The sequence below is a fragment of the Haemaphysalis longicornis genome, unplaced genomic scaffold (assembly GCF_048455015.1).
Source record: "Haemaphysalis longicornis isolate Haplotype H1 unplaced genomic scaffold, Haemaphysalis longicornis Haplotype H1 scaffold_5, whole genome shotgun sequence".
Taxonomy (NCBI): Eukaryota; Metazoa; Arthropoda; class Arachnida; order Ixodida; family Ixodidae; genus Haemaphysalis; species Haemaphysalis longicornis.
The window spans coordinates 90,109,288-90,231,903 of record NW_027526385.1 but is presented as its reverse complement, the minus strand read 5'-3'; the positions used below and the strand labels follow the sequence as shown (position 1 = coordinate 90,231,903).

Here is a 122,616-nt window from a genome sequence, read left to right as displayed (position 1 = left end):
GCCATGGCGATAACAAGCATCTATCACCTTCAGTGCTTCACTACCGAGCACCTTTGTCCACACAACGTATGTGCCCTCAGATGTATGAAGTCACCCACACGCACCAAACTGCAAAACTCAAGGCTTTGGCCTTAAAGAGGACCGTTGTATAAAGAATGCACCCCTGCATCCGAAGGTTTCCACGTGAACTCTTATAGGATCTGAATATGGCCACCTCACAACCCACCCATTTTTTCTCCCCCAAGCATGAATACCACATAGGTCTACCCTTTCTCCGGCACTTTCAACTTCGGCATGCTTCATTTACATTGTACCGTCAAACAATCCTGCCTATCTGTAGCAGCTTGTTAACATTGCACGTGAATGATATCAAGATCTCGACAGCTACTGGATTCACGGAGCAGTTGAGAAAGCCCTTCAAGACGTCTACGAGGTAACAGGCCACCGCAACAGCAAGCCACATACGGCTCTGCTGTTCTGCTGCATGCTGGCGGCACGTCAGTCTACCGGAGGAATCAGACTCCTGCCAGGAAGTCTCTAAGATAAGGCCTCCATATCAAACGCAATGGTTGAGATCCCCGTCACAAAACCGCCTCTCCTCACACACCTCTGACACCCCAGTCCCACTATGTCCTCAATGCCTTACTGATGCTTACGCTTTTGCCGGGTGAGGTATCCAATGTGATGGACCGCTTGCCAAAACAAGAGGCGGAGGACTACGGGAAAGTGAAGTCGAGCCTCCTCCGTAAGTATTTACAGGCTGTGTGCAGAGACATTTCGCTAGAAGTTCCCTGAAGACGAGAGAGGTAAGTACGAGTCGTACTCGAAGTTCGCCTATACGCTGAGGGCTAACATGGAAGAGTGGCTCAGAGAGCCAAAGGCTTTCGGAGAGCACCACAAGGTGGTCGAGTGCTTCTGTCTAGAACAGTTTTACGGCCAACCACCCCATAACATGAGGCACTAGGTGAATGACCTGCTTGGGGTAAATACTGTGGATCATGCGGCTCAGCTCGAGGACGAGGCGAGGTGCGCAGGAGCGAAAAGACGGCCAAAACGAGTTCAGGCAGAGGCCTGACAGGTCAGGGCCGAAAAGCGTAGCTTCGCAGAAAGACAGTGGAGCTAAGACTGTCGTTCATTCGGACAGCAAAATTGGACGGGAAAACGAAAAGGGCGCGGACGCCGATGAGCAGCGCTGAAAGAAAGCTTTTGAAGCACGCAAGGAGTTTGCGTGTTACAACTGCGGCGAGGCAGGGCATTTCGCTGCGGGTTGCAAGAAAGGCAAGCTCGCCTTTCAAGTGGCAAGCCAGCGTGAGGACAGCAGGTAGTTTCTGGGTCCTTAAGTACGCGAGTCTGTTGTCAACTGTGAACAGTGCTGAGTTCTTTGCGACTCCACGGCGACGGTAGACATGACCCACCCTTCGTACGTAGAACCGGATCAGCTGACGGGACAGAGCGTTTGGGCGAAACAGTCCGCACGAGCACGGAACGTGAGCCTGCTGATAGCTTAAAGTCAGCATCGGTGGCCCGTTTGGTGAACTAGTCACCCAGGCAGCGGTATCTCCAAAACTTCTTCCTGAATACCTATACCTATTGTCGAACAGGTCCGATCAGCTGTAGCGCGAGAATTACTGCATCTTCAAAACGCTGGCGAGGGAGCAAACAACTGAGCTCGCTGCGAAAGGCGCGAGTTAGTATATTGTCGCCATCTCTGAGAGGAATGGGGTGACTGAAAAACATAGCGATGATAGAGCATTAACGCGGGCCCACGATAGACGGCAGCGTAAGTCCACTGAGAGAGAAACCCATGAAGGAAAGAATACTCGTTTTTCCTCCATAAAAGAAAGAAGAAAGAAGGAAAGAAGAACCTTTTCTTTCCTCCATGGTGAGACCCCTACTAAGAGCGGAAATTTGTCGGCGTCGTGTTCGGAGTGCTCATATTAACGGAAGGTTTTGGAAACGGCTACGACTGGAACGCGTGCAGTTCACGAAGTAACGACGGTTAGAGGATAGCGAAAACGGTTAGGCTAGCGAAAGGAGGCAGCAGGTGTCCACTGAAACAGCAGGTGTTTCTCCAGAGAGGTGTTCAGACTCGAGCGGCGTTGTGACAGTCAGACCCCAAGCTGTTTTCACGGTGCAGCTAAAACTAAAGACGATGCCTCGATTGAGCGATACGGTTGCGTCCTACCTCCGCGATCGGTATTGATTGATTGATTGATTGATTGATTGATTGATTGATTGATTGATTGATTGATTGATTGATTGATTGATTGATTGATTGATTGGAATGAATGAATGAATGAATGAATGAATGAATGAATGAATGAATTAAGCGTCAATCAATCAATCAGCAGGTGCTCGATGCCGAGAAACGGCCAACGGAGCTCGTAGTGATTCCGGTGTCGCGTGAGGCTGAGCCGCCTTCTGAGACCGGGCAGCACGTATCTAGTGCAGCCATGACCGCCGTAAAAGAGAATGGAAACACCCTTCGGAGGTCGCTTGCTGAAGGTGTTGTCAAAAGGGCAAGGGGCGACCAGGGAGGCAAAACTTATGGTCATACGTAAGGCAAGATTTCTAGTGCGCGTATTCCGAGTGGCAGCGCCGTACGCTCGCTTTGCGCCGATTCTCAGAGGACCTTCGAGCGCCCGTTAACGAAAGTGAACGCCTTTCTCGAGCGGTAGAAATTCGGGTAGTTTCGCCCGCGTGCTCGAGATGCGTCTCTTAAAATGACTGATGTCTTCTCACGCGGTCGCAGCAGCTTTCACAGAAAGGGCGCACCTAAAATGCGATTCAAAAATTGGAAAGCTCACGGCAATAACGAGTGCTCAAATTGCAGTGCTCAACGCGCGAAGTGGCCTGTAGACGCCTGACTTTATCGACTGTTTTTCCTGAAGCAGGTTTCGCCCTTTACGATCACGTTTCTTTTTGTGTTAGACATTTTCATTCCCACGAAATGTCACCTTTTCAAGTTTGGGTGCTTGGCTAAAGTACTGCTGGGGTAAAAAATGTAACTAGTAGAGATAGTTAATTGCGTAATTTTGTCGCAACTCAAATCCTGGTAGAGCTTCAGTGTGGATTGTCTTCGGACTTGCCCGCGATGCGGTCGTGCTTCTTTTTGTGAGTTGTTCTGCTGCTTTTCTAACCAAGCCAGAGATATTCCTGGGGGGAAAATCTTCGTCCAGAGGCCGGCCCGGTGAAGCTACGGCATGTACGTCCCAAGCTTGCAGTCGAGCGTCCACCGATCGCTTCTCTTGGATAGCATCTCTCCTGAAAACAGTTTAACACCCTTATCCACCGCTATCTCAGACCCCCGGCGGAGAAGCTGTTACAATTCAGCGTGCCGCTATTTGGCTTGCGCGTGCTGCAAGCTTCGTGCAGTGCTCCTGTGCTTTGTGGCAGAGCGTATTACTACGCGTGCTCAGCGCGTGGGTGCCTCACTGTCGGTGACTCAAGCCGTTCCAGCTACAAAACATGACGCCAACAGATTTTAATGTTCAGACATGTCCCGGCGATGCGTATGCCGCAGCCCAGATCTCCTTTCCCCCCTTTGTTTGACACAACGAGCGCCGATACTGCCGACCCATCACGAACTCTGGAAAGTGTTGTTCGTTTAATATTTTCGGGCCGTGTGAAAAGAAGCATTGTGATAGCCGCGCAGCCATTACTGTCTATAAAATCCACCCTCTCGGTGGAAAGTTCGCATTCTTTTTTCTGCAGCAAACCCATGCTGTCGACCTGTCCAATTCTGCTTAACCTTGCCTGTAATTATTCCTATTTTGCTTCGGCTCATCTCTCGTCACGCAGTACACCAGCTAAGTTTGCCTACGATTTCTCAACGTCATCACCAAGGCAGCAACGTTTGCTGGCCGCTCACACCCACGCTACCTCACATGACGGAGACGACAGAGCCCGGTTCGGGGATACCTACTGAAAACACTTCCCATGAATAAATATTCGCTTGAGCGCACCACCTTGGTCGAATTTGTTGCGGGATGGTTCTAATAAAACACGAGTTCAAGCCTTTTTTTTTATTACCACATGCCTCCAGCGTGAGCCCATATATTGGCAGCAGGCGGGAGTTCCCAATTGTGTTGAACATCACGGTGAACTACCTAATTATGTCGAGGAAGAACTAAACAGGTGTTATGCCCATTCGTGTCATTAGTATAGTCGCCTTCCGGGGCGTCGCCGGGTACTGCTCCTAGATATAAATGAAGGCAAGGCCAATACCAATAACCGTTCTTATTGAACGCTGAAGAACTTATGTTGGCGTAACAGTCGTTTCCAGTAAGCACACCATTTAAATCAGGTGAGCAGGGTGTAAGAGAGTTAGGCATTGAGGCACTTCGAATACTAAGCCAGCGTACAATTTGGGTACCATTCAAAGGATATCCGTAATTAATACAAGATAAAGGTTTTATTATTGCGGTGTCAGTGATCTGAGCGACGCGGGTACGCGCAGTTCATTGACACAAAAAAGCAGAGATTTCTTGAAAAAAAGGCAGATTGCAGGAAATTGCAGGGAAATTAAAGGGATTGTAGGGATAGAATCGGCTCAACCCGGATGAGGAGCCTCGCTGGGACTAAAGAATCTCAGTGGAGTGACGGGCGTTCGGGGCGGCGCCATGTGGGGCGGCTTCGTCCGGTCTATGCCGCAGCTGAAAGCCCTCATTTCCGGCCGCTTCTCCTCCGGTGCTACAGGCTCCCTGCAGGGGTAAGGCAGTGCGGGTTAGGAATGACGTCAGAAGAGGGAAAACCACCATAACCTCCGCATAACTCTTGGGGTGCTCTACCAGTTCAGCTACCACGGCTGCAGGAGAACTGCGCCGCTACGAATCATGTTCCGTAACTTACAACAACTGCCTTTCCCTATTAATTTGCCCATTACATCAATAAACATTGTGTTTAGCGTGAGGCTGACTGTGGAGCATTGACACTGAAACGGGTTAATTAAGTTAGGATGTACTGAGTATATGCGCTGCTAATCCACCAAGTTTGCCTTACAGCACCCCAGGAGCGCAAGAAGATCCGCTAAGATGACGAGGAATTTGCCGAAAAGCTGGCTTCAGGCGTCGCGGAAGTCATTCTTTGGAAACATCGTTTAGAGTTCAAACTTCGGCTTGAGTCGACAGACAGACAATTTTCGCGTTTCAGTAGTCCAAGAAAGACTACCATCCCTAAAATTTAGAAGCATATTTACATTCTCCGTAGCAAATGTCCCCGAAAGGCACTGGTCTTCTACCACCCCTATCTCGGACCTCGTACCCCCAACCTCCTGCTGCCCCAGCGCACTCGCATGCCTTAACCTCAGCGATATGCTAGGCATTTTAATTCCTTTTCTACTTTATTCCTCCTGGGACCACCCTTTTTTTCATGTGGTTGGGCCAGCAGCAACTTAATGGCTCAGTCTACAAGATGATCTATCCGTACAAACGCAGCCCAATTTCGGACGAGCCAAGATGTTATCATTGTTTAGAGGATTGAAATGTCTATACAGGCCATAGTGGTCCACCTCTTTTCTTTTTTCCAACCTCTTCTCCAGTAGCATTACACCCTTGCTTTTCGGAACCTTCTTGGACCTTACTCGGCCCTCTTCCTACCATTCAACTCCCTACCTGACCTTCACTTCCTTATGGTCAAGTGCTTGACCTTTTCATTTTCGGAGCTCAACAACTAATAGCCTGGGAACTTATCGCGGCAACGACGATGAGGCTTACTCAATTTTCAGGCTGCTAGAGGAAAACGAGATGGCCTTCATCTCAGGCTGCTTTTTGTCGGTGGGACCTGCGTCGACCCTCGCAGGCCTGAAAATAAATAATCGATAGCAAATTGTAAGGCAATTTTATATATCAGGTTGAAAGCTTCGTGTTTTGCAAAACCTGATATAGCTTTGATCACATTTTTAATCGCTTAAAACACACACGAATCATTTTATTCAACTAGGAAAGCTCTTCTTCCTCAAGAACAAGATATTCGTCAAGTAGTCATGACTCCAAGTTCGCAACATGGTCTGGTAACGATGCCCCGGGAGGACAAAGATGGCCGCGGCAGGCATCTTCACGTCGAAACTCTCCATTGTAGCGTCTATCAGTGTGGTTTCATCAAGCAGTGTACATTACCTCTGCTATGCGGATCACTTCGAGTGGCTTCAGGGCTCTGAGCCACGTCAGCGCTGAAGCTGTTCGGTGTGAGCACATGTCCGGGCAGGGACCATATGGCATTTCTTCATCCTTCCCATTCCGCGAGGCGGTGAAGTATTTCTCAACAAGCTCCTCGCAAATGCCGCTTACACCCCGCATATTCTCCGCAAAAAGCCCTCCACCACCTTTCTTTTAAGTGTACGTCCTGCCATACGCGCACATACGCCGGCCTCACGCATCTTCTTTGGCATTGCTCCTTCTTTTCACAACATCGCTACGACATCATTACATCTTTCCACGCATCCACAAGCGCTCCGTTACACCGTCATCTATGGAGAACTCTCTCTTGCACATGATAGGCCTATTTTCCACCAAAAGCGTCCTAGCTCAGGCTGTGTAGCTGGGGTCGACCACGTCCTCGTAAAAGACGCTGCAGTCCCCTACCTTACTTTCCTTCCTTTTCCCCAAATCGGCATTTCGCCCGCCGTCCTTACCAATAAAGGTGCTACTACTACTACTACTACTACTACTATCAAGACAAAAATCTTTGAGTGACCGTAAGATCCTGTAAAGTGCACTATTTACACAAACGTCCTCTTTAAGGGTATCATCGCCCTTGTACAGCACTCAAATTGCTTCAGGTGAGCTTAAATTTGCACTACATATAAGTTTACCACTAAAGTACACTACAAATATCAAGTGTGGCTGAAAATACGCTTCGTTGCGCCAAATGAATGAGGACTAGTGACAAAACAAACACAAACTTCATTTTAAAGTAGGCAATCCGGGCGAAAAAGTTTAAAAGAGGCGGACATCCCTCTTGTGTTGCTCATTCCGACTTTTTCGCACTACGTGTATGAGCATGTTCCTTTCTTCGTAACAAAACAACTATGGTGCATCTCACCGGGTGCACCTCCCATGGATAAACGTTGAAATGATCGTTTATGACAGAACAATGGCAGGGCGAATGCTGCAATATGTTGCAAACGCGTGGACAAACCCACTCATGCACGGAAAACTGGCCCTGAAGTCAATTAAAGGCACGTCATGTCGATATGGTAATGAATGCCCCAATAAATGCAATTATCAAATTTGAATAATCAATAATGCGAGAACAATGCGTTGGAACAGGCGTTTTAAAGGCACAGTGGGGCAGTTGCGCGGTGATACCTTTAACAATAAATCAGAACAAAAAAAGGCTGCGTCTAATATCACGGCAGCCATGAGAGTTACCTAACGGGAAATTCTCACGGCAGTTTTCAAAAAAGCTGGCTGGCGTAAAATTTGCTGAATAATGTTACTTCCCAACGTAGCCTAATGTAACATAACCTCACAGAACCTAACGTAACCTAAACGAACGCGTTATAACCTACCCAAACCCAGCCAAACTGCAACAAACCTAATCTAACCCAGCCCAAAGACACAGAACACAGCCTATATTACACGTAATTAAGCGAATTCTAGAAGCCCGCACCGCCGATCTCTTGATATCGTAAAGACTAGAATAAAAAAAGCATTAACAAAATCACGATGACCGAAAAATCCCGACAGCTAAAAAAATCGCTATGTCGGACTCAAACCTCAGCCTGCTCGTCGAAAACAAGGTACTATACCGCAGCGCTACGAGGGCAGCTGTAGTGACGGCTTTTTCGAGAATATATATCCCATAGAATCTCCGAATAGCGTTTTTAGCCAATGCGAGGGGACTGCCGTGGGAAATTTCTGGCAGTAATTCTCAGGGCTGCCGTGATAATAGACGCTACTAAAAAATCACTCAGGTTTAACACTTGTCACCGTAGTTATCACGAGCCCGCCGACGCCCGCACACAGGCGTCATCCGGCCAGCACGCCATCCATGGCGAGACTCAGCTAACAAGTGACGGCAAAGCAGCCGTTAAACCCTCGCCTAGTCACGTGGTTCGCTTACGCTGAAGTGCACGCCCAGACGGCCCAGCCGGCGCTAAGCGCTCAAGCGCAAGCGAAGCAGTCATTTCACCCTCGCCTAGTCACGTGGCACCGCAGCGGTGACGCTCCACGTGCCACCGCAGCGGTGACGCTCCGTGTGAGCGCAGCGGCAACGCCCCTCCACAGCGGATCAGGTGGCGTTCCGGCCGCCCACGGTCATCGCGACGCGATGAACGACCTTGCGAGACATGACGTCGTAGAGCATTCGCTTTGAAATCAGTCATGCAACCGCGTGAAATGAGACATCAGCGATATCTCTTAAGTATCCCCTAGCCAACTGCGCTATGCCTCTTCTCAAATTTCCCTCACACTTCTTGTCCTAGCATGTTCCTCCTCTCGGCATTGCTGCGCCGAGTTTTGAACGACGCCAGGCACGGATCGAACTGAAGCTAAAGATCTCCGCTGTTGAAATAGCCATTTTGGTTCTACCGTCGAGGCTATAGCAGATTTATTTATTTATTTCAAAATACCGCAGGCCAGAATGGCCCTAGCAGGAGGGGCAAGTGAAAAATACCGAGATAATTGGTCGGTATTGCCAACAACGAAAAACGTAACACTACCTGGAAAACAACATAAGGCAAAACAGCACATGGAGAGTATGAGTCACGAAGCCGAACAGAATGCAACATCAACCATACCAACACACTGATATGAAACAAGTTATAACTGTATTGCGTCAATACCATCGTTTCAACAAGCCAAGTGCTGCTACAATGCCCTAGCTAAATTGTCCGCAGCTAGAATTGATTCAGGAAGTAAATTCCAGTCTTCTATGGTACGCGAAAAAAAAAACATTTTTAAATCAACTAGTCCTTGCGAAAATAGGCTATAAAGCATGCTCTCATGTGTGACGCGTTCTTCTCGTGGTTAGTGGCTTAAGGAATGTAGATATAGGCAATAGAACTTTTTTAGTCAATATATTGTGAAGAAGCAATAGACGCTGTAGCTTCCTTCTTGTTTCTAGGGTGGGGTTATTTGGTCATGAGTTGCGTTAGGGAGTCTTGTCGTCTATATTTGCCAAAAATGAAACGAATGCATTTTTTGGAGCATCTCAAGTTGGTTGACACATTTTTTAATTTGCGCGTCCCACACAACAAACGCATATTCAAGTTTTAGCCTGATGAAAGTCTGATAGGCTAAGAGCTTAACGTTAGTCGGAGCATGCTTAAGCTTTAGCCTTAACAAACATAGCTTTTTAAAGGCTGATACACATATGTCGAAAATATATTGGAACCATGTCAAATTTTGAGTAAAAGTGACGCCTAAATACTAGTAAGGCAGAACTTCTGAAATGCCGAAGTCATGAAGGTGGTACTGAAAAACGCTGGGGTACTTCATCGGACAGATTTAGGGGAAATCCCCAAGGTGGAGTAAGTTTCTGCGAGGGAAAGTTTGACATCCAACTGAATGCAGCCATACGGCTACAAAAGAAAGCTAGACAGCCTTCTCAGAAACTTCGCAGTTGAAGAAAAATTCTTCCTGGTCCAGGATTCGGAGGCTAGTCGTTTGTAGCGCGAGAGCGAATGGATCAACAACTCCAACGCCTTGGCTCCTGAGCCTCCCGCAAAGCGCTCAACAGAATGAAAGTTTTTTTGTCTCTCTCTTTCTTTCTCTGTCTCTCTCTCCCTCTCTCTCTCTCTTTCTATCTGTCACGGACAGGTGTTATTCGAACAGATTTAGGGGAAATACCCAAGGTTTCTCCGAAGGAAAGTTTGAAATCCACCTAAATGCTCCTGGTTAGCTCAGTTGGTAGAATGACTTCTCCGGTTCAGCGGTGGTCTCGGGTTCGAATCCTAGACGAGGACGAATTTTTATTCAACTCCGAAGTTTTAGAGAAATCTGTATAGCTTTCCTTTGTAGCCGTATGGCTGCATTTAGGTGGATGTCAAACTTTCCTTCGCTGGGGCACTTCTTACGCGCAATTCTTAAAAGAACTGTTTTTTTGCGAGACACGTCGCGCGGCGTCGTCAGTTGACGACACCAGGTCCGATAGGCTTAGCAGCTGTCGCTGCAAAACGAAACACTGGGTGAGACTCACGGTAAATCCGTCTGCGTGGCCGCTGTCTCCACTGGCGGTGACAACAAGGGGGACGAGGGGCTAGTAGTAACGAATGCAGATGGCCGCCGCGTTTCGGATGGCGTCACAGGTGACATGAGACCTCCCTGGGCACTGCGCCATCGCATGACAGCAGTTTTCAATTGTGTCTTTCCCCCATATTTTTTTATTCTGTGCAAACATTTATATCTGTACGTTTTCTTAAATCTTGGCACTCTATACGCTTACACGCAAAATTTAGCCGTTAGTGCAAGTATTAATTTACACACATGACAATCTATTCGGTCATTAGGCAATTACTTTCCCTTTCGAGGAGAAGCAACATTTCTTCCTGTTTTTCATAGCAATGACACCCTGAGTTAAGAAACCAAAAATAAAGCTGACATTACAACTATTTAGCGATTTACAGACATTTTGACAAAACCGTATTACTTTCCCCACCCGTCCCGTAATCACGCCTTGCCTCCAGTGTAGCTTCTTTTTTTTTCCATCGCGTCCAGTTACCCGGAAACACAAGAATACTGATTTATATGGCACGAGATATCACTCAACAACTTGTCGAGAGAAAAACATTTCCCGCGTATCTGCTCCTTTCGTTGGAAATGGCGACAAAAGACGATATTCTGTCGACATTTGCCAAGTAAATGCCTCCCTTCACTTTCCCCCTCAACTCTCATGCTGCTCTTCTTCCGTCGCGCTACTCCCAAGGTAAACCCGCTAAAGGTTTGCTTAAGTCAATTTAAATTTACCGCGTTCCACTGCTCCAGGTCGGGTGTCTCGATTCCAGCGCTTCTGTACGGCATTGACGCGAGTGAATCAAGGCACCCTACTACAACGTTTATAGAACCACGTTGCCATACTCCACGAGCGTTCCAAGCGTTACGTGTAACCTATCTACTGGAATGTTTCATTACTGTTGCCGTCTGATTTTTTAAAATGCCGCCAGAAGCTATTGCGGCGCGGGTGACAGCAGGCGATAGAGAGAGTTTTTTTTTTTTTTTTTTTTGCAGTGGATGTAGTATTTCATTTCGCAAAAAGCAAGCACCCATGAATTTTTTACAAAAGAACACTGATGTGTTATTTTGTGTATAATATTTGCGTAATGTCTTGTTCTTGTTTAACAATGTTTCCACGTATGAACATGTACACCGGATTAGACGCTTAGGTTTCGCTGTGAGTATATACGACTATTGCGAAGATTTTGTTTTACTTTGGCCGGGTGGGTGAATCGAGTCGCAGACAGACAGACAGACAGACAGACAGACAGACAGACAGACAGACAGACAGACAGACAGACAGACAGAACAAAATTTCTGGGTTTAAATATCCCAAGAAAGACTATCGTCTCTAAAAAATCTGCCACCTTCGCAACTGAGAGTTGAGATGCGAAGACTAATTAAACAGCGGAGCTGGTGGTCTTCACTAGCTTTAACTTGGCTTTAATGAGGTCTGCCTATCTCCTTCGTTGATAAGACACTGATGCCGGCGAGCGCGCGCCATCTCTCTCAAGTAGAAAAAACTGCAAGTCAGTGCTTGCGTCATCAAAATGATGCACCCCTCCGTCTAACGGCGATGATGGTTGAACACCAAGCTTTTTCGTGAGGGATTTCTGTGTTGAAAGCTTCGCGAAAAAACGATGACCTACAGCCGGCTTCCCCTGCGAAAGAGTATAGTTGAGGCAGAGTACGCTTTACAGGTGGAAGTTGGCGTTCCTGCAGTTGATTATGAGATGGACTACAAATACCCTTAGTCAGACATAAAAAGCTTCGCTTTAAGCTCCCACAGTGCAGGAATGGCGCATCGGATAAACGTCGGGTCCATAAAGCGAGAAATTCAGGCTCGATTCTGGCCACAGCAATGGTTTTTTAAAGCTAAGCTTTCTACCTCTACCAGCCAATGGTTTCATGGCGTGCGCCCCAAGAAACTCCCAACTAGGATAAAAAAAACTGGCACCGCCAAAGATTGAACCTAGGCCCGAAGAGGAGCAGAGCGAGAGCCCGTCGTCACAGTGACTAAGCTACGCCCACACGTGGAGACGGGGGACACAGATGGTGGTTTTGATTCAGCGAATAAGTAGGGTGAGGGCGCTGTGGAGGCGACACATGAACCGAGAGTGACGGGGAGGCAGTGTGAGAGAGGATGCAGTAGCCGCGTGTGCCGCCCTCCTCCTCACCCTTCGAAAGACGCTCCTCTCCCTTTTCTTTCTGCCGACGCATGGCCTGGCTACAGCAGCGGCGTCCACCGCTCTAGCCCGGCCGCGGCCGACGCTGCTGCGTTCGGGACGCCACCCCCGCGAATGCCAGGTAACGGCTAAAGGGGAACCGACCCCTCTAGCGACGCCTTCAATTCATCGCCGGCTGTCATGGGGAGACCACACAAAGTGAAAACTGCAGTAAAAGAGCGATAATACAAAGCTCGACGAAAAGAAAGTTCCGTCTCTCTCGGGAGCGCCGTAAGCAGAATCCGACACATGCTGTTAGAGCCACGTGAGTGAATTCAAGTGACGTCGCATGGCCAACTATTGTGGGTGTTGTTCACCACTTTGTTTTCCAACCACCTTCACAGCGTGGATTGGAGCCAGTTTTTTTCTTTCACTTCACCCACGATCATCATCATAGTCCGCGAAAGTTGGCTTTGCTGCACTGCGTTTTGAGGTGGTGTACAGACGCCATCAGTGAGAAATAAAAAGCTTCGCTTTAATAGGCGGAGCCAATTCTGGCGCCCACCTGTGATGATAGCGGGGCGATGATAGCGCAGACGGATAGACGCCTGTTTCCAAACGCGAGGGACCCAGGATCAATTCTGGCCACAAGAAAAGGTTTTTTTCTTGAGGCACCCTCCCCACACCCGCTCGTCGGCTCCTTCCCTCCTCGCCACTTTCCGTCACACTTCTTGGCCTATCATTTTCCCCCTCTCCGCTTTGCTGCGCCGAATTTTCAGCGACGCCAGGCACGCATGGAACTGAAGCTAAAGATATCCGCTGTAAAAATACAGTAAAATCTTGATAAGCGGAAATCGCTTAAACAGAATTTCTGCTTAAACGGAACAGTAGCCTGGAAGTTGGTTGGTTTTGTATTCAGATAACGTAAAAAAACTCTCGGTAATCGTAACTAAAATTCCCACGTCACCGTGTAAACTGAACCAGCAATAGAACTTCTTGTGAAACGCATTGGCACTAGAATCAGCTTTTTAAGGTTCCAGCTGTTTCGTTGTTTTTGTTTTTTTTTTCTTGCTCCGAGTCTTTTTTAGCCTGTTGGCCTCTTAAGCCTCGTCTCGTTAGTGGTCAGCCATGTTAGCGCAACGAATGCAACATCGCAGTACTTGTTCCAGTCGTTCGATCTCGATTCAAGACGCCGAGGTTACAGGGCTCAGCTCCTGCCGCCTCGTTTGTGCCATCGTGGTGCTGTTCGTGCTTCATTACCGCGTTGCCGTCTTCTAAATTCGGCGCTTATAAGCACTCACGAATTTGAGGCCTCTAGACTCAGTGAAGACACAGTTGTAAGGACTCAAAAGCAAATAATTGATGCAGTTTGTAGCGCACAGCGACTAATTGATGCCAAAGCAACTTTGCGACTGCTGTGATTAAACCTCTTGTAGTTTTCCTGCTTTCTAAAAAACTATCAGCTACATTCACCTTCTAGTGCTTAGAGTTCCGTGAAATGGTATTAAGAGTGCGTACGCACATAAATTTGCACTTTCACACATCTATCTCAGTAAACGGAACTCCTGTTAAACGGAACTAATTTTTCGGTCCCTTGGAGTTCCTTTTATCAAGAGTCTGCTGTAGCAGCTTCGGTTCTACCGTCGAAGCTCTAGCAGATACTTCGCGCGGCGTCATCAATTGACGACACCAGGGCCGAAAAGCTTAGCATCTATCGCTGCGAAACGAAACACTGGGTGAGACTCACGGTAAATCCGTCTGCGTGGCCGCCGCCTCCGCTGGCCGAGACACCAAGGGTGACGAGGGTGAGGCAACCTCGAAGAGCCCCCTCTTGCGCTTTGCGCCGCCCGCCTGTTTGAAGAGCGTGGACAGGCGGTACGCGAGCACGCAGGCGACGATACCCAACAGCAGGTAGGTGAAGACGCAAACCCAGTGGCTGTTCTGCGCCAACCCAGGGATGGAGTAGAATGAACGGCAGGTCAGCCCTTTAAAGGTGCCCTGCAAGACTTTTTTTTAACTTTTTTTTGATATCTTTAATGGTTGCAGAACGTAGTCACCCAACACAGCCAGTACTTAGGTTAGGGGGTCGCAAAGTACTACGGGGCACCTACGGGGCCGAAACTTGGAGGCTAACTAAGAGGGTTCAACTTTAATTCAGAACGACTCAGCGGGCAATAGAGCGGAAAATGATAGGTGTAACATTAAGGGACAAGAAGAGAGCGGAGTGGGTCAGGGAGCAAACTGGTGTTAAGGAGATATTAGTAGAGATTAAGAAGAAATGGACGTGGGCAGGGCGTTTAATGCGAAGGCAAGATAACCGCTGGTCATTGAGGGTAACAGAGCGGATCCCTAGAGAAGGCAAGCGTTGCAGGGGGCGGCAGAAAGTTAGATGGGCAGATGAGATAAAGAAGTTTGCGGGGATAAATTGGTCACAGTTGGCACAGGACCGAGGCAATTGGAGAATAATGGGAGAGGCCTTTGCCCTGCAGTGGGCGTAGATAGGCTGGTGATGATGATGATGACGAAAGTACCTGAGCCAAAAGTTACTGCTCTATAACGATCGGATGACCTGGAAACTCGCTCAAAAGATTTTTCTTTCTTTCCCGGTCTTGACGTTGTTCTACAGCCCGAATTACGTCACTAAGGCCATGTACCGGCTGTTGGCCGGTTTTCCTTAAGTTGCAGAAATGAACGCTTTTCGATAGCAATTTTAAAAATAAAGCCACAAAGATAAAGCAGAAACGGAAGGCGTATCTGGTGCGACGAGCAAATCACGCAGTGCCGCTCCGTGCCGGCGATAACTGTAGCTTTCGCAGTGCTTCCAGATGCCAAGTAAAAAGTGAAAACGTTAATCAAAAGTGTTGCAGGGTCCCTTTAACGCATTTCTAAGAGAAGGAGAAACATTACGGCGGGGCCTGAGCTGTCGCCGATGAGATTAGAATGGGGTGATATACTATTAATTAATGCTTTTTCCCTCTTTCAGTTTTGTGTGCAAGCGGAAGAAGTGTCTCATAACAGCAAAGCTGTTTAGGCCGACAAAACTCCGTCCGTCGTACAGAAAACCCCTGAAACCTCAGAAAAATGTGGTTATGGAGGTCCCGGGAATCGAACCCGGGACCTTAACGCCGTGAAACCTGGAACCTCCACTGGAATACCGCAAAGGCCCGAGGGGTACAAGGTTAGCAAAGGTGGGGAACAATAACATGCGTATCCAATTGGAAAGAAAAAAAAGCTGCCCCGTAGTCGAAATCGAACATGAGTCGCTCGCTTTATGAATTGCCGGGCGCACAGCATTTCCCTTGGATTCGTAGTGCGGGCGTTGGCTTTGGACTTCACCGCGGTTTCTAGCGCGTACTAACACAGTGCACTTTGGAAGAGATGTGAAAGCCTGCGGACGGAATGATCCGCACCTGTGAGTCATTGAGAACTTTCAGAGGCAGGTTCACAAACACAAACAAAGGTGGGGTGATGACATGTGGAGCGGAAACTTGGCGCCTTACTAAACGGCTTGAAAGCAAAATTAGTTCGGCTGAACGGGCCATGGAACGAATAATGATCGGAGTAACACTTGGCGACAGGAAACGAGCTTCCTGGATAAAAGAACAAACTAAATTAGAAGATATAACAATTCAAATAAAAAAAGAAATGTACTTGGGCTGATCACGTAATTTGGCAAAATGACAATCGGTGGACCTTCAGGGTGACATAGTGGGCACCGAGAGACGGTTCTACAAAAAGAGGAAAGCCAATTACTCGATGGAGGGGCAAAATAAGGAAACTGGGAGGCGAAAAAAAATTACATCATCTTCCCGTGGAGAACCCTGACGAATGCGAAGCACGTTCCGTGTGGTTGCATTGTGTTGCCGTTATGTTGAGTGATCTGGTGTTTAGTAGCGCCAGAGGGAATTCCGCGTCCGGGTCCACACCGATAGCAAAGGCACGCAAGTACTGTTGTGTTACGATGAGTAGGCGGTGGTGCTCGAGGCGACGAAACTCGTCCATCATGTTCTTGGCGATGTTGTTGTCTCTGTGGTAGAATCGGTAGTCTCCGTCAGCGTTGGTGAGGTAAAGGTTGTTGTCGTTGGTGTACCGGCTGAGAGCAACGTACACGCCCTCCTCTTCGCAGCTTTGTCTTCTTCTCCTTCTTCTTCTTCAGTGGTTCCCCTACGGGAAGATGACGACGGTGGTTGAACGCGAAGCTATCTCGTGATGGATTCTTTGGTTGGCCAATCCTTAGGGGACTCCATCCGCGAGGGACAGGAGTGGTTGGAGGTCGATTGGAGAGGCCTTCGTCTCACAGTGGGCTCCTGATAATGGTGATGGTGCAACAGCTAGGACTTCGACGAAGGAACAGGGGAGGCCAGCTATGCTGTTTCGCCAGCCTTGCACCACTTCTGCGAGCTGCACCATTTTAAGTGCATAGTACTTTAGAGGCTCCCCTTGTCGTCTTAGCTCGCTAGCGGTCGATGCGACTGCCGGAATCAGGCGGCGCAGCGAGATAACGGACTCAAGTAGAGCCTTGTGTATCACGCTGAGGCTTCGAAAACCACGTGGTTTAAATAGTTATAACCATTCAAACGACGTGAACCACTGGCGCTTGTCATACATCTATGCGTTATTTAGCGCAAAGAAAACATCAAGTACAGGGGGGATTAACAGAAATGCAAACAACGGAGCGCACAGCCTCCTACGCATGCTGCACCGTCTGGCTGGAAATTCAGTAAACTGCGCGCATGCGCACTTCTTCGAGAGCGTTTGAGAGTGTCGCCTACATTGATGGGAAAGGCTTGAGCGAAAAGCGACGCCAGCGATTTTTTTTTTAAGGCGCCTTTTCACGCTGCGTCGCCACTGAGCAGGATGTTCGTTCAAGGGCGTAGTGCTAGCCGCAATCAGCCTGCTGCGCGTCGGCTCCCGAATGTAGTGGATAACAGTATGCTCAGTGGCCACAAGCATAAAAAGACGCCTCAAAATTAATGACTGAAGCACGACCGGCCGGTCGTGGACCGGAGTCGCTTCTTTATCAAGCATTTCCCCTAAAAGTAAGGCCACACTCTCCAACTCTCTGAAAGAACTACGCATGTGCGCAGTTTATTGACAATGCAGCCAGACAGTGCAGCATGCGTCGGAGGCTGTGTGCTCCTTTGTTCGTATTTCTTTTAATACCCCTGTACTTTTCAGGCGACATCGGTGTATATAACCGGCAGCCCCCGCATCCGTTTAGTTAGGAATGCTCGTTGGGTTGGTTTTTGCGATAGTAAGCGAAAAAAGCGGCCCCGCAAGAAAGAAATGGCGCGTTCGAAATGACGCAGAAAGGCTCCAGCCACGCAAGAAAAAAATTGCGTGTTCGAAATGCCGCAGAGAGGCTCCAGTCGCGCAAGAAAAAAATTACGTGCTCGAAATGACGCAAAACAACTCCAGCATACGAAATCAAAGCAAGCCCAAAAAGAACAGAACTCCCGCTGGCGCAGTTTTAAGCAGGGGACGCGCGACACAGAGAAGGCGGGAAATTTGAAATACATTGGCTGGCAGCAGTGAGCGGATAACGGCGCTGCAGCCCATTTTGGCGAATCACTGCTCTGCAATTCCGACAGCTTTCACATTGAGTGGAGCGGCTTTAGTTTTTTAACTAATGCGGTAAGTTGGGCGAGTTGGTTACTGACTAAGGAAATCATCGTACTAGCGAACACTAAACAGAGACAGAGGTAAAAGCGGCGACGAAACACACGCTAGACGTCTAGCGTGTGTTTCGTCGCCGCTTTTACCTGTCTCTGTTTAGTGTTCGCTAGTACGTGGCTCCCTCGTGGGCCCTTGCATAAATTAAATAAATAAATAAATAAATGCGAGACCATCACGCCTTGCCGAGTTATCCATCATCGAGTTACACCGCTGGGTTTTCCATCACTGATACACTAGTATCGGTGAGAAGAGACACTGAAAGGTCATTGAGATGTAATAAACCTTGCCAAAATATATCATCAGCCTGATGTCTACAATATCATCCCGCACAGGTGAAATCTTCATCAATGAGCCCTTCGCCAACGCAGCATATACTTTGCAAAGAGTCAACGAGTGGATCTTCTTCACCTGCCCTGTATATGTTCCTTGTGCGAGTCGATTATCCGAGCAGACCTCGAACGTCTTTGATGGAACTGTCCTCATTTCTCGAAGTACCGCTCAGAACTGGCAAGTCTCCACCATGTGACGCCGAACAAAATTGATTATAAACAATAGACTAATCATTACTCCGTAAAACTACTTTTTTTCTAATGAGAGTGGCCTCGCACGGGTGGCTTTCAGTGCCCGGCTCCGTTCTTTACGGGACTGACTGCCTCTCTCTCCCCCTCCCCCACCTAATTCCTCTCCTTGAACCAGTATTTCCTCTCAAATAAAGGTCTAATATCGACACACGTCTGTAATGTGTAGACTCAAAATTCATTCTGCCTCTTTACATACCCGTTATTACGAGAAAGACGCTTCAAAGGGGTATTTTAACACGAAAGTGTTTTATTATCGGATACACGAACATTTTGCTGACATCATATCCGTCACGGAAGTGATGCCAGTACAACAAAACAAGCGGCCAGTAAAGGGTGCACCCCTGCACACAGGGTCTTCTTGCGGAGAAGCAACCTTTAGTACTAAAGAGTACATTACACCTAGGATTGTTCGTTTTCGGGTTTTATATTTTAACACCAAAGTGTTTTATGCCGCGATACCCCAAGATTTCACTGACGTCATATCCGTCACCGGAAATGACGCCAGTACACCTTTGCGAAGCAGCCCGCCAGCAGGACGTTGCTCGCCAATCACACCCACAAAACATCCGCCGACCGCAAATCATGCTCAGCTGCAGATTTCGCTGCTCATTTTACTTTCGTGTTTTACTAATACCTATAACAGAGGAACCAACCACAGCTTCTCTCGATTCTACCTCTTCACCCCTTTAGTAACGTTACTGTGACCACACATTCGTAAGTCCGCATGAAGAGAGCAGAGAATGTGCCTGGTGGCACTTTAACCTAGCTGCATCATCCGGGCGTGTACAAACAAACAGTTTCTACCAAACTCCGCATTGGCAAAACTGAAGCGTTTGAGGGCTCGGGTAGCATTAAACCGCATTGTAAGCAAATTTGGCATCATGGCGGCAGTGCGCGAAGCGACAGAAAGGCGCCTCCCGTTCTCTATGACTGCTCACCATAGGGCTTTGGCAAAACTGAAGCGTTTGAGGGCTCGGGTAGCATTAAACCGCATTGTAAGCAAATTTGGCATCATGGCGGCAGTGCGCAAAGCGACAGAAAGGCGCCTCCCGTTCTCTATGACTGCTCACCATAGGGCTGTGTTATCCAACTTAATATTTTAACAAGTGATTGCATTAGATCAACCACTTAGGGCATCCAGAAATAAGAGTGTTACAAATATACTCCGGTTCCCTTCAATGTGTGATCTTCGTGTTTCAGCAACTGCCCCGAAACTGCTCTGTCACTTGCAGCCTCGGAACTAACCTTACTACTCGCGGTCAACAGTCGACTCTTCCATTCAGCGATGAATAAAGTTAATCGGCGTCGTTGTTTCACACAACGCTGGATTCAGTTAGGCTCAGAACTTGAATGTGTCGCGTACGATACTTGTGTTTATACACAGCGGGGCTGCTCAGTGCCTAAGCACTGTGCTGCTAAACAAGAAAACATGGATTTGATCCCCTCCCCGGCAGGCGTTTCTCTGACGAGGGGAAGAACAAAAATCCTAGTTATTTCATATTTCAGTGCACGTTAAACTCGTGGTTAACTTCTCTGCTCTACTGACGATATACGTATCCGCTATGACACAAACGATCATTGGCATAAACAGGCAGTTAGACTTAGGGGAAATATATACCCGCAACCTCACTAAAACCAAGGGACCACGCAACCCCGCCTATGGCGTCGTCGTCGCCCTGACCACCATCGTCATTTCAAATTCGAATGCTTTCTCACTGAGGCAGTTGTATGACGCCTTAAAGCAGAAATACTCAGCGTGCGTGCTCTACTCACAAAAGGTGCCACAAAGCCGAGGCAGGTCGTTTTCAAGAATGACGAGTACATCGCGTGCACTGGTTTGCAGGAGCCAACGTCTCGCCGCACCTGAAACAGGGGTACAGCAACTAAGTCAATAACTTGACTTCAAGGAGATTCTAAGAGCAGTGCATTTATACTTAGAAATCCTTTCACACACTCGGCAGCTACGTTTGGAGCTTGAAACTACAGTGACGGGTACCTTTCAAGTACATGCCCACACCTGAAAACCACAGCCACGCTATCTTACCGTTGTTAATTCATCTTAGGGGGACCCTGCAAGACTTTCGATTAGCGCTTTCACTATTTCCTTCGCGTCTGGAACCACTACGAAGGCTTTAGTTATCGCCAGCACGTAGCGGCACTGCGTGATTTGCTCGTCGCACTATATACGTCTTCCACTTATGCTTTTTTTTTTGCTTTATTTTTAAAGTTGCTATCGGAAAGCGTTTAGTACTGCAACTGAAGGAAAACCCGCCAACAGCCGCTACATAGCCTCAGTGATGTAATTCGAGTCGTCGAAGAACGTCAAGACCGCGAAAAAGAGAAAAATCTTTTGAGCGAGTTTCCAAGTTATCTGATGGGCATAGAGCAGTAAGTTCTAGCTGAGGCACTTTGCGACCCCCTAATCTGATTATCAGGTGTGTTGGGTGACTTCGCTCTGCAATCATTTAAGATTTCAAAAGAGTTCAAAACAATATTGCAGGGCCCCCCTATTACCCACGCAATTAACTTCTTTTATTGATAATTCATCTTAATTCACTTTATTCCATTTTAATTGATCTTAACTCCCCCAATTCAACCTAATCCACAATAATGTGTATCTTAATTTATCGGAACTCACCCTAATCTGTCTTAATTCCAATTAATCTATTATACCCCATCCCAATAACATTTATCCTACCTTAGAAATAATAGCTATCAACCATTAAATATTCTTTATCTAATTATGACTCAATCAAATCCACATTAATCCCATCTAAATGATCCTAAACCACCTTAATTCTAACGTAATAATTGATCCTATTACTCATTCTGAACTTTAGTAATCAATCATTTCATGGTTCGCAAGTTGGTCTTCCTCGGTTCATTTGGGTTTTTGCATGATTTTTGTCGACGCTGGTGTCTTTAGAGATCAACCTTCCAATGAGGCATCCTAATAATTGTCTTTATGAGGTGGATGGCCTTGTATATCTCATTAAAAGCCTTAAATGTCGCATAAAATTTACGATGGATTATTGAGTTTAAATGTTATAGGATGAAATACTGATTTAATAGTGATTTACAGCAAGCATTAAGAAGGCGGGTATAAATTGGATTAAAATTGACTAATGCAGTGGAGGAGGTATTAACAATTATTTCAACAACGGTCGCAGCATTTCTGGTCGGCTTCCTTAGTCCAAGAAGCCGTGGTCTTCAGCTGCCCCCGCCGCCCTGGTTGCTAGCCTGAGCTGGACATCCAGGCTTGGGTTAGACAGCAGAGACTAATGTGGAGTAAAATATTTAAATGAATGTGGAACGCAGTAGGTTAAATTAATTAGGTTAAGCATCAGGATGGATTAACGTGGCTTAGCATAGATTAAGGTAAATTTAGACAAATAAAGTGGGATTAAGGTAGAGAATAATGTGAAGTAATACGGGTTACAGGGAGTTAAGCGGAGTTAAAATGGATTACGATTATGGATGATTAATGTAGTATTAAGGTAGCTTACAGTTGGACTGAGGTGGGTTAACACGGATTTTAAATGGATTGCAGAAGATTAAGGTGGAATTAGATGGATTTAGGTTGACCATTTATGGTAAAATAGTGTGGCAGCTGTGTCAACGTGTGAACGTGTATGTAAAAGATACCATTATCAATCGTACGCCAGACTTTCATCTTCAAAGAACGTAAGAAAGGTTCAATCTCCCGAGAATTTTTTTCATATCTGCTACAAGTCTGGAGCTCGGGTATTATGTGCAAAATATCCGATGTTCAGGAGCGCCGAAGAAGAAAGCGCAAGTAAATTATATGTCTTCCATTATTGTCCCAAGACTGTAGGATGCTGTGCCTAGCGTTATAGTCACAAAAATGTTTTAGGCAGGTGCACGCGACATTCATTTTGTTTACTTATAAGCGTGGAACTGGTACCTTATATTTGAATGGGTACAGCCAGGGCTGCTCTGAGCACGGCGTGAGCACCATTTTGTTTATTCAGCGGCCAGTACTCGAGCATGTGCGTCACGTCATTGGCTGTTCACTGTCCGTAAAATAGTTTTACATTTTACACTACTACTGCACCAGGACTACCAGAACCACAAGTGTTTGTGGCACCAAAAATTCGAGGCCGATTCCAGCATTTTCTTCCGTCCTAAGAACAGTTTCAAGGTTTGTGTCTCTATGTGGAGGGAGTAGCCCGGGCAGAGTCCTCCTTGTCACGAGTACCCCACTTCCTCAAGTGAGGAGTGGGTAGACAATCATTCTCTCTGGTCAAGATCGGAATCGCTGTCTTACCTGTAATTTTCCTTCTTACTAATCCGAGGGTTCAAATGACCGCCACTTTTCATCGTGACAATACAGATGAGTATAGTGTTTTTTTTTTTTAGTTCTCTTCACTTAGGTGTGGAGCAGGGGTAAGCACTACTGGCTTCCATGAGGAGAGTTTGCATTGCGGCTCCTACTGGCATTGTCGCCTTCCACAAAGCGTTCCTCACGCTAGCTTCAGAGCGAAATTAAATTGTATAATCGCTAATCCGAAGTAGCACAACTATACCCCCATTCCCACTATAGTGAGGGAAAGTAGTTGCATGCACGTATACCCGGTTCCAGAAGGTATAGACTCTCGCCAGTGTGATAGCTGCAGTATACTCTACGAAGGGCTGTAGACCCTCGCTATATTTTGCGCGAGAGCCCGTGCGGGCACTGGAAAAGTCATTTCTCAGAGAACGCTCACCCTTTCAGTGATGTACGAAGTGTAGGCGTTGGCCGATTGAATCAGCTGTTCCTTGTAAAGCGCAGAATGGTCCAGCGTCCTCGCAAGGGCCGGTTGCAGCTGGTTTGTGCTGTTCCAATTCTCTATTTTTTCCTTGTTGTACGACTGCGCGTGATATGAAACCATATAAGGAGGTGCACGATGGTCAACTGTTCTTACGTTCTTACGGCTGTTGTACAAAATACGACTTGCACCCGGCGCATTCAAAAAGGGTGTTTTCGCACGGCCACTCTCACGTCCCAGTCTCAGTCGTGAAGCTGCGTGCCTTATTGGGCAGGCTAGCTCAAACCTCTTCAGTCCCCTCCCATCCCATTGTTCCCTGAATGTATCAGCGCATTGGCCGTCCATTCTGTCCCACCTGTTCTTCCTACACATCCCTCTCTCATTCTTATTGGGAATGCACACCACCCTCTCTGCCTGCATCAATTCAGAAAAGCTCTGGCTGTCTCCCCCGCCAACACTGAGCACGCAGGCTGTCCAGGAAACACTCTGTGAACTTGTACACAGGATCCGCACGAACATTCTTCAACACTACGTGAACCCGCTGAATTGAGGACTTTCTCCCACACACAGCCGACGTAAGAGCAATTCTGCGGCCTTGAAAAAAAAGTGCTGCGAGACGTATGAGTGCAATTGATTTTTTTTGCGCGACGAGAGCGTTATTCCCGTAGAGTGTGACACAGCGTGAATAGTTTACTTCGAAAGGTGAATTCATTATTCGTAGAATTCATAAATGGCGAATTCATAATTGGTGAAAGGTGAATTCGTAATTGATATTGTAGCATTCGCAATTGTGAACTTATATAAAGATACTACATTTTGTGCCACCACTCCTACCATGCACGAAAGACGACGATGACGAGAAGGCCCATAGCGGTGTGCGGTGTTCACCGAGCCAGCCATGGCATGTTACTAGCCGCATGGGAAACCGTCACACCACCTTTCTCGTCAAGGTAGGTGCCAAAACTACCATTACACGTCCAGGCGTCTTCTTGTGTATGCCAACAACACACAATTAATGAGGAAGCTGCAGATGAATCATTAGTTTATTTAGTTTGATTTTATTTTATTAATAAACTGAAGTTCTTCGCCTTTTAAATATAGACACGCTTTGCTAATGCGCTCGCAAATACATATAATTACATGTCCAACATTCTGAGAATCTGAGTACTTTCCATGCATGCTTTTCATATGTCCCAATAAAATGCCTCATTGTTATCCTGTACACGGTGGTTTATTGCTTTAGTTAAATATTTTATTATTTAATAATAATTGATTGATTGATTGATTGATTGATTGATTGATTGATTGATTGATTGATTGATTGATTGATTGATTGATTGATTGATTGATTGATTGATTGATTGATTGATTGATTGATTGATTGATTGATTGATTGATTGATTGATTGATTGATTGATTCCGCTGACACTGCATTGCATGTAGTGCCTCGATCACAGTCTGGCTGAGACAAGAGTCTCACCGCACACGTGGGGATCAACCCACGTGAACACTATAGTGAACACACCTGCCTAAATACAATAGGCGTTTAAAACTCACCTTTATAATTCACTTCCATTCCTGATCTAGACAGCGACAAAGAATCAATGACAGCACTCAACGCTGCATTCTCACTTACCTGATGTATGTAAGTGACCAGTCCTATAGCATGCGATCACGCCAGTAGCTCCATGCCACAGGCAGTGAGCCAACGCGGCAAGAACAGTTAACGAAGTAACAAGGCCACAAAAGCACACAAATGTTTCTTTCCGTGTTAGGTTTTCTGCAATTCCTAAGCAGATATCTAATGTTGTCCTCTTTCGGAGTAGTAGCTACGCCGTTCGCTGCGTTTTAGTGTCTCCGCATGACAGTTCATCAAAGGCTCTCATCTTTCTGAGGTTCTTAGTACGCCTGAATGTTGAGAACAATTTTCTAAGTCTTTTCGACCATTTTATTAAAAATCGCTGAACTTACGTCGATGCTCTTGCCTTCGACCACCTTCATGCTATTCAGCTCTTGCAAAACACTCGCCAGTTCATTCTGGAAAGTTAAAAGACAGAACTCCAGTAAAGCATGCGCCAATACTTCTCTTTGCACATATTTTAAAGGAGCAGTTGGGTGTAACGTAAGCAAATTCAATTTTTACAACTGATATGTCCCCAGCCAGGACGCCAAGAATTAGACAGTATCTCCGGAAGCAGCTTGAGAAACTGAAAGAGGAAAGGAGCGGTACGTAATTTGATACAAGGCGTACGGCTGATACCTTGGTGTACGGATGAACACTCAAGAGTATGTGCATGCGACCTTCCATTACATCAGGCTCATTACCTCATACCACTTGTGACGCTGCTGTTTTTAATTTTGGCTAATAAAACCCACGCCATCTGCTGCCCCAACACAGTTGAACCCCACCGCAAACGACATGACAAAGGATGATAGCAAGAGGACACACGAAGCGCTGACTTGCAACTGGATTTCAACTTGCATCACCAACTCGCCCAAGTTTTCCCTTCACCCAACACAGATTTGATAAAAAGGCCGTTGTGCACAAGGACGCAACGCTTCCGGCGATCAGGCGTACAGACCACTTCTATTGGTCGCCGTTTACGTTAACAGCCGCTGCAAGAAACGGCGACCATCAGGAAGCTTGGGATAGGCCTACTACACTGACGTTTGTCATTTGCAGAAAAGAAAACATTCCATCATCTTTATTTCCAAATTTTGTTGGCTAGGTTCACTCTCCAAGGTCCTAAACAGGAATCAGAAAACAAATGGCCAGGTTTGATAGCCTCCGTGTTCCAGCGCGGAAGCTTAGCGCTCTGACCACAATGCAAGCGGAAGGCATACGTACCTTTTTCGGTTCCGTGTTCTTGTAGTCAGCCACGGTCTTCGAGACTTGCGCTAAGGCAGCGTCAATGGTGGTCTTCACAGAAGCCTGTTGTAAACGGAGGGCACCCTATTTACTCGCTACATTATTTTCTTTCGCGTATGAGCGCATAGCAAATTAGCCTCCGCCCCCATCCCTTTTACCAGATGTCTACTTTAGATCTACCAGCTCGTTTCACAGAACTCACCAGTTACAACATCTACACTTTAGCCATCCCAATTCTAGGGCCGCGTAAAAGCGGCAACTGGTCAGACAGGCCTAGTTTTCGGCCATGACACTGCACCGGTTTACGGCAGCGAAGCGGTGTCGTCTTGCGTAGTGAAAAAAAATCCCGGGCCATCTCCACTACGTTAACCTGGTGACGGTCGAAGCATGCAGTGCATAAACGTATTCCTGGAGCCTCGGCGTTTTTGCCAACGAAGATGGAACCGTTGGGGGATAGGGGTATACATCTTTGCTGTAAAAGTCTCGTGTCTTTGAAGCACGAAGCCCTCTGGCGCGAGGAGTAAACGAGTGTCCCTGGGTTCTTTTAGCACGCGTTACGTTCTAGCGCGAGGCATAAACTAGTTTCTTGGTGTTTTAGTACCGTGACTACACGAGACGGACCACGATTTCGACGATGACGACGACGATGACAGGAGGCGCCAACAGCCCCAGCACCAAAGAGGCTTCGGCCCTAAAAGTACAGCGCACGTCATTGCACACGGTAACGGTAGCATATTGAACAGTATAATGTACGCTACAGCTCTGCAATGACATAATCGTTTTGCGTTGCACGGATCTATCACGTTGTGGTACAACAGAAGAGCGCAAAATGACCACGCCGATACGGAAAGCGATGGCTCGAAACGGCGGCTATGGTGTAGATGTGACAACACTGTTATGGAAAAAGCTCTCCCGAAACTTCAACGACTGCTGCGATTCATCATTGTGATTCGCTTGTTTGCGTCAACTGGAGGACGAAGGCATTCCCCACATATTTACAGTTACTTCTATCGTTTATTTCCCGCTTACTCTTGTACCTCAAATTTTCTTAGTTAATCTCTTCAATGCATCCTTGATATTCCCCAAATATGCTTGTCATCGCTTGGTAGCCACTTCACTAAACAAATGGTCCACCAGTTGTTATTCACTCGCATTACATTACCTGCCCAACCCCAGCTCTTTCGCTTTATCTCAACTTGAGTGTCTTCTACCTGACTCTGTACCCTGACCCATGCTGTTATTTTGCTTTCCTCTAAATGCTACCCCTAGATCTCTTTTAAAGACGATAGGCTTTCTTGGGCTACTTGAACGGGAAAATTCGGTCTGTGTGTCTGTATGTATTTTTTTTCTTTCTTGCCCGCTGCAAAATGCACTACGCGGTACACTGAAAAACACAAAACTGCAAAACACAAAACGCACTGCACGGTACACAAATTAGTAGCTCCAGCCACCAGTACGGCTGAGTGGGGTGGCTTAAGACATCTTACATTGCGCTAGAACATCCAGAATGGGTAACCACTAAGGTTGTTTTGACATGACTCTATACACTTCATTTATATAAGCAATGCTTTCAATGAAGTACTCTCGGACTGTGCGAGCATCCACTTCGGCATTTTGAACTGCCATGCGAGTTTTCGACATAGAATGCAGACTAAGTGCAATGAACATATCAAGGGCACGCCTCCATCATGCTTTACGGGCAAAAAGCGAATGCCATAGGGCGTATTAGTAGGCCTTTTTTCAAGATTCGTTGGAGGATGTCCCAGTGGAACACCGCATCCAAACAGAGCAGAAAGATATGCTCAATTGTCTCAAGCTTTCTGCATAGTCGACAGTTAACTGTCCATGGGTGTACATATAGTCCTTTTTCCTGCAGCCAGGGTTTTAACGGTAGTGTACCGCAATGAAGTTTCAAGAAGATTTAACAGATGGACGTATTGGCATTCGTTTCACTCCTTTTAGAACATCTTTTCCTGAACCTACTACATACAACTGACGATAAACCGGAACAGGTAGAAACACGTCAATCTTTCTGTCTGTCTGTCTGTCTGTCTGTCTGTCTGTCTGTCTGTCTGTCTTTCCCTCGATTCAGGAATCCGGCCAAAGTGGCACATAATCTGCTCAATAGTCTTAAATACCCACAGCCACGTCTAAACGTCAAAGTCCGGGGGCAATGTTCATACTTGTCAACATTGTCGAACAAGAACAAAACATTTCGCAAATATGAGGGCAAAAATCAATACACAAGGGATATTTGCAGCGTTCCTTTATGATTGCTTGGTTTTTGCTATTAAAAAATAAAATACTATGTCCGCTGCAGAAAAAACAATCATTCCACTGCCTGCTTTCGCCAGTGCCCCCATCTGGCGGCATTTTAAGAATTCAAACGGCAGCCGTTACGAATAGTTTTACTAGATAGGTTCACGATCCGCTGGGAACGCACGTGAAGTAGGGAAATGTGGATCTATAAACGTTGAAGTAGGGCAACTCAATTCACGCGCGTCTCCGCCGTACGGCAGCGCTGGCATAGAGGCACCCGGCATGGAGCAGTAGAACGCGGTAAATTTGAATTTACTTGAGCAAACCTGTAGCGTGTTTATCTTGGCAGGAGTGCGACGGGAGAGGAACAGCATGAGAGGTGAGCGGGAAAGCGAAGGGATGCATTTACTTGGCAAATGTGAACGAAAGACTGTCGTCTTTCGTCGACATTTGCAACAAAACGAGCAGATACACGCCCAATTTCTTTCACTTCCTTGTTTAGCCGATATAAGTCGTCTCTTGTCGTGCTCAGAGGCCTCAAGTTTTTGCTCTGTATGTTAGACACAGACAAGGGCTTCAATGCTACTCATTACACAGGAATTTCAAAATACGAATTTTTGGTCTCGTGTTTTACAAGGTTTAAATGGCATCGAAAGGCAAGTACAGCTCCTACTCGCTGGAGGCAGCCTTAGATGTCTGTGGCCAGGAAAGCTGTTGTACCTAGAGACGCCTGCGAAACAATGCGCAGAGGAGTTATTGATTGAAAGGCATGATAGTAATTGGTAAGCTCAGGAAAATCTTCCGTGATGCCTTTGTACAGTGGCACCGGTAAATCCGTGGCCCTTCCGGGAGTTCTTAATGCTTCTTTTTAAGGTGCTTCATTTTAATGCCACATTTTGCGAAGGAATTTTCGTATGATGCGGGAATTTTGGTGCCTTCCACCGATCGTGTAGAGACACACACGAATAAAACATCGAAGTCAAGTTATGAAGCAGAATTTTATTGATTGATTGATTGATTGATTGATTGATTGATTGATTGATTGATTGATTGATTGATTGATTGATTGATTGATTGATTGATTGATTGATTGATTGATTGATTGATTGATTGATTGATTGATTGATTGATTGATTGATTGATTGATTGATTGATTGATTGATTGATTGATTTAGTCAGTCAGTCAGTAAGTGAGTGAGTGAGTGAGTGAGTGAGTGAGTGAGTGAGTGAGTGAGTGAGTGAGTGAGTGAGTGAGTGAGTGAGTGAGTGAGTGAGTGAGTGAGTGAGTGAGTGAGTGAGTGAGTGAGTGAGTGAGTGAGTGAGTGAGTCGTACACTCGTGCTTGAGGCCAGTAAACACAACAGTATTCTCACACAACAGTATCCTCGTGAACACGGCTCCTCTCGGAACTGAAATCGAAACCGGAATTAAAATACTTCGACATGTTTTTTTAATCGTACATAAGCAACACTACAATCCTGGTTTCAAGCGACCATGTTGAACTAGAGGGTGCGATGAGCGGGAAACATCAACTCACCTGGTTTTTCGCGATCTCTCCTATTCGAGTCAGTTCCTGAGAGAGAGCATCGAAAGGTTCTGTGTTGAACCGAATGTTGTCTACCTAGAAAGAAAAAGAAAGGAAAAAAAGAATTAACAAACCAAGCCTGCTCTAGATTTATGCAATGTTCACCGTGCTCCCAACCGTTTGATTTTCCTTGGCTTTTCGTTTGTTAGTTTCTTTATTTCCCCATTTACTACTCCACAATGTAGTGAACAGAGCGAGAAAGAGAGAACGAGAGAGAGAGAGAAACTTAAAACCGCCAACTGCGCAAGTGTCCCTGCGCTAGTCTTCACATGTGCAGCGAATCCCAACGGGAAAATGCGGTGTCCTCCGCTTGGTGGAACAATTCTTGTAGGGAGTGGCCTGGGTCAGTCAGGTTGCTATACGTGCTGTAAATTTGCCTGCCGTCTTACAGCAGTGTTTTTTCCTTAGATCAGTCGCTCGAATTGTTTTAATACGGTGCGTGTAGCTTCGCTGCACCGTATCTTCATAAAAAGTTCACTTTCCCACAGGGGCAAAAACCAAACAAGTTTCCGATTCATTGATTCATTGATTAAATGATCAAGTGTATTATCGTTTGATTGATTGATTGATTGATTGATTGATTGATTGATTGATTGATTGATTGATTGATTGATTGATTGATTGATTGATTGATTGATTGATTCATTCATTCATTCATTCATTCATTCATTCATTCATTGAGTTCCCTTTATTGCTGTGTTTAGCTGGGGACGCAGGACACCAATGTTGCACCCCGTTAGGGAACATAAATGCGTTTGCGGCATTCCACGGAGAAACGAAAGCGTATAGAGACCGGGCGGCCGTTGTATGGCACCACCATCGCTTCAGCGAACAGCGCCGCCCGTGGCGAACCGCTCAACCGTGGAATGCCGGTTACGGTCAGCGCAGTGTAGTTGTGCATGCCTTTCTGCCGTTCTGCTGCAGTGCGGCTTGCAAAGCGTAGATAACCCCAAGAACTTTTTCTGATAGGTAAATTTTGAAGGTAGAGCCGACCTTAACCACGCATGTCAGCTGGAAGTCAAGCTGGAGATGCAAGTCCGTTCCTTCGTGGAAATTTATCATGCCTGCGGGAAGTTTCGTGTATCGAGGAATCATCATCATCATCATCACCAGCCTATCTACGCCCACTGCAGGGCAAAGGCCTCTCCCATTATTCTCCAATTACCTCGGTCCTGTGCCAACTGTGACCAATTTATCCCCGCAAACTTCTTGATCTCATCTGCCCATCTAACTTTCTGCCGCCCCCTGCAACGCTTGCCTTCTCTAGGGATCCACTCTGTTACCCTTAATGACCAGCGGTTATCTTGCCTTCGCATTACATGCCCTGCCCACGTCCATTTCTTCTTCTTAATTTCTACTAATATGTCTTTAACACCAGTTTGCTCTCTGACCCACTCCGCTCTCTTCTTGTCCCTTAATGTTACACCTATCATTTTCCGCTCCATTGCCCGCTGAGTCGTTCTCAATTTAAGTTGAACCCTCTTTGTGAGCCTCCAAGTTTCTGCCCCGTAGGTGAGTACCGGTAAGATGCAGCTGTCATACACTTTCTTCTTCAGCGACAATGGTAGGCTGCTATTCATTATCTGAGAATGTCTGCCATATGCACCCCACCCCATTCTGATCCTTCTAATTATCTCTGCCTCATGGTTGGGATCCGGAGTCACAACTTGGCCTAAGTAGATATATTGGCTTACCACTTCCACTGCCTCGCCACCTATCTCAAACTGCTGTGCTGTCCCCAGGTTATTGATCATTACTTTAGTTTTCTGCATATTAATTTTCAGGCCCACGGTTCTACTCTGTTCGCCCAGTGCGGAAAGCATGCTTTGCAATTCGTCCCCTGAGTTACTTAGCAAGGCAACGTCATCAGCAAATCTGAGGTTACTGAGGTATTCTCCATTAACCCTTACTCCCACCTGTTCCCAATCCAACGTTCTGAATACTTCTTGTAAGCATGCTGTGAATAACATTGGAGAGATTGTGTCTCCTTGTCTGACACCCTTCCTTATAGGTATTTTACTGCTCTCCCTATGGAGGGTGATGGTAGCTGTAGACCCACTGTAGATATCCTCTAGTATTCTTACATAATGCTCATCTACCCCCTGGTTCCGTAATGCCTGAATGACTGCTAGGGTTTCGACCGAGTCAAATGCTTTCTCATATCGAGGAATATATTGCAGCTAACTACGACTGCAAAGCCGTTGTGTGCAGCCGATCCAAAAATGCTGCGGCGCTGGCCTTTAGATTTGTTGACGAAACGGCATCGTGCACGAGCGAAAGACGACTACCGGAGTGCCTTCTAAGATTTATCTGAAAACAAAAATTCTGATGAACTACGCTACGTAACTTCATTAATTACTATAAAAATATGTTTAATATAACAGAAATGCATTTACTACAGCCATCTGGAATCCTTTACACAATAAATACCCCTTAACAGTAGAACGTTGCTGCTTGCCGTGGAAAAGCATTGCTTTATGCTTGTAACAAGGCTTACAATGGTTGCTGGCTAGTTGGTTGATGTTTTCTTTTTTTCAAAAAACATTTACTGCGTGGCTGCAGGACAAAAAACAGGGCGGTGCCAAAAACCTCCCCTCAGTTTCCCAAGTGAATGCTGTGGTCGCGTTTTACCACAAGGTGCCACCTACGATTGCAAAATCATGCACTCCTTCGTATAACGACTACGATGGTTCATCGCAAAGGTTTCTCGTGAGGGAATCCTGGCTTGCCTTCTGGGTTTAAACTTTCCCTAGATGAGCTTTGAATAAGACCAGCACGGAGTCTGGACTTTTGGTCACGTCTTTGACTTTGACCCTTGCCCATTTTATTTCGCCCGAAGAAAGCTTCACGTTCCACCATCACCATTGTTAGACGGTGGGGTCGATGTTGTGTTTTTTATTGTTTATTTGCACGTCCATGAACCACTCTCCAAATCCTAACTGCTCCCAGCGTGTCGGAAATAAGTCTGTGCCGGGGGACTCATGCTGATGCTCCTCTATTTGAGGCGACTACTCGCACATTTTTGGTTTCTTCACAAGGCGATACATGATTTTTAGGTGGTCTGCAAAGAAGGCTTAACCATGAAAACTCAGGCTAACGTTAACACTCTGCCACATTTTTCAACTATCGGTGCCAGCCTTTATTCCACGCAGGTGGAAAAATGAGGAGAGAGGGGAATATTCTTAGCTTGGGCTGTTGGGCGGTTCAATTACTTTGGCTCTTGACAATTTGACCACTACAAACGCGGGATTTCCGCTTTGGATCTTAGGCTTCCGTGCGGTCACTCATAAAAACCGCAGGATCAAAGCTCACGGTTACAGAAAGTGTAAACTGCCACGACATTTCCACGGCAACATGGCAATCAAACTCGTACGTAAGTGCTTTTCTCTTCAAAGCCCACGTATCGAGGTACCCCACCGTTAAGGCTCGTGTGGAAACCGTAGTCATTGAAACCAGTGAATGTAATTTAAAGTGACAGAAATGAATAGTAATAGCATTATTCCTACTCAGATGGGGCGGAGAACGCTTCAAAAAGCGCTCATGTCAATGCAGACCGTATACCGAACCTTTGAAGCGTCCAACAAGTTTACGTAGCCGTTAGTGGATTTAAGAAGAAATGAATACTCATACCAATAGTTATTTTCGCACTCAAATTGGCTGGTGTCAAGCGTTGATCGCTGCAAAAAGCGCTCGTGTTATTGTAGCCCATACCCAACCTTAGAAGCGTCCGACCAGTTTACGCAGCCGTCCATCTTAGTGCATCCAAAAACCCAACACATCTCCCTAAAGTTCGTTTCACCACACATATCCGCTCACAACACCCCCTACACATTCGAAGAAACGAAGCAAACATGGCAAAAACAGCGCAAGGCTGCGTAGACCAATGGACCAGCTAATTCCACTAGCAAGGGGAGCCCCGAGTGGTGGCGCCACCTGTCCAGCTGCCCGGTCCTGGAGGAATTCACATGGTTTTGCTTGCCCTCGGAGGTCACTAGCAAACGCGTCGTACCAACGGCGTCGAAGGCAAGCCCACAGAGGCCCTACGTCGCGGCACGGCCCAGTAGATCTCCAATGGTCGGCAAGCCACAAGGCGGAGCAGTTGGTGCGTGCGCGCAAAACCGAGGACAAAAAATGATTGATTGATTGATTGATTGATTGATTGATTGATTGATTGATTGATTGATTGATTGATTGATTGATTGATTGATTGATTGATTGATTGATTGATTGATTGATTGATTGATTGATTGATTGATTGATTGATTGATTGATTGATTGAGGGGTTTAACGCGCCGACGCAACGCAGGCGATGAGGCGCGCCGTAGTGGAGGGCTCCGGGTTAATTTAGACCACCTGGGGATCTTTAACATGCGCCGAAATCTCGTACACACGGGCGTTTTTGCTTTTCGCCTCCATCAGAAAAGCGGCCGCCGCGGCCGGGAATCGAACCCGCGACCTCGTGCTCAGCAGCGCAACGCCTTAGCCACTGAGCCACCGCGGCGGGTAGGACAAAACATGAAAGAAGCTCACAGTAACGTGTAAGACTTGAAGGTAGCGAAGCTGTACGCAACCTTCTCGACCATCACGACGGTTTAGGTCCACGGTTGCAGCCGATTTGCTTTTTCTTCGCTGCCGCAACGATTTTTACTCCATCATTGTTGCTATAAGTGTGAGCTTTCTTCATTTTTTGTAAGGAATAATCATTAGACATCACCTTGGAGGGGCATGCGCTATGACGTGTCCTTCTCGTTCCGAGAAATTGTTGCCACGATTACGGCGAAAACTGAAGTTTTTTTTTTTTTTTTTTTGCCAATTTTGGCTAATTTCCGTACGTGAGTATGCTTGCCTTGAACACCGTGCGCCGGGTACGCTGGGCGTCCCTGAAGCACGCGCACACGACCACTCGGCATTTTCTTGGTTTGCTTAACTGCCGGGTGGTCGCCACGATGCACGCACGCATGTGCGTTCGGCATTTTCTTGGTATTTTTAACGCCGGACACCAAACTCTAACGATTTGCTAAACAACTTCGCTGTTAAAAGAAGGCCGCCTGAAATGTCGCTTCAGGCTTCAGTAGAGGTGACGTCAGAGCCTCCCCTAAGCTTTTGTTCCTCCATGTAACATTCAGACCCTACTCAGGGCCGGCTCTCACGTCATAGAGGTAGTTGTCCGTTCGCAGGGTGTCCAGGTTCAAGGCGTGGATGCTGCTGAGCTTGGGCTCCAAGACTGCGAGAAGATCCACGTCTTTGGGGAGGAGGGGCGTCTTCTTGGGGTCGGCGAAGCTGGCGAGCTTGTACGTCAGTTCGTTGTCTCGAGTGGACGCCCAGAGCCACGAGAAGCGCCAGTCCATGCCAACCTCCCTGCGTTGCCGCGCCCACAAAAATAAGCTGTGCGGTTTCGACAGGGGCAGACATTGCGTGCGCCGTCGGCGCATTACTTAAAGGGACTCTGCAAAACTTCCAAAAAAACGCGCTCACGCTTTCCTTCGCATCTGGAAGCACCGAGAAAGCTATAGTTATGCCAGCAAAGAGCGGCACTATGTTATTGGTTCGTCGCAGCAAATACACCTTCCGTTTCTGCTTTGCTGTTGTGGTTTCCTTTCTAGAGTGGCTATCGAATGCGTTCACTGCTGCAACTGATAAAAGACGGCAAATAGCCGCGAAACCGCTGTAATGACGTAATTTCAGCGGTCTAATACCGCTAAGACCGGGAAAGAAAGAAATCTTGTGAGCAAGTTTTTAAGTTATCTGATGGACATAGAGCTGTAAGTTTTGGCTAAAGTACTTTGCGATCATATAATCTAAATACCGGATGTGTTGGTTGAATACGTTGCGCAATCATTAAAAATTTCGAAAAAACAAAAAGTGTTGCAGGATCTCTTTTAGGGCACAATGGCAGTGCTCGGTTTCATCAAACAATGGAAAAAAAGTGGGATAGCGTTAGAAGCGCAGCCACGAGAGTTGTTGAACTCATTCTAAACACAGGTCGCCATTTTCGGGGGTTGAACCCAGGCCCTTCTGCTTAGGCCCAGACAAAAGCAACTTGTACACGATTTTTTGCTAATAACGACGCAGGCGTGTTGTCATTTCGGCATAATGATTTCTTTTAAAAAGCAGCTCATCGCTTGATACATTCGTTTACTCATCTGCACTGCCGAGAAAGGAAGCTGCGCCATGCCGATACTATCGTTTTCAAATCATGCATGGCGGGAACCTGAATGGTCTATTGGAGAAACATTCGCATGCTAATATGCTGCTTCATCTGTACTGTCATGTGGCGTCAAGAAAGGTTTGTACGGGGCCTACTTCCACGCGTCAGTAGATGGCACATGTACATGTACACACCCGTACGCCGCTAGTTTCCCTAGAATGGGTAGCTGGTGTTCAGTGTGAGCCTCATGTAATGTATGCTCGGGTACTCGAGTCATTCCATGTTCTCTTGCTCCTGCCATTGCGAGGTTAATTTTCACATGTTACGCACTTTCTCGACTTTCGGTGGAAAAAGTCGTTCTGCCGCTCTGCATTGAGTATCATACATCGTGATATACAGCTGTAGATTACCTTGTGTTTATTTTCAAAGGCTGGAGGGGAAAGAAAACGCGAGACATACCTTGGAGACACTTGCTACTTCCACTACCACCATCCCCCTCGGTTGGAATACGGTTCGGTATCTCTAAGCCTTCTCAGTATTGAATCTGAGCCATATGTGGGCATTTTGACCCTTGGCACGGAGAAAGCAATATTTGAGGAGGATAATCCGCTGAGCTGGGACAGCGCGGGAGCGCGGCGCGTTAATGCCACTGTCTGGTGAGGAGAAAATGCAGCTTCGGAGCAGCACAACAGGTGACGCGTCAAGCGCGTTGCCATAGTTTACATGTTCTTCTACGGGCGCGACCCACCAAAATCGTCATATCATCAAATATATTGTGAAAATTGCCAGATTTTTTCTGTAAAATAATTATGTAGATGTGCTGGACATTTTAGTCGCAGTTAATAAATACTGCCCCAGTTACAAGCCGTATAGCGTTTGAAACGAAGCACTGGAAGGAATCCCGGAGCAGACGGCGTCTGCCGACGCCCCCTTCTCGCCACGAGTCGTTCACTCTCGCCGCTCTCGCCTCTGGCGGGTTTCTCTGGTTTGCACGCGCTTGTCGTGTTGCACAGGTAGGGCGGGCAAGTCAATACAGTCTAAAATATGAACTAATGGCATAGATGATAAGAACCATCATTCACTGGAACTAATCATACCTAGATTCTAAACCGCATGTTTTTTTTTATTATTCTTGTAAGGTTTCGCGTGTTCTAATGTGAGCCCCTTCGTCTAACGACAGCGATGTTTGAAACGCGAAAATTTCTTCCGCCGCAAACCGACTCCAATGAAAGTCCAGTCGCACGAGGGATTCGTCGGCGTCGTCTGCCCATGACGGCACCCGGCTATGCACTACTGACTGAACTTGAACTGGTGAGCCTTTACCCTTTGGCACCTCGAGGCAGAGGGCGCGTCGGTGCCGTGCCCGGCGCCGTACTTTATTGCGCCGGCGGAGCAAGCCCTGTAGCGCCTCAGCAATTCTTGCTCCGTGGTCCTGGGGCTCACCCTGACAAGTCTGCTGGTATCGCGTCACCCTCTCTCTAGAAAAGCTTTCTCCGCCGCGCAAAAAACCGGTTCCCAGTGTTTAAAAAAAAAGTCATTAAAAATGCCCTGGGGCCTTTCTTTTTTTATATGACTGCTTCTGTTGCCCCTGAAAAATGTATTCCCCGCAATGCATTTCTGTTTAGAGTTGAAAAGGACTTTAAGGTGATCGGTGTATGCTTCATTTTCGTAAATCGGCTTTTCCACATTGGGGGTTGTACAGTAAAACATGGCCATTTATAGAGGAAGTATCATTACGTAAAACGACTGTCTCTCTTCTGTTATCAAAAGTATCATAAAACAATTTATATGGCAATTAGCCGCTAAGACGACTGTAGCATTACGCCCAGTTTCATTTCTTTGTCACATATACTTAGTTCAAAGTGAAGTAGTAAACGTTACACAATTAGTCTGGTGTCAATACACAGCCATCAGCGGAGGAAGACTGGTTACAGGAAACGGCTTAACTGTTGTTTTACTGGAACTGTACGGGAAGAAATTACATGACAATTGACCGCTAGAGCGAATCTAACGTTGCACACCACAGCTTCGCTGGTCATCCTTCTTCGCAGAGTGGAAGCGCATTGAGTTTGTTTTTCGAGCCCGATACATTAAGAGCATTTGTACCGCAAATGTTCGCCTTCTTTTTTGTATATAACGTCGTACCGAAGACACGGGAAGAAGGAAACGTACAGAACAGAAGAAGACGAAGACACACAACGATTTCCACTTTCACCCACTTTTCAGCAGGGAAACTTGTCCCGCTATTTTCGAAATGGTTTGAAGGACAAGTGTCCAGCGCACAACGCTGCTCATAAGGGAAAAAATAAGGCATCTCTACAAAATAAATCATGACGAATGGGCGAAGCACTGGTGATTGTTTTTACCGCAAATCACCCAGGAGAGTGCTTACTGCTGCTAAAACGATTTCCCATACAATTCCATTCAGTCCAATCCGTTTCAATCCAATCCAATCCAATGCTTCCTTCGCATGCACAGCACGGCTCTCCAGGAGCTCTCTCTCTCTCTCTCTCTCTCTCTCTCTCTCTCTCTCTCTCTCTCTCTCTCTCTCTCTCTCTCTCTAACCTTTTGTGAACCGTTTATTTTATTCTTGTTAACCTTTTGTGAACCTTGTGTTCATAGATGTTTCGATTTACACGGCGCTGTGCCGTGAGCACGGACGCCGGGCAAGCCTGGGCCCTAAGGTGCTTCGCCCCTAATATAACTGCGCGAAACGGCAAGTAAAGGATGGAGCAAAGAAGAACGCGGCCTCTGCCCTTTCTTCTAATACGGTTGCCTATGTTCTATCCGGCACTTGTGTATCTATGATTAACCCTTTTTGGAAAAACAACGTGTTGGTTCCTCTATCATAGGAATCGGTAAAACAATTGTGCGGCGAAATCTGCAGCGAGAGGAGCATGATTTGCGGGTGGGCGGCTGCCTTGTGGGTGTGCTTGGCGAGCGACGTACTGCTGGCGGGTCACTTCGGCAAAGGTGCGATCGCTTCGGTCCTGCTCCGCGGCGTGTACGGCAGACGGTAGCGTTGCGACGAGCTCAGCTTCTGGTACCCGAGAGGCAGAGTTCATAGCTAGGACCGCAGACGCGCGAACGCGTTCCGCTTCCCTCTGGTGTTTCCCTTTGCACCAAGTCAGTCACGTTCGCGCCGCGAACGTGACACTGCCCGATCGGGGCGCCAACTGTCGCCTCTCGTTAGCGTCATGATGCACTACTTCGCTTCAACTCTCCTAGACGGCAGCACCATCCACGTCAATGAAACTTTTTTCTGTCGTTTCTACTGCGTTCGTTCTACACCGCGTCAATCCGCCTCTTTCATTGCGGTGTGCTGCCACCTAGCGTGCCTAGCGGAAGTTGAAGCCGTAGGGTTTGCCGGCGTTTCCTCCGGCTGCGTTCTCGTTGTATGCACGGCAATCCCACATTACGGCGAGGAGCAGCCGAAGTTTTTCTTCTGTATTGGTGTTATAACGCCTTAAGATGACAGCCCCTGGTCATCACATAATACCAGGCGGCTTCTTATCACTGAATGACGGCTGGCAGAGAAATCTCGGACAGATCCGTGTGCCGTCCGAGCAGCAGAGCGAGCAGTACTTGGAGTCGTCTGGCATGAAGTGCGATCGCCAGCTCAACAAAGGCCGGCAGTTCGCAAAATGCCTTTAAGCGCTGGACACATGTACGATTGGTACACGCGATTCGCATGCGACTGATCGTTACGACTGTCGCCACGACTAGTCGTACGCGTGAATTTGAGACGGCCCGATGCGCGCATGAGATGCGTCGTCGGCGTCGCTCCGACCACTGTTTTTGCTCCATGGTCAACTACGATGATCTCTGAGCTGAATTTGTAGATTCTGCGCATTTGTTCGCAAGAAATGGATAAAGCAAGCAATCGTGAAGCGTTTTCTGCCCTCGGAAACAGTCCGCGCACACGCCGGCCGCGCCTGCCAGCTCGGCACACTCAGCGGCTCGAACCGACGCAGACCACGGTAGCAACCGCGCTTGTCGCTGCTCTTCTGAATCAATCTGATCGCTAAAAAGTTCCACATGCGAGAAAGTAGGTGTTAGTGTGGTGAAAAATTGTGCTAGGGATTGTTGTCAGGGCTTATTTTAAAAGCGGCGATCAGATATATCTGCCGCGATGCAAGCCCCCTACGCTGACCGGTCGCCGCGGCGCGCGGTGCGCCGAGCGGTCGAGAGATGGCGATACCTGCGCGGAAGCATCGAAACAGGCTACGCAGATGTCTTGGTCACCGATCGCTCAAACGGCAGTTATAACTTAATAGAGTTCCACATGCGAGAAAGGGGATGATAGTGTAGTGAAAAGTTGTGTTGCGGATTGTCATTCGCAGTTGCACAGATAGCAGCCATCAAATATCCGCCAGGATGCTAAGCCTATGGTTCCCATCACCCGAGCCGACGCGAGCGACGCAAACCGCCGTAGCCGATCGCGTGCCGTCGACGGGAAGCGATAGAAGCCGACACCGCTCCCTTTTCGGCACTCCGAGTTACCGCGGAACGCAGCACAAGTTGTGGGCATTGTTCCGCGCACAACGAGCACACACAAAAAATCGAACGATGTAAATACAACCACGACCCCTTCCCGCTTGTGCGGGAGCTGTGGGGAATGTCGTCTGCTGCCCCTACTGGACTGCTTAGGGACTTGGCCGCTAGGGGATTGCGCATGCGCAGTGGGGTTGTGAAAGAGGCGGATTGCGTGACGGATATGACGTCAGTGAAATCTCTGTGTATCTCGGCATATATAAAACTTTTGTGTTAAAAGCACCAATGCCAGTACACTGTTTCTTAGGCAACAAGTGTTGCATAGCACGCATCGACTTTTGACTTTTGACATTGACATTGACTTTTGACATTGACTATTTCTTGCAAATCTGTTAGGAGCTTTCTTCAAATTGCGCCATGTTTGCCGACATGGTGGCAGCACTGGAACATGCCCGGGCCACCAGGCAGGTGGCAGACCTGGTGCTACTAGACGTCAAGGCTGCCTTCAAGAACCTGCAGCGCTCTGCCATCTCGCAGAGGAGGCTGCATCGCGGGCAAGCTTCGGGGTTTCGTCGAGGCGTTCCTGACGGGCCGCCCGGCGCGGGTGCAAGTGGGCGCCCCGTCGGCGCCCCGGCCAGTAGACGTGGGCACCCCGCAGGGCTCAGTCGTCAGCCCCTTCCTCTTCAACCTGGTCATGGCGGCACTGCCAGACTACCTGCCCAGAGGAGCGGCACACAGGGTGTACATGTCTGTGTACGCCGACGACGTGGCTTTGTGGACTCTGGGCGCCAAGGGGAGCTACCGAGACGTCGTGCTGCGGCTGCAGGCGGTCCTGGACGCGGTGCGGGCCAAGCTGGCCAATGTTGGCCTACAGCTGTCAACCAGCTAGACGGAGGCGATGCTGGTGCACCCGGACGCTCAGTCCCGTCGCAGGGCGAGGTGCCTGCACATCGATGGCGAGGAGCTCAACTGGAAGACCAGTGTGCGCTACCTGGGGCTCACACTGGACCACTGCGTCAACTTCCGGCGGGCCACCAGGGAGCTCCGAGCCAGGGCACAGATGAACACCCCGGCCGTGCAAAAGATGGCCGCTCGGGGCCGCGGCTGCTCGCAGCGAACGGCCCTGCGGCTCTACAATGCCGCGGCTGTGGGGCTGCTACTGGCACCCGTACGGGACACACGGATGCTCCGACAGCAACGCTCGGCTGTCCTGCGCATCCGCATGGGTTGCGTGTGCACGGTCGCGCGAAAACACCGCCTGGAGTTTGTCGACGACCCATCGTGCCAGCACTGCCGGGCGGCTGTCCAGACCCTGCCGCATCTGGTCCTGGAGAGCACCCAATTTGTGACAGGGAGGACTGAACCGCTAGCCGCCTTCAGGGGAGGAGCTCAGCCCCTCGAAGATTTTCTCTCGCCCCCAGGCAGCGCCAGAGAGCGGAGCAGAGTCCGTGAGGCCTTGGGGTCCTACCTGGACGCCTCAGGACCCCTCATGGCTCTCCGCTGTCTCCCCAGCTAAACTGAACTGTGGCCGTTTGTTTGTCTGTCTGTCTGTCTGTGTGTGCGTACGTGCGCGTGCGTGTGTGCGTGTGTGTGTGCGTGCGTGTGTGCGTGTGTGTGCGTGCTTTTTTTTCTTTAGTGTTGTAGCGTTTAGTTTGTATATATTGCACATGTATGCCTTTGTTGGTCCTGTATATATGTATATATGAATCCTCCTCTTCTCCCTCTTCTCACTTTCCTGTACAACTGTGTTCCCCTTCCCCACACCCCCACCACCACCAGCAGGTGTTCCGGTGTCCACCCTTAGGTGACACAAACTACGCCTGCTGGTGAACTTTCCTTTCTATGTTAATAATTCCTTCATTCATTCATTCTCAATGTCATAAGCTTACGTCATTTCGTACTTTTTTGCTTAAAGGCAAAATGTGGGAATTGCCGTGCTGTGAACTTGTAGACGTTGGGGCGCCCACGTCAAGCTCTCTACCCAGCTTTTTGTCCGCCTCCTCTTTCCGAGGAAAGTACATGACAATGAGGATGAGTATGAGGATGAGTATGATGATGAGGATGATGATGATGATGATGATGATGAGGATGATGAGGATGATGAGGATGATCCCCTTAATACAACATGTCTAGTGCGTTCAACGCGCTCCCCGTTTTGCTGCAAGGCCCAACCAAGATTTTTACAAAACGGTGAGTGACTACACAAACAGGGAATGCAGTTCACCTGCTGATGTTTCTCATGAGGCCGTCCCCAAGAAGTCTGTAGATGCTCATCGGCTGGCGGTGGCAGTTGCTGAAGCGTCCCAGGATGGCCATTATGGTGTCCGCGCTCACGTGAGACAGGGCTTCACGACTGCCTGGGATGAGGTCCTTGTCGCGTATTGTCTTCAAGGTCAGCCTGCAAGACATTGTTCAGCCATAAAACACGCATTCAGCGCAGTGAGTCATGAGTTATAAAAAAAAGTAGCATCTCCACTTCGTGGATGATGGCCAGGGTGCGGAGTACGGGGACTCGAAATGACATCCAAGTTGCGCCCCGAGTGACATCCGATTTGCTCCCCGGCCGTAATTCGATTTGAGCCGTGAGTTGCATCCTGATTATTCCCTAAATGAAACTGCAACTCAAGGCTCTAATCAAATTTCGCTTCATTTCCGCTTGATTGCTGTGTGCGCACGGATGGACGCGGGCGGACATTGGGAGGTCTTAAGGTACTCCTCACCGTTACAGGCGAGGGAGTAAACCGTTTGACTATCGGGTACCAACTCAGGGTCGTAGCCCAATCGGTAAGACGACTTACACCAGCTCTGTCTGGTACTCCAGATACAGGCTGGAATACTGGCGGCGCCTGTGTGATTTTTTTGCGATTGTAAATGCTATGCGCACGGATGCGGACGGACATTGTGCGGTCCTAAGGTACTCCGCACCTAAAAAAATGGCAGCATCTCCACTCCGTGGACGATGGCGAGGGTGCGGAGTACGGGGACTCGAAATTACATCCGAGTTGCCCCCGGGTTAAACATAATCAAGAAAGACCACAGGAAGAACAGGTTGGCTGCGATATAAGCGACCTTTTTATGGCGAAGCTGGCAATGGGTAGAGTCTGCTGGAAAATGTGCCCTTGGATGTTAACAACATTGCTACAGGGTGGCATAACACAGGACATGAACCATGGGAGGAGCGGACAATGTATTTACACTATTTACACATTTGAATGTACAAGTCGACAGTGGGTCAAACCGGGCCAGACAATTCGGCCCACTCAGCTTTATCGTCGTCGCAGATGTAATTGATTTATGTTAGGGTTTAACGCGCCGACGCAACGCAGGCGATGAGGCGCGCCGTAGTGGAGGGCTCCGGATTAATTTTGGCCACCTGGGGATCTCTAACGTGCGCCTAAATCTCGTACAAACGGGCGATTTTGCCTTTCGCCTCCATCGTCGCAGATGTAGCGCACGACTCTGCGCGCCACTACCGTCTTTCTCGTCTTCTTACAGAGTAACAATATTGTCCCAATATGTATAAAACTAATTAGCAGGAACGTCAAAAATAGATGGTGCATTGTTATTACCTGAGCGGCTGCCGAAGCGCCCTAACGTTAGCGTCAAAACAGGTTGATGGACGACGCGTTGTTCTCCACACTCGGTACCTTGCGGCCACCGAAGCGCGTTATGAGTTCGCCTTTAAAAGCTCATTATTAGTTTACCCTTCGAAGTTGATCATCAGTTCACCCTTGGACTCGGTGTGAGTAAGGCCGCTGTCGTTCAGTCCAACCACGAGGACCGCCGGTGCCAACAGCAGCGCCAACATGTGGGAAAGCGACCCTTACGTTTAGCAAGAACATATCCAGGGGCCAGGGGCAGGCAATGACAGTTTAAAACAGCGACCATAAGGAACAATAAATGAAGTAAACAAGGAAGTAAATAAAACACCAATTCAACCAGGAGGTTATGCGTGTGTCTTTATTCGATTAATATGGCGTAACATGTACCACAATACTGCGGGAAATCGACCCGTCTTTAGGGGTTTAAGAAAACTTTTTGCGCTAAGCATATTTGTTAGGCACATATTGAAGTGACATAAAATGCAGATGATTCAGCGCCTTTTTCAGCAATACCAGATTTATTCATGTTTTCATAAGTAATGGTAACGGAAAAAAAAACATCAAATTCAAACAATTTCTGTCGACGTCGAAGAAAATAAAAACGAAAAGAAGTTGTGTGTGACAAACCAACCGAAGTATAAAAATCTAGAACGTACATTTTCTAGGTAAACATTCTGAAAACCCGTCCTAGAAACAAAAACTGAGTTTCGCGAAAAAATTTGTGAGGTATAAAAAAAAAGTTCGCACGCGTGGTTGCCGCGCCTTGTAGTGAAGCCCAACCTCCACTTCAAAATGCGCAATTTTGGATGGTTCTTTGGAAGAAATCACGTGGTTTGACATTATTACAAGCATCAATTAGTCCATGCGTGGTGTCAAACACCTTGTCAATGACTACGGCCAGCACAAGACTCAGTGCAAACAAGCAGTGCAAAGAAATCTGCTTGAAGTTGAAAACCAAATAAAACTGATCAAGTCAAACCAAAAACCAAGCTGGCGTCCTGATTGTCACTTATATGTCAGAACTTTAACTTGGGGTTAATTATAAACTCCTCACTGGCTGTAGTAGCTTTGCTTGTCGGAATAAGTTGCAATGCGCTAGAATCATGCCCAGCAAGCTTTCACAGAGCTACCGTCGCGCGACGAAAACAGTTCAGCACAACGAGCCTGCTACATTGCAGCACCACTTACCACTTCGAAAAAAAAAAGTATATCAGATTTGTTGGAGACTGCAGTTCTACTAATAAGCGCCACTAGGCCTCCGGAAATACCCTCGAACGGAAACGAAACTGGCCGGTGAACAGCTGGCGGTGTTCAAGGCTGATTGGAAGTGCTATCCTTGTCTGAACTGATATCTGACGACTTGGTGTTATTTTTCGACTTCAGCTGGAGCTGTTATCGCAGAAGTAAGGCGTGGGAGAAGTGAAATCACCAGCGGTGTGCTTTTTTCGAAGCACAGTAGCGATGTGACAGTAGCGCCAAACATAAATTTCGCATCGGAAACCGAAACTGCTGGAAACTGGCTGAAAGTGATAGGTCCGCTTGTTTGACATGGCGGGAACCTTGAGAAATGAGCTTTCGACGAATAAAACACCCTTTCTCAGAACCAAAGTTTACTAGTTAATATCTGGCGTCGTTTTCAGGTAATTATCACCTCTCGACGCTGTCGGATTGCAGAGCTCACTACGTAAATTGGCATATGATTTGCTGGGAGCCTTTTTATATCCTTAAAATTTGATTGTAATGCAGCATAACCACGAGCAGCATTACTTTTATCAAGCGCCACCGCCACGCCCTCTATCGCAAAAACACACGCACCTCAGCTCGCTAAAAACGCCGTAAAAAATCTGAATGTCGCCAGAGCGGGATAATTTAAACTGATTTTAAAAGTGAATAGCCTAGTCTGACCACTGGGGTGCATTGTGTGCACGAGAAACGACCACAACGTGTCGAAATTGTCAAAGTAAAGCATCGGTCATAGGTGATAGATTTGAATAGGCGTAGTAATGATAGAGTTCACAAAAGAAACAGCTACGCTGGCTTTTCATCTTCACAAGGTAAATGGCACTCTAGTTTTTTAAGTGCGAATGCACTTCTTAAGCGAGCCTGAATCGTCCGCCGCCGTCGTCCGCATAGCAACAGCTGCGGGTGCGCGCGCTCATCGTCTTCCCTAGCAACGGGGGGAGATGGGCGCGCGCTACTCTCCTCCTCCTCTCTCCGCTCAGTGACTGCGGGTGTTGGGCGCCTCCTCTCCACTTCGGGCGGGAGAGCTCTCGCTCGCGTAGCGGGCGCTCCGCATTCCGACGCGTGAGGGCGCTCATGTAGCCCTCGCCGTAACGGCGGGCGCTACTCTCCTCCTCCTCTCTCCGCTCAGTGACTGCGGGTGTTGGGCGCCTCCTCTCCACTCCAAGATCACGATATCCACCGTAATCGCGCAATCAACAACCGTGCATTCGCACTTACATACTCTCCCCCTCGGGGAAGTGCGAGGGAATTTTTTTATCATTACAGCCCGTAAGTTGGATGCAACAGAAATTAGTTGAATATCGATTGGTGGATCTTGAAGGATGCGCGAGCATCTCGTCCCTATCTTTCTCGAACCTGAAGCTCCAACCGAGTGCATGCCTCGCTCTGGTTTCAGAAGTCTGCAAGGCGACGTCCCTCGCCCGCCCCTCTTAACACAGGGACAACCATACTTCGCCTTCTAGGTCTCAGAGGCCACGTTTAGTCACTTTATCAGCGGCATTAGCTGCCTGTCACTCCTTCTGTAGCCACCCTGTATCGGCCTTTCGTCGTCGTCATTTATATTCCTCCCCCTTTGCCACCATCACTGGCTGCAGACTTAATATTAAACGCGTACAAACGATCACGGCAGTAATGCTACAAGAAAAGGAACAAGCGGGATGGAACATACCCAGCATAATGGTTCCCCTACTGTCAAGATGGTGGCGTATGGAACCTGCCATGGCCGAGGTGTTGAGCGGTCACGACGCCGATCGACTCAGCTACCATGGTTCGTGTCACCTCTCTCCTGCCGCCGCTAACATTTTAAAATAAAAGCTTTACTAATCTCGTTCACCGTCGTCCGCAATTTGACCTTCATTTGGCCGCAGCTGCGCCACCCCCCTTGCAGCACACCACGTGACTCACCGGGCCTTCTTTCAGTGCTGCGCTCAAGACGATGTTTGCAGACAGTTCTAAAGTGGGCAGCAGTGGCTGCGGTCGGAGCGGTCGTTCAGCTGATAGGCAGGCGACTGCCTCCGCTAACTCGCTGCCCCGCAGCTGCTGGCACACGCATGCGCCGATGGGTCGTCTCGGGCTACGTGACTCGCCTTGCGCCCGGCTAAGAGGAACGCTGCGCTCGCCATGAATGAAAGCGAGGCCGCGCCTCCTCCTGTGAACGTTGCACGGGACCGAACGGCTTTGCGCCGTGGTCGGCAAGCGGTGTCTGACCACCCGGAGGATATTGCTCGGCAAGTTTCTTTACTGGAGAGGAAGCGAAATGCCAAACTGGCAAAGCTAGCGTCGCAGACGTAGGAACAGCGAGCCGTTCGACGCCACGTACGCCATGAATGAAAGCGAGGCCGGGCCTTCTTCTGTGAGCGCTGCACCGGACCACGGTGGAAATTCTGCCACCGTGCACTGGACTCAACGGCCTTGAGCCGCGCTCGGCAAGCGGCGTCTGACAAACCGGCGTGTGCCTAACGATGCGTGTCTACCCAAGCCTAATTAGTCATGTCTAGCCAATGACCAAGGCATAGCCGCCATATCTAGCTTAACCTTGAGTATAATAATTACGCGTAAATGAAAGGTACACCAAGTGAAACCAAAAGTTAGCTGACCTAAGCCGCAGCCATTTTTTTGCGAAGGCTGCAGTGTTCATTCCTACCCTGGCCCCCCAGCTACCCGCCATCTCTGTTTTGAAGCAACCTTGGAGGCTACGTGGGCGATCCTTCTTCCGGCAAGGCTCCAAGTCCTTCAACAATTCTTCTTGGCCTTTCTGACCGTCGCATTTAAAGGCCAGTGGGGCCGCGTAACAATAAAACTCGTTGAAACAGAGACAGCTGGTCATCCGCGCTTATACTTGTCATCAAGACAACGTGTACAGCGCTCAGAAAGCTTTCTTTGTCAACTTTCATCTCCTCATCTGTCGTTCTATACTTTTCTGTAGCTTCATCGGGTAACGGAGCGAAAGGAGAATGAACAGCTGGCACCGTGAAAATTTTGCCGACATGCCTCATTTATCGCTCATGCAATACGGGGAAAAATGTCCCTCGCTTCTATAAATATAGGGTGGCTACCATAAAGTTCCGGTAGGACCACCATCCCCGAAACATCGCCCAACCCTCTTTAGGGGTGAAATGTTCAATTTACATAAAGGGGCACTGACACAAAAATTTTGCATCTTGTTTTTTTTTGTTGCGATAAGTAGCTAGTGACCTACTTATAATCTGTAGAAACCTCATTTGCTTCAGCGTGCGACGGTTGTTTAATTAGAGGCATTTTCAATGCGGCCAGTCGCAGTTTCGGTTTCAGCGAGTGCCGCGAAACGATGGATTTTGTGGATTTTGTGTGAACAAAGCTGACCACGTGACCGTCGGAGGGATATCACAGAGCAGAGCCGCCGTAGCACTGTTGAATCCGCATCGACGGCAGTTTCTGCGAATGCCCCCACGTACTGATCTCGTGGGGCGCTTAATTAAAAAGCGACCGTGGATGTGACGCAGGCGCAGCGAGTGCAAATGCTACCGCGGCTAAAGAACGACGCGCGACGCTCGAGTCGGTGGGTGGCAAGACGCGCGCTGGGAGCAGCCGGCCGGTCTGCCTACAGGTCCGCCTACATATGTGTTCGGCTCAGCACTGCGGCGGATATTCGAGTGCCGCTCTCGTAAGCGGTGCAGATGACAATTTTTATTGCAACCCGCCATCGCATCATTAACTCCTTTCTCATGTAAGCCACCATGGTCGGGACTTGGGGACAATTTCGTGCAGCGGTAACAAGCTATCACTCGAGCTACCTGCGCCGGCCTGGGCCACTTCGCGGCCGTGGCCGCCACCTGCACAGCGACCGTGCGGCTAGCTCAGTGAGCTTTTCGTGCCTCCGGCGAGTTTTCGCATCCAATGGTAATAAACAGTAATAGAAACAGAGTGCCTGGAATCGCTGTAGAACTTTGGTCGCGGCCAGCTGCCCGATTAGCTGACGAAATCACGGCGCCTCCGCCGCCAACGATCGGGTCGTTCGTTCTCGAGAGCAGAAGCTCCGCCCTCCGGCCCTCCGATTGGAGCGGCGAGCCGGGCGAGCCTACGAAAAACGCCGGTAGTGCGGAAGCGGCAAACACAAACTCGTGACGTGTTTGGATGTTGTTTATTTACAACTGCGCGTGGTCCTCTGCTGGCTGCTCGGTTGCGTTTCGCACACTTCAAAATTGATTTTAAATATGTTCTAGGCTGTATTCGCCGCTGATATTTTGCAGATGACGTATATGTGTTCCCACCAATCTATCTCCGAAGTTATCTCGCCTTCAAAATTTTGTGTCAGTGCCCCTTTAAAGACCCCAAATATCACCCACCCCCTAAAATCACACTAGATTCGACGCCTTTGAAAGCCCGGGGCATACGAGAAAATGTCCTGCTGCCGCGAACCCCGCCGATGTCTAGATTTTCAGCAAAAGAGACACTTGTCCGGCCTCTTTACTTGATTCAAATCTCCGCAATTTTGATTGGCTGTGGGGAACTTTTTAACATGAAAGTGTTGTATTCTCGGGTACACCAAGATTTCGATGACGTCAGATCCGTCATGGAAATGACTCCAGAACAATGCAACCAGGGGCAGTATTCTCGTAAGTGTCCCTTTTGAAAACGTCCCTTTTGAGTCCCTTTCATCGTGACGTACTTTCGGTTAAGCAATGAGCGTTGGCAGTAGGTTTGCCGCACTTGCGCTACGTCACTTCCGGTTGTTTGCTTTTAGCCAATCAGGGCTCGCCAAAAGGGACACTTTTGAAAGGGACGCAAAAGGGACAAAACTCGAGAATACCGCCCCAGGAGAAACGCGGATGGTGGTGCCGTCTAGGAGAAGTGAAGCGAAGTAGTGCATCATGACGCTAACCAGCTGCGTCGTAGCGACGCCGACGGGCGAATGGCGCGAACGCCGACTGGTTTGATGCGAAGAGAAATGCCGCGGGAAAGCGGAACGCGTTCGCGCGTTCACGGTTCAAGCTCCAAATTCTACCTCTCACGTTCCACAAGCTGAGTTCATCGCAATGCAACTGTCTGCCGTGCACGCCAGGGAGCAGGACCACAGTAGTAGCACTTTTCCTAAAGCGACCCGCTAGCAGGACGCCGCTCGCCAAACACACCCGCAAGGCAACCGCCTACCCGCAAATCCTGCTCAGCTGCAGATTTTGCTGCACATTTCACTTTCGTATTTTACCGATTCCTATGACAGAGGAATCAACCAGTTTTTTTTTTTTGTAGTTTTAGCACGTAACCTGAAAGTTCGCCCATCCCGTATTTTTTACTTGCTATCTCTGCGGTTTCGGTGGCGTTCTTTCGGGACTTTACGGCAGATGATTTCCACTTTTAAAAACCGGCTTAATTTCTGCCGTTGTATGTGAAACTTCATTGGCCCTGCCATAGACCAATCGATGCTACACTACGAAATTGTGCACAGTTTTCCAAAATTACTTGACTACAAGTTTTGTGCCAACGTGCAGCAATTTTTTGCCTATAATTCGATGTCAATTAGACGCATAGAAGAGCCCACCAATGCCTCATAAATGTTTTGGTGGCAAAAGAGCGACTTTTCAATATTCAGATGTTAGCAGCTGAATGCAACCTAAAACTCTTGTTGAAGTGGTTAGGCATGGTTCGTTGTTTAATGAAAGCAGGCGCAATCAGCCAGAAGTATCATTTCAATTTCTGAGGAGTTTATAAGCCTCGAGCCAGGCGTAATTTATGCAAAGTCAGCATAATATAATGGCTGTGGTTGATTTAGTTTTTTGACATCTTTTTCTCGTACATTGTTGTGTGGGTGCCGTAGCAATCTTCCATGCCATCGAACGAAACGCAAGAAAACCACTGATGTTGCGTATATTGCAGAGAATAATTCTCATTTCCCGGTGGAATAATTCCCTACCGTTAAGCGGAGCTGTTCTACAGATGGCCTTGACGACAGTCTCTGCTGGTAGCATGTCATGCTCTCTGTGAAGCAGGTTTCTCTGTCGCGCGATGTCCTGTTTTCAGAATACAGTCGAGTCCACGTATAACGATACCGTTTATAACAATATATCGTATATATCGATGAACAGCTATGGCACCGTCAACTTTTGTATTTTTTCTTTGGTAAAATAAACCGCTTATTACTATGCTCCAGTGCCATGATATCGGATATAACGATTGAATCCGGTTATATTGTGCACCAAAAGTGCAACAGTGACGACTCTAATGTCGCGTTTGCGCAGCCTACTCAGTTAGTGTCTTCGTGGGAGGCCCAATGCGTGACACAGTCCTTCGGGGACTTTTTTTCCGCCAAGGACATTTACCTCAGCTAGGTGAAGCACCTATAGATGCTCTTTGAAAAGATTTGCGCTAGCTTCACACGCGGCAAACAAAGGTGACCGACTGTGGCTTCTTTCCCGCAAATTAGTAGTAGTATGGCCTTGCTGGCATGCGAATAAAATGTTTTGAGCTCTGTTCCGCCTTTTTATTTCGCAACCCGCTTATAACAATTATCAGTTATAACGATGGGATTTACTTGGATATCGTTATAAGTGGACTATATAAAAAATCAGTTACAAATGAAAGAAGATCCTAGGGCCTTCATATTTTGATATAAGACGACTCTTATTTGCCCTGGGAAACGTTTTCCGAGCAGTGCATGTGTCCTTAGAAGTAAAGCCGACTTTAAGAAGATCCGTGTATTTTGTTTTCTTTTTTTTAATAATTACTTATTAATTGCGTTCTCGCGCCTCTTCCACCCTCTACAGTTGCAGGCTATCAGGCGCACTTGCATAAGGGGGACCACTAGAGGCCGCATTTTTTAGGCATTTAAAGAGTGCGTCTTAAGTGCCTAAAATAGGCGGACAATACGACGGTTTAGGCCTCCAACATCGCATATTTAGGCACCATAAATGTCTCCATCAGTGTAAATAACTTCCAGCGAAAACCTGCGTGACCTGCATCTACGACAGCTAAACCAGAATTGTTATTCCTCGTGACAGCACAAATACGCCAACAGTTGAACATGCCCTTCAATTGTCCAATAATACTGCTGGACTATGATGACTCTCCTTGTGGTGAGTTCAACAAGCTCACATTTGTATTCAATAGCCACTGTCGCTCACTCTAGCGTCTCATAGGGAAACAGGAATAAAAAAACCCTTGAGAGCAGGAAATACTGATTGAGAAGCTCTACTAAGTGTCTGTCTGTCGCAATTGAATTACGACACAGCGAAAACAGACTCCCTTTGTGTATCTAGCTACATGATGCAGCAATGTGTTACCATTAATGGGGAGCATACAATTATCAAGCCGCGAATCGCAGGCTTTTTGCCTGCCCCCAGACACCTGTATGAATTGCAGTTTTCAAGTAAAATTGATTGAACTGATTGATTGAATTGATTGATTTAAATAATAAACTCGAGAGATAACGATTTATAAAGAAAGTAACATGCTCCTACATGAGGGCTGTTTGGTACAATTCTAGTAATTTTCTGATACCAATTTATATTATCCGAATTGTTCAAGCAAGACGTCCCAGCACGGCCAAATATACTTCCGCATATTTAAAGACCATTTTCGAAGGGTGTTTAGCAGCTTACCAGTTTTTTTTATGGAAAAGCGTGCCTTAGAGCCCGTCGGCAGGGAATGCAGCTGCGCAAAGTTGTTTAGCCGTTGGCTTTTCAATACAGGTATGATCTGCTAATAAGGGTACGTTGGATCATCGCCTCCTGTATTTTGCAATGCCAAACGCATTGCCCGCTTCCTAATCGGAGTGAGTGGTACGCCTGCAGTGCCCACATGTCGTAAGGTGGGGCCCCGAGATTAACCGGGATCACTCGACCGTAACTGAATTCGAGAGCAGTTTGTGCCTTGTTTCATCGGCAACTGATGTTTGATATTGCCAAAGTAACGGCGCTCTCGACAGCTTCAGAAAACTCAAACCACCCGCTGAGAAGCGCGTTTTGCTGACGTTGCCGCTTTCCACCACGCGTCACCCCAAGATTAACTGGTCACGTGACTAAAGCACTGGGAAGGCTAGCAATCCGGGGAGAGTGGCCAGATTAGAAGGAACGGGGGTTGGTCGATGGGGGCTGATGCGTTTCGCATTTAAAAAATACAGGAGGCAATGGTTGGATTCTCAACCGTTCCGTTCAAAATCGAGTTGGATTTGGGTATGCTTGAAGAAGCGAGGATGCGACTGCAGATGTTTAAAGAAATCTGTTTGGAGAGCATGCGGAACGCAGCCATTTAATAATCACTGTGAAAATTGTGAAAACAATTGCAACTGCCGCAATCCCCAGATTTTTGTATTGCAAATTGTTCCTCTTGTCACTCCGTCCCCTCCAACTGCAAATAGCGGTTGTATTTCGGGACTTGGTTCAACTAGAGGACTAGGTTAAAAACCCAATAGAGTTCCGAGCAGTCCATGCTAGCTACTCGGTAACGTGAATAACTATCTCAAACTGCGCTCGAAAGCGAAACTAGAGGCTAAATCGTGTTCATATAGGCGCCGATGCTGAAAATAGGCATTTTAGGTATTTTTTTAATATCTGGGCTCAAGCGCCAAAACACGCATTTATAGGCACTATAAAAACTAAATAAAATTTCTTCTTACCCTCGAATTCATGCTCACATATCAAAGTGGCGCGATAGAAGCGAAAAGAACACAATAGGCGTTTGCCTAAAATCTCGGGACCATTTCTCTATGAAATGGGTTTCGTTTCGAAACGACGGGGTAGCGCCATGCAAATGCATGTGTTTCGGTGTTGGGGCGCCGCTTTGAGTTGTTTCGGGACGTGAGTATCCTTGCAGAAAAGCACTGTGGCAAGGGCGCGAAGCGACAAGCGAAACGACGGGGGGCAGTGGGTGTCGCTAGTGTCACTAAATAACCTTATTTAGTGACACTAGGTGTCGCTTTGGGGCTTGCTACAGTGCTTTGCTGAAGGGATATTCATGTTCCGAAACGACTCAAAGCGGCGCCCCAACCCCGAAACACATGTATTTGCATGGCGCTACCCCGTCGTTTCGAAACGACGGCCTCTCGTTTTAGAAAATTGGGCCCCTGGTCTGAAGTAATCACCTTTTTGTGTGGCCGTGCGCACCACAGGGTGGCATTCTTTGTGCAAATAAAACGATGACACGAGTCCTTCAATGCTTTTACGTTGAAGGGCTTTATTATTGCAGCTAATTGATCTTTTGGTTGTTGTTCGGTTTACCGCGTTATGCGGCACAACCTATGTCTACTTTACGTAGCCGTGGGAACGAAGACGCCGTTTAGAGCTTTAGTGTGAACTAAATTCCGCTAAGTCTGGTGCTTAGCAGCATTTGTCGAATACTTATGGGGCAGTAATGCGATAATATGCATTTAACGTTATCTGGCAAACCCGCTTACTTTGTATAATGAAGCTATAAGTTAGCTCTCATAAACTGCTTATATGAAAAGAGAACGCGTTTTTTTTTAATAAATGAGGCTTTTCACTGATAACATTTTTATACACGCTCTGACAATGCTGGGTTCTGAGGGAAAAGCTCCCTGATGGAACATTGTTGAAGAAAAGCTTCGTTTGCCTACATCTCAGCAGAACTGTTGCATGCCAGTTCTGCCGGTTAAGGTCCCTGAAATTACTAAGGTAGCGCCATCTTTAGATCTCGCCGCCTTTCGCCCTCGCCCGCGCTCCTTTCCTACTTCGTTTTTTGCCATTTTCTTTTTCGCCGGCGAACGCCGCGCGCCATTGGCCAAGGAAAAAGTCACGTGGTTTTTTTTTTTTTTTTTGCTCCGCCGCCGGGTCGCCTCGCCGGCTGGGACATTGCGCAACGCCGCCGCTGCGACGCCATTGCTGGCTTCCGAGCCACCGAGCTTCAGTACCGGCTTTATCGTAGGCGCCAGCTAATAGCAAAGTAAGAATTAGCTGCTCGTTTCGAAAAAACGTCGCACCGGTGTCGTTTTATGTTGCTTCTCGGTGCCGATGTGTTGTGCCTTAGGCAGCGCGAATATCGTCAGGCAGGGCACAAGACTTCGTTAATCCGTCCGGGAAACGCGACGCAGAAAGGAGAAAAGTTTGGTTGCATAGATTTGAACAGGCATACTTCAGGCCGACGCTGCCATCACTCTTTAGCGAGGTAAGTTTCTGAATGTTTGTTCTTTCTCTGTTAAAGTCTGCGCGAGCTTGAGCGGTCACTTACGAAGAAATGCGTATTCCTTTCGCGACCGTCGTCCACGCTTTGTTCTGAGTAGGCATTGCGCACAGCGCCGAGTTCGTCCCGTCGTAAGCTTTGCTTTGGATAAGAGGCCGTGTATTTGTCATGTGCGCGCTTAACTTCCAGCATCAATATCAGCGGCGTAGCATGTTCAGTCAGTTGTCGTAAGGTTTCCGTGACGCGAGAATTGTTCACCTGAATTCATGCTTGTTTTGGCCGACGGCAGCTTGCGTCTGACCATGTATCGTGTGCGTTCCGAGTGCGTGTACGCTCTTTTTGGCGTGAAGTCATGTTTTGTGTGTTAGCGACCCGGGTGGTATTATAATCCCGTTGTTATGACATTGGAGTGATTTGCTGCGTAATATGGGCTTGGTCGGTGCGGCGCAAATTGAGGCTGTTGCGAGAAAAAAAAATTGCGGTTAGGTAAAACAATTTAAGGCCAGCTAATATAGTGACCGCGCCGTTGACGTACGTTTGATTCGCAATTTCTGTTATCGCTTTATTGAATTCGCGCACGTTTGAATGAGCACTTCAAATGCATATTCGCACCGTAACGGCTGTACGCCCTTTCTTCCGTGTATGCACAGAGGAACGTTAATTACAATTTGCGTTTGCATTACACGTGATGCCGTACATTTGCAGTGTGCGCGCTTACTTCATCTTAGTAGTCAATGGCGCAGCGTATCCAGTCATTGCGATTTGAACCAAAACACACTGGGCGACTATATTATTTTCAGCAGACGTATTTTTGTCCAGCAAAGCGCTTGCTAAACGGGTTTAGTGTAGCGAGTTGAGCGGACGCGGCACTGAGCAGATGCGCGAACACGAATTTGACCATGCTATGGTAGAACGGTCACTAACTCCCTTCTGCAATGCATTATTGCCTATATTTTCGGAGTGTTTGCGGCGCATCTCAAACTCGGTGGCGACATTTTTTTTTTCTTCTCAATAGGATTATTTCACGGATCAATTTGAGCAACGGATATTGGAGAGGCTTTGCGTTAAAAAAACTAAACCCAAATGCCACTCCCAACATTTTTTTCTCACGGGAAGCCACGTCAGCAGCACAAGCCACCTGCACGACGTCATTACGGACGTTTGTTCCAATAAAATATCTATTTGGTGGCACCAATTCATTTTTGTGATTTATTGTTTTCTCTTGATAATAATCGTGACATTGGTCTTCTTCTGAATTTCTTTCGGGTGTATCCCTGTGTTAGTGCAATGTACAAATATGCCAGAATATATCCCAGCACAAAACAATTCTGTCCAGGCGCCTCCATTAATAACGGCTGTAAACGACCGCGCCCGGTGAAAAAACGTATTGCATGATTAATTAACTGCAGTAACTAGTTACATAATTTGTACCTAGAGGGACTCGATCTCTGGTTCGTATGAGAAATAAGAGGCCACAAATCTGTAATTTCAGTTTACCCGATCGATTGATCGCAGTCTTCTCTGGCGCGTATTCCCAGTCTGCGTTTTTCACTCGGTTCGCACATGAACGTACGGCCGCGAGTGCAGTTTAGTGTATCCGGCTGCGAAGTCGGGGAAGCAGGGGCTTTTCACGTTGCTGTACGTGCACACACGCACAACAGCATGTGTATCTTTTTAATCTACTCACAGGAGCCTATAACGACATGAAGGTGAAGGAAACATTTCTACAAAAACGGCAAAGCACTCTAAACTGCGCGGAATTAAGGTGGATGTAGGTCGTTAGTAAAAGCGAGCGCAGAGTGAACGCCGCTGAGGATTCACAATTATCGCAAGAAATGCGAGTGCAAGGACGCCAGCGCAGCGCTCGAACTACGGCATTTGCGAATGAAGCGCTCTGTATACTGCCGCGAACCGTGCGCAAGACCTCTGTGCAGTGATTGCACGACCACAGTCACCCGAATGCAAGAACGGAACTACCATAACAGAGCAGTTTGAAATGTCCACGCTCGATCCTTTCGCATTCACGAGCTATCCTGAGGTGTTACAGAATGCCGCACACGTAAACAAAAACCGCGCTGTGCGTATGCGCCAGCGGCATCCGCCCCGCAAATATCCCCTTGTAGATAAAAATATAAAACAAAACACTATCACTCAGTGCGTGTTGGTAAAACGGGGCTCTAGAAATCCTATGAATGCTACCAAAGAGCGATTTCGGCGCGAAAACAAGAGCAAACTGCAGCGAGCGCCCTGAAGCGTAGCGAGGGCGTCTGCTCTCAAGTGACCAACAAATATGATGGCACCGGCACGGAGTTAAAGGGACCGCGGCGCCGCGGGTGAGGGGAAAAAAAAGAGGAGGGCAGCGGAGAATGAGGGAGCAGTTGGCGCTACCTTAGTAATTTTAGGGACCTTACCGCCGGTGGACATGCAGCGCCATCTCTAGCGCTGAGAAGATTTCAACGAGCGGGTTGGTTTTGCCTTGTGCGGAGAGATGGCGCTAGTTCCCGGGCGCTTGTCCTGCGCCAATTTGAAGCATTTGAAGACGGCGCAATATCCACTCAAACAACGGGTTCCCGTAATGTTGCGTCCACCAGCACGTTTGGCAATGGCACCGATGAAGCAGTCTAAATTACATACATTCAGGGCTTTTCCTACCGGAAGCAGGCGCTCCGCAACGGGGGAAGGAGAGTCAGGGGGACTCGATTGTTGACGAAAGAAAGCGCCCACCCCCACCGAGGAGGTCTCAGCACGATTATGCAAGTCGTGGTTCTAAAACAAAAAAAAAAGGCCTGCTTCAGTGGTTCCAAAGCACGAGGTTCAACAAGAATGAGTCATTTTTCCGGAACACATCTCATGTCTCGTCTCGCAAGGAGGCTCCTCATTATTTCATTCCCCATTCGCTTTGTTTCTTCACTTTTTGTAACTTCATACTGGAACATCGCTGTCGTTAAAGTTTTTCTATCCCTGTAATGGGGAAAGAATTATTTACTTCCAATGACTATTCACGATCTCTACTCTATCAAGCGCGAAGACTTTCACAGGTGCATTTCTAATACCACACAAAGTGCACTCCTGCTCTTCACTAATCAAACAAATAATAACCTTAATATGTAAGTTGTTCGGAGTGGATAATAAGCCGTTACTTGAAATAAAGACTGTTTGATTGAGGACTCAGATGTAAAACCCGAGTTCTAACTCTGTGTTGGAAGAAGCGATCGGACTTCGCAAAAAAAAAACATTCCAATTTCGAAAGAAAACGCGCTCTCGTTTCCAGAACCACAAATGAAAAAGAAAAAGGTGAAGGGTTCGCGTGAACATCTCCCGAATAGGCGAAAAATGGGAATCTACTAAAAGCTTCCCCTAAGAATTTCAAAATCATCGTCATCTCGGGGATTGATTTATAATGGGGTTTAACGTGCCAACTCTACACACGCGACAAGGCGCGCCGTAGTGGACGACTACGGATTAAGTTTGACCCCCTGGGGATGTTTAAAGTTCGCCAAAATCACAAACACACGGGTGTTTTCGCAGTTCGCTCCATCAGAAAAGCGCCAGCCGTGTGCGGGAGGCGAACCCGCGTCATTTGGCTCAGCAGCATAGCGCCATAGCCACTGAGCCACCTCGACTGGTTCATCGTCATCTCCGCGATCATCCTCGTCATCATCATCATCAGCAACACCACCTTAAAGGGATTTGGAACCACAGGTTTTGTTTTTGAGAAGAGTGTTTCAGAGGGATTAGTGGTTTTAAAGGGAATATCTCTCGTCACGGTTCAAAAACCGCCACGTCTGAGCAGCAACCGCGGTATTCTGGATTCTAAGCTAGATCGACCGATATTTATACTTCGTCCTGCCGTAGCGTCTCCCGCATCATCTATCCCACTAAGGCACTACCTCATTATTCGCAGGGATGAATCAGCCTACACCTGAGTATTATGGCCCGTCCAACCTCCCTACGCTTCAGCCTGAGGCATTCTGACACACAGGTTCATTCACTCTGCATCGTATTGACCTCGCCCCAATATTTACACATTGAGTTATGAGTGGTCAGTGCATAAGCATCCTCAGATAAATTCAGCGACGTCTTGAATTCTGAACATTCGGTACATCACTATCCTCAAAGATACCCCACGACGTCTTGAGTTATGAACATTGAGACCTCAGGCATGCGAGGTCTAAACTTTTTTCGGGGCTATTGTCCTTCCTAACCGATTCCCGCTTGATCATCGTATTGTGTCACCCACCATGTCATCCACTCGCCCAGCCACCAGTTTTGTTAACGCGGTCCGCCTAAAGCCCTACGAATTACCACGATCACGTTCTCCTTAGCAAGCCCTGAAACGGTGCTTATTCAGCCGGGTGTCACGTGACGTGGCGGCTCTAACTACATGACCAGAGCAAAGGCCGTTGGAAATCTTCGGAAGGAAGTAGAAGAGGCCAGCGACGATTTATTCTGGACTCCGGCAGCGGTTCGTCATCAAGCATTCGCATTGAACTGAACCTTGGAAATACAGGGTGTTTCAGGGAAGCCTATAAGTAATTTCAAAAGATGGGTTTCCGGCAGTAAAATTGTTTTCATTGCGCGAAGTGATAAGGGCCATGGGGGACGCCATAAAACGAGTTCCAATTGCTATTTACGGCAACAAGTAATTCGTACTTGTTAATTAACTTTTTAGTTAGTGCAGTTAGGCGTATGATTGTAATGTGAAAATAGCAGAGGGTCATGAGTCAAACCGATATCCAGCGTTAGATGTGCGAAGGTGTAATTGCCCGCAGAACTATGCGCTGAGTAGCTCCGCCCTCCGAAAGCGCGCTTCTGGATATCGTCGGTTGCAAAGCGCCGCAAAGCCATGCCCCCGTGTCGATGACACTCGTCAGACGTATTATCTTGATCACAGTCAGGCGGAACACGGGAGCGCGTGTCATTCCGTGCGCGAGAGCCGCCTGTCGGCGTTCCGGGTAACTTCGCACGCGCATCACATAGCCTCGTTGCAGACGAACTGCGCATTAGTGCGAAGTTACCCGCAACGCCGACAGGCGGCTCCCGCTCGCGGGATGACACACGCTCCCGTGTTCACCCTAACTGTGATCGAGATAGTACGCCGCGCTTTATCAGAGCGGAGGCGCGCGCTCGGGCAGCGCCCCTCTAGTCCGGCCGCGATAACACGGGACGTACGTTTGACGTGTGACGTCGACACGGGGGGTTGGCTTTGCGGAGCTTTGCAACCGACGATCTCCAGAAGTGCGCGTTCGGAGGAGGGAACTGCTTAGCCCATAGTTCTGTGGGCAATTACATTTTCTGAAATCTATAGCAATTGGAACTCGTTTTATTGCGTCCGCCACGGCCCCTGATCATTTCGCGCCAAAACAACAATTTTACCTCCGAAAGCCCTTTTTTTTTAAATTACCTAAAGGCTTCCCTGAAAAACCCTGTACACCTCTCTGCACCACGCAACAGTATTCTATGTTCTTACCTAAAAGAAGAAGACTATTTTCTCAGCAGTCGGTGTTACAATGCCTGATGACGGGGCGGGAGCTAAAGGCATTGAGTGCCTGACGAGGGCTCCTGACCCTCTGGAGTTCACAACAAAGGATACGCTTAAATCAAATATATATAATAAATTAACACAAATGCAAAAAACCATACCTTTCCAATAATGAGAATCACAAGTTCTACAATATACATAAAAGTTTTTTTTCTGCAATACCTGTTACTAGGAGATACATAGAACACGACGCATTTGATGACTGATTGCCCGTTATGTCCATCGAAAAAATCACGCGTACACACAATACAGTTTAAATTCCTTAGAATGAGACATGCGTAGTGATTGTCATATCTCACTTTCTTTACCTCAAAATTGTTTTCGTGGTTACGTCGTTAGGAAGACGCTTATCAGCAGCCACGTGCCGTACCTGACGGCGTCTCTGACCGCGGGTTGCGACAGGTCCGACAGCACGTCGCAGGCGCATCGCTGCATCGTGAACCCGACCACCATGCCCGCCGTGGTCGCCACCATTGCGAAGAAGAAGATGCTCAGAAACAGGCAGCCGCCGCACGACAGGAACCGGTAGCCTGCTTCCTGTGTTATGCAGCACTGCGTTCATTCAAGACGAGCCAGTTGTGCTTTCAGTAGGCAGTTGGATGCCGAAGTAGATGTGCATGTGAGGGCGGTGCAGCTGGCCCTAGCGTCACTAAATAAAGGCTTTTAGAGTATCCGCACTCTTTTCTCTCATTTTTATGTGCCGCCATGATTTTCATTGATCGGTCGGCATCACGTGATATTTGTTTGCGTATGGGCGCAGCCGTTTTGTTTCTGGGCGCCTCTCTCTCTCTCTCTCTCTCTCTCTCTCTCTCTCTCTCTCTCTCTCTCTGATGCGTGGACGCTAGAGCGGCCGGTCACACTGCCCGTCACAACCGGCGGCGGTTTCGTTGGGAGAGCTAGATGGCAACACTGCAAGCCAGAAACAAAATGGCCCCCAGACGCTTCCGGGTGCACGAAGTATCGGTACTCCTAAGCGTAGCTTATTTAATGACGCTAGCTGGCCCTCGTATACGGCTAGTCTGGCGTGCAGGCTGCGTTCCGATTCGCGGAGAGCATGGTATGCAGCTCACGATGCAGTTAAATTTGGCGCCTAAAGCAACATGAATTTTAAGGGCGCAGTGCCAGGCACCACAGCGAAAAAAAAAATCACACCAGGCATGTTAATAAATGCAAACCGAAGTTTCGTAAAAAAATACAGCATTTTCCTATTATAAACATTGCGTGGTATAAAAAGTAAACAGAAGCGTCTTCACCAATAGTAAGATATACGAAATCTTTAAACAAAAGAAAAAAGTTAATTTTCTCCTAGACTAACTAATGTCTAAAAATGCACTGACGATTACTGCACTCCCTAATGCGAAATTTGTGCGCAACGTGAACTGCAGTCTTCTCGGTCACGGCGAATATCTGCCGCGTCTTAGGAAGTGCTCGCGTGATCAGCGAATGCACGGCGGCGCGCGCTGCTCTGCCAGTATCTCGCAGCGCGTCGCCGCCGACGAGCATGTTGTGTGGAAATCGTCTTTGAACCTCCCGCGTAAATGTCTCGGGGTTCCGATGATCCGCGCAGTAACGAGGAGGCCGAGAGAACACGGGCAGCACGCAGCTGGCGCTGGGCTTACGCTCGGCCGCGCCGCCCTCCCCCTCACACTTTGTCTGCGCTTTATTACGCCGTTTTCTTTCTGCCTTTGCTCACTCGGTTACGACACCGTCCCCGCCTAACTATGGAAGCAGACGTCAAAGTGGCACCAAACGGTGGCGCTGACGTCACTTTGTGTTAGCTTTCATCATTGTTGACCTCGACGCTGTCTCCACGAAGCAGTCTTTGCTGCCGGCTTAGTTCGAACTGCAACCGGGATCAATATGGCGGACGCCCGCTAAGACGGAAACGCCGCCGTCCAAAGGCGAAATCGGAACGCTCGCGGAGTCGACCTGGGTGTGTGTGTGGACGTTCGTCTGGCTTTGGGTGCAGATGTGGATGTGTATGTTGGTGCGTATGTGCAGAATCTGGCTCTAGTCCAAAGGTAGCCTGGCATGGAATCCTGCCAGCAATTTAGCGTGCAGTTCTCGAATATACCGACCGGTAGGGAAACGCCTCGAAATGCGGCGCCGGCGTCACCCCCCACACCGTCCCTACTACCTAGAACTCCCCATTCCTGGTTCCCTACTGGTGGGACGTCTGTCAGTCAAAAATAAACATGCGACAGCTGAACAAAAGTGCTTACATACTTATTCAAATTCCGCCAAACTTCTTTTTCATCCTTCTCGACATACGCTTTAGCTAACACGCGCCGTACATGGCCTGGTTTCGTCCGTCTCCGTGTTGTCCCGCACTGCTTAACAAGTCCTGCAGAACGCGTCCCGGAAAAAAAGTAGCTGCTGGACCGAATCGTACCTCACTTCCATGTAACAGGTTTCTGAGCTCGTTTGGTACGACGGGACGACACGGAGAGAAAACAAACCTGGCTGATGTCAAAAACCATTGAAGACTATTCTGGAGTTCAGCTCCTGCCCAGGTTCCCTAGGAATCTCGGCTGCGCTTTTGGTATAGTGTTTCCTGAGAACGAGTATTGAAATTTATAATGCGTACAACGGCTCCGGAAACATTGTAATCGAGCTCTGGCGCTGTCCTCGCTACCGTGATGACGCGTACAATAAACACCTGAGACAGGATCACTCCTATAAGGAACAGCAGCTGCCATCCCGTTTATCCCTAGTGTGGAGAACGATTTGGAACATGATTTCGTTTCATAACGCTTGCAGCATTAAAATGCCCACGCCTACATTCTGAAGTCTACCCCATTCCCTAGAAATGAAATGACCTAAACGTTTATAAACGAAGCTTTCTATGTCTCCCTTGCTCCGTGCAGCCTACCACCAAAACGCACTGAAGGAAATCCAACTTTACACAATGAGTTTCCAGAAAGGGCACATGGTGACGACGACGACGACGACGACGTGATGATGATGATGATGATGATGATGATGATGATGGACGCAAAGTGCCCCAATAAAAAGCCGCGGCTCGTGGTCGTAATCACCGCGGTCCCTCGCGTTATGAAGCTGACGTCTATCCGATTGTGCTATTCTGACACGGTCGAAACAGTTTGATTTTTTTACTTTCACTTGGGTTATATGGGAGAAAGCTTCGCGTTTTAACCATCTTTCTCTTAAGAAAAGGGCTTCGATTTTTTACCACGCCGTGAAGCCTAGAACGAACTAAGGCGTGCATACACATTATAGGAGCTAACATGCAACGCTTTGTAGAAAAGCTGCAAGCTTCCCTGTCAAATCACCGGGGGTGAATGAATGTCACAATTACAAGCTCTTCTATATGTCTTAATAAAACTGTCGTGTATTATTTCTTGAAGCGCTAACCTCATTTTTGGCGTCTTCTAAATGTGGCAGTTGCAAAACAAATCTCACTGTGGTGAGTTGAAACTTTGCAAATCACGTCACAAGAAAACAAGGTGACGGTGACTGCTGATGAGGGACGTGGCTATGTTGTTATTTAGATGGCGCTGGCCTCACGAAATCATGGCTTTTACAGCCAGGTCTGTCAGTAGAAGATCAGCCAGGCGGTCCGCAGTCGGACGTGCGCTCTTAAACCGATCACTTTAACGTCTGAGAAGATGACTCGCTCCAAGCACGACCATAATAAACGAAAGCCACCCTTGCGAAGGAGAACGTGGTGTGACTGAACGTAATCAATTAACAAGCCATTAAAAGGCACTTCAACATCTCCGTCTCAGAATTTTCGACCGCGATACGTGATTGCCCGTAGCTCTGTGGTCATCGGCATGCACCAGTGTGATTCAAACTGCAGAATAAACTACATTATTCCCAGGGTTCCCGTCCACATTCAGCAGCGACTGCAAAGCACATTTTAGGGGCGAAGCCCCTCAGGGGTTACGAATTTTGGCGTCTCCTGTCGTCATCGTAATCGTCGTCTCATGTAGTCACGGTGCTAAAACTCTGTGAAACTAGTGTACGCCTCGCGCTAGAGAGCTTCGTGATTCAAAGACAAGAGACTTTTACAGCAAAGCTGTATACCTGTACCCCCAACGGTTTCGTCTCCATTGGCAAAAACGCCAAGACGCCAACAATACACTTATACAGTGCATGCTTCGCTCCTGCCCAGGTTTAACGTTAGTGGAGATGGCCCGGGATTTCTTGATGTGGCATACGCGCACTCGAACGAGCACGCCGCGTCATCGTAGCCTTGTCCACAGCCATCCAGCTGTGGCAAAGCCAACGTATTTACCAGCAAGACAGAGAGAAGAACTGCAGGGTGCTCGCGTACCATTTCACATCCGAAGCTGAACGAGACGAGGCCGCTGGAGTATAAGAACACGATGAAGAACAGCACCCCGGTGAAGACCAAGCCGGCCAGCGTGATGAGTCCCAAGTAGGGTAGCGCACCCTTCGGGCCGAAGCTCTCTTCCATTGTCGACACCAATCGATCAGGCAGCGGGAGGTCGGCCGACGTGAAGCTATCAAAAACGTCCATCAGGTCGGTGCCGAAGTACTCGACTTCGAGCTTCACGTCTGCGAACGTGCAACAACGCCGTCGCATTGCTTGGCTGCAAAGAGCTGCTCGAGACGAGACGAGAAGACCTTCCCACTAGACGACCAGGGTCCCCCAACCCTTCGTCACGGCTCCGCCTTCGTTGCCTCGAAGCACTTTCTTCTGCTTTCATCTTTCTTTCGACTTCCCAGCTCACCATAAACGTACAATGAACTCCCGTTAAGACGTACTCGGTCAAGACGAATTATCGCTTATGCCGAACAACGTGGGAACGTTTGTTCTGTCTTCCATAGACCCGGTGCACAAAAAATCCGCTTAAGACAAACAGCATTGCACGTACTCTATGGTTAACCCTTTGATGCCCAAAACTTTAATATGTAGCTTAAGCATGTGAAAACTTTATGATTTAAAAGGACTTCTGACATCACAAATAGCAGGTCAGAAAAAAATTTGGTTCTTTAGGATGGACACTAGGACACACTGGGTACTTGGAAACACTGGCCACTGGCTGCCCATATATCACTTGAACAAGAAAGCTACGTGGATCAGCATAATTTATGGTTCAAGTGAAGACTGTAACATAAATTTTGTTTTGCTATAATTTGTAATAACAACAAAATTACACAATTTCGTTTACCTGTCACGAGCCCATCGAGCTCCCGAGCTTGATGTGAGTTGACACGCGTAAACTATACTTTTTTAGCACACGTAAGTACGTGCTGCCCTCTTTTTTTAAATATAAGTAGGGGAGGAAAAAATATTTTTGGAGTTGTTGCTCCTAAGCAACATTGGTAATCAAAGGGTTAAGACGAACAAGTTTCGAGGTGGCCACCACTGCTGGCGATTATGGGTAGCGAACATGGCAGTCTCGTTGGGGTGCGGTGGGGCATTCACCCGACCAGAGGGGGAAAAGTAAAAGAAAATCACAGCGCGAAGCGAATTCACTCCACGGAGGGAGGGAGGGAGCGAGAAAAAAAAAGAGACGAGGATAAAGCTACCACTTCTCCCACCCTTCAACCCGCGGAGCCAGCGGCAAAGCAAAGAAAAAAAAAAGGACGAGGGGGGGTTTCCTGGCAGCTCTGCTCTGGAGGAGAGAGGCGCAAAACAAGGAGAATAAAAAAGTAAAAAAATTCACGCACCTCCATGAAGTGAATCATGATGAGTGGGCGAAGCACTGGGGATAGTTCTTACCGTAAATCACCCGTGAGAGTGCTTACTGCTGCTAAAACCATTTCCAATCCAGTACAGTACAATTCTATTTAATCCAATCCAATCCAATCAAAATCATTTCCAATCCAATTCAATACAATTCCATTTAATTCAATCCATTTCAATTAAATCCAACACAATCCAAATCCAATTCAATCCAATACAATACAATCCAAATCGACTTTAATCCGATCCAATCCAATGCTCCTCACGCATGCGCAGCACGGCTCTCCAGGATCTCTCTCTCTCTCTCTCTCTCTCTCTCTCTCTCTCTCTCTCTCTCTCTCTCTCTCTCTCTCTCTCTCTCTCTCTCTCTCTCTCTCTCTCTCTCTCTCTCTCTTATTTTGTTCTTGTTAACCTTTTCCGAACTTTTTGTTCACAGATGTTTTTATTTACACGGTGCTGTGCCGTGAGCGCGGACGCCGGACGCCGGACGGACAAGCCCCGTCGTTAAGGTGCTTCGCCCCTAAAAAAGCGATGACGGAGACTCCGTGCTCGTGAACGTAGCAACTCTCCTGACCAACGCCGTTTCGCAGCGGGAGCATGTGAGTTCGCGTCGGTTCGCGCCGCAAGCCCTAGCTTTCTGTCTCTGGCTCTGTCTCTGCTGCTTTGTCGCTTGAGGTAGCGGGTGTGCGCTTTCCGTCACCACTTGTAATGGACAAAATAGGCAAGGGCACTTGAAGACAGCCTTATATCAAGTTGAGCAGTCAAATAAATTACTTTTTTGTCTTTTTCCTGCATTGTAAGTCTACTTCATTCACCGTCTTGAAGCAAGATATTTGCATGCACTGAGTCGGGTTGCCGATTCTTTTTTTGAAAGGGCTTCTGATAAAACGAACTTCTCATAAGAACAAATTATCATCGTCCCCACGAGTTCGTCCTAATGGGAGTTCACTGCATTTTTTTTTTCTGAAAACATGCAATTAGTTACGCTATTTTTGAAATTCACCACCCGAACACAACGACCTGGAAGCTTTCTTTGATGGTGTTTGTTGAATTTCAAGCAGTGGGCAAGTCTTTGAAGAACATACAAGCTGTTCTTTTTTTCTGAACGGTTGTGGCACAGAAACAACGGCGATTCGTAACGTCATAGAGTTGTCCATGGAATGTAGAAAGACATTACTGGCTACTTTGCGCAAGCGGCGTTTCACATACAGCCCATACATTTAGTGAACATTATGCTACAGTCGAACCTCGTTATAACGTAGTAGTACCGGGACAGTAATTTGGTTCGGTATATCCGATATTCGTTGTAACAGTAGAGCTAAAAGTCGGTTCACACCAATCGGTAATCTGGCTCCCGCTAAAATACTTGATACAAAAACACATTATCTGAATATTCGAACATACTATAAACAAGGTAGCCCGTATCTTTCTCCTTGTGGCATTCCAAGGTCAATGAACCGGAACATGAAACGGGAAATTAGAACACAACAAAATTCATTTGACAAAACAGGCTTGCATTCCTATTTTTTCGAGGAAGGATGTGATCTTTGTCTTGTGGCTATTCGAAGCACTGAGCAGGATGAAGCTTTCCACAGTGTCCACGAAAGAAGGGGCCTTTTCTACTTCTGCAGTTTCGGAAGCCGGGAGTTTTTCCAAAGTAGCTACTCAGCCTTCTGGTCCAATATTTCTTCGTTATATCCGAGAGTGCGCGCGGCTCTCACAGTTTCATTTTCGTTATAAAAGAGTAAGTGTCATTGAAATGAATCATGACCAACCAAAGTTCGTATTTATTTCGCTTGAGCCGGTAATTCGCTATGTCAGTGTTTGGTATAACGAGGTTCAACTGTATACCCACGCAATCGTTCTTCTAATTCTCATACAAAAAGCGACATTTTGAACCGGATTGAGGCTAAAAAATATTTTTGGTTTCTTATTAGCTCCCCGCGGCCCACAGAAGTCGCAATGAAGCAGTGATGACCGGGAGACAATGTTTCCTTACATTCTGTACGTGTTTACTAGTTGAGTTTTATCACGGGCATGTCACGATGCAGCACAAATATCCCCTCAGCAAAGTTAGATGAGCAATGAAATAAAGCACATACATCAGAATGTTGCTCGCGGGACACAAAGCACACGTTTACTCAAACTGATGAGGATTATCGCGTGAGCGATAATTATTCCCTCTTGATGAAACAAGTCTGTTATAATACGGCTTTGTTTACGCCGACATGACCACACTACGAGGCATACTTACAGTGACCAATTGAGGACTTATGAAAAAGTAAGTCTTCAACTGCGGCAAGGGAACGAACAGTGCTAGACTACCGCCACCGCTGAACGGTGCAAAAGCGTTGCTGAAGGCGATGGCTTGCTCCAGTTAAGCGCCAGCTGCGCGGCTCATGCGGATCGCGGTGACAGTATACTGCATTTTCGCGCGTATAATACGCACCAACATATGCGAAAATTTCAGTGGTAAAGTACGGGTGCGGATAATACGCGGGGTTTTTTCTTTAGTACAGCTTCACGGCAATGTGCGTTGTGCCGTGAAGCTTTTATGCAGTAACACTGACTAAACCTTCCATGGCAGCGATTGCGCAAAGCATACAAGGACAAGGAAGAAAAAACCAAGGACGAGTGCACTATAACAACTGAATTTCATTAGGGAATTGTGACTTTCGCATTGCAGTCTGTGTATTCTACTTGCTAGATATACGCTTTTTCTGTCTACATAGTGTGTGATGTGTTCCTTGAGCAGTAGCTTTGGTGCAGCATTTTTCTGTATCAAATGCGCGAGCAATACGCGAGGATTTTTTTATTATTTTTCGGCAGGCTGCAAGCGGCGGTGTGGATCATATGCAGGGGCGGGTTATACGAGCGAAAACACGGTAGTATTCTTTGAATATTTAAACTTTAGCTGGGCTGAGTAGCGGGGCCGAAATTCGCGCTGCTTGAACCTGCAGGGACTTACGGGCTCCTGTACGCAGTTATCGCAGCGCTTTTCGATGCATTTCTCTCCTTCCGCGTCGCTCTCACTTCCCTTCCGCAGACAAGTGAGCAGCAATCCTGACAATTAAAGCCGTTCCACTCAATGTGAAAGCTGTCGGAAGTGCAGAGCAGTGATTCACCATAGTTGGCTGTAGCGCCGTTGTCCTCTTACTGCTACCACCCCATTCAATTCAAATTTCCCGCCTTCACAGTGCTCGCACGCCCCCTGCCTGAAACTGCTCCAGCGGGAGTTGTGTTCTCTTTGTGCTTTTCTCACTGCACGTGCCGGCGTTGCACTGCCACATTTTGCGTTTACCATCGTAAAAAACAACCCAACGGGCGTCCTTAACTAAAGGAACGTGGGCGCTGCCGGTTGATTACGTATATTTGCCTCAAATGTACCTGCAGTTTTCCATGCGCTAAACAACGGGAAGATGTATGACAAGCGCCAACGTTTCACGAGTTTCGAAGGCTTATGACTATATAAACCGCTCGGCTTTCGAAGCCTCTGGAGTACGCCGCGAACAACAGCGTTACTCCGGGACGTCGCCTTGGTGCTCGATGTACTTGGGTCGAGCGAGCGAGCTAGGACAAGGCGAGCGCCTAAAGTGCTCTGAACTTAAAAAAGAGGTTACTTTACCTCTGCCAAGGGTTAACACTTTCTGGACAGGGAGGAGGCCTGAGTGCTTCTTTCGCTCCCACGTGACGAATGTAACACTAGACGTCATATTCAACTATTCTCGTCGGTGGCCGCCTCTAAGATAGTAACCGAAGTAACCGGAGTAAGATACTAACCGCCTCTAAGATAGTAACCTAAGATAGTAACCGGAGGAGGCACACAATATGACTACTACGAGCGACGTCTGTCATTCGATGTGACGGTCTTTTTTTTATGGCGCCTGTGTACCGTGCTTCGACAGGGAATCTGCGTCACCATAGCTTGGAAGAGCCTGCACGGCGGTGCGCTGTGGCAGAAGGATCTTAGAAAGTCGCCAAACATTGCCCGGCTGCGTTACAACCATCACAGATGCTGAGGAATTTCGCCAGTCTGACTAACATCGTAAAAATCTTTCTACGCACCATTTTAAGCGAGAGGCGGATTTCGATACGACAATTCATTTGTGGGAAGGCGAGCTGATGAGTTCTGATCATGCTGACCAGATATCTCTGGTCGCCCAGGCCAGGGCAGCAGTCAAGGCCCAAATGTGCCTGACTGAGGCCAACCTTACCCACCGAGTACCGGCTCAACCACCACTGTTTGCTGCAATAAACCTCTCTCTCTCTCTCTCTCTCTCTCTCTCTCTCTCTCTCTCTCTCTCTCTCTCTCTCTCTCTCTCTCTCTCTCTCTCTCTCTCTCTCTCTCTCTCTCTCTCTCTCTCTCTCTCTCTCTCTCTCTCTCTCTCTCTCTCTCTCTCTTCTCTCTTGTCTGTTTCCTGGAGGACTACAAATACTCCATCGTACGCGTAGCAGATTATCTTTCGGCCATCGCTCCAGTGCCCGGCGCTACGTTGCATTTCCCTGGTCCTATCAACGCACTTACGCACCTTCTCACTTTCCTGTGCCTTCCATAGACGATGGCTTACCTTTTGCCGTTGTTGCCAGAGTTTGCACAACTCCTGCCCTCGTCAAAGGCAACTGGGAAACCTGCGAGCACGATTTGCGCATAGTAAAGATATCCCCGGTAATAAGATCTCCTCTTTTTCCCCGTGCTCTAATTTCGCAGCTAATCACGGAACAAATCTCGGAGCTTGTCACAGCCGTCATTCTTTCTAGCTTAATCTGGGCATGATTCGTTTGTGAATAACCAAACTTTTTTTACCACGAGCGAGTTGACATTTCCCTTTAGGCTGACCGCAGCTCTCCCAGAACTATGATTGCTGAGCTCTCATGTGGAGCGTTATGCGAAAAAAATTCCCGGACTTACTACTGACGTTGAGTGATTGAATTGTGTTTCATGTCACTTTTAAGGCATGGTTCTACGTTCCAAAAGCATGGAAGCCTTCAGGCGTAATGCAATGACAGCCACGTTTAATGATGAAACGACCCGAAATATTTCATCATTCAATGAGGCACATTCAACCGTCTTGGTGTTCAAAAGAACTCAACACGGGGACGAAGAAGAAAAAAAAAAACGACGACACGAACCTAACTCCTAAATGTTTGGGAATTTCTTTCGGAAATGTCTTTCATCTTGAGCGAGATGAACGCATCACGTGAAGTGTAGAATTGTATTTCGTCGTCACTCATCATTGAACCATTATGCGCTCGGCGAGCTCCTCAAGCTTCTGAATATGGTTGAGCTATCTACCAGGCGCTCCAGGCGTGACCTGATTGTTCTTTTGAACTGATTTCATTCAAAATTTGACTGCGCTTGTCTTGTGAGCTCTGTTCACCTGCGAGTGCCAGCAGACCTTTCCGCCCGCATGGATGCTTCCATGTAGATAGAACACTGATCTTGGCACCAGCTAGCCGTTGCCAACATCCGTTTAACAACCTTTTTTAATCCTATTGACACTTTTTGTGATGACACGGTTTTATTGAGGCGCCCTTCGAGAAATATGATATTTTGAATATGCCTGCTGCGGAGTGGTCGTACACGCACTTTCTCGTTTCTTATGAGCCCTATTTCAAGAAAACACTTTGGGTATGCTTGTCTGTGTTAACTCATGCGTATTCTGCACCCGACCTCTGAGCTGTTGTTATACATAAAGCAATTTTTGCCTTATTTGCTCACGCTCCAGTTTTGTATCTTTCTGCTCATTTGTTTTTACACTTTTTTTTACTTACTTCCTTTTCATGGTGTGTGGTCTGTTTGTGTTCCTTATATTATTCATGTACACAGTGCATAACCCGAGAAGGTCCAGCGCTGTTGGTGAGCACTTACAAAATATAAATAAATTACTGCTACTGCTGGGTCACCAAGCTGCAACACCTGGCACGTGGAATAAATATAAGTACATGCAGTGACCAACACGTAACCGATGGTGTATTGGCCGATTAATGTCGCACACATCTTCGAAGGCTTTAAGGAGCAAGTAGGATGTGTACGGTTACACATATCGGAAACCTTTCAATGAGCGTCATCATCGTCATTGACAATGACGTTATTGGGCTGTCAATGTGCAGTGAAGAAGAGCGGAAATGTTTCGTACAGGCTTACGTTCCTCACAGAGGTTCGGCCATATTGCGAGTTCTGAAAATTCACTCTACACCTCAAAACAGTCCGCTATTTTTGTACGATCAACGTCTTTGTTTCTGAATTCTTTGTTTGAATGCAGAGACTTCGTTCGCTTTTGCCAGTCACCACCGTGCGTTCGTGCTTCCCTGTTCGATATGTAGGACTTTTTTGCCTTTGGCGCATAGTTACGAGTTACGCACTAATCCAGGCGAGCACGCTTCCCGCTTCGTGAAAAACATTGAAAGACTCTGGTGAAACATACCGAGTCCAGCTGAGCCTTCAGTTCGCCCGGCCTTACAATGTCCATCCTTGCCGTGAAAGTGCTGAGGCCACCGACGGATATCTGGAAAGAAATGATATGCTTGTTATTGATTGATTGATTGATTGATTGATTGATTGATTGATTGATTGATTGATTGATTGATTGATTGATTGATTGATTGATATTTTATTCACAAAGAATCGTAACACCGCTGACATACGTTTTAAAGGGGTCATGGAGGCAAAATACAAGTTTGTTTTATTCGAAAAATTTCCTATTTGTGCCCCCAGCGCTTGTCCGGAAGCAAACAATGTTTTATTCACCGAAAAATAAACTAGTTTAAGTTAAAATTTTGATTCTCCCGCCAAATCGAGGGGTTTTTTTCGCGAAGTCTGCAATGACATCACAGGAACCGCTCTGCAGCCGATTTCGCAGCCTTGTTTACCGTTTGTCAACCTAGATGGCGCCACCCCGCCGTGGTGGGCCATTTTCTGACTTTGCTTTGTTTTTGACCGTATTTGTATCTGGCTTATTTTGGTAAGGTAGAAAATAATCGTTTCGTGAAACATGGTGTTCGCTCGACAAATATGGTCATGTAAGACACCGTCGCTTACGCCAATCGGCCAGTGTCGTCTGAGACAACCCCAAACCCCCGCAGTGCTGTGCAGCTAAAACAAGCGTACTGCGCGCAGTACTAACAGCAGTACGCATCGGTACTTCTATGTTTACGTGTACTTTCATAGGTTCCACTGTTAACCCAACCATTCTTACCACTATAGAAAGAATGTGCCCTACATTTAAGCGCAAATAGCTCGTTCGACAAGCTTGTAAGCCCTGCCCAATTTGCGTTTGCTTTTGGCGGCCTCACCCAATCGCACAGCAGTGCTTATGACATTATAGGTTGTGTTTCGGGAAATGAGCTAGTGGGTCGCTTGGTCATTCCCTTTTTCCCTAATTATACAGCTTATTCGAGCGAAGTTTACGTTAAAAGTGGTGTCAGTATGAATCTAACGAGGCAATCTTTCGAATGAACCAAGTTTGTGTTTTTGTCTACTTACTCCTGAAATATCTGAAATACCGTAATGGAGAGATAGGGGGTTTGTTTCGCGTGCGCTGGAAGTTCAGGCAATATGGCGTCTCGCCGGCGGTATACTGTGGAACGGCGTAGATATTTCAAGTTAGTACACGTTGTTTCTTCCACCTACGTGTGTCCCGTTCCGCTATTATTTCTCTCCTAACAGAACACCTGATGATCCAAGCAAAAAGGAGCGACCACTTGTGTTCCAAGAAGCATCGAAGAGTTCCAGTAAAAACGACAAAGCCAGGCATCAGCTTGACCTATAATTTAACATGTGCGAAGTGTCGGTGATTCACTATTTACTGGGAATCGCGCTTCGCGCATGTAAACTTTCTGGGACCACTAATGAAAATGCAAACGTACAAGCACAATTAATGCTCATTCATTGTCCTTAACTTGTAGGGGCCAAGCCCCTCAAGGGCTGGGGCTGTCGGCGTCTTATTTCGTCGTTGTAAGCGCCGTCTCATGTAGTCGCGGCACTAAAACACCGGGAAACTCCTTTACGCTTCGCGCTAGAACGTAACGCGTACTAAAAAAATACAGGGACACTAGTTCTACGCCTCGTGTTAGAGAGCTTTGTGTTTCAAATACAAGAGACTTTTACAGCAAAGCTGTATACCTCTACCCCCAACGGTTTCATCTCCGGGGCAAAAACGGCAAGGCGCCTAGAATACACTTATACACTGCACGCTTCGCTCCTCTCTAGGTTTCACCAGAGTCCTGTTTCACCTTAGTGGAGATGGCCCGGAATTTTTGAAGAACTAGTTTATGTGTAGGCACGTATGCGTGCGTGTGCGTCTACCTCACACGCTAACCTCCTAAGCTCTAATCACGTAATAACGCGAAGCCGGGCTAGGAGGCAAATTCATTAAGGTAACCTCTGATAACGGAATAGTAGCCACCGATTACGTAAAATTTAAATTATGCTAATGGATCATGATTATGAAAACCGTGAAGCAAAAATTATGTTGACCCATATTGAACACTGTGGGCACCAGTGTTCAGCTCCGGAAAGTATAGTCACGGTACTGCCGTCGGCTAATCCAGCGGTTTAGCAAGGCTCCTAACTCGAAGACGAGAGAGCCTTTTTTTTTTTTGTCCTTTTTTGGTCACTTGGGCCGCGACAGCGGCGTGGTATCCCTGTTTCCCGCCCCTTCGCATAACAGCCCTCGTATTGTTTTGTGGAGTGCGTACGTTCTCTTCAACGATGTTTTTTTTACAATGAAGCTATGTCTAAACCCACGAATTCTCGCGCCGACGGGGAACGAAAACTTGGAGACCGAAAAATTCACGAAAACTAGGAAAAAAATGTTAGGGTCACCATATTTTAATATAAGACAAACGAAACGCTGATTCGTCCTGTGCTTGACTACGCACGTCCCGTATGGAACCATCACAAGCAGGAAGAAATCGACAAAATAGAGGCTATTAAAAAAAAGCAATCAGAGTTATTTGCAATCGTTATGACCGTTACTTTTCGCCATCCCTTGCCCTATGTTACCTGGAACTCACGACACTACTCACGGGTCGGCTCAATAACCCAATGAAATGGTTACATTGCCTCATTCATTCAGCGTATTGCATGTCCGATGACACATACATCCCATTTGCCTCGCCTTCCATTACCAGAAGCAACCATCATCTTAACATCAAGCCTTGCCATTGTCGAACTAACATATTCAAATTTAGTTTTTTGTATTGAACCGCTGAACATTGGAATGGATTGCCCGGTCATATACGTTCCCTTATACTGGAAATTTTTTTCTTGCAGTGGGCAGATACGTATCATATGGTATGGGCCTGCCAGTATAATTCAGGGTTAAAAGCCAAAGTGAAGCCAACGTGGGAGGGCTGGGAGGCAGCCCTGTCCGGCTGCTTAGACCTGGAGTCTCAGCGGGCTCTCGTCCAGCGGGCACGGGCGGCGGCCTCGACCAATGGGATCCCGGACTGAGGAATACCACCCACGTTAGAGAGGCTTAACCGTCTCTACCTCCCTTTAACTTTCATACACAATAAAGTTTTTCCTCCTCCTCTTCTTGCTCTTGAGAGCGATGGGAGACCTTGTTGTCCAACCCCGACCTGACGACCCAACTCGCGCTGGCAGTGACGGGCCAGGAGCTGCTGGAGGCATATGGGACCCGCGAAGAAGGTTCCACCCCATCTGGTGCCTGCGTGCACTAACCACTTAATGGGCTCGATTAAAGTTGATTCTTTCTCCCCCCTCTTGCTCTTTGTGATTTTTTGTGATCCTGCTGTTTTTGTGTTGCTATGTTGCTCTGCATTGTTGCTATTACTTTTGCTTGTGACGATGAAACGTAGGTCACTGACCAAGTCAAAGAAGCGGTTTGACGTTTCGGTACCCCTACGGGTACCTTGATCACAATGAGCATGTGCGTGGAAAACGAAGCTATATATTGGGCATGAGGCGTCGCAATGAGGTGGCATAGATACGGTGCAGATTGCCGTCTGTTCTGTTGATAGTGTCAGCCGTCGTCTGAATGATGAGGGATTCGAGCAGCAATCGGGAAGACAGATTGCGCTCGGTTGTCAGAACTTTCGCCTCGTCCCAGTCGACCACGTGCCCCGGTCGACCACGGTCGACGTGTCCCGGTCGACCACGTGTCCCAGTCGACCACGGCGACATCTACAAGCAGACGTTTGGGACGGCCATGGGGGCATCGATCTCGGTCACAACCGCAAATTTGACGATGGAAGCGATTGAGGAAAGAGCATTGGAATCATTTCAACCACAGCCGAAGCTCTTCGTACGGTACGTCGACGATTGCTTCTGCGTCATGGATAAGCAGCATGTTCGACGCTTCCTACAGCATCTGAATGATACAGAGGCTTCAATCAACTTTACTGTGGAAGAGGAATCCAATGGCTCTATTCCTTTTCTGGACACGTTTGTAAAACGCTCCCCGAGTGGACTATCATTCAGCGTATACAGGAAACCTACGCACTCCGGAAGGTACCTGAGCTTCCATTCGGCGCACCCCATGTCCCATAAACGTTCAGTGGTGACGTCACTTGTGAACAGAGCAAAACGGACGTGCTCTGAACCGGAATGCCTGAAAGAAGAAATGAAGAAGATCGAAACAGACCTGCAACGAAATGGCTACCCAAAGCACTTTATCCGAAAAGAGGCAAAGAGGGCGACGAACACAACTATGCATCAAGGTGAGCAAGCAGAAGCGTCCACAAGAAGCGCGCCAAAGCGTGCTGCGGTTCCCTACGTCCCACATATCAGTGAAGCTCTCGCACGCATTTTCAAGAAACGCGGTGTGCACATCGCGCACGTGCCAACTAGCAAACTGCGTTCTGACCTCGTCAACGTAAAAGACCCCCTCTCGCGCTCCAAGTTCCCAGGTGTTGTTTACAAGATTCCGTGCGCCGATTGCAAATCAGTGTACATTGGCGAAACGGGCAATCTTCACAGAAGATTAACGCAGCACCGGAACGACGTAAACAAGGGCCATGCAAGAACAAGCGCACTGGCGGAGCACTGTGAGAAAACGGGACACGTGGTCGACTGGGACGAGGCGAAAGTTCTGACAACCGAGCGCAATCTGTCTTCCCGATTGCTGCTCGAATCCCTCATCATTCAGACGACGGCCGACACTATCAACAGAACAGACGGCAATCTGCACCGTATCTATGCCACCTCATTGCGACGCCTCATGCCCAATATATAGCTTCGTTTTCCACGCACATGCTCATTGTGATCAAGGTACCCGTAGGGGTACCGAAACGTCAAACCGCTTCTTTGACTTGGTCAGTGACCTACGTTTCATCGTCACAACCATGCTTTTACCTGACCAGACGGTATTCCGTCAAACTCTGGACTTTGCTGTTACTTTTGTTCTGCTGAATGCTCACTCCTGTCATAGCCGTAATTGGAGCTGCAGTATGTACAAATAAATAAATAAATAAATAAATAAATAAATAAATAAATAAATAAATAAATAAATAAATAAATAAATAAATAAATAAATAAATAAATAAATAAATAAATAAATAAATAAATAAATAAATAAATAAATAAATAAATAAATAAATAAATAAATAAATAAATAAATAAATAAATAAATAAATAAATAAATAAATAAATAAATAAATAAATAAATAAATAAATACATAAATAAATAAATAAATAAATAAATAAAAGACCTATATTGTTCCTAGAACATTTCCTCGCCGCAATTTGCGTGTCTAGATGTGCAGCCGGTTTTAAGAAGATCGATGTAAGCGTGGTGCTTACAAGCTGGCTTTCCCACATTGCGTGTTGGGCAGTGAAGCATGGTAATCTACGGGGGAGTACGGTTACAGCCCCGATCACTGCTCTCCGCCGCCCTCGCTCTTTCTCAATTCGTATATGCTGCTCACCACTCGTGACGTCTGCCTCCCCCTCCACTGCTCAATGCCGCGCGCTCCTCGGCGGCCACCTGTGCGGCGCTCTAGAGCCTGCGCCGTAATTGGCGGGGCCGCGCTATAATAAAACGTCATTGTCTGTACCCAAACAATCTTGTGTGTCCTTCGTCTGTGATGCAGAGATTGGGCCACTGCCCTTACATTTCAGCATAACTCGACTCCAACATAGCAAATCCAACCAGACCGCCAGCTTTGCTGGACTTCCCCCTTCTCAGGGTGGAAGGGCTCTGACTTTTTAACACAAATGCGGTTGTTTAGAAGAACGTTTTCTTTGCCTCACTAATGGCGACTGTAGGCAGGAACGCACTGCGGGAAATCCAATTTTACACAATGGGAGGGCACAAGACGACAATGGGTTTCCACAAAGGCCCGTCAAGCGCCTCCAAAGAACAAAAAAGGGCCCATCTCCCCGCGAGGGGGACTCGAGTAAATAAGTCGCATAGGGGGTGGGTGTATTGCGTTAACGTTTAGTGTTTGGGGAGTTGGTGATAGTGAATGCGTTGTATCAGCAGCTTCTTGACGTAGTTTGAATGAGTCAAGGATATAAGGCGCGTTCGTAGCCTTTCATTCTGTGTCGGTTTTGTGGCGCAGTGGGAAGAGCACCATGTACCTCGCGTTCCGCCCACAGGTAGTGAATGCGTTGTATCAGCAGCTTCTTGACGTAGTTTGAATGAGTCAATGATATTAGGCGCGTTCGTAGCCTCCCATTCTGTGTCGGCTTTGTGGCGCAGTGGGTAGAGCACCATGTACCTTGCGTTCCGCCCGCAGGGTCGTGTGATCGAAACCAGGCGCCGGTAAGTATTATTTTTTATATAGTGTAGGGGGAGGGGTGCGGACCTGTTGTTGAGAGCGAGGAGGGTAGCGTGATGCGGGAGAGGAGGAGTGGGGGAGAGGGCGCACCTGGAACGGCTGTTGCGGACGCCGAGGCACGCGAACGCCGGGTGACATCGTGAGTTAAAGAAATGCTCTGCATTTAAAACACTTCCCGTGGACGGAAACTACCCTGCGTCCCTCGCGTTATGAAGTCGACGTCTATCCGATTGCGCCAGTCCGACACGTTTCGAGAAATTTAAATTCATTACATTAACTTTGACTCAGGTTGCATCGGAGAAAGCTTCGCGTTTTAACCATCTTTCTCTTACGCATGCGCTTTTATAACTGTTATTGTTTTTGTAATGGTCAATTCAATTTTTAATACAAAGGGTCAGTGTTACCATTGGTTATCTACTTAGGTTTTGCATAAAACTAGCTGAATGTTTTCCGCGCGCCGGAGGGGCAGCGAAGCAGCGAAGCAGCGAAGCAGCGAAGCTATTCAGCCGTCTGGCTTCGGGGTACGTTCTCGCGCAAGCATTCCTTCACCTCCTGGGGAGACGCGGCCTGCGAAGGGATGAGGTCGAAGGTCTTGTTGAGGTCCGTGCAGTACGGGGGGTGCGGCGTCTGCTTAGAGCACTCCAATACGGCAGTCAAGATGGCGGCGTGGATGTCCAGGCGGTCGCTCTTGAGCTGGCGGATGGCGCCGGAAAGTTCATCGTTGACCCGTATCGCCTTCTTGAGGTTCTCATCCACAAGCACGATACCTGGACGCCGACAAGAACCCTCGCGTTTAGACACGATGGTACTGTAACTACGTCACAGCGCGCCGTTGTTACTGTCCTCAATGCGTTAAATGGTCCGTGAAGACAATATACACGCTCGCTTCATTAAAAAGACAGCTTTGGCCCGATAGCAGCAATGCCGATTTCATCAAAAAATTCAAGCAAATAATCGAGATATCGAAGGAAACACGTAGAGCAGTGGTGAACCCTCAGCCACAACACGGTGACATATCTTTGGCGTCACAGAATATTGTTTGTGTGATTGGCTGCTGCCCACCTATGCCGTCACAGAATATTGTTTACGTGATTGGCTGCCGCCCGCCAAAGACACCACCAAGAACATGGCGAGGGCACTGGAAATTTCCAGATGCGGCCATTAAACAACTGTGTGTGGGTGGACAATTTTTTTTTTTGCGATAGAATGCCCGTTGGCATAAAAATAACTTATTTACAAATATACATGGGCCCCCGTCTCTCGAAGGAAGTCAAGAAGAGAGCAGTGGTGGGGTCCCCAGAGCCACCGCTGAAGGTCGGGGGGTCTTCCAGGATGGAGGCCTGTGCCTCTCAGGTGTCGCTTTCTGGCTGAAGCCAGTGGAGGACACGCCCATATGAGATGGTCCGTGTCAGCTTGTGCGGCCGGAGCTGTGCAGAAGGGGCAGGTGTCGGCGAACGGGGCATGGTAGCGTGGCGGCCACGCCCAGGTCACAGCAGGTGAAAGCGCCACTCCAACGCGAAATCTGCGCAGCAAAACCTCTTCCCAGCGAGCAAGTCTACTGGGGAGGTCCGTTCCACACGGGGGGATGAGGGAACGTGTGGCGCGACGCAGATCGTCCTTCCGTTGGAGAAAGTTTTCTATCGGACCGGTTGTTAATATTGGCAGCGGCCGAGGAATATACGTCGGGTGACAAGCCATATCCACTGCAATGTGAGCAGGGAGCGTATTCCGCCTAACCCACACCAGCCTGAGAGGGCAGGGGTACGTGTCTAGTAGTGGATTGTTTAGGGCACTGGAAATTTCCAGATGCGGCCATTAAACAACTGTGTGTGGGTGGACAAATGCAGCTACGCTGTAAAAAAAACCGGTTCGGACAAAGATTAGAATGCTGCCGATAACCATATCGCCATTCCATTTTGCGAACTTTGGTTTCCTTTCAGGTCACCCAAGTCTGCGCACAATATTGCCGCAAAGTGAAACAGGCAAGTGTTACGTTCTCTGCTGACCCCGACTATTCCGGGTTCTTGAAAGGACCTTGAAGAACAAAAACCTTTTTGGTCCATTCTAAAAACTGATTTGTCCCATAAACAACAATGGTGCCAATACTACCTTCAAACTAATGATCTAGGTGTTGAAAATACAGATTAAGCTGCGATTACTGACCAGCCACGTTCTCCCCAAGATTTGTGACGTCACAGGGACTCGATCGTTCTTTTAGCGGCCTCCGAGAAAATAAACCGTAAAAAACACAATGGACCATTTCCACGCCCTCTGTAAGCGTACGCGCTTCCAGTCGTCACCATTACTTTTGGTGGCTCGCTGTTAGAATTATATCGAAGTCACCGCTTCTGACGAATGCGGTGGGCACATACTAAACGTCGTCAGCAGTGCACTCGAAAAATCAATGAATCAATCAATTATCACGAGCATTGAAAGGAAAGTCCAGCAGCAGGAATAATTTGTCACACCTAAGGGTGGATAATGGAACGCGCCTGCTAGGGGGAGGATGTGGTAAGGGGAAGAAATATTCATTTAATTAAATAATTAATAATAATTTATTATCACGAGCATTGAAAGGAAAGTCCACCAGCAGGCGTAATTTGTCACACCTAAGGGTGGACAATGGAATGCGCCTGCTGGGGGAGGGGTGGTAAGGAGATGAGAGATTTATGTAGTTGACAGAAATAGGAGAGACATGGCATATATAGAGTGTAACATCGTGAAATACAAATAAATACACGAACACAAAAACAAAACACAGGCAAATGCGCAGAATCGTATAGAAACTCGCCACCAAGCCCAAAAAGCGACCTTTGCGCAAAAGGTACAAGTGGAGGGCGACGTGCAACCAAAGCAAACCTCTGGCTTTCACATTGCGTGCACCACGTGGTTCACAATACTGGCCAACAGTGCAACCGTAAATAGCGGTCGAAAGAGCCTCCAATTGTGATTTTCGTGTTTGCTGCTACTCATGCTTTTTTTACTTGATAAAAGTCCATTGTGCGATTGCCATGGGCCTCCAGTTATGTTAGATAGTTACATTTGAATGTGAAGGTGTGGTTGCTTCCCGATAAGTATATATGTTTTAGTATTAGCCCTATAACGACTCAGCTGGCAGCACAAAATGCGAATATTATTGATATTTACAATCTCTTTTAAATCAAAAGAATGGTTTTGGGGTCGAGATTGAAGTTCAGTGAAATGACAAGAACGGGTTCTTCAGAATTAGGCAAGTTTTTATATCGTCGTCCTGACTTATAAAAGTAGGCTCGCGGCCCCTCTGCATGTTTCTAGAGTACAGATGCCGCCTCCGTTTTGCAGAGAAACTGGATTGGTTTCCACTAAAGTTCACCGTGCGGCTTTCCATCACGAGTGGGCATGAAAACCATTGCATGCTTAAGGAATTCAGCATCTTGTCCGGTGCCCGCTCATTTAGGCAAACTCACGCAACCGTTCGTAAATTCGCGATTAATGTGATGGCTGATTTCGTGTGGTAGCTGCCACATTCTCCTAAAAATTATTTCAAACAACAAGAATTCCAGCATTCCTCAAAAGAATTTGGGCATTGGGGAGGTGGCTAACAAAGCTGGAGGAAATTTCGAAAATTACACGAGAAAATTTCGAAATGAAATTTCGAAAATTTTAGTCATTGTCACGTTAATAAACCCGGCCATGACTGAAATCTACCGAACAAGAAAGCAGGTCAATGTCTTGCGTGAGCGAGGAATAAAAACAAGCCCTCGAGTAGCAAAACGAAGAACTGAAAGGCTTAGGAATATACCCAACGACTCGAAACCGTATAGCCTTCACACGCTTGAAAGCTAAAGGCAGGCCAGTCTGACCTAGTGCACAAATTGACATCTGAACGCGCAGTCTTTGTCAGAAGTTTCTAGGGCATGACAAAAGTTAACCTGCCCAAACGAAATCAAAATACCAGCTCTTCGTTGAGACTGAAAATTTTCCTATGCCAGAAAACTGGCGAAACCACTCTTCAGTTCTACGGTTGCAAGATAATTAATTGACATAATTATTTGTCGATCAAGAAATTCTGCGTGGTTTAGAAAGTTCCGAGGAAATATTGTAGTTTATTTCCTCCGTCAGCTGCTACAGTGACACGTGCAGTGTATGGAGGAGTATAATAAATACCTTACAAGGTCCAGGCACAAACGCCGTCCCATTTTTATGCACAACTGGTAAAGTTCTTGAACAATAGGCAAAGTTCGTCGGCCTACGTTTTCAAAACACGTGTCCTGTTTGCAACTGCGCTAGAGGCTCTCTACAACACAATGAAGTAAGGAAGACAATCGTTTCCCGGCATAACACAGTAGATGTTGCTTACAACAGCTCGTTTACCAAAGAACTATTTATTGTTGCACATCCCACTTGTTGGAATACAGTTTCAGAAGTAGACAACGCATCCCAATTTAGAAGAGCTGCTCGAAAATACTGTTGTCGTAATTCCGTCCTTATTCCCGCAGATTTGTTAAACACAGTGTGTTTATACTGAGAGAAAACAGGCTATAAATATTTCATATGTAAACAAACAGTAAGAATGTTTTTACCGAGCACAATGCGCGAAGTGCGATCACCAGTATACGAACGTTCTGAACAAAACAAACAGATGATTTTTTTTTTATAGTAGAGTGGAATTTCAAATTCCCCACTTCGGTTTCTTCGGCGAAATACCTCGTTAACAACAGGCTTGTTACATCTTAATCTTTAACGAGAGGTGCGTTCGTACATACGCAGCACTGGGAAACCATTCTTTTACTCACGAAGCTTTGTTCCATAGTCTCCTGATGGACCCCGAATATTTTAAATTATCGCAAACACGCTAGGCATGCAAAACTACCTCACCTATCAGCCATTTAAGGTTCAAGTGAGCGGTTTATAATCCTGCACATTTACCCAGCAAATGGTGTACCTCAGGAAGGTGCGTTGAGCTCAAAGCTTTTCTTACATTTTAGTGGTTAAAAATTAGAAGAGATTAAGCCGAGGGATTATCGGGGGATTCGAATGATATTTTCTCAATCAACGAAAGACACTCGACGTCACTTTAAGTCGGGTTTGAGAAAACTTGTCTGTGTGATATGAGTCCTGCGCGTTTATTTCCGAAACCATCAATTTCGTCTAGGCATGTCTAGACCAAGAACATGATGACGCATTGGCAAGAAGAAAATAGCCAAACTGCGAAACCCAGTAGAGTAGTCAATGGCAGCAGTGGCGTGGGCCACATCAGCATCGCGGTTCATGCAGTCAGTACGTTGAACCGAGTTGTTGCTGTTGTTGTTGTAGTGGTTGTTGTTGTGGTTGTGGTTGTTGCGGTTGTGGTTGCGGTGTTGTTGTTGTGGTTGTTGTTGCTGGTGTTCCTGCTGCTGTTGTTTTTGTTGCTGTTGCTGTTGTTGTTGTTGATGATGTTGTTGTTGTTGTTGTCGTTGTTGTCGTTGTTGCTGCTGCTGCTGTTGCTGTTGTTGCTACTGTTGCTGTTGCTGTTGTTGCTGTTGTTTTGTTGTTGTTGTTGTTGTTGTTGCTGCATAGTAAACGTAAACCTAGTGGAGCTCACGACGCCTGTGTGTGCAAACCCGCAGTTTGTAATGCAATGTAAATCAACATGAATCGGAGCCTGACGCTACAAGTGGCTTTAGGAGTCTTGTGACCCTCATTTTTATTTCAATTTGTTCACCGGAGTAATAATTCGGCTGTTGTTACACTAGGGTGGGCTAGTGTAAGTTCGGTTAGTCTAGGTTAGGTCCTAAGCTAACAAACGCCATCCCTGTCCTTCCGAGCTTAATGCATGGTTGGTTACTTTATATTAGCTTGTTTGGGCTCAGTGGCGTACACACAAGTTTGTTTCGATTATAGTCGGGCACGTCCTTCAGAGAAAGGAGGGTGATAAACATATCAAGAATGCAGAAAAGTAAAAAACAAAACTAAACATGAAATTCATTGAATTTTTTAAAGCTTTGAAATGTATTGGCCGTACTTTATTCAAGCTTCCCGTTATGTCACAAATACTAATTCTTCAGATGCCACGCTGATGTCGAATACGCGTTAGTGTTATAGTTGCATTATTTGCAGCAGAAAAATAAATATCACCAGTCGGTATTGAGCTACAGGCGGAGTAAGTGTCCTTGTTCTCAACCCCTGTTTAAATCCAAACATTTCACATGGGGCCAAAGACCCCTCGCTCACTCTTTACCATCTTTAATACGTCACTAGTTGGGCTTTCTCAAGCTAGATAAGGCTAGGTTTCATCAGACTCAGTTCCTATAGGTCATGCCTGGTTAGAGCAGTTCAGGTTAGGTCAGGTTAAGACAAATTAGGTTAGCTTGCTCGGTTTCCTGCAGAGCTCAGCTAGCCTTTTGTCCAAAACCCGTCCTGCAGTGTCGGGGAGGCGACCTTGTTGCGGGCATGACAAAGAAGCATAAATTCATAATAAAATTATCTGCATCGCTTAACGACGGCGTGCTAGCCCCAATCCGAGAATACAAAATATAGCAAAAAATCGCGATCTAAAAAAATCCAACTGGAAGTGGCTACACGTGTTTGATTGTCTATTGCGATATTTATTTGGCAAATCAGAAGCTTTGTGTAATAAACGCTAGTTGGATGGTATAATTTCCTAATGATTATAGTGCCGTAATATAATAAGCAGTACTGTGGTCTGTTTAAAGGACGATATACTAAATGTTAAGTTATAAATTTTGTTTCGCATGCTTATTCCTGCGCTTATAAAGAGTACCCTACAACAGCGGTGCTCAAACGTGGGTCCGCGAACCTCGAGAGGCTCGTCAGGGCATTTCAGCGGTACGCAATGCCTTACTAAACTCTGTTTCCCCTTTTATTTTCTCCTGTTGCCGAACCTCGCAGGCAACGCTAACGTGCGGCTTTGCTGCATGGCTTGTGCGTTTAACTTATCCGCGTTGCATATGTCTGAACATCGGCTTTTTGCAGAACATGCCAGCTGTACGAGAAGCCAGACACACAAAAATGTTGGCATTTAATAAACCGTTCAGTTCTGGTGACGCATAAGTGCATGCAAGAGGGAATTGTTTAAAATCACAACACATCAGCATAACAATAAAAAACAAAAGGTGGGCATTGAATAGGAGCATGGGATACATAAGCTGCAAACGCGGATCGTATGACATTACTACAGGGATCAGCAATATTCATTGTGGTGTTCCCCATCACTTTCCCAAGCACAAGGCCCTGGAAGCAGCGAGCAACATTGGTTCCCACGAAGCCCGGCACTTGATGATCATGCTTAGCGGCTTCCCCTTTCCACGTAACGGGGTGGTGCTGCATAGCGACCTTAGTCGTAATGCCACTGTACAATCACGTAGACAAAAAAAATACCTTTATGAATTTTTTGTGCTAGTCTGACTTCTTTGTTCGCATGTCTTCCCACATTGTGCTCTGCTCTTTCACCACCAACGTTCTAGCCTCCTTCTACTAACCTCTACTGCTGTACAGTTCACTTTTCCGTTAACCTTAAAGGCAAGAGCTTCCGGAAGCTAGATGTCTCCCACGCCGAGGACTAGACGGATGTCTTTGCATTCCGTTACAATATGTCGCATGGTTTCTGGCTCCCTGCCGCAACCTGCGCACAGTTCTTCCTGTACCGGTCCGTGGTTTAGCGTTTTTGCCCACATTTTTGCATAAACGTTTTTGACTTCCTGTGCGCACCCTGCGCCATCTACTGGTTGCTTCGAACACTCCTCCTACTTTTTTAAACCACATCCGCGAAAAGAACTCCCCTGTTCGACCTGAGTAGGCTAGGTGTAGAATCGTGAGGTTTGGAGCGAACGACCGGGGTCCGAGCCCCAGCAAGGCTGAAGTTTCCGAGTCTAAAATCACAACAGGGATACCGCGAAAACCTAACAAGAATTCCTGTCGTACGGCAGAAAAAGCTTTGTTGTGACACCAGAAGTCCTGCTGTTACGACAAAGCCACCAGTTGTTACGACACACATTTCCGTCGTAACGACAAAGTGAATTTTCTCAACTACAAACATTCCTGGAGTCACAACAGAACTGCCATTTACGCTACTCTACACAATGGGCAATAACATTCAAACCATGCACTACTACTGCTGGAACATCAGGATCACGACAAGACAGGAATTCAGCACGATGGAACATCTAAATGAGGACAGGAATACGACACAAGACTAAACATCAAAATCCCCACACGACAAGAATACGACAAGACGGCAGTATGACACGCGAAAATACCACAAAAACTACAGAATTTTTTTCTGGTCATTTTCGGCTCGGTTGTAAGTTCGGAGCACTTTATGGTCTCGGCTTGTCGCCGTAGCTCGCCCAGGGTCACGGTATCTAGCCACCGTTATAGTCGCGCGGCGTCACACACCCAAACAGAGGCTTCGAAAAGATCACCGCTTTCCCTGGTCGGGATCGAACCTTGGTCGCTCGCGTTACGAAGCCGACGTCAATCCCATAGCGCCAGACAGGCACACGGTACTCATATGCAAAGTGTTGGGGGTGATTTTACGCTGCGCCGTTTCCACGGAGGCTGCCGTTGTTGGGTCAAAAATAAGTGCACAATAATATGAAATGACCCGCCGCGGTGGCTCAGTGGCTAAGGCGTTGCGCTGCTGAGCACGAGGTCGCGGGTTCGATTCCCGGCCGCGGCGGCCGCTTTTCTGATGGAGGCGAAAAGCAAAAACGCCCGTGTGTACGAGATTTCGGCGCACGATAAAGATCCCCAGGTGGTCAAAATTAATCCGGAGCCCTCCACTACGGCGCGCCTCATCGCCTGCGTTGCGTCGGCGCGTTAAACCCCACAATCAATCAATAATATGAAATGAGGAAAAAGTCATGAATTAGCGCATTATTATCCCAAATTAATAAAAACTCAATTCTGCAGTATCTCTTTATATCCGTTTTCAGGAGCTGCGGCGCTCTCACTTGGCTACTTTCCGTATCAACGCCAGGCTGACACTGAAACTAGTCAAAAGGTGGCGCCACAGCCCCTTTTGCGGGTCACTGCTCCGCTCTTGACAGCTTTCACGTCGTGTGGAACTGCTTCAATTTTTATGAACTCCGGCAATTTTCTTTACTGGAAATGATCTCGAAGCTCAATTCCACATTCTTTTTGTAAATAAAGGTGATTTGATATCTTGTAGTTTTGTTTAGGGGCAGAGCGCCCCATATCAACACCAACACGCTCGGTATCGCATCAGAAGTGCCTGCATAGTACCTATCCCGGAAACAAATAACACAGCGGCGCATCCATGAACGAGAACCACGGCCCTGAAGTGATGCAATTGATTGATTGATTGATTGATTGATTGATTGATTGATTGATTGATTGATTGATTGATTGATTGATTGATTGATTGATTGACTGATTGCGAGGTTTAACGCGCTGGCGCTACACAGGCGATGAGGTGCGCCGTAGCGGAGGGCCGCGGATTAATTTTGACCACCCGGAGATCTTAAACGTGCGCCGAAATCTCGAACACACGACTTTTCGTCTCCACCAGAACAGTGGTCGCCGCGGCCGGGGATCGAACCCGCTTCCTGAAATGATGCGAGGTACTCACGGTCTACGGCCTTCTGGACGCTTTCAATGGGTGACTCGCCGCCGATTATGCCGCTGTAATCTTCGCCGATTTTCAGGACGCAGCCTGCGGGTGACACACTCCAGAGTTGAGGAATAAAAGACTAGAGCTTCACACAGTTAACATCGTAATCTCCAAATTTGGATCACTTACTGTCTACTCTCCTGTAAAAATCTTCCTCAAAGATGTGGTAGTTGTTGATGAAAAGATTACTGACTTCCTGCAAGCAAAAATAGAATCGGTTCAAGAGTTTGCAGAAATTAAGACGTACCTGCAACACCTTTTTTCCGCGTTTTTTGAAAGGCGCTATCAACATAAAATGCGATGTTCGTTCAATAAAACCACTGCTTTGTTCACTAACAATGGTACCAATTTCGTCGCAAAATTCAAACAAATAATCGAGATATCAAAGAACACAAGTGAAGCAGCGGCGAATCGTTTTGGGGGAATTCTCTATGACGTCACAGAATCTTGTTTGTGTGATTGGCCGACGATAACCAGTCATGACTGAACGACCAATCGACGCCAAGTAACATGACTGGGCGATTGTGGTGGTGCCTATATACCGGTTTGATGGTACACCACTTGAATGCAAACGTGCCGTTAAAGCACTGTTAGAAATGTTTTTTATGCTGGCACGCAATACGCCACTCATGCCTGTATTACGTCACTGTGGCGGGAAATTTAAAATTTCTTCAACATTAACTGCGTTTGTTGTTAAAAAAATCATTTTTCGTGACTGGAATTAAGTTGAGTGAGTTCCCAAAAGCTTTTTTCTTTTCCAATTTGGACAAAATTGTATTTTGTGTTCATGGCCCCTTTGATGCCCAATGTTGCTCAGGAGCAAGAACTCAAGCAATATTTTTTTCTCGCATTTTGTGTTCTTCAGATGTTTAATACCCTTTGTTGACAGACAAAAGTTCCAGGACCTTTGAAAATTAAGAAAAGAGAGGGCAGCACATATTTCCGTGTGCTAAAGAAATGTCTTGTTTATGCGTGTCAACCCGCATCCAGCCCGGGGGCTCAAGGGCTAGTGATAGGTAAGCGAAATTGTGCAATTTCGTTGTTAATACAAATGGTGGCAATACAAACGTTACGTTATTGTATTCACTTGAACCATAAATCATGCTCATGAGGGTAGCTTTCTTGTGCAACTGATATATGGGCAGCCAGTGTCCAGTGTTTCCCAGTGCCCAGTGGGTCATTGTGTCCGTCCTGATGAACGAAATTTTTTTCAGGCTCCATATTTGTGATGTCGGAAGTTCTTTTAAATCACCAAAACGTTTTCACAATCTTAAGCAAAAAATGAAGTTTTGGGCATCAAGAGGTTAAACCTCACATACATTTCAAATGCAGTCAATGGGCTTGATTGTTGATTGTAGGGTTTAACGCGCCGACGCAACGCAGGCGATGAGGCGCGCCGTAGTGGAGGACTCCGGATTAATTTTGACCACCTGGGGATATTTAACGTGCGCCGAAATACAGTCAATGGGCGCATGCAGTACTTAGATTAGGTGGCCGAAAGGTACCCAATCCAAATATCCCTGCTATACGCCCATCAGATAGTAAAGAAACTCGCGCCTTGCTCGCGCGCTTCAGTGATTTCCTTCTAGTCATGTGGCTGCTAATACCCGGCTTCCTTTCAAATGCAACAATAAAAGCATTCGACAGCCACAGAAGGTTGCAACAATAGCGGAGACTGGAAAGTCCATCTGCTGCGACAATCAAATGCCGCAGTGTCGCTCTGTGCCGGCAGAAACTATAGCATAAGATGTGCTTACATGGGCTTGATGCAACGAATCAAAGCGTTTATTGGCGGCGTTGAACTATACTTTAAGCCAATTCACCGGCTGCATTGGTCAGCGCAACGGTTCACCCACGAAGGCAACACAATATACAACGCCGCAGTCATCCTGAAAGTACCAATTATTGAATAATTATCAAATTATTCATTTATTGATAATCAGTTTATTATTTAATGGGTCATGGAGATTGCGTAATTACCGAATTATCGAGAATGTCCAAGTGTTCCTCAACAGCTATGGCTTGAGCTACCGCAACAAAGCGCCGGAGATTTTTTTTAAGAGCGAAGGTCTTTAGCAAATCGTAATTTTTCGTGTCCCCAGTTAAAAATAAAAAGAAATTGTCGAACGCGCGCACGTGAGCGCCGGCCTCGCGGCGACCGCCCGGCAGTCAACAAAGCCAAGTGCATGCCTAGCGCTCGTGTGTGCGTCCCTTGCAACGACTCCCCAGCGTTATCGGCGCATGTTTGTAAGCCAGGCATACTCACTTGGAAGATTGCCCACGATTGGCGGAAAAAAAGACTCCAGCGTTCGCAGTAATCGTGGCAACACTTGCTCGGAACGAGAAAAACACGCCATAGCGTACGTCCCTCCTTGCTATTGTCCAATGATTATCACTTCAAAAAAAAATAGGGAAGCTCACACTTATAGGGTTGTCGCGGCAGCGAGGAAGCACATCAGCTGCAATCGTGGACTCAACCATTCGTGATAGTCGTGAAGGTTGCGTACAGCTTCGCTACCTCCAATTCTTACGCGTTAGTGGGAGCTTCCTTCATTTTTTTCCTTTCACCATCACTCAAGCACTCAAAAAAGTCAGGCTTCTCTTAAATATAATGACTGCTAAACAACGATTCTCCCATGCAAGTGGAGTAAAACTCCGAAATCCATACTGCTTCGGCCCTGTCGGAATGGCACAATCGGGTAGACGACTGCTTCATAACGGGAGGAACCCAGGTTCGATTTCCACCACCGGCAACGTTTTTTTTTTTTTTTTTTTTGAGGCGTTCGATGTGCCTTTCCATATCATCATCATCATTTTGTAAAACCCACTGTGTAAAGTTGAATTTTAGATGCGACTGCATCTCATTCACTCGCCTTGTCCCTCCATACGGCGTTGTTGTCCGTCCACACCCGTCCCCCATTCTCCTCGCCGCGCGAGCTGCGCTGTCCGCCGCTCACCCCTCTCCTCTCCGATAGCGAACACTCTCTCGCGAGGGGCATCGGATTGGATTCGATTGGGTTGGCTTGGCTTGGCTTGGATTAGATTAGATTAGATTAGATTAGATTAGATTAGATTAGATTAGATTGGATTGGATTGGATTGGATTGCATTGAATTGGATTGGATTGGATTGGATTAAAGTGGACTGTGATGGATTGTGTTGCGTCATAGCCGCACCACGTTGCGTCATAGCCATGGTCGTTCCAGCACCGGCCAAAGAAATAAAGAATACATCATACGCGTTCCTCACACGTTTCACGCAATGAGAGAATCAACCCAACGGAAACACCAAGTGAACCCCCAAGATGCGTCGCATCTCCACAGGGTTCCCCTCGCGGGAAGGTGGGGTAATTTTTTTTCTGACGCGTGTTTTGCTCGGGACAGCGACGCCATCAGTGAGGCGTAGAAAGCTTCGCTTTCATAACTACGCTGCACTTGCGTAGTAAATGATAGTAAAACTGTGATAACGGGCTCAACTATGTGCTCCTACTAAGCTAGGATTGTAGCTTACGTCTTTGGTCTTGTCCAAGAAGAGCGTCACGTCATTGACAATCCGACGTGATTGGGGTATCAGGTTCTTGACACCCAATGGTACGTACAGGTGCGTGATAAGTGCTGCCGATGCCGCCACCCTGGTTTGGAGATTAATGGCGAAGAAGAAAAAGCCGGGGTAAGCTTAGTTTGCAAACACAACAGCGTTACGCCTCGTACGTTGCAGGTTCTCGACGCGTAATGTAGCCATACGAAGGGAGTGACTTGTTCGTAGGGACATCTCTTGAAGCGGACGCTCTGGGGAGTTGTTTTCGGTCTAAACCTGCCGTCGCCCAGACTCAAAACTGGCCTACAGCCTACAGAATTGTCGCTAAACTGTATACAGTAGACTCTCGATAAACGGAACTTCAAGAGACCGAAAAAATTAGTTCCGTTTAACATGAGTTTCGTTTACTCAGATAGATGTGTGAAAGTGTAAATTTATGTGCGTGCACACTCTTAATACCATTTCATGGAACTCTTAGCACTAGAAGGGGAATGCAGCTGATAGTTTTTCAGAAAACAAGACAACTACAAGAGGTTTAGGCACAGCATTCACAACGTTGATTTGGCAACAATGAGTCACTGTGCACTACAAAACGCATCAATTATTTTAGATGCGGAGCGTCTCTTGTTCGCAGGTATGTCCCGCGGCGTCGGCGTCCGCACTCACACTACGCACTCACACTACGATAAATAATTTGGAAAGAAAGAAAAAAAGTGGAGAAAAATGCCCGCCAGGTGGTATCCGAACCCCCGACCTCCAGAATACCGGTCTGGTGCGATAACCACTACTCTACCGGCGGGGCTACTTTTCCCCTCCACTTTCTGGGTATTTATGTTAGGTATTTTTGTTTTCTGCGCTTGGGGGTGGTTGCCAGCGCCACTCGGACTACTCGGGCTGAAGGGGACCTTCTTTTTAACCCCCGGGCCGTGACTCGAGTGTCTACGACATGTCGAGAGTGGTCGACCAGAGTTGAACCCTCTTAAGCTCCCTATGGCACCAAGACTGCCAGAACCGAGGCCCTCGCTATGCATGTAGAGAATCAGAATAGGAAATGAGGGGCTCATTGAAAATAAGACTGAAAAAAATAAGGGCTGGCAGTCAAGAAAACCTCGGAAAGCAAAGGGGAGGATGTTGTAGGTAATTGAAACAGATAAATAATTTGGAAAGAAATAAAGAAAGTGGAGAAAAAATGGAGGTCGTGGGTTCGGATCCCACCTGGCGGTCATTTTTTCTCCACTTTCTTTCTTTCTTTCCAAATTATTTATCTGTTTCAATTACCTACCACATCCTCCCCTTTGCTTTCCGAGGTTTTCTTGACTGCCAACCCTTATTTTTTCAATCCTATATATATAAATATTCTGTATATAAATTCTGTTTATATATATATATATATATATATATATATATATATATATATATATATATATATATATATATATATAGAAGATAGGTCAGCAGTCTACGACGCCAAAGGAGGCATAGGGGTGTGGTTAGGCTCTTTTCTTTTTTACTACGGTTAATGAAGTGAACATTTTTTTTAAATATACAGAAGAAAGAAAGAAAAACACGCGCCCAGAGTGGGGACCGAACCCACGCCTTTCGATTACATGTCGAATGCCTTACCAATTCGGCTATCTGGGCGACTGTGTTCTCCCTCACTTTCTGGGCTATTTATATTTTACTAGAGGTGTATCTGACACTTGAGGGTGGTAGCCAGCGCCACTCTGACTACACGGGGAGAAGGGGACCTTCTTTTCAACCCCCGCGGCGTGACTCCAACGTCTACAGCCTGTCATGAGCGGGTAACTGGCGGGATATATATATATATATATATATATATATATATATACATCGATCTTCATCTGTGACAGACAACCCCCAAAACAACTGGTTGCATACTCTTCAATCTTCAAGCGGCTACCGTCTTACGTTGGCATCAAGGACAATGAGACAGCTGACTCCTTGAGCAAAGTGGTCCACTACCATGACACTTTTTCCTCTCTCTCCGCACAACCCTCACCACATTTGGCAGACCTGCCATCCTCATCCTATCCGAAGTAGAGTGTAAATTTTAAATTCTCTGAGCACGAGGTCACGGGTTCGATTCCCGGCCGCGGCGGCCGCTTTTCAGAAATGATGGAGGCGAAAAGCAAAAACGCCCGTGTCTACGAAATTTCGGCGCACGTTAAAGATCCCCAGGTGGTCAAAATTAATCCGTAGCCCTCCACTACGGCGCGCCTCATCGCCTGCGTTGCGTCAGCGCGTTAAATCAATCTATCAATTAAGCAGTCAAATTTTAAATCCTCAGAAGCGCGAGCAAAATAGGAGTCCGTAGATCGCCTGTGAATCGTTCGCGTCAGATAGGTTACCAGTAAAAAGCGCAAAGGCTCATGGGTACATTGTTTCCTCCCACGGAGTGCCGCCACTTCCGGTTCGGGAGCTCTCCTAGCCCCTCCGTCGGCTTTCAAACGTGTGTGTCCTGGTTTTTTGTGTGTCCACCTGGGGAAAAAACGCTCATGAATCGGGAATTTCATAGATAACAATGACTAACCCTACTAGAGGTTAATCCTGCAGCTTAGCACCCTGTGACAAATAAGCAACACACACAAACGCGCCTGAAAGTCGCCGGCGTACGGGTACAGTGGCTGGAATAGGAGAGTGTGGTTAGCGGCATGTTGTGACTGCGAGGCGCTTTGAAGCCGCTGATAGGGATCCGCGAGGGGGCACTCGATCGTTTACACGTCGCCTGCTGAGGTGGGCACGGATCGTATGCAATGCGATTGCCGCTTTGACCATAGAGAACACCGCTTGTTTCCTGTGCCGTAGCAAGTTCAAAGGTGCATTAGTGCCCCAAAAGCAGCGCCACAGTTTTGTGCCGGGCCGCTCTACGGTGTACGGTGTGCGGCCGCTAGGGGGCCAGCGGGAGCGGACTGCTGTCACGTCGGCTCCGTAAAATGTCCTTTTCTCTAGAGGAACAACCCAAATTTTGGCTTGAAAGTGATGTGCTGTGTTTGCGGAACTCCTAGGGACTCCGTGGATACCAAATTCAAGCCGTGAGTGGACTTTCTGAGACTTTTTCGCACCCTTTTTTTGGTTGACCACGCCGCAGCCTCGCTAACCCTAAGCCAAGCCAGGCTAGGCTTAGCAGCCCGGCGACCCCGGGCGTCCGCCATCAGATTCTTGGCGGCAGCCCGACGCGGCCGACAAAATGGTGATGGAAGTGGTGGTAGAAGGTACGGACATTGATCCGACGGAACTTAAGGAGTTAAACTGGATCACAAAGGTGACGAAAAAAGTAAAGGAACTACAAGATCAAGGTCGACGAGAAAAACAGAGCGCCGACGCTCCGTGCAACACGCTTTCAACAGCCGCCGCCGGAACAGCGACAAACGTTAAGAGGTCACCCATCGGAGAATATGTATAAAGCACGCCTGGCTGGCAAGCAGCTGGCGGAAAAATCGATTGCATCGCATCTGCCGAGACTGCCACACACGGACCACAAGGTGATTCTGCGACCCAAGGGCGGACTTGCACTCACCAAGCTCTCGGTCCCCTACGTAGGGGGAATGCTAAGACTTGCCGCCGACGTACAGTGGGAAAAAGGCAAAGAAGAAGACCAAGTTGTGTTAAACGACAAGCAAGGCACCATAACATACAGCACGCCGAGGCAAGAAGACGCCCTGAAAGTACTGTCTCTGAGAAAACTACCGATTGGAGACAAGGCCTACGAAATCACGTCCTACATGGCAGCACCGGAGAACTGCAGTAGAGGAGTAGTACATGGCATCGATCTCCGTTTCTCCGAGGAGGAACTCGAGGTCGGTTTCTCCCACCGCACTAACCCCCCTATCATCGGGGTGCGTAGGATGGGAAGATCCGAATCAGTGATCATCACTTTTGCCGATCCCCAAGTCCCACGATGGGTCAGGTGCTTCGGATCGCCCATCAAGTGCTTCCTATACCGAAAGAAGTATGAAGTCTGCTTTAAGTGCGGTGACATCGGTCATCGGTCGGACGTCTGCAGCAACAATCCCACCGACAAATGTAGGAAATGCGGTGATCCGTCGCCCACAAGTGAACACCGTTGTGTACCAAAATGTCAGCTGTGTGGAAAAGAACACGAGACGGGTGACAAGAGGTGCAAGGTTCTCTACCGCACCCCGTACGTCCTGAAAAAGAGACAATGGGAGCGAAAGCTCGGAGAACAGGCAAGGAAAGAAGAAGAAGCGGACGAGAAGCGGAGGCACAGAGAGGCGCAGTCAACCATCAAAGCATCGCAACGGGCAAGCCGAAGGGACCAGAGCCGGGATCGCGCGAGGAGCATGTCTCGAAGCCGAAGCAAGTCGAGGAACCGATCCGTCTCCTTCCCTCGCCTGCCACCTCTGAGGACTCAAACTATATCGACTGCTAATAGCTCGAGTGAAAACAGCGGCAGTGTCCGTGCATCACTGGAAAACTCGAAGACGAACGCACCAAAGGTAGGTTGGGTGAGTGGGACCGCCCAGGATGCAAATGCGGAGGTTGTAAGGAAGTTGACAGAGCAAAATAAGTTTCTGATGGAGCAAAATAAGCTTATAATGGAACAAAACGCAGAACTGAAAAGGCAGCTTGACGAAATCAAGACCGCAATCATCGCAAAGGCATCGGAACAGGTAGTTGAGTCGATGAAGGTAGTCCACTCTCCTCCTCTCGAACAACTTGAATCCAAACTAAACGATGTTGACGACAAACTCGCCAGTAGGGTGTCGAAATTAGAAAAGGTTTTCGTAGCAATGGCAGAGTTGAAGAGCCTGGAAAAGGTAGAGGATAGACTACTGGAAATGGAGAAACGCATGGACCGGTTAGATAAGTCTAACATTAGACGGCAAAAGAGCTCGAAAAATCAAGAATTCAACAGACCCGATGGATCACAGGCAACCGTATCTTACAGCCTGGCAGTGGAATAGTAGGGGCTACGGCAGAAAACGTTCGGTTTTGCAGGCTTTCCTCGACAGCGGCGAAGGTCGTCCGGAAATAATTGCGATTCAAGAATGTGGGAAAAATTCCAAATTATCGGGGTATAAAGCCTACCCGGGACTCGGAGGCGACACCCGGGTAGTCACGTTCGTCAAGCGAAACGTAACGGCAGTGCAGCACGAGACTGGGAATACCGAGATCGACCACACGATGGTGGAACTCATCCCGCGTAAGCGCACGGATAAGAGTCTATACGTCTTGAATGTGTACAGCTCACCCAGACAGAGGAAATGCGATTTTGGAGACTTGTTTTTCAGAGCAAAACATCTAACCAAAGGTGCTCCCTTGTTGGTCATGGGGGATTTCAACGCCCCACATCCAGCTTGGGGGTACAAACACACTCCAGTCAAAGGTAGGGCCTTGTGCCAGACAATTCAACACCACGATCTACTGCTAATCACTGACCCGATGAATCCGACGAGGCAAGGTAATAGTGTGTGGTCAGACACAACACCCGATCTCACCCTCACACACGGCGTAGTCAAGGCCACGTGGCGAAATACCGGGGAAGACCTAGGCAGCGATCACAAAATCATAGAAATCGTAGTCAGCAATGTTACCCCAGTTCCGAAAATGCGCAAGCACAAAATCACTAGCTGGGAAACTTTCAGAAGCATAGACGCGACGGCAAGCGAACCGATACGCGACATTGGGGAGTGGAGTAAGAAAATTATCGAAGCCGCTCAAGCGGCAACGGACGAGATAGAGACGGACGAAGGGATCAAAACGACTGACAGCCGCCTCATCGGATTATGGAGGAAAAAGAAAGAATTAGAGGAGAAACTCAAACATAAAAAATGGGACAGGAACCTACGTAGGAGGATTGCAGCCTTAAATAGGGAGATAGAGGACTATTCTTTAGAGCTGACCAGACTAAATTGGGCAAACACATGCAGTCAGATGAACAAAGAAATGGGAAACGCGAAAACGTGGAAGTTACTTAGACACCTACTCGATCCGGAAAAGACCAGATCGGAGGCGCGCCAGCAACTCCAAACCCTTGTCTACAAGTTCGAGGGAACCACGCAAGACTTACTAGACGAGGTCCGTAGCCGATACCTGGGGCCGTCCACCCGCGAAACTCTTCCTGAATACGCAGGAGCCGCAAACGAGGCCTTGGACGCTCCGATTACAGTAGCGGAAGTTAGAGCAGAGCTAAATCGCCTTAGAACCAAAACTGCCGCCGGGCCAGACAAAGTCAGCAACAAAATGCTACGAAATCTCACCGAAGAGTCCATCTATGACTTAGCCGCTTACATGCAAAAATGCTGGGACAACGGGGAGATTCCTCTGGAATGGAAAAGGGCCAATCTGGTCCTCATTCCGAAACCTGGAAAGACACTAAGACTCGAAAATCTAAGACCGATCTCTATCACGTCATGTGTCGGCAAGCTAATGGAACGCGTAGTCCAGACCAGACTTAGCCGACATCTCGAGGACGAGGAACTGTACCCGGACTCAATGATAGGATTCAGAGCTAAGCTTTCGGTCTGCGATGTAATGCTCCAGATCAGAGAGGATATCATAAACTACACGGGTAAAGATACGAGAGCCATCGTCGGTCTTGACGTTGCCAAGGCCTTCGACAACGTCAGACACACAGCCATCCTTCACAACTTGAGCAAGCTAAACGTAGGCGCTAAAACGTACAACTACGTGCGAAATTTCCTCTCGGATCGTACGGCAAACATAGAACTGGGAGGTATGTCCCTCGAAAACATCAATCTAGGCAACACGGGAACGCCACAAGGTTCGGTACTATCTCCCACCCTCTTTAATGTGGCTATGATTGGACTCCCGGAAAAACTCGACAGGACAGAAGGCCTAAGGTACACCATGTATGCGGACGATCTCACGCTGTGGGTAAACCGTGGCAGCGATGGACATATTGAGAACGTTCTTCAGAATGCCATAGACGAGATCGAAAGCTACTTAGAGCCGCTGGGACTCAAATGTTCGGCCGAAAAATCCGAGGCGCTTTTCCTCGTCTCCAAAAACAACAGAAGGATGGGCAGAAATGGCTGCGACATAAGACTGAAGGCCGGCGGCAAGCCTATACCAGCAAGGGACAAGCTCAGAGTCCTCGGGCTATACGTTCAGGACTCCGGTAGAAATACTGAGACTATCCGCAAACTCGACAACGCCGTCGCGCAAATTTGCAGAATGTTAAGGCGAATCTCCAACAAGCACGGGGGAATGAAAGAGACTAATCTACTCAGGCTCTTTCAAGCCTTTGGCGTTAGCAGGGTACTCTTCGTAGCCCCCTTCATGAAGCTAACCAAGGCAGAAAAAAGCTCGACATCATAATTAGAAAGGGCATCAAATGTGCGCTAGGTCTTCCCCCTAACACCTCGACGGCCAAAATACTTAGTATGGGTGTATCTAATACTATCGATTAACTGATTGAGGCGGTAAATGCGTCACAACAACAACGGCTGCTGAGCAGCAAGACGGGTCGGAGGATATTAGAGCGTCTGGGATACCAGACAAGAGAAAGAGGCAGAGACAGTATAGAGCTACCCAGGCAGCTCAGGGAAAAACTTACTGTGTCACCACTGCCAAGAAACATGAGCCCAACGCATCATGAGGCTAGACGTAAAAGTAGAGCCAGAGCCCTGCAAATTAGATATGGTGGCAGGACTGACGTCCTGTACACAGACGCAGCTCAATATCAGACGAAAAAAGCTTTCGCAGCAGTGGCGGTTACGGAAAACGGAGTCCCCGTTTCGTGCTGCACGGTACTGAGCGAAGACATAACAGAGGCAGAAGAGTCAGCCATCGCTCAGGCGATGACTCAATCAGGAATAAAAACGATAGTGAGCGACTCGAAGTCCGCCATCAGAAACTTCGATCGAGGAAGGATCTCCAATGCCGCATGGAAGATCCTCGCGAACGCAAAGGCTCCCATAGAACAGGCAACATTAGTGTGGGCACCAGCTCATACGGGTCTCATCGGGAATGAAAAGGCACATGCGACCGCCCGAGGTCTGACAGTCCGGACGATCGCCGCCGCCACCGAGCCAGACGCGGTTCCTCCGTACGCGGAGCCCCTCCCGAGTGCAGACGACGGGCTAGGAACCTTCCACGAAATAGTACAATACTATAGACTAGCGAGGAAAGTACTACCGCCGGCTCACCCGCACCTTACTAGGAAAGAGGAAATATACTGGAGAAGGTTACAGGCGGGGGTATTCCCAAACCCCGTATTGTACAGTAAATGGCACCCCAAAGTATTTGATTCCAAATGCAAAAAATGTCAGGGCATAGCGGATCTCGTTCACATGGTCTGGACGTGTCCCTCTTACAAAAAACCTCACAGAAATGCTGCATCCTGGGAGGCCCTGCTACTCAGCCAGGCCTCCAGCAGTCAGAGAAAAATCATCGGTCTCGCCCTGGAAGCCGCTGAATCGCAAGGGATTCTGGCTGACTGATGGGGGGACACACCCTTTTGTGCTTTTGACTGGTGTAAATAAAGTTTCCCCTCCTCTACGGTGTACAGGTCCTGCAAAAACAAACTGTCGTTTGGCGTTCCGAAGGACACGCGTCTGTATTGGCGCAGTGGCGACGAGCAATACCACGTACTGAGAAGCGGCTCAAGAAAAACACCGCTGTGTGCGAGCTACACATCGGCGAATGGTAAATCTCAAGGCCCATCGAACATACCGTGAAAGGAGTTGTTGTCCCAATCTACAGGGGCAGGCCTCGGTTGCTCCTGGAAGCTGTGTCCACGCAATTTCTCAATCTTCCGAAGTACCAGCCGAAACAACTTCCCGAGCAGGAAGTGTCAAGGGAGAAGTGCACCCGCGGCCCCACCGAGCAATAAAAACGCTATGATGGTGACTCCACTGTGAGTGCAGAGTTTGAAGAACCCCTATGCCCCTTTTCTGTCAAGAACTTGACCCTACCTTCGGCAACATGGGGGAAACCACACGCAGAGTGTTTCGCCCTCCACAGTGGCTTACAGCGTCTGTCGCACTATGCAGGATTAAGCCAAAGCCCGTACACGTACCCTACCAGGCATTGGAAGCATTTACGAAGCATCTGACATACTGAAGAAGTCTGCCACTCTCCCCGTCCACGACTATCAAATTCGTTTTGGTCCTCTAGCTGCACTTTTACACGAAGGCATTGAAAAAGGAGAAGGCATGCCTCTTCGTGAAAGGAAGAAGCACTTAAAGCTCAATTGCCCAACGTAACAGTAACAATCGAAGGTCGAAGACGCTTTTCCGAAGACATTTCGAGAAAAAAAAATGCTTGAATTTGTTCACGCACACACAAAAAAAGAACTAGCAGCGAAAGGCAAGGTCCATTGAGCAAAGAAAGTTGATGGCTCCGAGCCTTTGTAATTTTGAACGAATCATGAGAAATTCGCCAAAAGTAAGCAGGTTTTGTTTGTTTGTAACGAGCACGGCGAAAATAAAATGCGTGTTTACCAGTTACCAGTCCACAATTCTCTGATTTGCAATTCATAAGTGTCAGAGCCAGCAGGCTATATTCGGCTGTCAAAGCACGCCCAGTCGAGTTTGAACTTCGGTTGTAGTTATTCAAAAAATACGACATTCATTCTATCTCAATTTGCGCGAGACCGTAGAATAGCTATAAAAGAGGCTTCCTCGATATGGTGCTGCGCGCGAATACATTCGTATTCCATATACCGCCGCCGCCACAGCGAACGTGTAAAGCCCGTTCTACATGGGGCGAATTTCGCTTGCGAATTCGCAGTTGCGGCGCCGCTCGTGCACCAAAACGATCTATTCTCGTTGCTGTGGCGAATTTCCAAAGGTTTGCAAGAGTCGAACTTCTCTTGTAAACGCCGCTTAGCATTTGGCAATATGTCGCAGCAGTGAAAATAGGAAAATAAATCGTTTCGGCGCACGGGCGGCGCCGCAACTGCGAATTCGCAGGCGAAATTCGCCCCATGTAGAACGGGCTTAGGCGTGCGACAGCTCCACCTGGAATTTCCTCCGACAGCGTCACGCGGGAGTGGACACGGTCGTCACACTTTCCTATTCTAGCCACTGTAGTGCGGGAGGGCAGGAAAGATCTCGAACCGGAAGTAGCATCAGCAGACGGTGTACCCGTGAGCCTTTGCGCTTTTAACGGTCACCTATTGACAGCAGCCATTACTATTGATAGTGCAATGAGTTCAGCAGAAAAATACTCACAGCATGAGTGCGCACACACCGACGAGCAACACCGAGTATATATTGCGTTTGGCGAAGTTGGGGGGGTCTCCTCGAGGGCCCGAATCGGCAGCCACACTGGTGGACGATGGGCGACAACACACGCAAGAAAAACCGACCACAGGCACGATCACCGACAGAATAAGGCACACCACTACCAGCGCCAACAGTGCTGGGAGGTCACCGAGCACCTGCAACAATTTCCGATGGTGAGTAGAGCGAGAAAGAGAAAAATGTAGCTCATGTTTAACACTTCGACACCTAGTTGTCACGACCAAAAGCAAATAGTACGTGCACAGCGGCAAGTGATTGATTGATTGATTGTTTGTTTGTTTGTTTGTTTGTTTGTTTGTTTGTTTGTTTGTTTGTTTGATTGATTGATTGATTGATTGATTGATTGATTGATTGATTGATTGATTGATTGATTGATTGATTGATTGATTGATTGATTGATTGATTGTTTGTTTGTTTGTTTGATTGATTGATTGATTGATTGATGGATTGATTGATTGATTGATTGATTGATTGATTGATTGATTGATTGATTGATTGATTGATTGATTGATTGATTGTTTGATTGATTGTTTGTTTGTTTGTTTGTTTGTTTGATTGATTGATTGATTGATTGATTGATTGATTGATTGATTGATTGATTGATTGATTGATTGATTGATTGATTGATTGTAGGGTTTAACGCGCCGACGCAACGCAGGCGATGAGGCGCGCCGTAGTGGAGGGCTCCGGATTAATTTTGACCACCTGGGGATCACAGCGGCAAGTGAAAGTTTGTCTTCGCTTTAGATTTCGCGACCTGCCATCTAGCTACAGCGGAATCTCGTTGATGCGATACGGCATACCTTTTTCGGCTTAAGTCGTTTTTCTTTTTATTCCCGGCCAATGTCCCTTTGAAATAATGCATCTTTGTGCGTTTAATACGATCACATTTTGGCCAAAAATTGGATAATACGATCGCGAAAGTGAATCTTGACCGACATTTATAGGGATCTTATGTTTACTCTTCGCTATACTAGCTCGAACCGCTTTACAAAAATGCATTATCTGCACGTTGCGGGGCTGCTGGGGCCCCCTGCAGTGCCGGTTTTTCGGCGAAAACACCGCTGCCAGGCCTGGCAGCTCCGTCCAATGATGATGTAACGTCAGGCGATACCTTGCGCCATCTCGCAAAACGTATCATAATCGCACCGGAGGACATCCTGCTTATAATGCTTCAAGGAAGTTAGAGCGCCAGGAGTCAACAACAAAGGGTCAGTTCTGGCGAAAAAGTTGACATAACCTCGCTCTTACTGAAGACTTCCAAGTGTCCGGCGGCTGGATTCGCCGATTTAAGGCGCAACACGAATTGTCGAACCAAAAGAGCGCCCGGCGAAGCGAAAAATACCGCTAGCTTCTTTTTTACGTTGGAGAAGAAGTACGTTGAAAAAAGGAAGTGCCGCACAAATTGACCAGCAACTTCAACGTTGCTCAGTAAATGGGACTTGCTGACGGAGTATGCTTATTTTCCTCCTGTTTTTCACATGTTTGGATAATACGATTTTCGCATAATACGTTTTATTTTCTGGTTCCCGTGAAAAATGTATCAACAAGATTTCACTGTATATCTAATGAATACCCGCCGCGGTGGCTCAGTGGCTAAGGCGTTGCGCTACTGAGCATGAGGTCGTGGGTTGGATTCCCGGCCGCGGCGGCCGCTTTTCTGATGGAGGCGTAAAGCAAAAACGCCAGTGTGTACGAGATTTCAGCGCACGTTAAATATCCCCAGGTGGTCAGAATTAATCCGGAGCCCTCCACTACGGCGCGCCTCATCGTCTGCGTTGCGTTGGCACGTTAAACCCTATAATCAAACAATTATTCAACCTAATGGATGATTTCGTTCATTCTTTCGCTTGCGCTGAAGGGCACGCACGGACCACCCAGCCGGCGACCCATCGACGGCGAGACTGAGGAACCAAGCGCTGGTAAAGCAGCACCTTTTTTGTGCGTGCATCGTGTGTTCCTCTAGTCTTCGCTCCTGTAAACACAATCATGACCATCAACATCAGCCTGTGTACGCCAAAGGCCTCTCCTATGGATCTGCAATTATCCCTGTCCTGTTCTAATCACGACCAATTTATCCCCGCAAACTTCTTGATCTCATCTGCCCACCTAACTTTCCGGCGCCCCTGCCACGCTTGCCTTCTCTGGGGATCCACTATGTTACCCTCAATGATCAACGGTTATCTTGCCTTCGCATTACATGCCCTGCCCACGTCCATTTCTTCTTAAATTCTACTAATATGTCCTTAACACGCGTTTGTTCCCTGACCCAATGCGCTCTCTTCTTCCTTAACGTTAAACTTATCTTCCAATCAGCGCAGTACCAATTGCGAAACACTCACCTATTCACGTGTTTCGCTTACGCTGGATCGCACGCACATGGCCAAGCCGCCGCTAGGGGATAATGCGTAGGCGAAGAAGCTGTTTCCAAGCTGTTTCACCCTCGCCTAGTCACATGATACCGCAGCGACGCAGCTGGGGGCAAGCGAAGCGATAAGAAGGGCGCAGCTTGCTCGCCGGTGGCTGAAGGTGAACGCGGTGCGATGAAAAATATAACATAGTAGAGCTTTCATTCTAAAAATCCTGAGCCGTCCAACTCTGTGAAAGACGAGCTGTGAAGCGCTGGTGTTTTACCTCAATCGACGCATCTAAGCAGGAAACAAAACACATTTTGTTGTTTTTTTAAGATTGAGTACACTTCCTAGCCAACTAAGTGAATGAAACATGGAAGTACTAGAGTTAGTTTGCTTTTTTTTTTTTTCGATAAAACAAGAGTTTCACCTGCTCCAACCTAACCACACTTCCACAGTCGACGGCGATATGCATTTTCGGATGCATTTTCGGTTGTATTCGGATATGTGAAGTCGAGAGCATGACGGGATCCCGTCTGGCCGGGAGGGCACATTCGAAACAAAAAGGAGACGCCGACCAGTCCAAACAAAACATACTGACGTTTCGGCTTCCAGCACGGAAGCCTTAATGAATGCATCACCAGAAGTCGGTCGTTGAAATGGGCTTGAGCAATCGCTCCAAAGAGCGTGCGTAGATCGGGTTTCGGTTTCCGTCGTTACGATTGACTGTGTTAGATGGGGTCGAATGATTAGTGATTCCAGATGAAGCCGTGATGCTGTGATTTTTTCTGTTGCGACGATTCTTGCGTTGTCTCAATCAATCTTGTGGTCATTCCCGACGGCGTGCTCGGGTAAAGCATTATTGCGGACGCTCTTATTCTTTACGTCACGGGCGTGCTGGGAATGACCACAAGATTGATTGGGACAACGCCGCCTGTATAATACCTGCCTAACGCGTGAGCGAAAAATGGCCAAACAGCCACTCTCCTGTTGCTCTTTCTTACCCTTTCCCGCTCCGCAGCCTTCCTACGCGCTTTCATGTCTGCCAGCCAGCGCCGCTTCTTGGAAACTATGCAAAAGAGTTGACAGTTTTTCTAGTGTTCCCTAGGCGGCGCTCCGACACCTTCGAGGCAAGCTGACAGACACACGCTGTAGAAGTGGGTGCAGTGTTCTCGACTCGCGAGCAGTGACGTAAGGCGGGACGTCCACCGGCGCGCGCCACATACCGGATGAGTGCCTGAACTAAGCATCCCTATCGCTCCCATTTGAAAGCGGGTGACGCGATAGGCAATGTTTATACAGGCAGCGTTGATTGGGACAACGCAAGAATCGTCGCAACAGAAAAAATGACAGCATCATGGCTTCATCTGGAATCACTAATCATTCAGACCCCATCTAACAGAGTCAATCGTAACGACGGAAATCTAAACCCGATCTACGCACGCTCTTTACAGCGATTACTCAAGCCCACTTAAACGACCCACTTCTGGTGATGCATTCATTGTGAACAAGGCTTCCATGCTGGAAGCCGAAACGTCAGTACGTTTTGTTTGAACTGGTCGGCGTCTCTTTTTTGTTTCGAATATTTGGATATGTATTCGGATGTATTTGGATGTATTCGGCATTTTCGGATGTACTTGCTGGTTTTGTGCGCCCGTATCCGACCCGGGATCATAATGTTTCTCTATTTTCTCTTTCTCCAACGATTTCGAAATTCCTATTTCCCCTAAAAATAGAGACGAACTACTTCCAATAAGTCTTCGTTGGCACTCTTGACTTATCGCTTTCTATCATAATTAATAGATACGTATCCTGCGGTTTTCAGTCAGGTTCTGAAAATTACCCAGTTTTCAGAGCTGGAACTAACTTAAAAGCGGAAGTTTCCAACTCGCCAGCAGACACCCATTTTCTACAGTACTTACGAAAAATATGTTCATAGCCAAGAATGGCAGTGGATCCAGTAGGAACTCTTCACTCAATAGGCCTGACGAGCAAGAGAAATGAAATAGGCATCAAGGGTTGCTCAACTGCATAACCTTCAAAGCAAACATCGAGTAACGTAAAGGACGAATGGCTAGCCGAAGCGACATGTATTCTGCAACCGCAAGGATAACGTAAAGCGTGTTTCATTGCCAAACAAAATACCAAGGTAGAGACACACATTTACAGAGGACGATTTTAAACACTGGACAGTATTGAGGAACCATTTTAAATCCCGGGAGTTATGAACGTCGTTTCGCGAAAAGTAGTCCTCAATATTATAGCGAAGCGGTGCACATAAATATCCTGTGTGTACGACCACACACTTCAGCAACATTCAACGTTTGTTCCTTAGCACATCGCTTAGATGCAGTAGTTATAGGGACGGAGCCTCACATAATATCCACATCGAATTACATTCAAAGTTAAAATAACATTAGATGCTTGTTCCTAAGCAGGAACCCCTTAACAGAAATTTAACTAATCAGCCATTCTACTCTGGGAGGCTCGATGACCAGCGACGCCTTTTAAAAAACACAGGGCATACAGTTGACTTGAATTTAGGTAACAGGTAAACGCACACTTTATTTCCGTTCAGCGTTCACGGTGGTCATCACTAAGGAAGACAGAAGTACGCTTTTATTTTAGCCCTACTGGCCTTGAAAATGGCGCCGATTGGTAACTAGTAATCAGACGAATAGGCTTGAGGTCTAACTGATGGCGTTTTCATAAAAAGCGTTTTCAGGCAAAACGCTTTCATAAAGCGTTTTCAGACAAAGCACAGGAATAAATTCGTTAAAGGAGTACTGACACGAAATTTTTATGTTACGTTTTTTTCGCTGCTATGCGTGCCTACCAGCCCACTAATCATAGAATGACAGATTAGATGGTCGAACGCCGCGTAAACATTCATTTACGGCGTCGTTTATTCGTGCCAGTTTCGGTTTCGACAAAAAAACGCCGAGCGGCCGCCATGACAGCATGTATCACATGGCGTCACCATTCTTCCGTATCGCTGCCTCTCTGGAAGCGCGCGCGAGCGAGCGCACGCGCGCGCCCAGACCGGCCGAGGTCTTCGCCGTCCCCACAGGCCCGGGCAGCATGACGTCAGTCCCAAAACCATGACGTGTACACACGCCCGAGCAGCGCGCGCCAACCACAGCCAGCGCGTCGGTTTCGTCACGGGAGCCCCGACGTCGACAGTTTGGGGTACGTAGCAGATGATGTCACGTCGACCCGCTCTGGCCTTTCTCGTGCGGGCGAAGATTAAAATGGATTTTAAATATGTTTCGCTGAACGGTTGCTGTTGACACTTGCTGGGAGATATCTCCTGATAAAAAGGAAGCGTTTTATATAGTTATCTCAGCTTTGAAATTTCGTGTCAGTACTCCTTTAAGTGCACTGAGCGTGTCGTGTACCAGATTCCGCTACGTTGCGGCAAGGTGTACGTGGCCCAATCGGGCAGGTGTCTGAACGTACGCTTAAAGGAGCACAGCTACAATGTTCGTACTAAGAACGGAGGCTTTCTCGATACGCACTGCAAAAACTGCAAAAAGTGTGGCTGTTCCCCTCCTCCCTTCTTTGAAAAGTGTGTTGTTTTGGCCAAGCACCGACACCCCCTTACACGCGAAATTTTGGAGGCGAAAACCATCTCTGATTTGGGAGATAACTGCATTTCGAAGCCGTCGGTTGCTCTAGGGGCAAAAGAGTTGGAATTTTTAAGGTCAAACCCGTGAATTCTTGTGCAGAGTGTTTCTCTTTCGCGCATGCGTCTTCTGGTTGCCCTTGCGTGATTTTGGCAACTTCCCATTTGTAAAGGTCTTTCGTTCTTTTTTATCGGTTTTTATCGGTGCACTTGCGTTGTATACTTTTATCGTCTTTTGACAATGTTAAACTTCTCCGCACTTTTATTTGTGCTGTTGTGATATTGACTACATCCTGGTTGGTTCAAATGAGGCATGTTGGCTGATAATGAACACTATATATGTGGTGGTTGGATTTTTTGTGTCATTAAAGTTGGAAGTTAGCGCCCTGTGTGTCGTCGTCTGTGTTCCTGTCCTCGTCTTTGGTGCGCTTCAATACGCCAGCTGTACCAACTCGCCCAAACGAATACTCTCCTGAGTTTTCATGGAAATGGCCACCATTATGAATCAATCTACTCAACATTCAGATCCAACTGATGAAACACATAAGCTCGAGGCGCAAATTATGTTTTGAATGGCGTGCTACTTTGGTGTTGACCGCGCGATGGCAGCACACACACACCCGGCTGTTCCCATTTCAACGCCTAGTGCTAAAGAAAAATTAGCAGTAACTTAGCTTGGCTATGCCAGGATATACGTAGCGTGAGCTAAGGCTCAGCTGGTTATTCTTAGGTTTCCTCCTTGCCTAGAATTAGCTGATTGTCATGCTCACAGGTGCTGAAATGATTTCCAATCCAATCCAGTGAAATCCAATCCAATCCAATTCAATCCAGTCCAGTTCAGTCCAGTCACTGCTCCTCGCGCATGCGCAGCACGGCTCTCCAGGAGACACGCGAAACTTCTATCAAGCGGCTCCGGCGCAGCGTCAGACTTGGCTACTGCGCAACGGAGGCGCACAGCTGGACACGCGCCGGCGCCAGTGCGTCTGCCGCGGCTATGACGTCACTCCTCTGGAATGCGCAGACCGGCGAATGTGCAGACCCAATTCTCTACGCATCCAATTCAATACAATCCAATTTAATCCAATCCAGTCAAATCAAATCCTGTGCTCCTCGCTCTTGCGCAGCACGGCCCTTCAAGTTCCACGCTAAACTGCTCAACCTCGGCCAGTGTAGCTTACGCTACAAAACTTAGCGCCTCGGATTTTTTGTTTAAATACACGAAAAATACATTGAACCCTAGCCATGTTTACAAGATATCAAGTCTGCTTCCTGAGCCGTTGTGAGAATTTCGCTTACTTTTGGGTACCTTCGCCGGCACGAAAAGGGCTGCCACTGTTTTTCCGTACTTGAAGATGTAACTCAACAACCCCGGCTTCGGAGTGTCCTCGCCCGAGTAGAAGTCAAAGTGACGAGTGCTCTCCTCAAATTTGAGCTTGACTGGTTGTAGGCAGACTGAAAAAAATACAAGCAGCAATGCTGAGCCCTAGCGCTATCACGATGCGTAGCTGCCAGCCGCTAGGTACTGTACATATATCACATTCTAACACGCCTAATAGCACTTCATTTCGGACAAAAGCTTAGAGACGTCAGAGAGAAACTGCGATTGCCGTACTAAACAATGAACAATTGACGTACAAAATAAACACAGCAAAATGAAACGCGGCTATATGCGCCTAAGAAGCTCTCTAACACCAATTTTTGCTCGTGCAAACTGCTTTCAAAAGCAGCTATTTCCCACGGATAGTGTCGTGGCAGAACTCGTTACCGCCAGGGATTTTCAAGTCGGATATTTTTTTTAGAAAACTAGAGCACCCATTTTTATTTGTTTAAAACAGCGGTCTAGCTATTGAGTGCCTTGTTGTCTTTTCGGGTATTACTTGATGTTCTTTTACGTACTCTGATGCGTTTCGTGTACTACTTTCCTGTCTGTGACGATATAGTCACTTTTTGTTTTGTTGTCTTTCCTGCCGCGGCCTAAGTCATGGCCTGCAGTGTCAAATGATAAATTCAAAGGATATTTTATGGTTTTTGCAAAAGTAACATCCGCATAAAAACAGGTATTTTATTAAGAGCGCGATAGTTAGAATATTCTATAAATGGCCCTGTGAACTGCAATAATTAAGCCATTTGAAAGGTCCGTAATTATTTTCGAATGTAATTGCAGTCTAATGAAATTACCCCACATAATTGCAGTTACCTTCACTTCCTGCCTCTATTTCCCAAGAATCAGCGTTCTTCCGAGGCTGAGGTGCACATATTCTGGCAATGTACCAATGCGTGTTCTCTACCGACGTGCGGCGCTCTGCGAGGCCTTTTGCTACAGGCAGCAGGATTAAACATGTGCATGCTGCGGCAGTTATCGGGAAACTATCGACCATATTGTCAGGGGCTGCACAGAGATACGACCACCACGGGGTGAGGGGAAAACGACGTTGGCGGAGGCTTTGGGATTTGGAGCGAGGGGTAACTCAACTTCAAAGTCATAGAGGTGACGAAGGGGTGACTCGAATGGTGGTGGTGGAAAAGTAGGGAAGGGATGGGTACGCAGTCGGAGTAATCATACAGATAAGAATTAAGAACAGCGGGGGGAGAAAAAAGGGGGGTGTGAGCAATGAGAGTTTAAAATAGTGATGAGGGGAAGATGGGGGGGAAGAAGCAAATCTTAGGTTAGCTAGGAGTACGGCAAGTACGTGTAATAAAACAAGCAAGTCGGTTGCTGACAACCGACGCCCCGATTCAAACTGGAGCCGCTAATCATGATCATCATCATCATGGCATTCGCCACGCCACAGTTTTCGACTCATGAGGCACATAATTATTTCGCGTTATTAATACAAAGTCGAATGGAAAGTCTGCATGAAGCGTCAATGGCTAGTTACAGTGAAGGGAAAAAACTTCTGGACTTTCTTTTATTTCAAAAGACAAGATGTAGTTGCCGGAAATACAAAGGTCTGGGGACACTTAAAGGGACCCTACAACACCCTTCGTGCAGTGCAAGTAAACCTGCGCGACGTTTAGATTACACCTCCAGGAACACCCGAGCCAAATATTACACGTGCACGTGAAGCGGTAAGCGCGCAAATCGCCGTGAAAGACGCGGAAAAACCAACCGCGCTCTCTTCAATTCTCCTCATTATGCACCCCTGGCATGGCCTCTGCGACGTCAATCGGGCCATGGCTGTCCTGGCTGTCCTATTGGCTGTCGCTGGTCAACTTCGCGGCTAAATTCTGGCATTTCTTGTGACGATCAGCCGTCGTCGGCGCTGTGTATGAACCTCTTCTATGTCTGAACCTGTCCGCATGCCTTTGGTGTTTCTTTTGTTTTGAGTGCGCGCGGAGTTTGAGTGACGAACTAAATATTCCACCTTCAAAGAGCCCACTCGACAACAAACGTTTATTGCTCCAACAACGCCCTACCAGCCTGAGCGCTTGCTTGCAACCAGGCCACCATTCCTTGTATATTCCTTGTATAAATTCTCTGGACGTTGTGATGATGTGGTTGTTATGTTCTTTTTTGCAATACTTATTTGACTTGTTGACGTATGTATCATAACATATGACTAGTTATTGTATAACTTTCGTCCGTTATTTTGTCGTAATTTCCACTACGAGCACCCCTTACCCAATACCCTGCTGGGCCTGTAAGGTATTTTAAATAAATAAATAAATAAATAAATACGGTGCTCTTCAGAAGCAGCTGTTTCTGTATAGAACCCCAGACGCCTGCATTTTTGCTCAATGGTCCATATAATGTTTTGGTTTTAATAACTTAAGCATCCAAGAGAGCTTATACCTTTGCATCTTCGTTCCACCACTCTGGACGCTGAAGAGAGAGCGAGAAGGATTTGCGGGGGAGGAAAGTACGGCTATAGTGCGAAAATGAAAGCGGAGCGAAGCGGGTTCCGCGGGTGCCGCGCCAGACGTGCTCCGCGGCGGCGACCCGCTACGAGATGGCGCCAAAGTAGCGCGTGCCGTCGTGTGTTCGCCGATGGCGCGATTACTAAGGCATGCGGTGAGCGCGCCCACCGATACCATAGAGTTTTTTAGTAAGTATACTGGAGAGGAAACTGCGCCTGGTAAGCCATGCCGTCGTGGGGGTTTATGGGAGGACCCCCGCTTTTGGCTTGCGGTCGGCATGACAATTGGATTCTTAAGCGGTGTTGGGAATTTGCTTTATTCACTCTGCATTAACGCGTCTACGAGTTACTAGGAAGCCGAAATCCTCCCTGTTCTGAGCACGAGGGCGCGGGTTCGATTCCCGGCCGCGGCGGCCGCTTTTCTGATGGAGGCTAAAAGCAAAAACGCCCATGTGTGCGAGATTTCGGCCCACGTTAAAAATCCCCAGGTGGTCAAAATTAATCCGGCGCCCTCTACTACGGCGCGCCTGATCGTCTGCGTTGCGTCGGCGCGTTAAACCCTACAATCAATCAATCAATGAATCAATCAATCAATCAATCAATCAATCAATCAATCAATCAATCAATCAATCAATCAATCAATCAATCAATCAATCAATCAATCAATCAATCAATTAATCAATCAATCAATCAATCGATCAATCAATCAATCAAATCCTCCCTGTTGTGTGGTAGCCGTGTTCGGTGAAACAGCAGGCAGTGCGTGCTCGTACCTGACGTTGGTCATGCAGCAGTCGAAATACTTATGACTGAGCGGGTAATATGCCACCGCGAAATTTGTAGCTGACGAAAAAAGAAGCAAGACGTACTTCGACGAAGACAAGATGCGGCAGATACGGGCGCCTGTATCCGTCCTATCTTGCCATCACCCACGACTGTTTAACGCCACGTTTTCTTTTTTCTTCAGGTATAAACCAACTCGCTGAGCAGCAAGTTTTGTTAAACTGTAGCTGACGGTCGGTGCAACGGTTCACAACGAAGACGACGTTTCCATAGGCACGCTACTTTCCAAACAACTTATTATTTGAAATAATGGTAAAATTAATAAAACAAGAGTCTCTAATGAGTTCCCACCCCCAATATTAGCATTGTTCGTAACTACAACCTTGGCCTGCGAAATAGCAGACACAGCAGTTGCGGCGAAAGTATATATACGCTTTACTTTCTTTTCCCTCAGTTTTCAAACAGCCTGTTCTATTTTCCACTTACATAATTGCACACTATTCATCGCGTTTTTGTTGCACTTTATTTGAATTTCCTGTCACTAAAACGTTTCAATCCAAGCCAATGATGAAACTAAGGCGAGCGCATGATGTAATGGCGGCCCGTGACGACACAGACGGCCTTCATGTGAGCCGCATAGACGCTAGCGCCACAATCCTATCTAGTGTATATTGTAAGAAACTGTATGACCGATACCATGTATGGATGGATATCAAGCGTTGCATGAGAGGTGTTATATATGAAAAGTAAAAGTGGTCTCTAATTATTTATATATAACAGTCTAAAATTATATTTGCCTCAACATATTTTGCATAGGCGAGACAGCTAAACAGGTGCGCTCAAATTTCGCATTAGGGAGTATCGTATTCGTCAGCCAATGCTTTTTTTATTATTCTAGGTAAACTTAAGTCACCCATACTCCCGAAGTTGTGTGATGTCATCGTGAAATGCGTAATGCCCCTGCTTTCACTATCGTAAATTACTAGTTCCGCGCAAATTTCGAGTATTGATGCTTCCTTCGCGCATGCCCGAGAGACACTCACAATTAGGATCCGGGTTGCGGTCCTTGTCGGACGGAAACGGTGGCATAGAATCCGGAGAGTCCTGAGCAGCCACGGGGGCGGGGCCTAGCCACTGGGACAGGAGAATGAAGCAGCAGGCGGAAAATACGAACTGCGGAAGCGGGGGCATCGTTTAACGGGCCTGAAGACTGCACTGGCCGCCGGAGGGCCTCGCGGGCTTTTCCGGAGGCAGTCCGATGGAGGCAGAGGCAGCCGAACGAAGCACAATCTGCACATTGCACACAAAACAAGATTGAATGCAGGGAGTTTTTATATACAGTAAGATCTCGCAATAACAATGTCTTCGGGACAAGGAACTTACTACGTTATAAGTGATGCTTTGCTAAAATGGGTGTGATGTGCCCAGAATACAATGAAGTTATAACCATGAGACACTTGGCATAAAGGGATATTTCATATAAAGTGGTTTCGTTATAATGATTCTCTACTATATACGTGGCAATTGCGCATCATATTTTACGTGCGGGCGTGGCTCGCGTGGTGGCACGAGATTGTAAATATTGTAATCAACCTGATTTCTCGAAAGGTCTTACTTTTCATGTAGGACCTTCATGTAGGGGATTTAGCCAGAGATGCATGAGCAAAATTTATTTTCTACAGCTTTAACATTGCTTGCTTCTCCGTTCTGGTGAGGTTAAATCACCTGAACGGATAGCCATGCGCAATTTCACACAATATCAATTTGCAAATAGCCTAGCGCAACAGAGCTTCATTAGAAGATGAATAATGCGTTTGTCTGCGTGATAAAAGGAAAGGGTTGAGGTTTGTTGATTTACATCCCACGGTCAACACCGGCGAAATTAAATAAATTTGTCAATAAAAAAATGCTCAGACGTAGCAAGTCCCCCTTGTGCCACGGAGATTCGGTTCCCGCTTGAATAAAACATTCCTCCAACGTTGCAATGCGTCATTACAATAATTTGCAAATTTTAGTACCAGCAAGATAGGTCGCTTGTAAAACAGTTTCCGATCATTTTTTCTGTACGTCATCATCACCATGTTCATCATCAACATCACCATCATCATCACCGCTCTATTTGTGTCCACCGCCAAACAAATGCCTCTGGTACAGTTCCAACCACTCCTCACCTGTGACGCCCGAGTCCATTCCTTGCCCCCGGATTTGCTTCATTTATTTCTCCATCTAGTTAATTTTCTTTTCTTCTGGTTCCGTCTCCCGGTAGCCACTCTTTTACCACAATGGTCCACCTAATGTCAGTTCCCCGCACTGCATTCCCGCAGCCAAGTACCCTATTCTCTCTCAATTTGAGCCAGGATACCTTCCAACTGCGTCTGCTCCCCAATCCAAGAAGATCGTTTCCTGTCTCCAAGGCTCATTTTTATACATTCCCCATTTTCATAGCTCATTGAGCGGACAGACGTAAATGTCGAACCTCGTTATAGGGAAGTAGTATCGAGATAGCAAATTAGTTCGCTATAACCAATATTCGTTGTAACAGTCGAGGTAAAAATCGGCTATACAAATCGACAATACGGTTCGCGCAAAAATGCTTGGTACGAAAATGCCCATTTTAAGGCTTCGAACCCACTATAAACAAGGTAACCCTTACCTTCATCTTTGTTGCATTTCAAGCTCAATGAACCGAAAAATGAGTCCGTCGAAATACAACAGAACGAAGGTCACTTCATAAAACAGTCCTGCGTCCTTATTTATTTGATGAAGGATGTGATCTTCATCTGGTCGCTACTGACAGCACTGAGGAGGATGAAGTTTTCTACAGTGTCTACGAACAAAGTACTTTTTTACTTTTGCAGTATTGGACTACGGGGGTTTTCCCAAGTAGCTTCTTAGCCTCGTGGTCAAATATTTCTTCGTTATATCCGAATAAATCCGAATATAAAAGAATAAGTGTCATTGAAATAAAGCATGACCAACTAAAGTTTGTATTTTGTTCGCTATTGGCGATAATTTGCTATAACGAAGCTCAACTGTATTTCAAGAAGTTTAGAAATGCAAAAAAAAAAGCTTCGGCACGGCGATAGGATATCAACTATGCTCACCAAGTCCAGGTTCGACTGGTTCGTCCCCCTTACCAAACGAAGCAATTTCGAATCAACTGGTCTACCAACCACCGCCAACTACCCTACGCCTCGGTCAACCACGTCACTAACGACAATTGCTACAAAAAAGGTACTCTCCAATACTTCTACCTCAGTGGGCACGGTGATGTGAAAGCAGCTACTCTCACCAAGCCCGTCCCGTTTATTGCCAGGGTTGATTGTTCTTACACCTCTGCACGATCATCATGCCATGCTCTAAGAACATATATGTCCATTTTGTATGAATTTCATATTGTTTGGAAACTCTTGCTCTGCGGAGATGTTGAGACTAACTCCTGCCGGCATGCTGAAACCTTAAAACACGTTTGAGAAGATCAGGAGGTAAATTTAACTCGACCGCTGAATTAAAAGCACAGCCGCTTGCAACGGATGCAGGTATACACGTCATCGAGATGGACAGGTCTCGGCAGAGATGAGGCCCACACCTGCAAGAAAGGTTTCCTTGGATGACACCTTAGCGCTTCTGCGTTAATCCTTCCCCCAAAACTCTTAAAAGCTTGTTGATCTAGAGATCGCAGTCGGCGTTTCGATCTTGTGGTATTTGGCATATCCGAAGCATGAGAATGAAAAAACTCGTGTACTCAGCGAGGTATTTGATAAGAAGTCGGACGTGAGATGTACCTCCATTGACAGAATTCACAGATTTCGACGAAAGGAAGCAAACCGTTCCGATGGCGTTAGTCACCTGTAATTCTGCACTCGCAAGATAGAAAAAAAAGAATATTCTTAAGAGCGCAAAGAAATTCATATTTTTTCGCACTTTTAAAATATTCATAGAAAACAATTTTCCTCGACAAACGCTTCCACGGAGGAAGCTGTTGCGGAAATTGCTAAGCTAGATAAAGACAGCGGAAAAAAACTTGTACCTGCTCACCCATAAGCTCCACATTGACAATGATTTTTGCGTTTGGGAAGACGCGAAAAACACTCGTGGGACGATTCATTCCACTGCTCACACCGAAGTTGGTGCGCAACAATGTCTGTCTGTCTGTCTGTAACTCGATTCAGCTACCCGTCTGTCTGTCTGTCTGTCTGTAACTCGATTCAGCTACCCGTCCAAAGTGAAACAGAATAAAATACGGTGTTAATGTTCACATGTGCAGCTTTCCCGCTCATGGCAGTCCTTTCAACAGTGATTACTCTGCAATTTTTTAGCGAAATGAAAAGTTCTTTTGCACAGCTAATATTTGGGGTGAATACTTGCTTTGTGCACAGTTTCAAGTTGCGCACGTTGCGCGACTGGGTTCCTGAGCCATGGGAACTATCCCATAGAAATGCATGGGGATTTAGATTTGACAGCGAATTACACAAATAAATAGTCTGAAACCTGAAATCTTCTTTTATCGTTTTAATCTTCACGTTGGCTTCTAGCTTTATGCCAAATATCATTTTCCTAAAGTGGTTTTGCTAGGTTCCCGAGAGGTTGTAATTTTGAGCGAGAAAGCTGGGTATGTACTTTCAACATTGTTAAACAAGAACAAAACATTACACAAATATTAGGCAGAAAATCAATACATGAGTGGTATTTGCAGTGTTCCTCTTTAACAAATTAATGGATGCTCGATTTTTGCGTTACCAAATGAAATACTGCATCCACTGCATAAAAAAATTCACTCCATCACCTGTTGTCGCTAGCGCCACTATAGCTTCTAGCGGCATTTTAAGAAATTAAACGAAAAACAGTTACGAAAGGTTCCACTAGATGGCTTCAACGTTCCGCTTGGAACGCATGTGCAGTAGGGCAACTTGGTTTATAAACGTCGAAATAGGGCGCCTCGATTCGCGCGCGTCTTCGCCGTACGGCAGCGCTGGCATCGAGGCACTCGACTTGGAGCAGTGGAACCCGGTAAATTTAAATTGACTTGAGCAAACCTCTAGCGTGCTATCTTGGGAGGAACGAGACGGGAGAGGAACAGCATGAGGGGTGAGCGGGAAAGAGAAGGGAGGGGTTTACATTGCAGGGGCGCTAGTCGACTATCGTCTTTCGGCGACATTTGCAACGAAAGGAGCAGATACGCGGCCAATTCTTTTGCCGTAATTATGTACAAGAACACTTACAAAAAGTTCGCCGTGACGCATGGCTATTCGAAGGAATTAGGAACTTCTCCTTAGAAAATGGTCTCCTCAAAGTTGTTTGATACGTGAACGACGACCCATTGTTCAGTTTATCCTCTCGTGGAACTCTAAGTGAAAGTGCGCAAACCGGACAACGCTTATAGCGCCAATCAGTGTACTTTAAGGGAATGGGCAAAAACTTCACAACAGTTACAGGATTCTTCAGTTTGGTTTGAAAAACTCGAGTGCAGTGTACAAGAAGTGAATGTGACTTTTCTATGATTGAAATGCTCTTTACCCCCTTTTATATTCCCCCTTCCCACCTTTTCTACACCAGGGCGTCTTGCCTTTTTCTCATTAAAGCCTATCAATCAATCAATCAATCAATCAATCAATCAATCAATCAATCAATCAATCAATCAATCAATCAATCAATCAATCAATCAATCAATCAATCAATCGTGCAGACAGCGCTCTAAGAGAAAAGATTATTAAACTATGAATTTCTGCGTCGACAAAGAAAGTCGTTTTTATTCAGACGTGGCAATCTCCCGACATCTCTTCATTAAACGTCGCCGCTTTAAAGTGGCCATGAAGACAAAATTTGTTCAATTCGAAATCGCTATCCTTTTGCAAATCACCCAGCTTCCTTCCAGTGACGAAAGACGTTTTAAACCGAAAAAAAAACGCAAGAAAAGGTGAAGAGCTTTCAAATTTCGCGCTACAGTGACGCAATAATTGGCCAGCTCTAAAAATGCGCCTATCAGTGTGTAAACTGAACCTTTGCACTCGAGTGATACGCCTCCAACTTAACAGCGGCCATCGCGGCTGGAATCCATCCCGCGTCCTTGAGCTCAGCAGCAAAACGCCACAGCCACTGAGCCACTGTGGCGGGTTCGTTTCTTCCTTTTCACAAAGCTAGTGGATTTACAGCAAATCGCATCGGAATGGGGCCATTAATATACGAGCAACTACCGTAATTACCCGATTCTAACGCGCACCTTTTTTCCGGAAAAATAGGTCGAAAAATCGCATGCGCGTTAGAATCGGATACGAAACCAAAACTGCCGAAACAACGGAAATTTCGTCTCGCCCATCACCATCTCAAGATGGCGCAAAAGCTATTAGCAACAATTTTTCGGACGCAGGAAGCATAGGCGCCCAGGCTTTTCTATCGGCGTTCACACAAATCGTCAAATCGTTCCACTTGCGCACTTGATAACAGCAATGGCAGCATCGGCTCCCGCGCATTTAGTACGAGTGGCGGTCGGCTGAAGCGTGCGCCTCTGGAGAAGTTCGCAGGATGGGCGTGCGAGGCGTGGGCCACGATCCCATCGATCATGGTTGAACGTTCGTTATGAAGTGTGGCATCGCGAACGCGCTTGACGGCACCAAGGACGAGATGTTGTCGTCAGCGGAGAGCGACGAGGAGGGAGATGGGTGAGATTACTTCGAGAAAAAAATCGCCCGTTTATATCGCATTCGTTTTTCTTGCTCACAAAGCTCCGTGCGCGTTACAATCGGAAGTGCAAGCTTTATCGTTTTTTTTGCCAGGAAAATAGGGTGCGCGTTAGAATCGGGGGCGCGTTAGGATCGGGTAATTACGGTATCTTAAAAGCTGCTTCAGAAGGTGGGCAACACGGTTAGTTAAAACGAAAGGCAATGCTCCGGCCCACCTGAGCTAGCCGGGTTAGACTAGGCACCGCTTGCGGCAACGGAAAACAATTCCCGGGGGCGTATTTGCAAACGCTTCGCTGCACAGCGCACCACGTGACACGGGTCTTCGCGCGGTACAGACCACTAATGAAACGTGGATACAGGCTGCGCCCTGAACCAAAAGCGACCTAAAACGTACCGAATCGTCATTTAAAAGAAAAACAACACGAAGAATCGATTTATTACGAAATAAAAATAGAATTGAGTTTAGAAAAAAAATCAATACGAAAATTAAAGCAGATCCGCTGAGGCTCGAACCCAGTCCATCAGTGCAAGTACGCAGAACTGTACCTCTAGGCCAAAGAGCCCAAACGGCGTAATCGTTTTAGCAGCAGTTCAATGGAATAGTACACGAAGGGGCATCGCACATGTTACGTGGGGCGCTGTGCAGCAAAGCTTTTGGAAACACGCTCCCCAGGAGGAAATCGTCCATTGCATCGGTGTTCTGGTACAATTAGGCCTAACCGTCCTATATCGGACGTACAACGGAGTAAAAATATGCGCGAATGTGCGCGTTGCTCTTATTACTCACACTTTGCCAAGCTCAAATGGTTGCTCCTCTTCGGAAGCAGTTTCTGTACCGCAGCGTCAACCTATACGCTGTAAGAGTCCATGGAAAGTCCTCTGTGGATCCCTTGCCAACAATGGAGCCAACGATGATGTTGATGGAATCAACGTGATACTTGTCTATTTGCACGACGAATTTCAAAGATATCAAAACCGAAAAAAAAGTCATCAATTTCACGAGAGCACTTCTAAAACTGTCTGCTTCCATTTTGCTACCCTAATTTTCGAGTTAATATTACTGCGTTTTACATTGGTCGCATCGGTTCAGTAAATGTAACATTAGTAATGAACAACTAAAAAAAAATGCATTCAAATTCATTATTTCCTCAAACGCCGGTGAGGGGGCAGTTTATTCAGGTCCATAACAACACAACTTGTAGTTTTACGTCAGCAGTAATATGTGTGAACTAGCAAGTACGATTTAATACTTGGCTTATAATTTTGTAGGTTTACAGCGTACTCTTGTCGGCCATCATCATCATCATAGTCACCATTCTTAATTTTGGTTTAAAGTATATCTGCGGCCAATCCCCATCCGTGCTTCTCCATGTTCGACACTTGCCGTATGCACTTCATTGCAGCGTGAACTTGTTCACCCCCTAGTTACATACTAGGAAATCACGCAGCACTATAGGCTCTCCCGTATTACATGTCCCTGACCACACTATATCTGATATCCGGTGACCACGAAAGATTATTCGGCACCCTGCAGGTTAATACGTTCCCACACTCAATGAAACTGCACCTCTTGATCCCACATAATTTTCTACGCTTTGTCACTTCCATGGACAAACAGACAGACAGACAGACAGACAGACAGACAGACAGACAGACAGACAGACAGACAGACAGACAGACAGACAGACAGACAGACAGACAGACAGACAGACAAAGAACTTTATTAAAGGTCCTGAGGGACTATCCTCGATGGCCTCTAAGGTTCTTCATCAGGTAGTCGCTGGCCACACCCGCGCAGGAGGTGAGAGACCTTGGTCTTCCGCCCTCTCGCAGGACCTCTGGACAGCCATGAGTTGCTTTTGCGGATCGTTGCATAGCGGATGGCTGCAACAAATCTGCCCTAGACCTCCGCAACCTCCACCTTTCCATAGCGCTTTGGGAGGGAGCCTTGGACAGCTCGGGCATCGAAAATCAGCTGCACTTGATCGGGAGGGCTATCGACACGGCTCAAGCTCAAGGCATCCTGTCCCTCGGTGTCATTAAGGTTCTCTCTCTCTCTCTCTCTCTCTCTCTCTCTCTCTCTCTCTCTCTCTCTCTCTCTCTCTCTCTCTCTCTCTCTCTCTCTCTCTCTCTCTCTCTCTCTCTCTCTCCTTCTTTCTTCGGCCAGTATCACCTGCTAAAGCATATTCCTTCAGTTTCAAAACCCAACAACTGCTTTAACTGGTATTGAACTGTTAAACTGCGAATCTTTATTATTTTTGGGCGGATCACGAGTACGCCTGACTGCGCTGTCGAAGAA

The 122,616-nt window shown here is 47.3% G+C and overlaps 1 protein-coding gene across 1 annotated transcript; it reads right to left on the bottom strand.

Annotated features, from left to right (window-relative positions):
• Positions 1-4,422: 4,422 nt before the first annotated feature.
• LOC144139813 (uncharacterized) lies at positions 4,423-114,828 on the bottom strand. The gene is made up of 22 exons (XM_077672065.1): positions 114,681-114,828; positions 110,304-110,449; positions 102,950-103,158; positions 92,742-92,862; positions 89,362-89,428; positions 89,191-89,274; positions 80,169-80,386; positions 73,301-73,381; positions 71,444-71,504; positions 65,496-65,740; positions 61,566-61,747; positions 42,924-43,097; positions 35,208-35,415; positions 30,010-30,093; positions 26,194-26,277; positions 25,317-25,382; positions 23,304-23,447; positions 20,350-20,439; positions 14,067-14,260; positions 10,141-10,272; positions 5,715-5,801; positions 4,423-4,703 (listed from the first exon to the last, which is right to left on the bottom strand). Exons 1-22 carry the CDS (start codon positions 114,826-114,828, stop codon positions 4,553-4,555), a joined length of 2,976 nt encoding a protein of 991 aa, XP_077528191.1. The 3' UTR covers positions 4,423-4,552.
• Between the last annotated feature and the right edge of the window lie 7,788 nt (positions 114,829-122,616).

Excerpts from the sequence above, each read along its gene's own strand:
- LOC144139813 (XM_077672065.1), bottom strand. The coding sequence starts at position 114,828 with ATGCCCCCGCTTCCGCAGTTCGTATTTTCCGCCTGCTGCTTCATTCTC. Across the intron at positions 65,741-71,443 it reads TCTGGCAACAACGGCAAAAG|ACGTGAAGCTCGAAGTCGAG; the intron begins GTAAGCCATCGT and ends GCACGTTCGCAG. Across the intron at positions 20,440-23,303 it reads CTTCGTACATCACTGAAAGG|GTGCGGCGAGACGTTGGCTC; the intron begins GTGAGCGTTCTC and ends CCCCTGTTTCAG.